The sequence below is a fragment of the Trematomus bernacchii genome, unplaced genomic scaffold (genome assembly GCF_902827165.1).
Source record: "Trematomus bernacchii unplaced genomic scaffold, fTreBer1.1, whole genome shotgun sequence".
NCBI classification, from domain to species: Eukaryota; Metazoa; Chordata; class Actinopteri; order Perciformes; family Nototheniidae; genus Trematomus; species Trematomus bernacchii.
In genome coordinates, this window is record NW_022987828.1 from 8,703,318 (window position 1) to 8,825,213 (window position 121,896).

Genomic DNA, 121,896 nt, shown 5'->3' on the forward strand with positions numbered 1-121,896 from the left:
TGGAATCAAACTTTTGAACATATCACAAGGAGATTTCGTCTCAGATCCCTCTGCATTTAATAGAGCACAGTGAATATTTGAAATGCAGCACTATAGTGCATGGACCAGGTAACTAGACAACTTCACCACTAGATGGCATTTAATGTTGCAATGCAATGGCTGATACATACAGTAAGCTACATCCCAGCAGAGGGCATTGCTACTTCAGTCTTTTGATATGAGACATTAATCAAAATTGTAAGCTGTTCAGGTTAACCACTTATACCATTTTAAACTTAAATAAAATACAAAAAAAGCAATTGCAGGCAATGTTTTCTTGCAAATATAAGTTAACTGTATTTGCAACAAAAATTGCAATGTGTCTTATTTTTCAGTGTTCCCTCACCTATTACTGGTACTTGGAAAAACACATTCATAAAGTCAAATAAATCAAACAAGCAAGAACATAAATTCACATAAAGCAGCATTGCTCGGCTTTAACATTTTAGCTGCAAGCAGTCACATATTCTTTCCCACACATATTTTTTGATCATACTCATCCCAGTGTTTCAAGGCTTTTATTGTCATGCTACAGTGTAGTTATGACAATAAAAATCTTAGGTCTTATCACTGTCCTCATGTGTTTTTATTACCGTGCCTATGCTGTCTTCACTGAAACTGAAAAGTCTTGCAGATCCCTTCCCAAAAAGCATGTAGTAAGGCGTGGAGATGCGTGGATAAATATGTTTTAAACACTTAAAAGAACTGTGATCTTTCTGAAGCAAATCTGTTTTAAAGCTGTGATAAAGATGGAGAATACAATATGATCACTCCACACTTTGTAAGTTTACCCACAACTGAGTTATTACATTTGTATAAGAAATGTACTGCATTTAAGTTTGCATTCACTATTATATTCCACGACTCATCCACAAGTATTTAAAGTAAAGAGGTTGTTTAAAAGGTACCAAACGCACACAACTTATCAACTGGTTGAAAAACGTGAATTATGAGAATGTTGTGAAAACACTGTTTCACATGAATATGTCTAGACTTAAGCCAAATTAGGCCTGCTATTTAAGGACAAAAAACGTCTTCAAGAAGGGCACATTCTCCTTAAAGTAGTCAGATGGCACTGGGAGACCACTGAAGCATTGCCGTGCAATGATATGGAGCTCCAAAGTCAGACTTCCACACAGCAAACCAAAGCTGCTTTCCAAAGCAGAGTGTCTCTAACTGTGATCCTGGTCATATCGCCCGTTGATCATCGTTTTCAGTAAAGGTCCGACCTACAGGGAAACAAGTGGACACTTGGTTAAGAAAGGCTACTTCACATTGTCAGACGTATTGCATGGTCCCAGAATGCATAGATCTTTCTTTTGTACTAAATCAGGTACGCCATAAATATTCACAGTAATTAGGTTGCTGGAAGGGTCAGCATGCCCCGGGGATTTCATGTAATGGATGTTAATTTCATAACAGGTGACCTAAATGTGGATCTGATTTGATGTTCTAGAAAGTGACTTTGGACCATAGTGTGTGACTTCTGCAGCTGATGATCGGAAGGAGTTTGTTAAGACGATATAATAGGAGGTGCTTTTACCTCTTGTGTGTCTCCAAGTGCTTCTCCCAGCATTTTCTCAATATTTCTCATGATGGCCACCTTCTGATGAGCTCGCAGCGGGTACTCTATCCTCTTTGGTGTGGAGGCCCCCTGAACAAAAGGAACACATAAGTGAGTGATCATAAAGCAACATGTAGTGGCAAAGATAACACAAAGTTAAAGTGACAAAGGCTCAAATATACGTACTTTGTACCAGAAGTTTACAGTGATCGTCACTCCACCGTTCAACAGGGATTCAATATGATGCCACCTGAGGAAAGAATATAAATATAGATAACTAAATTCATCACACTCCAGCTGTAAAAGCAACTGTTCCTGCATTTCATCTTGCCAGTTAAGAGTAGTTTATAAAATAACACCAAAACCCTGCACTCACTCTGGACCCATGCTCCACATTAGCTAAACTATGGAAACTGTATTATACAAGAGTTACATTTGACAGCATAAATATCTATCAACAAAAGCCTGAACAACAAATACAAATAAAACATTGATGAATCATTTTCTAACAGTATGTTGAGGCGTTAAATATAAAAAAAGAACATACTGGAAACCAGAGAGATGAAATAAACATCAGCTGGCAGTGCATCCAAGAAAGTCAATGCTTAGAGAAAATCATCTGTTATAGAGGTGGAGCTAATTTTTCTACAGAAGGAATACATCATTTCTTTAGAAAGACCATGCAGACGTAGATCTTACCAATACATCGGGATGTAGAGCACATCTCCGGGGCCCACAATAGTCTCATAGCCAACAACATTTGTAAAATTTGGAAACCTCTCAAAATCGGGCTTATCAAAATCAACCTAAGAAGGAAACAAATACGGATAAGTAAACAAAACATGAACATACAATTTAAAACAAATGTCGGAAAAGTAAAAGGGAAAGTCTTACTTTTGAATAATGTGCTAGTTTATGAAGTATTTATACATTTTCTTGTCTATGGAAATACCACCAATTTATCTTTTTCACTTTCTTCAATAGTCATAATTTTCTATGAGAACTTTGCTGTGAAAAATCTTTACCACTATGCTATTACAAGTTCACATATTATCAAACCCTAGGTTTGTGCTGCGTACTTGGCTCTGCCGGTCACAGGGGTGGTGCACAGGGTACGGGTAGAGACACTCAAACTGGTCTGGAGGGAAGAGGATGCATCTCTTCTGGCCTTTGATCTGTGCGAAGAAGTTCTGCTGCTCATCGTAATGCGCTGGTGTCACATTGCCTGTGGGGAGAGAATATTCACAGAAAATGTTACGTTTTGAAAAACATTGAGGCCCACATTATACAGCAGAAAATAAGCAACTTGTATTATGTATAAAGTATCCTATGATTATATATTTTTAGTAGTAGGTTGGTCTACTAATGGTTATTCTAACTTATTATGTATATGTATAGATCTATAGATACTCGATAGATAGACAGTATATGTTCTGCTGTTGAAATGAACATATTTACTTTTTAATAACATTTTTAAATCATGTATAATGACTTGTTCACAGCTGCTGTAACAGAACAATTCCAACATTTTGGAACAATACAGTATAACTAATCTAATCTCACTGCTTCCTGTAGGAGTGCTTACCCTCCATGCCTATGAGCAACAGGTTTGATGTCAGCTGTCCCCAGTTTCTCTTGGCTTGCTGCTTGTTGATCCAGTTCCAGTTGAAACCGAGGAAGTCAACAACTATCTTCTTCCCGACTGTGTCATTCAGGGTCTGCTGCAGATAAACCCTTGAAATGCATGAGAAAAAAAACATTTATGAGCCACCTTGTTTTGCTCTATGAGACATGAAACAAGTCGCAATGCAGCTCATTTTACTCTTAATGTGTCTGCAGGGTATACGCTTGTTTACAAGGCACTTCTGTTTCAGCAGACTACATCTCTTTAACCCTCCTGTTGTCTTCGGGTCAAATCTGACCGATGTACTACTTTCATCAATCATAACTTTTTTGTTTTACATTCGATTGCATTAAGGCTTTATGATATCCCTCACAGTAGACATTTTAACATATAAAATTGCTGATCACCACTTTCATTGAATTTTGGATGATTTAGTCAACTTTGTAACACCCATGGTGTTCCCGGTCAAAAATGACTGCCATAAAGAAAAGGAATTAGTAACCATCCAGATCAGATAAAACGCACACACACACATACTCTAGATGTGTGTCCCCCCCTTATGTGCCCAATCCCCCCATGTGAATCATACCTGGCACTCACAAACACATGCACACAGAACAATTTGACACATTTCCCGCTCTTATGTGCCCATCCCCCCACATGGATCACACCTGGCACACGCAATACATGTTCAGTGTCTGTTCTTTGTATATTTACTGCAGTTTTTCATGTATACCAGTAGTCTGATACAATATTTACAGTTTGAAAGGGTGTTAAATGAAATTTGTTGATGATTAATGGACAGTAAAATTCAAGAGATAAGATCCACTGTAAGCACCAGAGAGCCAAACAGCTTGTCCCCTGATTCTCACGTCTAATGCTTAGTCATTTGCTCCATCTTCCTGTGCCAATTTATGTTTTCAAAAACACCCTTTATTGTTAAGCACACATGCAACACAGTCACATGTAGTTCCTGGCCTGGCAAAGCTTCAAAGAGACAACTTTGTTGTGATTAAGCATCAGCCCAGGAGTTAATATAAACAAACCGTATATCATACTCTTGTTCCAATTTAGATATATAAATGTATCTTACCTCTCCTCTCCTCCCATTTCCTCCGTTTTGTGCATTTTTTCTACAAATTCAGAGAATTTCATTTCCATCCGTTCTGACTTGGGGACAAAGTTCTTAAAGTTAGCCATTTTTTTCTCATCATAGTAGAGGAATTTATGGTTGTGTGCAGTGTAAACAGAGAAGTCTCCATTTCCAATGTTCTCCTGGAGATAGTCAATGTCCCATTTGAGTGCTGGATAGACAAGGTTTGTGTCTGTTAAAACCACTGGCTCCTGAAAACAGATAAAGAACATTTCAATGTACACAAACATAATACAATAATATTACAAAAAGCTTTTGTTTACTTTATTTCATGAGAATAAGTCTTTACACAAGTGAATGCACTATGCAGCAAATGCACTATAGAATAAGCACTGCTGAAAGGGATCACTGGTTTTCCATACAGAATTTAAAGGACTGGTTCTTTAATTATTATGGGATTTAAGTTGTTCTAAATATACTATAGTGGCATACACCTTAAATGAATAGTCATATTGTTAATATGTTAATAACAGTTGATAATAAAATAAAATATGTAATCATTTTAAAGTAAGAGATGTTACTGCGAAAATTGTGTAATATCACTTGTTTCATCTAGCTTATGGCACTTTTACAGTACATCGATACGGCAGTCCATGGCATTGCACACACCGAGCTCCGAGGACTACGTGACCAACTGAACGTACACCAGCACGCATTCACTCTCCATCCCCCTCCCTCCCTCCCTCTCCCTCCCTCCCTCTCCCTCCCTCTCCCTCCCCCTCCCTCTCCCTCCCCCTCTCTCTCTTCATCTCTCTCTCTCTGCACCGGCTCGGTGTTTCACTTTCGCCCGAAAGCGCGCGGACTCTGCGGTGCAAAAGAGTTAAAATAATGTTGTGCTTGTTGTAAAATCAGCATTATGTGTCTTTTTGAACAGGCTAACTAAAATGTATCTTAAGTCTTGATTCTGCCTGGATAAGATTGGATGCGCACAGGAATACGTGTTGCGTTTCCCCAGGGTACAAGAAGGATGTTTTTAACAGTTAACGTTATCTAATATGGCGACGTGGACGAGCCATATTTAGACACATCAGTGCTGTTCTTATAGCACTCTCACCAGTGTACTTCCCTGTTAAGTTCGCAATAGAAACTAACCTTCTTTTTTTAAGTTAATGTGATATCTATTCATTAGTGTATCACAGTGTTTAGAACTAACCAATGAGATTCCCAAAACAGCGTTTGATAATTACCTTTTCACTGAGGCCAAACCAATAACAGTGTAAACAAATGGTGAATAAGAGTGCATACATGCATCTGGTTTTATCTTGCACTTTAACACCTCCATTATATTAGTGCAAATTGCACACAATAACAAATCATTTTTATTCGACCTGACTGATTGTGTTGCACATCATCCCCTATTTTGTCTGCACATTTCAGTTTACACTTTATTTCTTAACTAGCTTAGCTTCATGACTTCATGAAAGCAGACTTTGAGGACTTAAAGAAATACAATTGTTGAAATATGGATGCAAATTATGAACCTCATTGTGAAAAACAATATCTACAATTAGGTTGAAGGTACAAATCCAGTCAAATCAGCCCACGTTAACGGTAATAATACATAAAAACATATTTTTAATGCGGTTATGAAAGAACATGAATTTCCTTAACAGTTAAAAAAAAATACATATTCTGCCTTCTTGAACTTGGACAATGCTTTTTACTTCACTTGAGCAATATTGATGTAAGTTCAAATGTGGTGCGTGGGTTAAAATTCCATAAGAGTTTTGTTATTCTTGTAAACCATTTGTCAAGAGCTGGAAATAGTAGGTTTTAATCATTCAAAACTGAGTGAAAATACAGAAGCTGGTCCATTTTGGGAAGTTTTGATGACAACTGATTCATATTCCTGTACAATAGGAATCATTAGACAGAAGAGAAAGCTTCAGGTCTGATAATCTAGACAGAATCTAGCTATGCTAACATCTTTGTGCACCTGTATCTGGATAAGAGACACTTTAATAAACTCCTGGCTGTTTCTTTTCATATTCTCAACAAGCACTAGCTTTATTCAAGTCAATAGGATCCTGCATCACAATAAACATAATTGGTGGTTAATTAACATAATAACATGATGTGTACAGCACTAGCTTTCTGCAATCATGAGAAAATAAGCGATTTTTCACCTAACCATAAAATGCACCAACATACCTGTAACGCTATCAATTGATATACTGTTTTATCAGCAGGCAGCCAGCCTCATGAAGCCTCTTCCTAACTTTTTCAAGCTGCTTTGGCCACCATCATGTTATAGCCTATCTACACTTAATATGGCACCCTAAGTTACCCCAAGACAACAAACTTTACTTACAAGTCAACCCTATATTAATTACAACATTAAGGGTGGGGTGAATATGCATTTCCTTTTAAAACAGGTACAATAAGAAGTCACAAAGCACGTAGTATTGCACGTCCATGAAAGCCATATGCTTCATTGCCCTATCAGGAGATTGCTGTGTTGTTAACTGTTGTCTTTGTTCAACAGTTATAAAGCCATCCTGGGAAACGCTCCATCTGACTCTGATAATGAATACAAAATAATGACATGGGATGAGGTTTGTCACCACAAGTGCAATGGTGTGTGTTCCTTTTTTACGTCTTCATGTGTGCTTCATGGATGTCAAAGAAGCTTGTTCACTCCTTTTAAAGGCAGAGTCAGAAATGTGATGACATCATTGGGTTAATACTGCCTCATACCTGTCACGTAGAACCAGCCTTTCAGGATGATTTGTCATGTTTATGCATTAACTCACTGCTTTTTCACCAAAAAATGAGAGGGGAAAGAGGACATCCACATGAGTTAATATAGCCTACTGGTGACATAACCCACCACGGTATGGCTTTTCTGACTAAGCAACAACAAAAATGTCAGCACAGCAGGTGTTTTCAGCCAGAGTCAAACTACCTGATGTGACATCTCCAAGAGGATTACTTTTGAATGTGAAACCCTAATAAGCTTTGCAGTTATAATATGTTTCATTATGCATTTCCAAAACTATAAACACTCCAAAGAAAAAGTCAGATTTAAAAAAACAATGTACTATATTACATGTATCCTGATTTTAACTACTCAAGATCTTCCTTGTTGTCAGTATATTGGTTTATTTTGTTAATAGAAACTTAAGTAAAGAGGTAAGCATTATACAGTATGGTTCACATTTGGTACTACTTTCTCAAGTGCTTCAAATCATTGCAAATGGTAATCTAGCTAGAAATCTTATTACAGGAATAACATTTATGTTTTAACAATTAACCATTGCAATGGCCAATGGAGTAGGCCTATACAGTATGCAATATTAAAAAAACAAAATTATAGAACAGAATATCCAATGTTAAAAATCCCTTTCTCTTGTGTCTTATTTTAAATGGGGATACATAATAATAATAATAATGCTCCCTTGAATGACTTTAATAGCCTAGTGCTTCACTCAAAACCAGGCTAGGGTTAATACACTTGTAAATTGTATAGCAACGTTTTACTTTCACATCCTCTCTATATGTTAATAAGATACTGCACACCAATTCATGCTTTTGACCAATAACCTTATATAAAAGGGATTGTGCTGCAGGTCTCCATGCTGAAAAACATACAGATCTATACATTAAAGTTGAGCTATCTGAGTGGCTTTACCTCGTTGTTTATTAGGATCTCTGCTCTGGGGTCTGCATGAGACAGTCTGGGGATGGGCTTGGTTTGGAAAGAGTATTTTCGGAGCTGAGACTCATCCCAGCCCCGGCTCTGGACGCCAGTGAAAGCCACTCCGCCTTCACTGGTCGCCGGATCAGCCTCCGCGACGGACACCGCTGCCATGGTCCCCGACAAGCTGGTTCCCTGCCTCCGTCCTCCTCACAATGAAACACCCACACACCTCCTCTCTTCCGGACTCTGCTAGGCCACAGAGACTTTCATACAGGCTTTCCCATTCACCGTTATTAAATTAATGAAGGAGAAGCCGTCCTGCTGCAGCCCCTCTCCCCGGCTGTTCCGTGTAGCTGTTTACACACCGTGTTGACAGCCAGAAAGCCAACGAGCCGAGCATAAGAAATCAGGACAACACTCAGAGAGTTTTATGCCTTTAATTTCGGACAGCGACATCTAATGTCCTGGATGCTTCAATGCTCATGTTGTAATAACTTCACTGCACCGCGAGAGGGAGCTGTTGCACTAGGTTTTCTTGCATTAGTTCAGAAAACTGACAAATAAACAGAAAATAACACAAGGAATACATACCAATTCATCATAATACATGTGTTTTGTATAATTATATATTTGTTATATAGCTATATATTTATATATTATAAACATAACCATACGTTTTTTTCTTGATACAATTATATACATCATTATGAAATGATGGGTGCAATTATGCATGTGTTGCCCATACAGTGTGAGTTAGCTATGTTCTTTTATTTGGTTTTTATTGTTTTTAATTTCTCTTATAGATTTTTTTAACTTTTGTCTTTGCTTTTTTGATTCAACAAGTGCATTTCCCCAATATGATTAATAATTGTGGTATCCCATTTAAAGTAAATTACTATCGAAAATAGTTTTCTTTACTCAAGTATTTAATTAATATGCCTACTGCACTGCATTTCGGAGGGAGATACTGTAATTTTTATCCCACCAAATGTATTTTACAGAAAGCTTGGTACCCCAGATGAGCTGATTAATTTGACTGCAATAGACTGCAAAGAAAAAGTGTCTTCATACAAAATATATTTGTATAAAATATAAGGCATTGTTAAATTCCGAGCAGTGTAATGTAGTTGAAACCATCTTTAATTCTAGTGGCTAGAATGCCTGAGTATCAATAAAGAAAATAATAAAAAAAACACAATGAAAGTTGTCTTCCTTTCATTTTTGATGCTTTTCTGTTTTATGTTGATAATGCTTCCTTTGCTATTTTAAATTGTGGAATTAGTTACTTGACTTAAGTAGTGATTGAGGAAGAAAGTACTCCAACCTGAAGTGAAATTCAAGAGGACTTCCTTCACAACAAGCCACAGGGGGGGTTGGACTCAAACCCACAGCACGCAGTTCACCATCCTGCCTTGTGACTACAAGTCATGTCTAAAGTCATATTTAAAGATTCTGTTTTTTCTATCAATGCATCACATAATCAACATAATGTGCAAGGAAATAAAGATATATAATATAGCCCTAAGGAACATTACATTACACTCAGAGTGAAGCTGCAGGCAGGGACTGAAATGATGCATTGTATTAGACAAAGCTGACCTTTTGAAAGAACATACATAACATTAATCGGTTTGCTACTCATATCATATACATCAATATTCCAATTACTGTATATAGACTATTCCGCACAGTTTATATTATATTCTGTTTCTATTATATTCTATTTTATTTTATTTACTTGTACTATTTTATCTGTTTTATTTGGTGGAGCCTGTGACCGAAGATTTTCATTGTCATAACTAAACTGTAGCTATGCACACATGACAATAAAAGCCTTAAAACTTGAAAGAAAATATAAGCTATATAAAACGGTTTAAATTACATTAAAGTACAGCAATATATTACACTGTGATGGATAGTTCTGCCTATTGGGTAATTCAGTTTATTTAGCTGATAATACATATGTTTACTTGGTCTGAATATTTCCATCAGTGCTTGTTAACATTGATCTGTACAGTAGGACGCCATGCAGTCATGCCATCGATAACGTTTAAAACAGGCCACATTTTCTTCCCATTGATCATGCTTAGTCATTCCCTTGAACTTTTTCTCTCTTTATAAAATACAGAGCAAACAGTTTTGAAATCCTGAAAGCCAATATTTACCTGTGGTCATCATTGCCTCAGCACTGTATTGATAACTCTTGATGAGATAGCAGTTCACACTGTACCTTGCTCACTGAACCGGTCAGCTGATGGAGTCTGGCTCTGTTTTCTCACGTCATTCTGGTATTGAACTCGATGGAGTGCATCTTATCAATCACTTTGATCATTGTCACTCTGTGGTGTTAACCCTTTTTGTGACAGCTTTACAAGCCACTACAGGAAGAAGTTTATCTCAAAAGCATTTTCTGATTTGTTTTGTAAAAACCTGATTCATCTTCTGTTTTCTCTTAACTCAGGCTTTATCAGCAGATTTCCACTGTGGGGACTAGTTTTGGCTCCCTGGTGGGTTCCCATGCTCTGTGTTTCCTGTGCAGATCAGTGAGCTGAGCTGATCCCCCTGATGCTCCCCTCTCCCCATTCTTTGCAGACAGAGCCAGGAGATTGACCACCCCGGTGAGCCTCAAGAAGCTTGTATCTCAATCCTGCTGATAGCAACAAACATACACCGCTGCTGCCTTCTCCCCAGCCGATGGACTGCTGTCAAAACAAAGACTCTCTCTCGAGGAGATAATGTTACAATGAGACAGTTTACTGATGAGTGGAAGCGTTTAATGTTTCTGGAGGTTATACTGCAAACAAACAGACACAAAGACCCAAAATGTGTAACAAGAGAGTTTGGAGGACGTCCCACTCATCTGTACTCATCTGTGTTGGCTTTCTCTCACATTCATACTGACCCTCGCCCCTGTAGGTGTTGTAGGTCCAGAACCCCTAAGCCATAAATCCTATTAGTCAAGGATTCTCTGAAGCATTATAAGTCGTTTTCCCATCTTTCGTTGATTGCATTATCTCTTGCTACCTGAGGGAAATTTGCCTCTGTGTTATTCATATAAAAAGTTCTAATTTAAAGGAGAACATATATACTTTCAACCAAAACTTAAAATGTTTGAATTGTTTTTCATGCTGCTAATACTGTCAAATAAAAATGTTTTTATGTCCAACATTTATATAAAAAAAATCTGATCCTATAAATGTTGAATTGATTTTTCAAGCTCTGTGAAAAAGCTTAAAGCCTCACTCTTCCTCTGCGGTGTCCCCCTCTCCCTCCACCACCTTCAGTCTCAAGTGTTACGGCAAATTGGACATGGCAGGGCTGGCCCGAGAGACGGAAGTTCAGACCCCTCGGTCGGAGGTCGTGTCACTCTCTGGGAAATGATGTGTCATGATCAACGATTTGTGCTTTTTCACACGCCATTATAACGTGTGCCCCATCCTGTTCACCTTCCTTCCTTGTGGTTGTTCATTTTAGGGGAAAAAATTGACATAATGCTGATGATTATTAAGGTGTCTCAAACTGTGGCCCCTGGTTGTTCATGTGACTCTCATAGCCCACTTATAGTAGTCCACAGTGAAAGAATCCGTCATTAAAAAGAAATAAAGATAATATAGTGCAGCAGGGTAAAGGGTAAGTGGCTATTTGGGCTATATAAGCATTTACTCTTTCTCTTTGAAGCTGAGATATTTAGCTTCTCCCGGTCCAGCACCTGACATTAGGTCTCCAGGTTAAGCACATTATTATTTTCATGTACTGCCCACCAGAGCAATGCACTCTCTTTCATCTCCGCTGCTGATGCACAACTGATCCTGGCAGAACAAGCGAACACTGCCCCAGGTGTGTCAAACTGCTGAACTCAAAAACAGTTAAACATGTTTTTCGGTCTGGCTTTTTCCCACACTTTAACTGACTTGCTGTGTTGGCAGTTTCTTCCCTTTGTGTGATTTATGTTTACATGTGGGTATAAGCAGGCAACTTTCCGCTGATAGTGAGCCAGAGCTGACAGCATGACTCACAAACTGCAGAAAAAACTCGAAATAAGAATGCATTCTAAACAAATGCATTCTGTTAAATGGCTTTGTTAAGTTTAATCCAAAATGCATGTGCTAATTATAATTGTGCATTCAAAATCTTGTGAATTGACATTTTATGTGCCCCTTTACTATTCCCTATCTCAGTAAATTGCAGAGCTTCCAGAGAGCCGCCGGGCGAAAGCTTGGTATGCTGGTTCTTTTGTTGGTGACTGGGCTTCCCTGCATGCCAGGCAGAGCAATCCAGCAAGCCCACAGGGGTCATCAGGAGGGAGGAGTTTTGATTATGATCATTATTTGATAAATAAGATGTCAACAAGGTGTTTCCTTGACACTTTATTAAGTAAAAGGAGGAAGGTGCAGAAATGAACGCCCCCTTCTCAATGGGAACTCTAATCTCCCTTTTCATGTCCCATCTCGTCTGAAGGGTTTCGGCTTCGGCTGCCATGTGCTAGTCTGCCTGGGCCTGGCACTTCTTACTTGCAGGTGGGGTGAGTCTCCTGGCAAGCATGTGTTTATAAAACCCACTTGTTTGGGCACAATACTTGAACTAACTTCTTTTGAGAAAACAGTGTGAATCTGTGCAAAGCCTTTTCCCAAAGTCCTTTAGAAGGCGACAGCCCATTGAGAGTAGAGAAGAAGGGATTACCTTCCTCGACAGTGGTGCATTTCCGAGAGAGCTGATTAGCTCTGCATTCATTGTTAAATCGAGCAAAGGAAGGCCCTAGAGGAGTGAAAGGATCCAAATAGGTGGGCCCAGAAATAAAACAGCCGCAGGAAGCCCTGCACAGGCAACCCCAAAGTTTTCCCAACATTTCTTTCACCCACTCCTAAGGAGGTGCGGCGTGAAAAAGGAGATTAGCATACAAAATTAGAGGCGGGATGATTTTTAAGGGCAACTTGCCTCATGCCCTCCACCCCCACGGCCCTACTCTGTCTGGACAAAGTTAATTAAACTAGTATTAAACAGTAAAGAAACTTCCAAGCGGTGGGGAGTTAGGGGGCTCTTTGAGGATTACCATGATGAGTGAGAGGACGGGGAGGTATTTGTTGAGGCGAAATTGAGAAAGGCGTGATGGAACGAAGAGAACGCTGGAAAGTTTACAATTCTTGTTGATTTGCCCCACGGTGTCCTCACCCTTATGTGAACAATGTGAAGAGGAAGGTTGTGTTTACTGATTCAGGAATCACAAAGAGTAAAGAACGATGAATGCTTTCTTCAGGCTGAATGATATATAAGATGGAAGGATTTATTCTTTTATTACATTTTAATAGAAAACAAACCATGAAGGCAACTAACAATAAAGCAAAACTAGGAAATGCTGTGCAATAAATTAACAATGTACAGTACAAAGTGCTTCATTTTTATATACAATTAAATACATCAAGAGGGCAGCAAAGGTCAGGGCGGGCCAGACTTTCCGAAAGAAATGTCTAAATGTTTCTGAATAAATGTAAAGATTGGCTATGATAGTTGAAATATACGAATATTACTGCTAGGCTAACAGTATTAGGCATTCATGGGATTACATCCTGACGGGTTCTTGAAAATTGTGTTTTCAAAAGCTGATTATGCCATTGTTAAACAATCATATCATCCACTGATCAAAAAGTAACTGTTCAAATGTTCCCCAAGGCTCATGTGTACGTATGAAAATAAATAAATCATGTTGTGGCAAATTTGGCAGTCAGAAGTATGCCCTTCAAATGCCCAGTGGCTTTTGATAATGTTGTAAAAAGTATAAAAAATATATCTTAAATACATTTATACCAAAACTCTACAAAGTTGTAAACTTCTCTACCATGTAACTTTGTGCACATCCCACAATCTTTAACTTTGAATAGAAAAAAAGACAATGAAGATGGTCTGAAATTGTATTTTTTGCTAAGCTTTTGTCCAAACACACACTATCTGAACATGCACAGAGAGTCTGCAGTGACACACATATTATGACACAAGTGATAAGGGTGCTCAGTGCTTCTTCCTCAGTCTGAGGTTCTTCCGGCGGCTCCCGGCACTCTCGTTCCTTCCCCTCTGACCTCCTCTCTTCACACAGAAGTATTTAGTCACTGTCTTTCTGCACTGCTCACACTTCACTGCGCAACACCAGTGGAATTTGCAATTACAGCTTGACACCATCTCTGCTTTGCGTTCCTCCACAGCCAGACCGCACTCTCCGCAGAGCCTCTTGCAGCTGCGCTTCTCCCACTTGCTCAAGTTCTTGCCCTTCTTGAGGCACTCGCGGCCCTCTGTGCCCGCCAAGCCCAAAGTGCGGTTTTCCAGGCAGTAATCGGGGGAGTCTTCGAGGTGGACCAGCTCCTTTCGAGAGATGGAGCTGAAGGTCTCTGCGACGGCCCCTCGGCTGGCCGCGCTGTTCCCGGCTCCTCGGAGGAGATCCACCTTCAGAGCCCTGTGGTACTTCTCCTTCAGGTAGTTCCCCACCTCCCTGAACTCCGGCAGCTGCAGCCAGCAGGTCTGGGTGGTGCAGCTTCCCGACACCCCGTGACACTTACATGTCTTCTGCATGGTCCCCTTCACAGCCTGGAGACACAAATAAACTGTATTCAAATGTATTCATAGTTTAACTGTGTTGAAGGATGTTAGTTTCGTATGCATTGACACTCTTGTTCATGTCTATGTCATTATATGTGTGTGTTAAGACAGGATGTCCATTGTCTCTTGATTGATGTGACGTTTTCCAGTTAAGTATAAAAGGATGAATACACTGAAAGGAAGAAATGATAGCTTCAAGGTCCACAGTTGAGTTTCTTTGTCGTCCTCAGTGTTTCCTGACTTTATCCGACACAAAAACAGCTGTCGGTTGAAAGGGACGTTTTCTTTTCTTGAGGAGGGGATGAACTTTCTGTTGAAGTGAGGCTGAATCAAAGTTTCACATTGAGTCCTATTGTACCCCCAGAAGAAATAGAAGTATTTATTTAGCATGTTCATTATCAACATGTTTTCTAGTGTGAGAAGACCCAATGGAGAGTCCCATTGAGTGGAGAAATGAAAAAGGAGTTTTTCTCTCTTTCTATCCCCATTTTTTTTCTGTTACAATGATGCTCCAGGTGCCATGGGGATCCTAGGGCCCGACAGGGGGGAGCAAAGGCACCGTAAACAAAGAGCACTTCAGCTGCACGCCTGTGGTCCCCTCAGACTCCCTCGGGGCCAAACAAAGACCAACATAAATGTGGGATCCTTATTGCAAGAATAAAACTAAACACTTATTTTAAAAAGCAGCATAATACAGAACGCTGTGCAATGTCTGGCTCCCCAGGATCTCTAATTAAGCTTGCACCAGTGATCCTGAGATTTTCGGGTTGAGGTATTGTCATAAGGGGCTTTCAGCACTTGTAAATAGGCCCTTCTGGTACACCGAACACACTGTTATTATTGGGGACGAGTGGCACCTCACTTATAGCGACGTGAAAGGGATGCTTGGGTGGCAGTGTAATTCTGGAAAAAATATTCAAAAGGTGCTTTACACTGCGCAATCAGTTGGAGGGCCAGGAGAGAATCTAGAAATGTCAAGCAATCCAACACTACTCAGTTTAAATACTGTATAGCTCAAATTAAGGCAACAACATGGTGTTACATCTTACACCAAGGACTAATATCTCATTGTGGATGGAGTGAATTAGGAGCACCTACTGTACCTTGCGCCCGGCCTCGTTGTTATGGAGATTCATCGCTGCCCGTGAGTCCTGCCCAGTCTCCAACGCGTCCACAAACTGTTTGGAGATGGCCTCGCCAAAGCCAACGTTGTCACTGCAGCCGCCCCAGAGCCAACCATGACCGCCTAGCAAAAATAATTAAGTTAGAATGATCCGTGCCTTTTGATTCAAACTTATTTTTGTATGCACACATAAGTGAACCTTTCTGACCTCGTTGTCCGTTCCTGCTGTCGTCGCAGCCACAGTTGTCAAAGTCTCCGAGGCTGCAGTTCCTGGTCAAAGTGTACATGACTCCGGCCGAGCTGATGGCATGGACAAACGCTGTCTCCCGATTTGCTGTGAGCAGAGAAAACTCATTTACTGGCATGTCTCATTACAAAGGACCCTCAGGAATTTCATATCACCATCTCCTTCCCTTAGTAAGAGCTTTTAACATGTTTCAAACTAATGAGTCAATTACCTATACTCCTTTCAAGACACAGTGGTATCTACATTTCTAAATTGTGACTACATTAAGTTTTTGAAAGGTTGAACTGCCTTACATTTGACCCTTTGTCAATATTGCATTCATCAGTTGCAAATAGAGGCAGTGGTTTTGGGGGGTATTAGGAAATGGATTAGTTTGTTTGTTTTGCTCTAAGCAACCATGCCAACTATATCCATCCCAAAGGGTGCTGAATGTTTCGACTGAGCAAACATCTCTATTTTACAAAGGGAAGAAAAACCTCCCCTCTCGCACAAAAACTTGCAATTACAAAAGACTATCGAGACATCTTTTAAATTCCATTAGCGATGTTTCTTATTTAGGCTCTCTCCTGGTCTGGCTGCAGTGTAGAGATGTGTGAGTGATGTCTGGGGAATCTGGAGTTAGTGATGTCTTACCGCTGCGCAGGCTGCTGTGGGTGGACAGCTGCAGAGCTCTCTCTGGGCAGTTCCAGCGGTCCCATGCAAACTGGTATTTGCACTCCTCTATGCCACTCTGAGCTCCTGCTGCCACACTGCTGGAGTAGATCAGGTACGCCTGCAGCAACGGGGAGATATTTAACATATACATCGACACCACACATTTTGCAACAGTGATAACATAAATTGAGAAGTTGAGATTTTTTTACAGCAACTGGTTTGATTTGATACCCAGTTTATACAAATTACCATTGTCTTTTGGGAATGGTGACCTGGTACTTAAATTTGAGTTGTTGCTTATAAGTCGCCATTTAGAAGAACATAAATATCATTTTTAGCAGACAAAATTGAATAAATGACTAAAGCCTGAGCCTATGAAATGGTGAGGAGTCACAGCTCCAACAAACCATGAGAGCACTTCTGAAACTTCTAGAAAGGGGGTTAACAAAATAAAATGTTAATATGAAAACTAGGAATAATGATGTCCAATAGACTTTTACATGTATTTCTCCCTACTGGTGTCATTTTTTACTCTTAAATATGTTTTGCCACTTTCTTTCTCAAGAATGTCAAAGTGGGTATCATATGGAATATCAACAAGCCCTTAATGTCGAGTATGCTTGTTTTCAGTTTCATGACAAAAACAATGTGAACGGATTTCAACATTATACTACTTTTTCCACTCTATCATCCCCGGTGAATGAGCGTCAATTGTTGAGCTCTCTCAAACCGGTACGCTCTGTCCTTGGCTTTCGCTCGCCTCTCTTCAGCTTGTTCACACTGTGTGAACGATAATATAACTAATATGTCTCAAGTGGCCTTTGCTGAGATGAAGTGCCACCTCTTTCACAGGGGTCTGGCTCACTAATGATGACCACCCACTACAGCAATGCCTGCCCTCGCCCCTTAAAACATTCAACCCGCAGATACGCAGAGCCTCTGAATAAGGTCAAGTGTACGATCAGGGGGGAAAGAAAACACAAAGGGCCAAGAATATTACTGATATATCATTAGTGCCATTGTTGGATACATACAGGAACAAGATACACTTGAGCTGAGATATCACAAGGACAACACAGAAAGCATGTTTTCGCTCCCTCTTTCTTTTGGGAAAAGGAATCTGAGAAAAGATCAAAAGAAAGTTGGCTTACCTTGGGTCCAGTCATCAGGAAATTATTCACTGACCTGGAAAAGGAGACAGCTTATTCACTCAGGGAAGCTCAGTGTCCTTCACAAATTCCTCTGCTAACATCTCTCATTAGTGCGCCTTGTAACATGTTAAACCGTGACACCAGTATGCATCCAAATCTCAGTGAACAATACTACTGAATTTGATCAAAAGTTTCTAGAAATGTAAGAACGGAAGGCAATGACTGAATGATTCAATGTTATTAACACTTGACTTCAAATTTGCCGTTGCCAGGTTGTGTCAATCATGTTCAACCTGTCTATTTGAAAATGAACGCAGCCAAAAATGTTGGTTGTCCATTTATACATGTTTATTGGTTTGTCCGTTGTTGAAAATGTGGTTCTAAATGTTTAGTCATCTCTATTTAAAAATGTATTTAACTCATCAAGTCTTCAGTTTCAAGTTATGATAATTGAATACATGGATTTTGGTCTGAAGCCATTATTTTTGGAAATAAGCAATCAGATGTTAAAAATCGTTCTTTTTACACCCCAAAACTTGTACTGGATAGCAACTGATCTATAACTGATTTTGTATTCATAAAGCCATTAGTTCCAACTTGTAAATCCTTAATTAAAAAAAATTATAATTATATTCCTAAATTATAATAAACATAAACAATTCCTTCATTTGATTTTTCCTTTATTTCCAATTGGCAAATTGTTACGGTAAGTGATTTATTTGGCCATGTTATGCCTTTTGAAAAAGACTGAGAGAAATGCATGGAGATAAACATCATCAGGGCATGAAACTGTGTTTGCAGAAAGTATTGATATTTCATGATAAATGAAACTCACCAGCAGCAGTACGACCTCATGTGAGCCACGAGAATGAAAATGTAATAGAAAACCTCCAAATGCATGAACATCCTGACAGGTGAGGGTGTGACGGTGACTCAGACCGTCCAAAGCCTGCACACGGTCTGACGATGGAGAGGAAACTGAGCTACCAGCACATGAAGCTTCACCAGAGCTTCCAAGATTCAAGGAGGGGGCTCTGAAATGGAGCTGCTCTCGTCCCAACAAGAGATTATCTGCTTAATTAAAGATTTTCCCCCTTTTTACTCTCTCGGCCAATCAGAAGTTTTGCACCAAGGAGAGACTGAAATGATCAAAAGGGCACCCTGGGCCTTCAGGGCCGGGCAACGGTAGGTTCCCTGCCTCCATTTAAGAGCCAAGGAAGATCTGTTTAATCCTATAGCAAAAGTGTAACACTGATCCCTTGAATTTCTAGTAGGAGAAAAAAGTGTATTTAAACTATCTAACACGCATCTGATTGTCAGGGATTAGTGGAAGATAGTCCTCTGGGTGACGGATGGTTAGTTTGATATACATATATTGTTTGTTCTTGAGGAAGTAGTTCATGCTATTAAAAAGACGTGATTGGATCAATGTTTATCACCCTCAACACAAGGACTATTAGGCCTACTCACACTGAACACGACAAAGTGTCCTCTGATCATTTGATATCATATGGGGTCAAACTGCCTCATTATATTTACTAAATTGACATAATACGTTATTTCCACATGTAGATGATTTGGCTGCAAAAACGACTTTTGGAGAAAACATAATTTAATTTCTCTTTACAAATAAGTAATGGCACACGTATTGTGTACTTGATTACATACATTTAATCTCTTAACGTCGACGATGTCATAATAAGGATCAATAAACAACCACGTTTTATATTATGTTCCGTAAAATATCCGTTTTGTGTCGTATTAAATCACTTTAAATATACTTTTTTTTATGTTTATTCGAGTTTACCTGTTAGCAGTAGCCTATCCCGTTTTCCTGTCATATTGCCATCCAGACGCCCGTAGATATAAAAAGAGAGAATTTCTCCGAGTGATGATCCCTAACAGAAAATAAAAGAGAGATTGAGAGAGAAGGCCTAGCCATTGATCAGATATATGGGACATTTGCATCACTAATCCAGACGGTCCCTACCTAACACTGCATGCAGGGTTATTCCCCAATAACCCCGTCTGACCCTTAGGACCCCTTTCCTTTGGCGCAGGCAGCCCTTTAGCAACCTTCTTGTGTGCAAATTAGGATTAGAGAAACAGTGATTTGAAAGGAGGGGGGACTTCTGAGGGATGTTTTTGGATTAAGATTTAAAGTGGAATGACAAGTGAAATGAGACAACAGCAGAATCCCTCCTGTTGTGTTTTAATACAAGAGAAATGATCGTCACCAAAAGTGCGCAGTTAGGCCTACAATTCATCGCAACACGAAAACAAGGCGTCATCAAAGGTCCATATTGGTCTATAAATGTGAAAAATAGCGGCATCTAGCTTTGCATGAGCATAGTGGAATTTGCATCTAATTGCAGAACATGGGATTTTTCTTTGTATATGTCCAAAACGTGTGGGTGGGTAACACTGTATCTGATTCATTCTGAATTGACTAAATTGGGACCTCAGATCCCCTGAAAATCAACAGCCAGGAGCTTATTAGTAAACAACTCCTCTGTGGTGTGCAATAGCAGAGCTGAAAGTGTCTGTCTGTCCACTGTGGTGTCCGAGCTCGGACTGGCTGTGTGACTAACACCGAGGTGTTGCATGCAGTGAAGAGGATGGCCTGACCGTCAGCAGCCAATAGACAGAGGGCTGATGTCACTGTTAGAGCAACAGAGATCAGCAGTTGTGGGACATGCACATTTGGATCAGACTCAGGCTTGTGGCTGCTCTCTGAATGGAAGCTCTTATGCCAAAACCACCAATTGCAACAAGGTTATCACATGTTATTGCGTTAACACATCAGATGGAGTTCTTAGCTGTTTGTTTGACCTGCATTCAAATAATTCACCAGCAGAGGGAGCAAGTTTACAGAACCTGCAAACGGATGAAATATGTTAACTAAATTCTCTTTAGAGAAAACACTAAAGAAACTCTTTTTCCTCAAACAGCATGTCAGGCTGTTTCAGTTTTAAATATGTAGGCCTGAAGACGTGAGGCTGCAAAGCAGTATGCACTACCTAGATGTCTGTACTCTAGGAATGTTCAAACAATATCCACAGCTATTTTAAATATGTACGGTGGTGTTAAAAGTGTAGTAATCTTACAATGTTAGATGCCTGAGACAAGTGAACTGAGCTTGAACAGCAGAGATAAGATCCCCATCAGTATAGGCATGTAGACAGACAGGAGACGATGTCAATTAACATGTCCAACAACAGGAGCAAGATGAAGATAACATCTTTTCAGATTCTTAACCCGTGTTGGACGTCAGTGACGAAAATAATGTTGTGTAGTTGGCGACAACTGTCAGACTAATAATCAAGGTTTCCAAAAATATGAAAAAAATTTACGTTAGTGCACTATTTAAATGTGTATGAAATAATACCCAATGAAAACTGTCTTTACATACCTAATTTCTCATGTGAAATATATTTTCAATACTAAAATATTGTATGTCACAGTGCCAAGTATGTCAGAATAGATTGTGGTTGTAATATAAAACATGTAATAACTTAGCTCCATGTTTCTTTAACTTTTGACATGGTTTTATTTTAAAGTATAGTTGATTTAGTAACTTTATCAATAGTTCATTATCATTTTAAGTAGTGGTTATTATTAATCTATCAAAATGATAAAGAATGTAACAGAAATGGTACGATCATATTTTTTTATTCAGTTTACGAATAGAGTATTACAGAATTCCAACAAAAAACATCAAAAACATAGTCGCAAGTAGAAAATTTGGTTTATTTACGGTACATACAGTGGGCAAAAACATTCTTTGAAAAAATGTGCCATTGTTTTAAGGCATTCAAACTTCAAGAAGTTAACACTGTAAAAAAGTGTTGCTCTGTAAATGTGTGACAAATATAACAACATTATCAATAATGATATAACAAGTTGGATCTTGTTTTAGAGGAAAGTATTTGTTTGGTCACACAAAAGTTAAATCATAGCATTTCTTTAAGATTAGTTGAATGGTCCCCTCTTATTCATTATAAAACAGGGATTTTAAGTTTTAAGTTGTTCTTAAAGACAGACAGAAACATCTTTGATTAGACAGAATATTCTAATGTATTTTCATAACTTGCACTTTTAACAAATCTTTTTTTTTTAATCAGGTGTGCAACCCTCATAAGGCATTTGGGCAAGAGTCCTGACACGTTTCAATAATATCACACAGCACAAAAGGTAAATGCAGCCTCTACACATACCTCATTGGCCTTATCTGAGGGAGAGGGTTACCTTGTCCGAGTATATTTAAAAATAAATGCTAATAATAATTTATTTTTGTGTATTGAGTAAGAAGTCAGGTTCCGTGTTTCAGTCTGAGGCGCCTTCACTACTCAAGAGGTATAAACTGCATTGAAACAGAGAACTTAATCCTCAATAAGAACCCTTCTGGTACAGTTGGAGACAATGGGTGTGAAAGTATCCCAAAGTATAGCACATCTGAACTGTATTCGACCGAGGGTTACTCCGGTATGATAAATATGGAAAGTTCAATAGAGTGTTGCCTGTCTTTGTGTCGGCATTGAACACAGTAGCTTATGGTTTAGCAAGACTAATATCTTACATAAAATAAAGAAAACCTTAGCTTATCACAGACAAACAATAATCAAGATGAAACTCCACTCCCTGTGGAAAGAGACAAAGCAGTACTGAGAGAAGTTAGCGCGGAAGGCCCTTAATATTGCCTGTAGACAAACCTCACTGTTAAGGGTTTCAATGAAGCTTCCAAAGTGCCAAACACAATTAATAAATAGCACATTAAACAAATAAGATATACAGTAAATCATTCTGTAATCACTGCTTCAACAAATCACTAACTTGTTTGGTTGTCCTACTGCTGCCAAACGCGACGCAAATCCTAATTAGCCTTTTCATTCTGTTTGTGCCCGGTTTTAAATATTATGTTGAAAAGCTGTGCTTACACATGTAGTCAAGTCGCTGGCTGTGGCGAATAGTTGGCGAGGACACTTCAAAACTTAAGAGGCCCACACAGTTTATGGAAAGGTCTACAACTCTTTAAAGCCAAAAATTAGTCTCAGGAGGGGGTTTAACTTATAATCAGAAGCATGGTAATCACGCCCCCCCCAACCACCACCACTGAAATGCTGCTATACTTGTTGCTACGTTCGGTCTCGGTTCGACATGTTCGGTTTCATTTGCAAAGTTCCTAGCTATTGTGACTCAGCCGCTTTTGTGGCTGCCCTCACCCGTCCGCTTGACGCGAGCCATGATTACTTCCTTTGACACGCTCTTGGGGTCCGTGGCCAATCCCATGAAGCACATGAGATCTATAAAGGCAGTGGTGATGTTGAGCTTGACGCCAAACTCACTCGTTGCATAGTCAAAGGGGAACGTGTGGTGGTAGTTGTGGAAACCTTCCCCTGAAAGCCAAAAAAGAAGGACTTTAGTGTGTTGCTGAATGTCAACAAGTTAAATACCTGAATTAAGATATACATGCAACAATCAGATGATACATTTCTGCTCATTTGAACACATAACAGGACAGTGGCACAGGGCTTTATACACACAGCTGCTGGTAGCATGTGACTGGTAATGTGATTTGGAGAAAGTGAATTGGCGACTCGGTAAAATCTTAGCGGTGGACTGTCATGTAATGTCATTTACAAGCTGCTGAAATCAGATTTTCTAGATTAGTCTCAGTAGTCAGTATAACACTGTTTGGTTGTCAGGGTAACAGCCCAGGTGTGCCCAAAGCCATCCGAGATACGACACCTCATGTCCCATGGGGTACTGCAGTAGGAAACATCCACTCCACAGACTGTATATTTGAAGCCTATGAACCAATTGTGAAGTTCAGGCTGAACTCTGTAGAACGTGTTGGATAAATTGAGATTAGTACAAGTACTAAACCATCCAGAATGCTTTTTTTGTGTAGATGAATTTTGAGACAAATTATCACAAACGTTCTAATGTATATTCAAATGCAAAATGCTTTTAAAGTAAGGTACTAAAGTTGCTTCATTTACGCCGAATGTGTTTGCTACAGCTGCTCTAGGTGCTTAAAAACAAGAGAGTAAAATGGAAACACTAAACATGACACAATAGTTATGACCTAAGAAATTATGAGAATAGACTTTGGAGCGCAATTTTTTATGCAGCTGTACAAAAAAAAGCTATCTTGCTTATAATAAAATGGGGAAGATTCTGGTAAAGCTGCATGGAAATACAGTTGAAAGCCAAAAAAAAGTCTGGCAGAATTGTCTATTTTTGTGCAATCACAAGTTAGCTAGTGAATGTAATTAATGCCGTTAGCGGCTAACAATGCTCAGCGCTGTTTGCAGCAACATACCCCCGTGGTGTCAGCCACCGCAAATAAATTCTTGACTCGTGGGAAACAATGATACTGAAAATAACCTCAATGTCCTGCTCTAAAGAATGACTAAACACACAGCTCGAACACTGAACACCTCTAAAGTTCAAAGTTGAAACGGGCAGAGCCAGGACAAAGTCAACACCAGCCGCTGGATTAGCAAACTGTTCCAACTACAGACACCAGACTGAATCAGCTTTCAGAGAGCCCCTACTGTGGTTGACTTTACAAGACAAGCCTTCAACAAGTGATGAAAAGATAATTCAAATACCCCTCTGGCACGTAAAGGCATTCAATTAAACAAAATGCTTATGTTGTCATAATACAGAATGAGCACGACATCACTGTGGGACACAATATAGTGGATATTGAACATGCCGTTTCCTTACCTATGGCACTGAAAGCAACAAACGGGTTTTCCCTCGGGTTGATGGCTTTGTCATAAGGTCTGTTGCCGTATAAGTGCGCGGCGCTGTTGACCAGCCAGGTGGCGTTGAGCATCACAGCGTATCTCAGGAGTCCAGGGACAAAATATGCCAACACCAAGGATTCACCCCAGAAGTACCAGGGCACCATCATGGGCACGACGAAGCAAAGCATCACCACAGAGAGCTTGTAGTGCCTGAAATAAACAAAATAAACCGTTTTAACAGATCACTTGGCAATAGTTGAATCTAAGAATAAATTAAACCAATGTTTTAAATATTAAATAGTCGTTTTAGAGTCAACAGTAGGGATGGGTATCGTTTGAAATTTATCGATTCCGATTCTGCTTATCGATTCCGGTTCTTATCGATTCCCTGTTTCGATTCGAAAATTGTAAAAGAAAGAGGTCAAACGTTTAGATAACAAAAATATCTTTATTCTTTTAAGCTTTAACTGACATTTTTACAAATAAAAAATATACATGCAATACAAATGTATTGCACAATAGCTGTGCCTTATTTTAACTGAGCTATGCCTGTGGCAAGCTATTAACAGGCATTACACTGTGCCTAGTCTTTTTCTTTTTTAGTGTAGTGGAGCCTCACTTTATAGCGTTTACCGCGATCCATCTTTGGTGTTATGAAGTAATGAGCTCGTGAACAGTCTACGGGAGGGCGGGGGGAGCCTCGCTGCGGGGCAACTGTGGACCTCTGTTGCCTGTCAGCACAACTTACATGATGCCGTTTTAAAAAATGGGGGGCGGTGCCGGCCGTCAGCATACCGAGCCAGCCGTCAACGGCCCGCTGACGACCGGCCGTTCTGTGATTCTCCAGAACACACAGATGGCCAGTCCCCGTATTCCACCGGGTCACCGCGGCGCAGACGGACCCACGGCGCAGATGGACCCGCTGGAATACAGGGTCTACCGCGTTTAGGAACCGTTAAGCAGAACCGAAATTGTGTATTTTGTACGGGTACCCTGCATTTTCTTATCGGTTCTCATCTGGAACCGAGTTTCGGTTCCCAACCCTAGTTAACAGACATTAAAAATGGTTTTGATCGGATAGCAAAAGTCACATGATATCAGGTATGACACACTCTTAAATCCCATAAATCCCACATATGTTATCTTATAATGGTATGATGACAGCAACTATAAACATGATTAACTTAAGAGCAGAAGATAAACAAATCTGGGTCCGGTGCCAGAAGACATGTTGGCAGAAGACGAGACGGGGGAAGCTGTGATTTGATCCTTGGTCCAAAAAGCATCCCTTATCAGCTGATCATGGATATCAAGTGTTATCTTGTTTCAATATAATCCAGACTACAACATCCTGTAGAGCTTGGACCGGAGTGGAAACCGTTTTAATAACTAGACTCTAAACCGTGCAAATACACGTATCTATTTTGTTTCATATCCATAACTTCAACCATTAAAGGTGGGGTAGGTAATTTTGGAGAAACCAGCTCGAGTGCGCTAGAATTTGAAAATACACAGCCGGAAAAAATCTGCCACTTCCTTACAGAGCCCCTCCTCCAACACACACGAACGCGCACATGACCAATGAGGGCACGAGATAAGTTTGTGCACAGATGGAAGGCTGACAGGCAGGTAGGCCATCCAGTTATTTTAGCCGGGCCGGCTAAAATGATTGGTCGTGCTTTTTACAGTACTACGGCTTCCACAGATGACATTTTTTTATGGATTTTTTGTCAAAGCACTTAAGATATTCATTGCTATCGGGATGTTAAGAGCATTCCATGGAATATAACAAAAAGTATATCTCGAGCCGGTTTCTCAAACTTACCTACCCCACCTTTAATTAGTTGACATCTTTTAAAAGGGGGTTTCCAGATATAAAGTGCTAGCAGTTTTGTAGACAGGTTTGCATTAGCATTGTTATATGTTATGGATTAAGAGATATTTTGAAGGCAGTATGTCAGGTAGCATTTCATTTTGCGCAAAACACATATTTTGCAGAGAGAAAATCGCTGAACAGGTGATGACTGTGAAACAAAAATGTAGTTCTGATTTCATGTGGACTCTCATTAATGACAATTAGTATCCATGTAGTCTGCATCTTTGAGCTTCTTTTACATTTGAACGGCAGTAAACCACATAACAAGTCTGGGTTCTGTTTGCTCACCTTCTCTGAAAACATCACCACTTTATCTGCCTTCAGGTCAGACAACTCCAGCTTTTTGCCCTTTTCAACGACATCCGGATGTTTGCGAACCATCAGCCAACCGACGTGGGAGAAGAAAAACCCCCGTGTGGCATTGTGGGGGTCTGCGTCCGTCTCTGAGTACTTGTGGTGGACGCGGTGGTCCCTCGCCCACTCATATATGTCATTCTGCTCACAAAGAGACATGCAAAGACAGATTAGAAGATGGATAGAAAAGGATTATGTGAAGCACGCATAGATATGCATGGGAGGGCATCAGATCATCAGATTAAGGTCAGAGATAACAGTGGTAACAAAACATGTATAATCATTAAAATTGCTTCACTCCAAACTGGAAATCCTACTATTGTTACTTTATTTTTAATAGTTAAAACGAATAAATATAAAAGCTTAAGTACAGCTATAGGAAACCATTAAACCACGCGTCTGTGAATATTCTGATATAAACAGTGCTTTGTGTTGTTGTTTTTTCCAAAAATGTCATATTACACTTGTGTGTTAAATGCATATGACAAAATCATGTTCGTACATCCATGTATAAAACTTAGATTTTCAAAAGGTTACCACACAAACTTTCCCACTTTAGCAGAAGGATGTGAAAACTGTGTTTAAGTGTCAAACTAACACACACATCACATCTGCTCAGCAAAGCTATAAAAAAATAAATTTAAAAAATCACTATCAAGGGACAAAAACACATTTTTTGGGTGGAGGCTGACTTAAAAGAGGAAGTAGCACTTGCCAACTAATACATGCGAATCCACCAGTTGTGCTGTTGCTGCAGACAATTTGCCCGTGGGGATCAATTAGGCGCATCTAAACTTATTTTTGAACTTATTCCTGTTTTACCTGAAACGCCATGGAGTTGCCGAGAGCGAGGAAGACCCGCAGAGGAAAGGAAGCCTTATAGGATCTGTGGCTCCATAGTCTGTGTGCACCGGCAGTCACACCGAGAGCACTGATGAGATAGCACACTGCAGCTGGAAGGAAGAGAGGTGGAAAGGACACATATCTTAGGGGAAACTGTCATCGCTACGTTGAGATTAATTTTACACCCATGAGAGCGGAGTCACAGGGACACCAAGTTCTTTCCATAACACCCTGGCCTCTTTGTTCAGAGAAAAGTCATGTATATGGGGAGATGGGACAGTGGCAGCGTGCAGGTCGGCCCTCACACTTTTGTTGTTCTAAAACGGCTCAATGTGTTTCTATGTGAAGCACAGACAAGACTACGCAGGATTTGAGACCCGGGGGCTTCTCACTGGCATTCTGTTGTGGTGCCACACTGCTCACAATGGGATGTCTATGGGAATGGTGATTGTGCTTTGTCTTCCTCGCTGAAATAATATGCAGCTCAGCATTGTAAAGAGAGGGGGAAATTATGCAGTAGCAGTGTGGAAACAAAGTTGAGACTGTTCAGAAATCAAAGTCATGCCTCAATAGTCTACATATAGAGCATAAAGCGTAAATAATCAGCTAACAGTTTTTCTTTTAACACTCAGATTCAAATACTAGTAGAGCATGATACTAGTTGAGTATGCAACCTATTCTAACAACCCCAATTAGTTTACCACCAGCCACAGGTTTGAGCTCTTTAAAAAAAAAAAAGTCACAATCAACATACATTTAGATGGATTTTTACAATAAAATGACAAGGCCAGGTTGACTCATTCTACAATATTCCCATAGGCATGGCATGACCCCCCCCCCCCCAGGCTGGATGTATTGTAGTTAGCAATGATCTAACAACATCAGCACATTCTGTTCGGACTGTGGCCTACACGGAGAAAGAAAAACAACTAAATGCTGCGTAGCTTAGCCTATAGCCTATTACAATATGGTAAATACTTACTCCATGCGACAGTTGAAACCGAGGCAGAAGGCAGGAGAACCAGTCCATAAAGCGCTCCGAGATGAAGGAGCGTCATCAGGATGATATTTCTCCACACCAGCATCCTCGGTGGTTTTGGACCCTCTTTCATTTTATAGGTATCGTCAAAAACATCCTCCACCGACGTTTCTGCCACAGCAGCTCCGTTCTGTTGCTTGTCATCGTGAATGGTTCTGGTTTCCGTTTCGGTCATCTTTGCTGAAAAGGGGGTTCTGTAACAACAGTGCGCAGCAGGAAAACACAGAGAGGGAGAGAGAGAGAGAGAGAGAGAGAGAGGGAGATGTGGCTCTGTTAAATGCGTACGGTGGGATGGAGAAACGGGGAGGAAGGTACGGCGGCTGGCTGTGAACACGCAGCAGTCTGCGAGCAGCGCCAAGATAGAACATTGGCTGACAGGCAGCGTTTCTCTTTTTTTCTAGTGGCATAATATGAGTGGTATGTCACTGTTTTGTGAGCCGCTGCCGCTCCACTGGTTCATATAAAATGGTATTTAACCTGAGCGCGTGCTCAACTGTTACACCACTTCCCACCGGCATACACACTGACACATCCCAGATAGGATTTGAATAATGGTTCGTGTTTCACAAGAAACCACTTTTAATCGACCAAGTTCCCCCGTTATTTATGTCACATGCCGAATCTTAGGGATAGGCCAATTTGAATATATTTTCACCCCGCATGTGGCGCATTAAAAAAGAAAGAAAGGGACACTCCTCTTTCATACATTACACAAACACACTACACACCTCTTTGCTTTCCAGCGGTTTATAAGTCTAAAAAACGGCACGACACTTTTGTAGCACCGGAAGATGCTACTGTGCTCACATGTAGCCTACTATGTCCAAGTTGTAACATGAGTTAATGCCATAATTATGATAAAACTACACTAAACGCTAACCACTTCCTGTAGGGAAGTGGATGTTAAACTTTTCTAGGGGCTAGCTAGCAGGGCTAACCCTATGGTGGACAACGTTTGTTTAACGTTAGCTACATAAAAGTGGGCATCAGACCGTGTCGTGTATAGATTTAATGACTAAAACAAAGTTATTACACGAATAGACGTGATATAAGCCAGTGGCGCAGCAGTGATATGCTGCGTAGGCAGAAGTTACAATATGTCTGCGAATTATCCCTGCGGGCATCTGCCACACCACTAGCCAAATACCGCTTGCAATTTGCATGACACTCGGCGTCTCTTCAAAAAATATCCATTCAAATTCTTTTGAGATAATTACGTGCTCATGTTGCGCTTACTTACCGTGTAGTCGACAGGCGTTTTTCAGTACAGAGGAAGACACAAAGCTGCAGGAGATCCGGGTGCAGGGGAGATGTGGGTGACGAGGAAAAAGCGAGAAATGCGTTCGGTAATACTGGTGTGATGATCCCCGGTTACTGAGGATCTCTTATTGCATATTCTGAGGTCCTTTTAAAGCAATTGGTCGATGAGGAAATGGATGCCACATGTTCTGGGTATCCTATTGGTTGTTTGCTTGTGTTAACCACCCTCCGTTTTTTTCAATCCCCAGACATTCTTATCATATGTATGCCATCCAAAACATTTCTCAATCTTTCAAATCAACCTCTCGATCTTAATATCTCTCCTTAATGTGTTGACACATTGAAAGATGTGGCAAACAAAGGTCAGTATATTTGACAGCATTATGTCATAAAGCAATGACAGTCTCAGTCAGATGTGGAGATCAAGACATTTGCATTTGGCTCTGCCCTTATTCCCACTTGCGTCACGTTTTCCAACAAGTACAGATATGCAGTGTAAAGGCAATTATACTGTCTAGTCTGACATGGTTAATATGACACGTGAAGAAAAAAAACGTTGTACACAGTGCATTTCTTGACTGTGTGAAGGCTAAAGCACACCCTGTATTTTCTTGGAGATGGGTGCATGGAAGGATAAATCCAAAGGCAAGAGACAAGGGAATTCCCACAGCACCTGACAAGAGTCTAAGGGCCGATGGTTGTGTCATTTGTACATTTCATTGCAGGTAATTCAGAGTGGGGGAATTCCCTGGCCTATTCAGATGCAATACTGGTATAATTTAAGTACAATATGTTAAAAAGTGTGTTTTCAAATGTCCAAATCAAAAGACAAAGATATAATATGCAGAAACTACTTATTAAAAATGACATGTTTGTGTGAAATTTTGAAGGTAAGATTTGATTATTATGTATAACATATATTTTACTTTTCTTAAGCACATGCTGTTTAATCAATAAACCGCAGAAACCTATTGTGAACACAAGTTTTTTTAATAAAATTAGCAAGAGCAGAGTTAGTAAACATGACTATGATAAGGGCATGTATGTGCCTGTTTAAACCCTATACCCCGGGCAGTGTAAAAAGGTTCATTTCCCAGCTTCATGCTAACCCCTCATGAGCATCATCATCCCATGACTTCACCCAAGAGATCAAACAACATCCTATCTAAAAACCAAGGACGTCCTGATGCAATGTATGACCTCACATACACCCTGGTAAACTCTCTGGAAAAAACGTGGACCACTCAAACTGTACACTCAATATGATATTGACCTTTAGTCAACTGGAATTAATGGGATGTCTCCAAATAGGATGGCTACTAAAAAAGTGGTTATAGCGCCATCTGTTGCACAAATTCAGCTACTGCAGGGCAGACAAAGAGAATCACTCATGTGGACAAAGAATATGAACATCTTTCACAGAATTATGAATCCATTGTAACACCTCTTCAGCAACTTTTAGGCTTGTGACGTTTATAATGGATAAACACTGTGTAATACATTTATTGACTCAACTCTGTAATGTAAATCATATCCTACTTTAATATTGTGTCAGCTGTAATTTGGCCCTTAGTGTTTTATTTGTTAGATAGTTCACAGCCTTTAGTGTCAACTTTTATATTTTCTTCTTTTTTTAGTTCCATTTAATTTTATATTTTGAGATTCTATAATTGTTTATATTCTAATTAGGTGCGATGCCTTGTTTTACGTGCTGCTGGGACAAAAATATTTTCCAATTTGGGAACAATAAAGTACATCTTCTTATCTTATCTTATCCAAGGTGACCTTTCATCTGTTCACCTGCTGTAGTAAAAGACAATCTGTCAGTGCAGTACAACACAAAACAATAAGATTAAAAAAGGTGTACGCCATCTAAAATAACAGAAAATTAGCTCATGTAGTGAAAATAAGTTGATCTGCAGAGGCTTTTATTTTGAGAGGTCACAGGTCTCATGACAGGGTTTGTGGTGTAACGGTCACTATAGGAGATGGCCTCTTCTACATGTAAAGCCTTACACTTCACTATCTCCACAAAACTCGGAGACTAAATTACCTTTTGAATTTGCCCAAAGAATCAGTAACAACATTTGCTGGCTCTAACTGCTCAAATGTGAGGATTTGCCCTTTTTCTCTTTTCTTTATCATTGTTAATTGAATATACTATGATATTTGAACTGTTGGTGGACGAAAGAAGCAACTTCAAAGCATCATACTGGACTCAATGTAAGTATATTGTATATCCTAAAAGATTTATCGAAAGAATAATTAAGTATTTGTTGCAGCCCTGAAACAAGGTCTAATCAAGAAAATAAGTGAAAACGTGTGTGGGTAAAGATAAGCCATTATATTTAGCATATAGTGAAATATTATTTGATGCCACATCAGAGTTACAAATAAATTAGTGTTGTTTAAAGCTGAACTCTGAACTAAATCATCTGCTACCTCTCAAATAGTAGCACCAGTTCACAATGAGGAGTGTGTGGGAACATGTCTACAGGCACAGCCAGAGTTGGAGAAAATGCCTCTCCTGTGAGTTTCTTCTTCGGGTCAGGAGCACAACAAAGCTCCCTGAAGTTCCTCATAGCATCCCCATCCGGTTTGCAGGACACATAGACCAGCCTGCGGATATTAGGTTGGTTTCGTAAAGCTCGGACCACTCGGTAGTGGAGGCCAGCTCGCGCAGGATTCACCACAGCTGCCACAGGCCCTCCACCTGCAGAGCTCAACTGTGACATAACTCCAGGAAGCGCCACCTCAGCCTTCCCAGGGATAAACTCACAGTTCAGTACATTATTGAGAGCTGCGTTGTGTCGAGCATCTTCCACTGCCTGTTCTATGAGCTCTATACCAATAATTCTGTCCACTCTGGGAGATGTAATAATGCCGATGGCACCTGTCCCACAGCACACATCCAGAAGAGTACCACCAAATTGTGTCCTTTCCCCACCTTCCTCTGGGTTTGGGATACACAGTTGTCTCACTGTGCTATACAGCACCTCAGCTGCTGCCTGGTTCACCTGGAAAAAGGCATCGGCAGATATGCGGAATTTGAATCCCAGCAGCTGTGAATGACAAAACAGCAATTAGGAAAATAGACATAATGAAGATATATACATGGATTTTGTAATGTCAATTTGCCTCTGTCTATTATTGTAAAAAAAATATTAATTAGTTATAGGACTATTATAACAATAAACACAAATAGCCTGAAAGTCATGGGAATCCACTGGGGGAGGAGGTTTTAATTGAGAATGCTATCACATTGCATTATGGAAACATTAAGGTCCAATGTTTCCAGAACTTGGCCCAATTCAGGATATCATGGTTTGGGCTGCATCAATTTTTGACCTTTTGTGCAAGTCCCCCAACTTTATGGAAGTCTGTTATTGAATCCTTGGAGTGCTTTTGAACATTATTGTTTTTACTGCTGATGATTGGCTGATTTTGTGAAACACTTTCTTCCAATGTCTGTCATTTAATGCAACTATTAAAATAGGAAACAGAGTAAAAGAATCACCATCTTTAAACATGTAAATACAGTTAAATTACCATGTGCTTATAGGTAAATCTAAATGTATTGACACAAGAATGTACCAGAATAAGTACTGCTTCAGTTGGACAATTATTACGTTGCAATGCTGGCATGTTACAAAGTTTGCTGTATGCGATGTGAAGTCACTTAAGGATTCCCTGTAATGTTGCCCTAATGGTTTGTATTACCTCCTCGTATATGTGTGGCTGACCATGCAGGAGCTGGTAGGGTGATTGCTCATGAGTACAGCGGGTCATGGCGCTCTCCTGGAAAAACAGCGAGTACAGCTGGCAGACTGATCCCGGCCCTCGCGTGAAGTAATCCAGCAGCTCAGCCTTATGGACCGCCACCTCTTCTTGGGTCAGCGTCTGTGGATGAAAGTACACTATAGCCATAGTGTGGCCCTCTGCATTGGTCCTCACTGTGACCTCTCTCCAGTGACCCCCAGTGTGGAACAGCAGGCAGGGCTCGAGAGAAGAGAGGCGGATAAAGTCCTGATAACATCTGGCCACCCTTGTGTGCTTCTCTGGCATGTTGAGAAGGTGGTCTCCATTGACGCAAACAATATTTCCCTTCTTCCCTGTGCCCACATAGAATCCAACCGTCTTTGGATTTCCATCCACTCCTCGGTTAACAGAAAAGGTAGACTTGTTGCGGTAGCCATCCCTAACTGGTGATGGCAGAACAGGCAAGACAGGGAAGCTGAGTTTGGTTCTGACAGGTAATGAGGACTGTGATTGTAGTTCACCTGAAAGATACCCGGACAGCTGAGACAGGATCCTTTCCTGGCGCTTTAGCTTGAGCTCAAGTTGCTCATCATAACTCAGCCTCCATAGAGGGGTGACCACACCAGCCAGCATTTCCTCCCAGGACAGATCAGTCAAAGTAGTCTTCTTTTGACTTTTTCTCAAATGTGTTTTCGGTGGTGGTTTCCTCTGATCAGCTAGAATCGTGTCATTCGTTGAAAACCACAGGCAGGTTTTCCTCAAAGCATGCAGATATTTGCGTTTTATAAATAAGACTGACCTGGTTTGTGCAGCTGCTAGAGCCATTTTGACTTTCAGAGAAGTATCTATGTCGTAGGGTGCCTCAATTGTCAGTTAGTGACACGGTCACAGCCAGTGAAGCTAAATATAGAAAACAAAAGAAACATCTGACCTTAAATATAGCAGATTAAAGACGTACTTTCTGCCCGACGTTAATTGAAGTGCATGCTGGTGGTTTCAAACTGCCATGACGTATTATTTACGAGCCAGATAACGTCTCAGCGTCATTTCTGTGCGTCCCAGGGCAAGTAAACATTTCCGCTGTGTCGCGATCATCGCGATGGACTCAAACAAGGACGAAGCGGAGCGGTGCATAAAAATAGCCATAAATGCCGTCAACAACAACCAACGGGATAAAGCCAGGAAGTTTCTAGAGAAGGCCCAGCGTCTGTTTCCGACCAACCAGGCAAAAAGTACGTCGAATAAGCGTCTGTTACGGCGGTGGTTGGTGTCGGTTAGTGGGCCATCGCTTCGCTGTGAAACCAGCTAACGTTAGCATAACCGTCATATCGTTACACCAGCTTCCCCCACAATTGGTATTTGTAGTTTTTAAGGACCCTACCCGCGATCCATGTAACATATTTGTTTACTTAACTGTCTTAGATGTGTACGATCTTATTGTCACTGGCTATTTAGATCATTGCTGTCCTTGTTAGCAGCTTCAGTGCTAGCCGATAGCTAACTGCTAGTGAATTATCAGGATCAGAATCAGTAGGTCTACACATACGAGGAATTGGCTTTGGTTTAAATGGTGCATACAAAGACACAGATAGAAAATAAGCAAACAATTGTACTATTTTAAAGGCTATTTTAAAGACTATTGTAACAATATAAAATAAAGGCAATATTTACACAAAATATAAATATGTAAGAAACTGAGTAGCCTACAGTAAAAGAAAATATGACAAATACTCTATTGAAACTGCAGAGCTGTGCACATTTAAAAATATGAAGTATGGAGCAGAAATGTGCAACATGTTCAAAGGGTTGTGCAGGTTTCAGTATTAAAATGTGCATCAATGTAATGCATAATGTGTTTATGGGGTGGATAATAGTCACTGTGGGCACGGGCCCTGTTAATGTGGATATCTGATTATGAATGAGACTCAGGTGTCATCCTTACATAATATTGCCCCACTTTTTTTTCTTCAGACTTATTGGAGTCGCTAGCCCAGAATGGAAAGCCCCCAGATGAGAATGGCAGTCCTTTGAACGGAGACGGGCCCACTATGAGGCAACGCAGCCACGGAGAGGAGCCCGATGTCTCCGCCCGGGGGGCCTCAGAGTCGGCCAAACCATACACTGCAGATCAGCTGGAGGCTGTGAGAAAGTCAGTGCAATGTGGACCTGTTCTTTTGTCTTAGTTTAAATGTACAAACCACACACTAGAGCTGATCAAATTAAGACATCAGGACATGTTTTACTCAGTTCCTTTACATCATTCAATAGTGTGACATTTTAGTCTTAGAGAAAAGCCTATTTAGGTGTAGTAAAAAAGAAAAAATGTAATTACTAAAAGTGTGTGATTTACAAGTAGCTAGAGCCCCTTATTGTTCATGACACTGAACTGAAAAAGTCTAATGTATTTATTAAGTACTGCCTTTAGTAGCAACAATACATGTTATGGCAGTCACATGAAAAACTAAATCCAAAGTATTTTTTTAGACAAGGAATGGATTGATTGGAATATTTGTTATAGTATTTTTGCATTTAAGCCCCACCAGTGACATAAGAATATTAAAAGTGGCAAAAATCAAGTGCAACAACTAAAGCCGGATTACACTTATTATATTCAGATGGCTCTTTTTATTTTTTCGGACTATTCAATGTAAGTCTACAGTTGTCTTGTGTTTTTAAAGAGCAATCGGCATCCTCAGAAATAATGTTGAAATAACTAATTGAATGTCATTTTTCAAAATGGTTTAAAATGTTTTGTTTATAATGTGAAAAGTGTTTTTGTGTGTTATTAATATTTGTGTGATTCCATTTTCCCCTTGCAATCTGCTAACTATCTCTCTGGTTGGTGTTTTTGTTGCTGTACTGCAGGATTAAGAGCTGTAAAGATTATTACCAAATTCTGGGGGTTGAAAAGGCCGCCTCTGAGGAGGATCTTAAAAAGGCTTACAGAAAACTGGCTCTGAAATTTCATCCAGATAAAAATCATGCACCTGGAGCCACAGAGGCATTTAAAGGTAATTTAAAAGTTATCTCCTGTGCTGTTCTGTGGAAGACATGCGAATGGGAGCTTACTGAGGTCCACATTTGTGGGGGCTTTTTTGTGTGTTTTTGCAGCTATTGGCAATGCCTATGCCGTGCTGAGTAACACTGACAAACGAAAGCAGTATGACCAGTATGGAGAAGAGAGAACAAACCCAACCAGACAGAGACAACATCGTGATTTTGAAGCAGACATCTCACCTGAGGACCTCTTCAACATGTTCTTTGGTGGAGGCTTCCCATCAAGTAAGTAGAGGCCAGATAATAATAATAATAATAAATAATAAAGCTTTATTTATATAGCACTTTTCAAACAACAATGAATCGAGGCTCAATCACGGATGTTGTACTTGTGCAGTGCTAGAGAGCCTTTGGTTTTTCTCTGTTTTTCATGTTTGGAGTAACATTTCTCAGGAACCCATTCGAGAGCAAGCCTTATCCTTAACTGTGTTTTGCATAACCCTAAGCGTTGACTTAAAGGTAAAGGCTGATGGTTTTGCCTGCTGACTTTACTCAGCCCTTATCAGCACCCATTCTCTGAGAGTCAATGAGATAGAGCGGTTTGAATGGCTGTTTGTCCTTGTGAATCTCCTTATTTTTTGCCCTGCCTTTGCGTTCTTCTTCAACAAGCCAAGACTTTATTTAACAATAGAGTACCTCAGTCATAGTGCCATTATCTACCATTAGTATTTTACTGTAGGAGCATACAGCAAAACCTTTTAATGTCTTTCACAGATGCATGCATGTAGTGGACAGCTCAGTAGTAGCATTTCTACATGCTTCGCACTTGATTGTATTGTATTGTCTGCACTAGTGTTTTGCTTCCTTGATCAACCTTGGTAAAAATGTTACTCTGCATGTAAACCCAGTCACACTTCCCTTTTTTGTTTTGTTGAGTTTGTAATAATTATCAGGAAAACCAGCTGCTGTGATTGGATTTAGATATTATTGTGCCTCAATTTCATATGGCTAACAGTTGTAGCACTTCAATCTTTATTTTCATTTCTTTACAGGTAACGTACACGTTTACAGGAATGGAAGAATGCACTTTGCAAACCAGAATAGGCAAGAAAGACGAGGAGACCAGCAGAGAGATGTAAGTCCCGTCTCTAATCCTTTAATTACACTTGAATTTGAAACCAGCTGATGCACTGTGTTTGCGAAACAGTTATTAAAGGTTTTTTCTCTCTCTTGACAGGGAGGTCTGGCTCTGTTTGTCCAGATGATGCCCATCCTAATCCTCATCGTTGTTTCTGCTCTCAGCCAGATGATGGTCACGCAGCCTCCCTATAGCCTTAGATACAGCCCGTAAGTGTTTCTCCACTCAGAGCTTTCTGATGCTGTGGGAAATGTCCCATTGGTCTCACTCTGTTATTATGTCTCCTCTATACAACAGGTCAGCTGGATATATTCAGAAAAGGCATACGTCGAACCTGAAGGTGCTTTTCTATGTGGGAGATCGCTTCAACGAAGAATATTCTGGGAAAAATCTGAGGAACGTTGAGAAAAGTGTGGAAGAAGACTACATCTCCAACCTCAGAAACAACTGTTGGAAGGAGAAGCAGCAGAGTAAGTCGGGCTGCACACAACAAATGTTTAATTTATAATTAAATAAATCTGCACATGTTTTTGTCTAATACTAACCGGATCCGATACTCGACAGTACTGCATTTGTACAGTGTGACACCATGATTTTGAACTTTTGTGACATTAAATACCACTGTGTTTAAAGTTAACAAAGGATTTACTTAACATGTGATATTTAAAGAATAGTTGATAGAGACCTAGCGTACTTACACACTCTCCTCTTGTTCTTTCAGAGGAAGGATTACTGTATCGCGCTCGTTACTTTGGAGATTCAGAGTTGTACCAGAGGGCACAGAAAATGGAGACTCCAAGCTGTTCCAGACTATCTGAGATTCAGGTTATACTGGATGGCTAGAAACCACTCATGGGTGCACATATGGGTAAGTTGCCACAACCACCACGATGGCATTACAGTACATTTACTACTGTGTCTGGATTGATTCCCACCTTTCCACATTGATGTTACCACTCACCATAATTAGACTACTCGCCTAAGGCAGTTTTATTTTTGACACATAGTAAAGCAGTTCCAAGCAGGGACTGATACCCGATATATTTAAGAGTCAGCTATGTTGTCTCGGATGTCGGGGAGTCCCCACAAGCACTTTGCAGCACCGACCAAAACAGTTTTTCAAACAGGTCAGAGCAAGTGATGACAGACGTTTGAGCAATAAAAAGAAACGCCGTCAATTAAAGCAACTAATGGATCACTGTGATTAGCCATCTTTAGCAAGACTCTGCTAGTTGATTTAAATACTGACCTGAACAAAAATCCAAGGCTGCCTGCAATGTAGAAAAGCATCCAACACATAGTATAATAGTATAATTTAAAAAGGTCCACAGCTATGAGAAGTTTGAAATTATAGTTGTTCATTGGCTAAAACATGCATAATTGTCGGTATATTCAATTTCTTCTTGTGGCTGTTCTTTGATACTGAGCTTTGCACAAGTGTTGGTGTTAATGAGTGATCTGTGTGGAGGTCATCTGTGCGTGTATAGGAATCAAATCCAACAGTTCCTCCCATGTGGAGTGACTGCTGCATAACTATCATTTATTCTTTTTTTTCTGCAGGTTCGTCGGTACTTGAATCTAATTAGAAGCAATCGGTCTGAGCCTACTGAAATTGGAGCATATTTCTGCAGCAAACCAAGAGAATCAAAAATGCCTTACATGCAGTGGGCAGCAGACCTCATTGGGGAACCTCTCTGCAACTTGGTGTAGATTGACTTCCTGTAGAACTGTGAGAAGCTTTGAGTTGACTGCTGACATTTTTCTTACTCTAGTGTCTTCAAGATGGTGAGAGTCCGCTGGGCGTCACGGTGGAAAGTAAGAGCATAGTTGTCTATTTGAACGATAAACAAAGCTGATTAGCTTTCTCTGTCCCAGTCTTTGTTGTTTTCCTTAAACATTTTGAGAAACCTCATGGCCTTCTCATAGACATATGTCTGAGCCACTCACAAGGAAAGTGTGTAATTTTTATAGTTCTTAACCAATGTAAATATTCATTTTACTTTTAACAGTGCAGGGTTTATTGGAGTTAATATCATTTACTATAATGTTATTTTGTGGATTTGCTTGTAGCCTGTTGAATCATAAGTATTGAAATTGTTGCACAAATAAAAGTAAACCATATTTATTAAATTAACATGCTAATATTGTATAAAAGTTTATTTGAATTAAATTTGTCCGATAATTGACTTGAGCATCTAATCATCATTCTAACACTAAGTAGGTGTAATGTTTACCATGTTCAATATTTAAGTTCAGTGTGTTAGCTTGCTAGCATGTGCTAATAAGCATGAAACACAAAGTAGATTTGAATGTGACTAGTTTTGCAGTTATTTGTTAATGAGTATTGGACAGCTTTTGACCTGTTGATGGTGGGAGATGAAAGGTAAAATGGTCAGCTCCAAACACACACACATGCTTTATGAGGAGTCATCGATTGCTTACCAGATATCATAGAAAATAATTTATTTTTTATGTTCTTAAGTTTTTATAAAAACAAATGCACATTTCAGGTAATATTTGACTATCAAATGCATATAGGTCATTCCCTCGCGGCTGTGACTTTACAATCATAGGAAAGTAGTTGATCCATGTTCCAACATGAGTCTTCACTGTTGAGTCACCTGCAATCAGGGGAGTAGCTGCCATGAGACATAAGTTGGGTCCTGGGAAAGTTTGATACACGCATACAAAGACAGTTTGATGCTAATTGAGTACAGTCCTTGTTAGTGCCATTTGGAGCCATAGGATAATGCCTTTAAGAAAGGCAATGGTTAACCCAATATCCTTTCGCAGTACACATGAATTCAATTCAGCTATTAATGCTGAGTCAGCAGCACTCTTCAATCAGCAGCTCCCCTGAACAATACAGTTTCCTCTTTATCGCCCTAAAACTCGAACTAAGCCTCAGAGAGCGTTGGTGCCTTACAGATGTCTGGAGTGACCTGTTTCCCTTGAAGAGCTTCTGAACCTTCGGCCACAATCCACTGGACTCCAGCCTGAGGACAAGAGTCACTTGGAAGGTGGAAACCAGGGTGGCATCCACTGCTATTTGGTCCAGGGTGCATATTGTGCCCGGGTCCCCCCTGTCCACACACAGGTCGATGAGCGCTCCCCTGAGCCCGCAGGGTTCGCTCAAAGCCAGGTGCAGCAGCTCTTGGCTGATATTGAGCAGTAGACAGTCTGGAAGGATCAGTTTGGAGTAGCCCAGGATGTGTGAGGCTTTGTTGAGACTTTGTGCTATTGTTGCTACAACCTCAGTAGCCAGCGTCTCCTCCAGGGGGTAACAGAAGAAACTGCTGTCCGATTCTGACAGGGACATGTCTGCCACAGATCCTGAAATAAAGATAATTAAAGTTCAAATCTTATCTCATAGTTCAAGGTTTCAAGGCTTTTATTGTCATGTGTGCATAGCTACAGTGTAGTTATGACAATGAAAATCTTCGGTCACAGGCTCCTTCAACAGTGCAACACAATAAAACAGATAAAATAGTAGGCTACAAGTAAATAAAATATAATATAATAGAAACAGAAAATAATAGAAACTGCAGAATAGTCTATATACAGTAATTGGTATATTGATATATATGATATATAAGAGTTGCAAACGGATGTGCAGGACTAACAAAAAAAATAGGTCATCATGAAAAGCATCCGTTTTCTTTAACCCTTTTGTTCTTTGTCAGTTCAAGCTCTCTCTTTAACAAGTCAACTAACATTTAAATACACCTTGGTTACAAACCAAACAAAACACAATGGACCCTGCTAAGACAAAAGGCTGCAGCACTCACCAGTTTCACTCCTGCTGCCATGATTTGCTGGGACCAAGTGACTGATCCCCTTCAGCTCAGTCAGCCTCTGCAGCAGGCTGCCCCAGGACAGCCGCTTTGAACCCCTGTTCTCCGTTGGGGACGGAGGAAAGCTGCCGTCCAGGGAATGATTGCAAGAAAAATACATCTTTACAAAAAAAAAGTGCAGTGGTATCGTCCTCCGGTGGCACCTGCCTACTGAGAGAATCAGCTGGAAAACACACTCGCAACAATGGAACAAAGCTTTAAATACCCAAGCCGGGATTCTCCGCCCTCTTTATTTCTTAACCAATGAGGTATCAGCTCTCTACCCTGCCTGGTAACATGTTGTTGTCCCTTCGATGAGTCAAGGGCCCACCCTGACCCTGCAGGCGACCGACCCCCAACCAAACTTCATAGCTTTTTGTTTTTCTAATATTATTTCACTGTCGAAATATGACATTCAACAATCAATTCGACAGAGCAGTCATCGCATGTTTTCAGAGTGTCATGAAACAATGAGAAGACACACCCCTTAGTTTTTGGACAAAAAACAGATATGATGAAAGAGCTGTGAAAAGATGCATTATTGCCTACGGCAGCTGGGACTGACACGTATCGCACGTAGGCCTAGGAGGCAGGGCCGTCCCTGGCCAACTTGAGCCCCCACGCAATTATTCTGGCTCCTGGTTTCAGACACACACACACACACACACACACACACACACACACACACACACACACACACACACACACACACACACACACACAATTAATTAATTATCACCATCAGTTGTCATGTCTTTTAGATTTTTAGATTGTTTTAATCCATTGTGGCCTACAGTCTCCTGTGGACTCCTAAAGCTGTTTTTTGTGTGTGTTTCCAGCTTGATAGACATGCAAAGGCCTACTATTTAATGTTGTGCTGTTCACACACATGCAACATAACTTATTCAAATAAGTGAGGCTTTCTACACAGTAAAACTCAGCCAAACTCCCATTTAATATTATTGCAAGTCACCAAAAACTCTTTGACTGACTAGAACCATTTGATGAAAAGTGGTGAAACTGATTAGTATAAAAAGTCACAGTTTGTCGTAAAACTGTTGAAATATAAGACTATGAAAAATACGCAACTAGAAAGACTACAAATCCCAGAATCCCGGTCCCGCATGCTGGCTCTTACGGAACCGACTAACTCCCCTTTTGTGTATGTACAGCTCTCAACATGCCCAGACTTGTAGTGATTTTCACCTCTTTTAAAACTTTTCGCCTCATTCTGAAAGAAAGAGGTGAAATGTGCCAACGTGACGGCCGTCTTGGTGTGTGGTGAGAGACGGGAGATGTAGTTCATTGAGCGGTTTCACAAAAAAAGTGTTACTTCACAGTTTTACGACACATTTTTATTTTTTTGACTTGTAAAATTATCTTTTAAATTGACAAACATCATATGTGTAATTCGTGGCACAATTCAAACGTGATCGAAATAAGGTCCCATGGAGCTCAACCGGAAGGGGAGGGACTTCGCCTCTCTATGAACGGACGTCTCTTTAATATGACCGCTCAGAGGAGAGGAGTTCTCATTTCTCTAACCGCCTGCTGCTTCCCCTCCTCTCTCCTCGGCTCCCCTCCTCGGCTCCTCCGCTCGCATCTCCTGTGGGCGGGACTAAGACACGAGGATAGGAGTCTAGGGGTGTTTCTCAATCGCGAGTAAAGCTGCTTCTGAGCCACTATTTCAAGCATACTACGTCATCGAGTGCCGCCGAAGTACTGTTCCAATCTCCAGTATACTTGGAAATCTACCGAGCCCGGCGTACTCCGTTTGGAGAAATATCGAGTGTGCACATGAGTAGACTTCGCGGCCTTAAAATCCCCACAATGCTTTGCGCACGGACCAATTTCCCCAAATCTGTGGCGGAAGATGTAAGGCAGGGCCTCTCATATGACGCACACCTGCACACTTGCTAGCCTGTTCCACTCTTTGTTTTCCGAATGGCAGGAAGTATTCTTGACTCGCTTCTGAAGCAAGATGCTCGGCAGACATGTGCTACCAAGCAAGCGTACTCGCGATTGAGAAACACCCTAGGGCTGCGTTTCACTTCGGTTAAATGGATTCCTTGCGTCCCTCACTTGCGTCGTTTCCCTGCGACTAGTCCCTCCCACCAGGGAAGCATGGAGAGACGCAAGGAAACCACGAGAAGCAGGGAAATGAGTTTTAAGAGCAATGGGACATCCTTTCCTCCAGAGCGTCACGTGAAGCGACGTCCGTTTGTGATGACGCTGCACAGCTGATCGTCTGACAGCAACCAGCTCTTCACACACACCCCCGCCTCTGTTAGTACACATTTACTGACACAAACATTTGTATCATCTGTTGTAGACCCAAATAAATAAAATCAAATAAGAACTCATTCTCAAAAAAGATAAACGCCATTCTTAAAATGTATAAACGAACATTAGTTGGATTAATATTGATTAGAGTGCACAATAGACATAAAATAATTGAGAGAAGAAAAAGAGATATGTTATCTATCAAAACCCAGTTAGATTAACATTAATTGGATTGCACACTTTGTTTGTTTGTTTAGATATGTAGCAAATTAACATTTTAAATAGCACTTAATGACTGACTGAATGGAAATGACAATAAATGAAAATGTAAAACGAAAAAAGCGATCATGAAAATGTTTCCAATAAATGAATAAAATAATTTTTGACCACTTTGTTGTTCAGATATATCACATATTTGTAACTAAATGATACATTAATTGAAACAAAACACGGTATAAACTGAGGAGTAAGTCCCGTGAGTTTCATGTGTTTTCTTCACTCCGCTGGGAAACTCTGCTCTCATGTCAAGAAGCATCAGATCAGTGCATGCGCTGCATCGTCCAATCAGTGAGCGATACACAGTAAGGGGGCGGGGTGAGTGTCTGAGGATTTCATCGAAGGATGGTCTGGTGGTTCCTCGATTATAGCTCCTCCATTATCGCTCCTCGCTCCTCGCTCCTCGGTCCTCGGTCCTCCGGCAGAAATAAGGCCATTGGGACGCTACTCAAGATGGCGCAGACAAATCAACTTCCGGTGAGACCGAGACCGAGGAGCGAGGAAATGAAAAATAAGAGAAGTGAAACGCAGCCTAGGAGGGGAATCTCAGAAATGAGATACGGCCTGTGACACATAAAAAAATCGGTTTTAATTAGATCAACTAAAATATGCGTCATATCCTGCTACGGTCCCGCACCATGCAGCGCCTTTTCTTGCAGGCGAATAACTTGATGAGCGAACTATGGATAAATCAAAGAAAATAAAAGTATCGGAGGGACACAGAGGGTTTCATTCTGCGTGGTTAGAGTTATATGCTTTCACAGCAAACGATGCTGGCTTACCGGTATATTTGATTTGTGGAGAGAAGTTGTCAAAGGTGCTGCAGCCTCTACGTATTGGAGGAAAAACACGGAAGAGGAAGACAGCTGACGATCTTCAGTCATAATTCAATCAGTTAACTATTTTTAGGGTGCAGCTATATGTTTTATTTATTTCAAAGTGGGCCCATTTGAATTATATTCATTTTCTTCAAATGTGCAGAGGACTCCCCAAGTGCTGTGTTGATTTATTAGTAGGCCTATGTGTATTTGTTTTAATTCTCCTTATAAGAGTTCTTTGTTTATTATTAGAGGTAGGCCTAAACAGTTTTCTATAATGTAATAAATAATAAATGCAAAAAAACTGTAGTTTTTGTCAATGATGTAACAATATATACAACTTTTTAATCAAGCTATCAAATAATGTTTTGCGGCTCTAGACAAAAATGAGCAAAATTGCTCTTTTGGTCAAAAAGGTTGCAGACCCCTGTCCTAGGCCTACGTGCGATACGTGTCAGTCCCAGCTGCCGTAGGCAAGAATGGATCTTTTCACAGCTCTTTCATATATCAGTTTTTTGTCCAAAAACTAAGGGGTGTGTCTTCTCATTGTTTCATGACACTGAAAACATGCGATGACTGCTCTGTCGAATTGACTGTTGAATGTCATATTTCGACAGTGAAATAATATTAGAAAAACAAAAAGCTATGAAGTTTGGTTGGGGGTCGGTCGCCTGCAGGGTCAGGGTGGGCCCTTGACTCATCAAAGGGACAACAACATGTTACCAGGCAGGGTAGAGAGCTGAAGGCGCGAGCTGATACCTCACTGAAATGCCGGCCTTGAATTTGAGTATAACTTAAGGACACTAAGCTCTGCATGAAGTGACTCCTTCCCTAAAAGCCACACATATCTACATAAGCTGCTCTAGAAATAAACAGTAGTGGTTGGCACGACCATTTAAAAGAGAACCCACGGTGACACAGTATGTGGTTAAGTGTATTTTAGCAAGCGAGTGCTTTTGTTTTGAATTCACTTCCGTGAGTTTCGCCCCGCCCCTCGCTCCAATGACCGTCCATTTGACCATTTAGTAAGGTAAAAAGCAAAAACGCCTCTCAGACGCTCTTCCGTTTACTTGTTTAATAAAGAAAAACAAATGGTACGTAGATACACGGATTGGTAGGCCTTTGTTGAAACAGTTTTGGTGAGTCAGCCCTAACTGATGTAATACAATGCGGATGCAGTAGGTGGCGCCACAGCAACGCCTGTACATGACTGTGTGTGTGTGTGTGTGTGTGTGTGTGTGTGTGTGTGTGTGTGTGTGTGTGTGTGTGTGTGTGCGTGTGTGTGTGTGTGTGCATGCGTGCGTGCGTGCGTGCGTGTGTGTGTGCGTGCCTGCGTGTGTGTCTGCCTGATTGCACCTTTTGTTTTGAGCAAATGTGGCTATGAAAACACAACATTTGACATGCATTCTTGGCCAAAACTGTCTTTCTCTGCTTCTCTGAACTGTCCCTATAAGAAATATATCATTTAACTAAGCTTAAGCTCCTACACTGTTGGGGATGACCATTATTTGGGAGGTCAAATGGATAAGAGGAAATAAAGCGTGACTGACGTTGTGTTTTACAGTCCAAACATGCCTGAGAGAGCAGTTAGGCTAGCCAGCCTCAGGCTATGTATTCATGTATAATATATCTACTACCAAATGCATTCTCAAGAATGGATTTTTTTTCTAACAATTTGCTTTATCTAAGGTGAATTTCAGTGAATCACAAAGGAACACCATTATATTTTAGTCTTCAAAGAACCATTTGTTTCAGTAATTGTTGTGAAAGAAACTTGAGCATTTATGAGCCATTTAAATGGAGAATGCATAACATTACACCTGATTTAGCTCGGATACAATCTTTGTCTCCAGACTTTTTAGAATATGCTCGTATTGTTAATTAATTCAGGAGGGGGTAAAAGTGTTCCTTGATTGTGTTTGCCAGACTGTAGCTATAGCAACTGCATGCTTTTGTAGGCAGGGTATATCTGAAATGTTTTGCTCAAGCCACAGTTCAATAGTTCTGGCTTCCTCATGTTTATTTCTGTCACTTTGTCAACATTATTGTAAGGAAAAAAAAAAAAAAATCTTTCAGTAATAGGTATTACAGCATGTAGTCTCTTAATGCAGTGTTTCTGAGCCCAGTGTCTGGAAACCCTAAAGCTCAGAGTATACAACTCTGTTCGCGCATTTACATAAAAATAATGCTTCCAAGTTATACCGAGATAAGAGAATTGCATCAGAAACTCAGATCAATATTGGGTTGACTTCAGAATAGCCTATACAAAAACAATCCAGTGGAATTGCAACAAAGGCACACATACACCTTTATACACCTTGTCTTATGTGTCATATCAAGATGTCTTTTCATTTCAGATTAACATTCTGTCCTTTTTACAGTATTAAATCAGGCGTTTTTATTGTTGTTGCCAACTGCAGGATACAGGAACTGAATGCAACATCTACCCTAGAAAATGTGTTCCATGTTTCCTTTCACTGACTACTAAGTTCACATAAAACAACAAAAGGTCCCTGAACAGTTTGTAATTTCCAGTTTGTCATGTCTTATGATTGATATTGATTGAATGTCATTACACAGAAGCTGCATTTCTAAGTGATGGTTGCAGGAGTGAGAAAGACAATGCATACATGATTAACCATATGACATCAGACAAAGAAAATAGGATCCCAATCATTATTTATAAGTGCTCTTACCGTGGCTTGTCCCTGAGTGAAGCTATCTCTCATTTTAGAAGCCTGTGCATTATTTAGCAGTGCTGCCAATGGTTTGCTTTTTGTGTTTGGTTTTGAATTAAACAAGACTTTTAAGGCTGTTGTCACTGCTTTTTCAATCTTGAAGTATTATGGATAACTTGCATGTATACCATCTAATACAAATCATACTATTATTAAAAACACATTATAACTCTTTAACCTTAAAGGAAATACCAAGTTAAGTGATACAACTGGTATCAAGCTTTAAACTGCAGCTGTTTTGGGCATTTTTGCTTATTCTGATAGTGATAGAGAGAGGGACCCCCCATAATATGAAGTTAGCGTTAGCAGTCAGTTAGCTTAGCTGCGCCTAAAAGAGTGGAAACCGCGTTTTAAAAAGCTACCATCGATCTGTCCAACAAAATCTGCCAAAAGCTTACTAACAACTCAATATAACAAATATAATAATAATGCCAAACTGTTGCTCCAATTGCTTTTAATTCTAACTCAAATGATTGGCTACTCTCTATTAAATTAATTAAACTCTTCACTATTCTCTTTGGCACATTTGCCGAGCATCCTACATTTAGATTGTTAGCAATACACATTGGGCTACAGCTGAGGCTGATGGGAATTTTATTAGGCATGCAGGGAGTATTGATCATAAATCAAAGTATTGGAAAGATAAATCTTTGACCTGATGATAGAAGTAATTGGAAGGTCACTGGATCAATAAAATAGTTATAATTCATCCTGGCATTGGCAACCAAAGATGTAAGCTGCTGATGCAAGAACACACAGAAAATAAATGTTTACTTTCAAATTGACCCAAAAAGCTTAACGAACATACCTGCAAAATAGAAAATATTTCTGAAGGTAGCAAATCTAAATCTAAGGGTCTACGTTGAATTGGCATGCAGACCTTGTTCAACATATGACTTGTACTGTGCAATGTCTTTTTCCCAATATGGGATGCTTTAAAAAAACACGAAGCATAATTTACCACTTTTTAATTGAAGCAGTGTCTTTGTAGTCTAATGTTGACATAGACTTCATTAGTGGCCCATGAATACCAAGCATTATCCTCTGCATGTGAGGATCCTGTTCGTAATGAGTCTTTTGTCATTGAGTATGACCTGATCTTACAATTTCCTGCCATCAGTTACATTCTCTCCCTTTGCTCCATAAAGCATTAGACCTTAGGGAACTATGCTCACATGACTGACAGGGAGATATTTTCCCTGGCTTTTATAAAGGGATTACCTGAAACCCCCTATGGCTCTGTGACTCTAGGATTACTCAGCCATCTTTTCTTTAACTTGCTCCAATAAATGAGATGCACATTGTTAGCTTGCCATGTTCTGCCCTTCTCTCTCTGAATCTCTGCACTGTGACTGTCACATGACATCTGTCACTGGGTTCATGACCGTGCCTATGTCTGATTCCCAATGCAGCAGTGTGGGCTTTCACCTATGTGCCTTAAAGGATGCATAACGTTAATCACAATGCCATTTTGCTTAATTTGACTCAATGCTCTTAGTTGGATTAATGTCCCTGAGAATGAAGCGGGCTGATGGCAGCTGCTGCAGAGCACTACTTTAAAATGCATCTGTATGAATACACATATTATGGTTTATAGCTGAGAGCACACTGTGAGCACAGCCCAGTTCAAACCAACTGCATTATGCAGATTTATTGTTTGCGCACATAAATAATTTTTACCAATCTAAGTGTTAAGCCATGTTTGAAAAAAGTAGCATCACACTTGCAGTATGCTTCAAATATACTTGAGTTAAGACATGCTTTGTTGCTCTAGGACACTGATTTGATCACATCCAAATGTCTGCACTGTGTTTCTTTTAAACAACTTGCTCTTTCTTTATCTTTGCTTGTAAATTTGATTACGCTGATGCCCTGTCTCGTGCATGTCTTTTTATCAGGGCAAAATAAAGATGGCATCAGTTAATACAGCTTTTCAATTACAAGCTGTGATCCAGTCCATCTCTCTTGGGACCGACAGGGCAGATACAGTCAGATACTGTAGCTTGGCATAATGCTTTCCGGTAATTTATCAGCACACATTATCTGTGGGCCGTATATCTGAACACAGCAGAACAGAGATCCAGAGCAAAGAAATCCACTAACCTTCTCTTCATCAATCCAGGTAACCATTCTGAGGCAGAACCTTTTAAGCTTTATGAAGTCTTATTGTCCTATTTTAGCCAGGTTTGTTTCACTGTTATAGTGGCAGTTAAGTATTCTCCTTTCAAGCAGGGGTAGACATACTGTAGTCTAATGTGATTCACAATCAATTTAGTTTATTCCAAACCATAGGTTCACAGTCAGAAACAAAAGACCTGATAATGAATGTGTGAGCCATTCAATGTTCGAATTCAGATGTGTCAAAGATATGTTGGTTCAGCTCATTGATGATAACGCAGGCCTTTTTCATAGCATGTGATGGCAGGAATAGCAAACGTGTAACCTCATTAACAACATTAATTATGGCTGCGTTGCATTTAGGTGTTCCAGTTCCAGCGCTCTGTTAGCATGTACACCGGCTCACTGCCACGGCTTTCTGGGACCATCAAATGGAAGAGCGCCAGCGTTATGTTACTAGTTGCACCTTTTCTGCCATCACAAATCTAAAATGGTTGATTGGAAGTTCCAATCAACCAATTTGGAACTAAGGTGTATTTCAGAGGCCATTCATAAAACAAGGATTTTCAACTGGTCTGATCAATATTACACATTAAACACAAAGCTTTTTATATTATATTACAATCTACGGGGGAAAAAAAGTAATAGACAGAAAGAAAACATTTGTTTTGTCTTTGCTCATGCTATGTTAGCTTGGGCACTTTTCATTCATGCTGTAAGCATTTACCTAATGTTTATGTTTAGATTTATAAAATAACTGAAATGAAATCAGATTTGCAGCTCTGATAGATGTCAGCAATGTCACTGATTGACTTTTGTGTTTTATGTTTGATATTTGCAAACTTTACTATCAAACTTAAAAGCAATTTTTCCTAATTGATTCAGCATATTTTGATTAACACTCAATCATTCAATTGCTAAAGATTAATCCAAGCAGCCTTGGCAATAGATCTGTCTCCATGACAACTGAGCTCCATCTACAACTTGAGAAACTGTGATGAATTTCGGAATTTCTTACTACTTCCTGACATTTTATTGACCAATTGATTGATCAAATAATTGAGAAAACGGAAATAGCCCTTAATTGCAGCCCTTTATTTAGACTGCCCTACATACCAAACGGTGCACCTATGCGTGAGGCTGCAGAGCATCATTTGGAAGTGCAGCATGTAAACACAGTAAACACCACCTTCAGTGCAAACATGTAAACATACCCAAAGTGTCACACAGTACCAGGACTTACCCTGCATACTATTATCAAATCTATCTCTCCCCTCTCTCCCTCCCTCAGCAGAAGGAGCATCCTATAGGCTAATCAGCTGGTAGTTTCAATCCAGCCTCAGCATCCTCCCCCTCCCAGAAGAGGAAAGCCGACAGCCGGTGTGTGCGAGGTGTTTTTGTCCGCTACCATGGTGGAAATTACGGATATGGTGTGCCTTCTCGTCCCGCTGGTGATGTTCGCTGGGTCTACCTTGCAGACCGAGGTGAAGAGCGGCAAAGAGGCGGAAAAAACGGGGAATTTCATGGAAGACGAGCAGTGGCTGTCCACCATTTCACAGTACAGCCGCAAGATCAAGCACTGGAATCGCTTCAGAGACGTAAGTCCTCCGTGTTGATTGAGAGATGCGCGGTAATGCGGTATAAGATGCGCTGATGGGCAAACACGCACGGTCATTTGAAAACAGTAATAATAGTTAGGGCACACTTTCTCGCCCGGGTGATACACACAAACTTGGGGCTGTTTTTAGGATATGGCTGTGGAAACACACTTTAGAAAAAATGTTTAAATATTGGAAACAATTAAAAAATAATCACTGTTATATCTAAGATACACATTTATGGTATAAATGGTATAGTGGACTATGAATGTGAAACTGCACATTGTATTTTGTTTACAGTGTTATTTATATAATTAGGCTATTTGAAAAATGTCCTTTTCAATTTCGTTCTATTTTGTGCTTGTTTTTTTTAACAAATAGCTCAAAAATACATTGTATATTTTATGTGAATTTAATATCTTTGCTCATAACGCCAAACACAGACTTGATGTTTCACTTTTCTGATCCCCTCCTCAAAATTCAGGATGTCTCAACTGATATTTTTGTCAAGAGCTTCCACGACAGCTTTACCTGGAAACATCTAAATCCAAACGGCAAACACAAACTAGACTCTATAGGCTACTACTCTTCACATTATAGTAGGCCTACAGCAGATGGTTTCCTTTATTAACCAGGCAATTGATGTGTTGGTCCCACTTGCACAGCAGGAACATTAAAGACCTATTCCATCATACTGCCCTTAATACTGCCCTTACCTCAGATGTGTTTCCAGACGTGTCCCAGGAGATTTCACAAACAAGAGAATTAAGCAATTAGAGCAGAGGGGCGGGGATTGATTGATGTGCACATTCACCTACCGAACAGACTGAACTGGGTTGCAGGGATTGATTAAAGCCTGCAGGCTATACACAGTGATCTATTGCTGTGTCTGTGAATGTATGGACTTAATTTTGTCTCCAGGCTCTGTGAAATGATTAATAATGATCCCAGCAGGATTTGGACAATAGTGCAGTTGGATAATGTTCCATATAACTTCTGTTAATTGGGTTTTAATTGATCCAGGGTGGTTACTAGCACGTGATAAGTATCATTATTGGATTTGAAATGTGAGCGGTTGGCTTGAGCACGAACATACACGTGAGAACAATGCCCTATCTTTACAGGAGGAGAAGCCTTTATAAGTAGTAACCATAGCAGAGAAGCTGCGCTGTCGTTTTTGATCCACATTCATACGCCTCCTTATGGACGTCCCTGAAGAAAAGGTGAAATTGGCAGCCGCCCCTCCTGGATATCAGATGACTTTGGCTGTGATTACTTAAGGAGAATGTCCTCGGGAACTGTACTTAGGGAAGTAATGAAATTGTGTGCATGGAAAGATTAAGTCAGAATTATTGTGGGATTATAACTCGCTGGATGCTGCTCTATATTTGCACAGCTTACATCCAACACTGTTAGTAAGAGCAGCAACTTCACTCTGAATTTGGCCCATCATGATTGGCTGTGAAAAACAAAACATAGAACCAGAATGTGTGGAGCATCCCAAGATATAAAGGCTTCTTCTTGACATTGCTCAAGGCGTTACCATCTAGTATAAAGATGTCACATGCTCTGCTTTCCCTTTTCCCCCCTCAATTGAACATCAAAGCTGCTGTGAAACACCAACAGATCCAGTTCCACAGTGTCTCTTTCATGACCATTATTCCCAGAGGTGACTGTCTTAATGTGTGCATGTGCATTTGCAAGCCTCCAGTGCATAAGTGTGTGTTGGCTTCCACACTCCTGCAAGTGCACAGGCGTGATTCTTTTCAAGGCTGTTGCATCTGCACGTGCTTTTGCTAGCGTGCTAAAGGGCAGCAGTGCTGGTGTCTCTGGTGATGATGATGATGACAGGAGAAACATCAGAGAAACGAAACCACTGAAAGTCCCCGGGGAATCGCCAATGGAAACCACTTTGATTCCAGCTTGCTGCCGTAGCAACAGCAGTCTCTGCGTTATGGTGTTGAAAGGGAGCATGTATCACTGAAGGTTTGATGACTTTATCCCCCCTCACCAGTCCTGCTTCGGGTGCGAGGAATAAGTGGAAACATCCGTATTAGGATATTTTCGTATCGTTCAAATGTCTTCAAGCTAAACACCATTACTGCAACCACCTATTTCCTTGATGATTCTTAATGAGAGCTGATGAATATTGAATATAATGAACATTTAATTGGTGTTGCTTCATGTTGGTCTTTGAGCAACAAAAAAAATCAGAACTAGAAAATGAGCAGTTCAGTCTCTGGGAAATGTATAGTTGATGTATAAAGGACTGCCAATTACACAGTTATAGATATTCAGATTACATAAATTGATGTTGACTTGCACAGTCCTCTGAGACCAGAATGTTGAATATTAATCCGACACTGGAAAGCAATAATCAAAGCTGCGAAAACATGAAAGACTTAACTCTTTCATTCTCCCATTTGCATGTGCGCAAACACAAACAGATGCACACAAACCCTCACACACGCATAAACACACACAATACATAGGCTGCAGAACGCTCTCTGTAAATATTTCATATTTATACTCTTATGAAATGTAAAAGCCAAATCTGGATAAGAGGGTCTTTCACTTTCAATAAAAATAGCTCCCACACTTCAATTCAATCTATTTCTCAGGAAGACAAGGCGATTAGATTTAACAGTTACAGTCAACAAATAATAGAATGGGATACCTTCAATCCTTTAATCTGACAGGTGCACTCAACATTTCATTTCACTAATGCACCAAATCCAGGAAAAGAGAGAATACAGGGGAACGGGTGAAGGCAGTCAATGCAGAATTGTTATTTAAACCCAAAGACCTGGTGTTATTTGTTCCATTCTTTTAAGTCATTCGGCAGCCTAAGTTGCAATTATAATGTGTACAATTTAGATTTTGTATTAATTTATTTTCTTTGTTTTATACAACCCGAAAGATATATCTAATAATAACCTTTGTTATAATGAGAAAGTTATATAAGGGATGATTAAAAGCTGGAATCATACAGTAGAAAGAAATTGCAGATCTCATAAAGAACATCCATCATGTTCTGACTTTTATTTTAAGATGCTGAATAAAATGTGTTCCTTGCACAGAAACTGAGACTCAATTATAGGGACAATTACATGTCAACTGGGTGCATCTCACCAGTCAAAGCAATGTCTATTTTCATTTCAGTGTGAAATGAAATGGTTGGAGACTACTGCATTGTATTCATAGCGGATCTAATTTGTAATGTTTACCAAAGGCAAATCAACAACAGATTCTATTCTATTTTTGTAAAAATGATGCTGTCCATGAAATTGCCAAGCCATGAAATTGGTCTGGTATATTTTATTTCTGTTGATTTGGGATAAACTCAGATATGTGCCTGAAAATGGATGATCATTACGACTTAGCTCACCCAGCATGAGGCAGTTTATTGTTGGCATCCATTACACATGCCTGTATGAACATGGCAGAAAGGGATCAGACTTATGATGTGATTTTTGGGATAATATTTTCTCTGCTTTCCATCCAGTGTTGTCTGTGCCTGGTAAATCCTTATCTTAAAAATACATGCCTCTCCACTCAGGCAGCAATGGACCACCCAGTACCAATCCTGCCAGCACCTGTTATCATTCATTTCATTTTTAAGAAACAGCACCTGCAAAAAAACCATCAGATTCCTTCATGATGCCACTTGATAAATATGCAAAACAGGGGGGGCAGTCATTCTCGCAATCTGGCAAGAACCTTTGAAAATAGATTGACCTTAAAAATCTCTACTTACCTCCCTGATTTTTGCCTTAAACTGGCTTTGGACCAGCACAATTTTAACACTTTGATTAATGCTCCTTTTTATCATTTCACTATAGCATACAAAACATAATTGTGGGTAATGACATCTGTAACACCGGAGCCAAATACTCCATTAAACACTATCCAGATGAACAGTAGTTTCATCACCAACCCTGCGCTTAGTCCTGCTTTTCTATCACGGAGCAGCTCAACTCCATACTCCCCAATGTTAGAATAGACTGCCACTGATGCGTTAAAGCTATGCATGATGATAACAGCTTATCAAAAATCCATTAGTCATACTTTGTTCTGTCACGAGTTGTTCCTTATCATACTCCAGATTCTTTATGAGGCTGCAAACGTCCAGAGCTGTGTTGGTGATGCAGATGGATCTCGATCTCTTCCAACAGTTTTTGGATGGCGCGTTTGTTCAGGGTTTGGACTGGCGACTGGTGCGCTGTGGGGTGTCTTGGCCGGCTACCAGAGGCCTAGGTGGGCTGTAATTGAGTAGAAGAAGAAAAAAGAAACAGCCTTTCATCATGCCCTGCTTGCAAAGCCACAGCTGCTCTCCACTGCAGTACAATAGCCACAGCTGAAGGGCACAGGTGCCGCAGAGACAGGGAGAGGGTTTCCTAAGTATTGAAGAAAGGATATGATTATTACATTTTTTTGTACATTCATTTGGAAACACAATTTAATAAATGTAACATCATCCACAACTCTCCAAACTGCAGAAACAGACACACGTTTTGTTAAGCATTCTTTTGTTCAACATGTTTCCTTACAGATGTTAAAAATGTTCTGCACTCTCGGAGTGACCTGCATCTGTGTTGGCTAAACCTGGGACTCGGTATGCCAAATAGGTTGTTTGTTGCAGAGAAAAGCCAACATCCAGAAATCTGCCTGAAATAAGCTCTTTGTGGGATATTTCCAAGTCCTCCAGAAGTTAAAAACCTGTATGTGCAGTAATTAGCCCGGCAGTACAAGTCCCAAAATAGTGTAAATGATGTGACAGCGTGATGTTTGTATTCAGATAGGCCTACAAAAAGGACATTTAGAATCTCAATAGTTTATGTCTCATGATTAACTTTCATTTGAAAATGCACTGCGCCTCTTAAATTATCACTAGACAGAGTGGCTTTGCGATTCCAGAAGGCAGGTTCAATAAATCACATTTTTTCTTTTAAAACGAACAATAACTCTAAGTGGCAGTGGCTGTCCCTACAGTAAATGCCACCCAAGTGTTATTACCTTTGGGCTTGAGCCAGACTGAGTCACAGCCAGTGTTATATCAGCTTTCGTAGACAAAGTAGCTGATTCAAGATAATTTGATTAGAAAAAGTTAGAAGTGGTTGAAAATAGCAGTGCAAATTCAAATGTTTTAGCACCTGAGAGTACCTGAGCAACCCAGTCTCACGGCATTTCGTGTTATAGTCACAAAATCTATTGATTCGTGTTCACCAACACGATTTCCCCTTTTTATCGTGTCACACAGAACGATTTTACAAGCAATGTATTTCTATTGGTAGTATGTTTCGTGCCTGCACCATGTCTTTTTGTCCGGTCGGGTCTTGGAAGACCAGAAGCTGTGTGGTTCATAAAAACATTTTCTTACTCAATATCAAGCCACAATTCTTGTTTTTATTTTAAATTGTATAATGTCGGACTTTTCTTGCCGTCCGTGAGGAAAAGAAATGGGGCTCAGTACTGAAATCTGTATTTTTTAAATCTTTTTTTCCTTCTAATTTGTTATTATTTACATTGCTTTTAAAATCGTTCTGTGTGACGTGAAAAAAAGGGGGAAATCGTGTTGGTGAACACGAATCAATAGATTAATTTCGTGACTATAACACGAAATGCAGTGATACTGGGTTGACCTGAGAGACTTGTGAAAACATTAGCTGTTATCCAACTCAGAAAAACTACCTTATTTTATTTTTATCGTTGTGTTCCCCACACAAAATGTTGCATTAATACTGTCTTGCAAAGTGAAACATACATGATGGAAAATAGGAACATAAAAGCGAAATCTACGACTTGTGTCGTGATCTGGGCTTTTGGTTTTTCAATTTCCTGTCTAATTTTGGTAAAATCACAAAATTGTGTCGCTCCCCTGTGTTTTTGCCTTTATACCCCAGCTGTGTCTCGTTTATGTGATTAGTTCTGATTGTGTACATACAGTATACCTGTGAGTCTGACAGTGTTCCCTGTGAGATGTTGTCAATGTTTTCTAGTGCGGTCAGTCCTTCTGTGCTTGTCCCTTTCTCGTGTTCCCTCATGGATTTTCTGCCAGTGTTCTTCCTGACATTAAGGTTTGTTCCTGGTTTAGTTGTTCTTATCATTATCAAGTGAATTAATTACCTTATTAGTGTTGTTCTCGGTCAATTTGAAACATTTTAAAGCTTTCATTAGCTTCATTGTTAGCTACAGCTGATCAAATCTGCTAGCAAGTTAGTTCAGCCAGCAAAATTGACTGTCACCAGCTAGAAAGGAGACGGCTGGTTTTTTCTACCTTTGTCTTAAACTTAATTCCAATTGTTAAAAAAATAACAACTAATGGAAGGCTTAACTGGTATAGCAACAGTATGCTAATAAAGGGGTTTGTCTTTAAATCTATTGGCGCACCAATAGATGTTCAAAAGAATTTAGCTTACAATTAAGAAAATAGTAGGCTAACTTGTTCTATAGGAATAGGATTGTAGGAGCATTAGTGATGAGTAAGCTTGATAACTTGTTAGGCACGCCAAGTCTGCCTTTTCCCCTTGACCAGGTTTCAGTCCTTGTTGTTGCTAATCTTGTTGTGACTTTCTTTTTCGAATAGCCTTCATTGTTTTCAGCTCCCCTGTCTCAAATCATTGGCTGGTTCTTATCCTTCTTGAATGCCCTACCAAGGCAACTTTATTGATTTTCCATTGTTGTACATGTCTGTTTTTCAGTTGGGGCTGATGTTTTCAGTCAAGTGTGAAGGTTCTCGCTGCTTGTACCAGATACTCCTGTGAGTTGCAGACTGTTTTCTTATTCCCCGCGGGGCCTCGGAAGGCACAAGGGCTGATTTTATTTATAGATAGCCCTAGTACAGGGCTGGCATGAGTGCACAGAGACTTTGTGGACTATAAGTGTGATAGTCTAGCTGTAACTGTTTGTGTGTGTCTGTTGTGTGAGTGCATGTGTGACGACGCATGAAAGTTTGAGAATGGCAACTCAGTAGAACCAGTCAATTTTTTGTCTTGGACCTTTGAATATGTATCCAGTGAAATGGAAAAAGCAATTCACCGCTTACATAATTGAGTGAAAACTTCAGCCAGCGTTTGTATTTGACCTTTTATTCATCCTTTGCTGTCACAGTATTTCTGACGTTGCTCATATTTACTTGAGCATGAAAGAGTGGCATTAGAGCCTTTCTTATTATGTATAAAGCATAATAACTGTGTGACACACTTCAGTGCAGACATAAATTAATACCTTTTTTCCACCAGCTCTAGCATGAAAGGAAGAAATTATTCATGTATGAAACAGTAAGGCAAAGTGGAAAAAAATCTGTTACAGTTTCAGTATGTTTAACGATAGAAATGGAAATCTATCAGCCACCTAAAGCACAAAATATGGCTAACGTTTTGAGTTGTATTGCCCAAATATTTTGTATGACTCACACAATCCTCATTTGGAAGGAGCTTGGCTAATAATTTACATCTGATTTTCTTTATGTAGACACAAATCTGACCACAATATGGTTTCTGGTATTATGATTTCAAATAGAGTACAGTTATACATAGGAAATGCTGTTTACAATTGTAGTCCCCAGAGTGAAAATACACCAGAGGCTTGTTCTGCAAATACAACATAATAAAAACAAATCAATACAGAAATGTCAGAATATGAATAAAACTATACATGTATTGTAAATATTGATCCAACAAACGCCACGTATGGCAAAATGCTTATGATTCTATAATTTAGGGTACATTTCACATCAACAAAAATGTTCAAAAAAAGTGTTCTTTCTCAATAGAACAATCAGTGGTTCAAGTTAGTATATTCCTCAGTATAGTTTAAAAAATAATTGTATTAAAGTTTTGTTTTTTCATGTGATATGTTCAGCACTGTCATTAAGGATAGGGATATTTTTATGTCATGTAAAACTCCAACCTGTGTAGATGTACAATATACTATAAAGGATATCAGAAGCACTATTTTAGATATTTTAAATTTGAAAGAATGAGGTGCAACATAGTTGACAATGAAAGTCAAACATTTGACGCAAATAACATAGTTGACTGGACACATTATTAACCATCAGCACTATGTTCATTTCAAGGCAGAAGTGCAAAATTCTATTGATAATGATGTGCAATGATGTCTACATGTCATACAAATTGTCAACTAGGTTACCTGTCAACTAAGTTACTACAGTTATTACAGTATTGGGTAACTTACAGTAGTTGACAGGTAACCTAGTTGACAATTTCCCTATTTTGACCCATCATTTCAATGGTAGGCCTTGCCTGGATGACCACATGTCATTTTCTTGAACAGGTTAACATCACATTTGAACATATAATTGAATTAAAATCATTAAACAATTGTAAACCATATCAATGTACGTAACATTGTTGATGGTCAATTAATATACTCATTGACAATGTGCTATTATACATAACATATTGTAAACAATTAGAGGACAATCACCACAGTGTGTTCAAAATGTCTGCCAAAGAGGAACATGGCATCATGTGATGCTGGTAACATGATATTGGGACAAACCATTTTTGAGTTAAAGGGGGAAGTTCTGTTCGTAACATAGTTGACAGAACTTTTGCGGACATTCAAATTATTTAAAGGAGGAAATCAATTAAACAAATATTATTATTCTTTAGTATTTAGACTTTTGAAATAAATGAATAATAGTTTTTATTTACTGTAATGGTTTTTATTCATTATTTTGAAACCAAGACACCCTCAACTGAAAAACGGACATAGCAAAAACTGACAATTTAAGAACATCAAAACATATTTCAAGCTAAATAAAGCATAGGATGCACATAATGTTTGTGTGATATTATAACATGCTTTCCAATTATAGGCAAAATATGATATTTTTGAAGAAAATAGTTAGAATAATTATAATTATCATCAATGGACATCAATGGACATGGAATGTACGCTAAATTGTAGAATCACAATAAATAAATACTGTATATCAAAGTTTACGTTTAAACTTCAAATCTCCTTAAGCTCAGCTTCCAGCTAGGTTATACATTGAAGGACACTCAGCTTAGCTTGTCAACATTTATTTAACTCAGATCCTCTTTCATTTAGACTTTGATGGCAATACAGTTAGTGGACAATATTCAGAGAAACGTCAGTAAGAAAATTAACCTTAAGCAACAAAAATATAAAATATATAACTTTGAAAAGTAAAGGGAATGTGTCCTTCCATCCTTAGAGGTAATAACGCACTTTGCAATTTCACATTTTCAAATACTTTAATCGAATTAAGATTCCGGAAATTGTTTTTATTTATTGGAATAAATGTAGAGGCCTTGAAAGTTGAAATTATCAAACACTTCACTCAGAAAAAGTAAGCATAGTTTTGGCCGGCATAAAGTTGAGTTATTCTCCTTTCTTCCACATCATCCCCCAGCAGATCAATCTTGTGATGCAAGGGGAACGGCTGCTCTATGCTTCGTCCCCAACCTTAAATTGTCCAATGTTATAAATCCAAAAAGTACTGACCCTCACTTCACCTTTTACCTAACCAGTCCTCCCAGATTTCTTAGATAAGCTCCCTCTTGACGCGTTCCTGCAAGCAAGGCAGACCAGACTAACAGCGTTTGATGCTCTGCCTCTGCTCTGCGATCCTGAAGCATCAGCTTACAGCCTGTGAGCATGCAGCAATACAGGAATCAGCAGGCTTGCTTCTCGTGCCCCGCAGCCCAGTGTGCATGAAGATAAGAGGAGAGCATATAGGATGAGAGTATTGTTAAGGGGGTTTTGTTTCATCTCATGCACGTCTCATGTGATCTGTAAACCCAAGCTGAGAGGTTGTGAGCCTTTATGTGAATCTCTAGGTGGGAGGAAATGAAATGATACTGTATGTAGCAAAGCTACTGATGACACCCTTGGGGCAATGTAATTTTTTGATTTTTCCTCTCTATTTCATCATATTGTGGGGTTATATTTTATACTACAACAGTATTCAACAGTAGTGTGCCTCCACATGCTTTCATGTATATAAAATAGAACATCTGTTCTTAAAAATGGTATGTAAACAAAGTGCAACCTCGGTTATTGTGGTTACTTTGCAGCATTTTCTTAGTCTTTTGATGTCACTCATAAAAAGGTTTTGGCCACATAGACTCTGTAATGCAAAAAACCCTAAGGTTGGGCTCGGTATGTTCTGAAATTCATGGCCCTTAATGCATTTTTACCGCTGTGACAGCTGAAGACACTTTTCATCACATTATCGTGATTGTGATATCTCAGTAACGTCTTGAGGACATTTCTTAAAATTTCAAATGTCAACTTAGACTGATTAGGCGTCAAAGCTCAAGGTGTCAGTGATAATATATGAATATTGTAACAATTTCACTAGATGTCTTAATATGATACAATTTAACAGTGATTACATTTCGGTCAGATATGGATGTAAACTGCAACTTGACTAGTTAGCAAAAGCAACGGCTAAGCAGTAATATGAGTTTGATACAGAGGGCGGTGAGGACATTGTCGCCCTGTGCTGTTCTGCGTGGGTTTGATGAATCCATTGAAGGCAGATATTAACGCTCATTTTGAGACAACTCAAGTATAAACCATCATCCGGCGGACTCATCTCCAAATGAGTGTACTGTGTTTGCTTTGGAACTGATAAGGCAGTGATGCGCTGTCACCACAAACGAACCCCTCAGGGTAACCACAGTGAACACAGAGTGCATCTGACAGCTGACATTTACCTAGAAACACCTGTCAGTCACACACACACACACGCGCTGTCAGATAGACACACACAATCATTTCAACCTGTTTCCTGTTTGTTCTTTGTTTCCATCTACCAGGATTTTTTAAAAGCTTTTTTAGAGTTCCACTTGAGCTGAACCCAATGTTACAGCTCATGAGGGATTGTGGACTGTCCATCATTATTGCGAACATCAGCAGTGGGGTGAACAATCTGCCATGTTTGATGTGGAGGGTACGTTCCCCCGCTCCGTTTAGCAAGAGGAGATCTTTCTGATGTTATCGGGTAGATTACAGAGCTCCTGGATGCTGAGTGTTTTCTGCACTCCTCTAATCATGTGTATTAAAAAAAAGACACAACAGTCTTTCATCAAAATTCTTCTCCGTGAGTCATATTTTCTGGTGATATAACTTCACTGCCGTGTGCCAAACTTGTCACCGTGCTCTGCGTCTCATTCTCACTTCCATTGTACACTCAGGAGAATTTATTTTTCCCGAATACATTTTCTGCAGCCTCTCTTTTATGAAATCATTGATTTCCAGTCCTGTCAGCGCGGCAGGACGCTTCCCTCATCGGTCTTGGCAGAAACACAAATACAGAAAGGCTGCTAAATAATGCAGGAGCTGAGGCATCAATAAAAGGAGACATGGGAGGCGTCAGATTAATGGCCAGGTCGTAAACTCTTTGAGGCCTTGCCTTGCTAATGTGTGACTTTATCAGGCCCAACAAGGGTAAATCACACAACCAGCAATCATTCATTAAAGGTGGGGTATGTAAGTTTGAGAAACCAGCTCGAGTGCGCTAGAATTTGAAAATACACAACCGGAGAAAATCTGCCACTTCCTTATAGAGCCCCTCCTCCAACACACACGAACGCGCACATGACCAATGAGGGCACGAGATAAGTTTGTGCACAGATGGAAGGCTGACAGGCAGGTAGGCCATCCAGTTATTTTAGCCGGGCCGGCTAAAATGATTGGTCGTGCTTTTTACAGTACTACGGCTTCCACAGATGACATTTTTTTATGGATTTTTTGTCAAAGCACTTAAGATATTCATTGCTATCGGGATGTTAAGAGCATTCCATGGAATATAACAAAAAGTGTATCTCGAGCCGGTTTCTCAAACTTACATACCCTACCTTTAAGCTCAAGTGAGTGTTGAGTTAAATTCTAGACATGAGCCAGTTTACTGGGAGTGATTTCTCTGTCATTGAGCAGGGGGATGAGATAGAGCAACAGATAGACTGTTCGGTAGATTTGAAACCTTGAGTGGAGTCCTTGCCAGTAATGAAAAAATATTTACCCCTGTGAAACTCAACTTTGAGGGTCATAGAAGAAGGTACCAGCTTTCATGAGGGCTGCTTATTTCACGTGTTGTGTCAGGATTTATCACCTTCCAGGGAGCTGTTTGGCACACTCCTCCAGTACAGTTAATGTTTACGGTGATGAGTAAGTCATCTCTGAGGAAAAGAGGGGGGCGGAGGATTTGTAAATATCTTGACTCATGCTTATTATTTCAGACAGCAATATGCTTACAAGAGCTTTACATCTGTACATATCTTCTGTCGTATTCCCTTATGAGTGAAGGAAATACCATTATAAGTGTCTAGTTAAGTGCTCTTTTTTTATGATATGCAAGAAAATAATATTCATAATGTCATCTTTCCAAATTGTTTCTATATTTTTTAAATAATAAAACCCTGATAATATATTTTTCAATCAAAATAAAACCTTCTGTATTTGTTACACTCATACTTGTAGCACCGTACACACCAGTGAAATTTGGATTTGGAGAGATTTTGTGTATTTATATTTGTTGCTATGTCATGTATTTCCGTGCACCGATCAGAGTTCTGGGACACTAAATAAGGATGTTTTTTAAACTTACGTTAAATGTTAGAAGAGGGGTTTTAAATGTACATGAAAAGTCTTTCTTTGGTTCTTCCAATGTCATTGAATGCAACTTAATACCCTGTACCTCACTAATATTGGCTCTTTTCTCTCCTTTTGCTGTCATTTCACCAGGAGGTAGAGGTCAGTTCTCTTCAGATTTTTGACACTGCTTTTTCAGCTGTTTTTGTACATATTTTGTTTTCATTCATGTCTCATTTCCTTCTCTTTTTGTGTGTCTTATCTATACTTCTCTGACACTCTTCCTACTCTTCTTTCTAAATTTAAAATCTCCTTCAACTTCCTTTTTTGAAATTGAACGTTTAATGTTCTAATTAAGTTAGGGAGGGGGAGGAGCACTTAAAGAAGAGCCATATGCCTCACATATAGGCACCGGGTGCACATTTGTTGGGCTCATTTCCATACAGATGTACATCCACAGTTCATTCCCATCTGTTTGACTCACTAATTATCATGCTGCAAGAATAATGTACACATTATAATCAGTGTACGATGATAATGTAAACTACTTCTCCTCTATGAAGGTGACAGAGTGTCGATGTGTTGTGCCATCAACAACGCTGTGCACTCAGGCCTGCAGTGTGTGAACTACGTGTCTCATCATTTTCCGCAGATGCTAATACATGATTATTTTCTCTTCGTGTTTCTGCAGGATGATTATGTTCGTACCTGGGATGAGAATCAAGCTTCTAATGAGAGTAAGTGTCATCTCCTTCGCTCCGCGTGGTTAGTTAAGTCACTCAATGCCATTTAACATACACCTATTGTGTCTTAGTTTAATACAGTCTTACATTTATTGCATTATAATTGTGTCTTAATCCTGAGTGTGCAATAAGACATTTTGAGCAAGCACTAAAACTATATTTTGAAAATAATATATTATCATGCTCAGAATAGTTTAACTTGAGCAATCAAAAAGCTATTGTGGACTCTTTTAAAACCATAATCTAGTTTTATTAACCTCATTAAAGATCCATAGTTTCTTTTTTGCTATCATTATTTCAATTCAAATACAAAGGCTTTAGTCATATGCACAGTAGTTACAGTGTAGAAATGGCAATGAAAATATTAAGTCCCAAGCTCCTCCAACATTGCAACATAGTTATATAGGACATAAAACAATAAAACAAATTAAAAATTAAAATTAAATTAAAATAGTGCAAGAAGAAACAGTAGAATATATTAGAATAAAAATAGTGCTTGATACAAATTATGTTAGTGCATATATGAGTGAGTGTGTAAATAGTAGATAATATATACTTACAAAATATACACCATATACTGTATGCAGTACAAAACATTTCTATAATGACAAAGAATGAATCAGAATCAGAATCAGAATACCTTTATTAGTCCCACAGAGGGGACATTTGCATTGTTACAGCAGGAAAGAGCCACAGACAGCTTAATGTTACCTATGTTAAGAAAAAAGTACTAAGTTATGATATAATAAAAATATAATATAAAAAATAAAAGTAAAAGAAAAATACTTTCCAAAATACAAATCCTGTAACAGTTCTTAGGATTTAGCAGCCAGGTATATATTACACAGTTATTAATGGCATATGTATATAATGTATATATTGCACATATAGCACATATTGCAAATAGTATGATGGTATTTAACTGCAGCAAGTTACACAATTTACAAGATACAAAATGCAAAAAAAACACACCTTGTAACAGTTCTAAGGATTAGCAGCCAGTTATAAATTACACAGTTATTAACGGCATATATATATATTGCACATATAGCACATATTGCAGTTGATTGGTATTTAGCAGCAAGGGGTGATATAGTCTGTGTTGTGGTGTGTGTAGGGGAGGGGGGGTGTCTACTAGGGGCTGTGCTGTGGTTGTATAGTCTGACCGCTGCAGGAAGGAAGGACCTGCGGTTTTCGAAAAATATTTTTTAATAGTCTCGTTAAGAAAGTTTCCCTGAGACACTATTAATAAAAAGATAAGATAGTCCTTCCTCTCAATGCTTTTTTTTTATCTCAATAAAGATACAGATGGAATACTTCCACTAAAGCATAATGTAAATCCACAGTTGTGTAGCTTGTTGGAGTACGTTTTAGGTGCAGTTTCTTCTTCATTGACTCACCCTCTCCTGTCGGGCAGATTTCAGACTCTCTTTTTGAGCTCTCCATTATAAAATTCTATAAAATCTTGGCGGCCTGACAGCTGACTCCCATCCCTGCAGATTTCACCTCACTCGTCAGGAATGCATTTCTTCAGTGGCAGCAAAACACTTCGCACAGACATTGAGAAAGTCTCTAGCCTAGCAACAATAAGACTATAAACAACCCATAATGCAACACTGTTTTAATGCTCATTATGTAACACAGGGATAGGCACAACACAAGAGACAACAACAAAACATTTGCTACTCTTCAAATGTCTAGTCCATTATCATGTAAGATGTGTTTTTTATATGGTTTAAAGGATCTTAAAGATAATCAAGGCTAAATAGCCAAATCTAAAGTAGATCCAAATCAGTCCAAGATAAAAAAATAAGGCAAACAATTCTAATGGAACCCAATCCGGTAGTTTATTTACGTGCAAAACATTTTCACCACAGCTCTCGATATAGACACCAACGTAACATCCTATACATGTACGCAACAACTAAATCAAAACAATGGTATGACGTCCGGGGATGCATGATGATGCAGTGAAAGCAAAGCCACATGATTTATTCAAACGAACTGCTATTAGCCTGTGCTGTAGCATTTGGACTGAATCTGTGGCCTGTGTTTGAACTGTGATGCTTCATGGTGTTAGACAGCGTTGCGTACGCTCTGTGTTTGTACTCCGGGGTCATCCGCTCGCTGTCCACACTTGTTGTGAGTTCCTCAGCAAAAAAAAAAGGTTGGAAGATGTTAGCACTCTGTTTCATCTGCTTGAATGGATCCGATGTGCCTCCCTTAGGAGATGGTAAACATTGTCTGACTTCAAAATATCGCTACTTTATCCTGCTTCCCCGTTTATTTCCTTTTTCCTGCTGCAGTCTTGTGCGAGAGTCATGCTGATGTCGGAAGTCTATCCTGGACTCCTGCTGAGACTTAATTGAGTCTCTGCAAGATGAAGTCATGACAGAGTCGTGTCCTCGACCATTGTCGGTTGATTTGCAGCTTAAATGAAGTCGGCTGAATGGCAGAGTCCATTAGCGCAATTTCCAAAGGGCTTAATGAAGGACTAATTATGCAATGAAAGGCCAGAGAGAGAAGTAAAAGCATGAGAGGAGAGTGAGACAGAGATGGGGGGCTAATTCACCTTGATTTAGTGTAAAGTGACTGACATCAACATTATTCCTGCCAACTCCAGGGCATATGGTGAGGAGAAAAATGTGAAATAGGGGGAGGAAGATAGCTGGCTTGTGTAAGAGAGCATGATAGGGTGAAAATGAAAAAAGTGTTAAGTGAAAGGACGTCTTTGTACTTTGTTCATCTGTCAAGAGGAAGCTGTTTGTTCCACAGGAAGAAGACAAAGAAGGGATCATTAGCCTGTAACATCCCATTCCCAAAAGCATGATACAATACACCTGTAATGAGCTGTCATCCTTTTGTGTGTCGTCACATGTGGATCTGAAGTGCTTCGCAAGTAGTTTAAATGTGAACACATCCTGAAACCGTCGTTTACTTTTACAGAAATATTCACTACCTGACTCATCTTAGAATAGGCTCCTTGCTATCGAAGAATTGCTTTGATTTCTGTAGGTTTTGTTCAGATGTCTTTCAGTTTCAGCAGTTCCGCGGTCTGGTTGAGGGTAGAAAATGTAGGTGGAGTAAACTTGTTTTAATATTGCTGTAGTTTTGTCTTGCGTAGCTAAAAGTATTGACTGAGACTTTGTTGAAATACATTTTCTGCAGAGCAGAAGAGTCAGACTGCATCGTCCAATGATCTACGGCTCCATGTTCTTTATATTCTCCATATTCAACTCTATTGAATTACTATAATAATGTGCAAAATCGAGAGCGTGATCTGTGCTGATGTTAAATGTGAGCTCTGTATTTTTGATAAAAGGTTTTGAGCCATCTGACCCACCTTATTAACATTCATATTGCTTTAAAATAACTAGCCAAGTGTCCGACCAACTGCATCATCATCAGACAATTCTGCATCTAGATTTTTTTGTGCTAGAATTAATTGCAGTCATTTGCCATTTTATTTGTATGTAGTCCTAGGTTTTGCAGAACCATCACATATTGAAGTACACTGGCAAATTAGTTGAAATAATACCCTAACTTTCTCAACGGAGATTTGTCAAATTCAAAAGTGGCATTGCTATAATGACGGGAATTCAAATATGTGTGCTTAGCTTCTAAAACACTTTAGCAAAGCTCCATGTGCTTGCATTAGGTTGCCAAATGAAAAGTACTCTGCTTCTTTCATTCCACACGCGGTATAAAGCCCTTCATCTATCTATTTCCCTTTCTCTGGTTTTTGACATGAGTGTACTATCTCCCTCCATTGATCTGCCTTCCTTTATGAGTGGCCTAATGAAGCGAAGGAGAAAGAACAGGAGATGTGTCCCTCTGAGACATCACTAAATCAGCGTGATGTCTTTACTCTGGAGCTCAGATGAGCCTGCAGGCCTCATTTCTCCGCCAGACTGCTGCAGTGCGTGTAGAGGAGGACAAGGCTTTTGAACTGTCAACCTTCCTAAAGCACAGACAATCAGTGGCAACAGCAGACTGGGCTGGAAATCTGCATTCAGGCCCTGCAGCGGCTGACTCCACTCCGCTGAGCAGAGTGAGGGAGAGGTCAGGGTAATTTGTAGTCGATTTCTACAGTCAATTCATCAATCCGCCAACTGATTGAATCACCTCTCACTAAACACAGTAAACACTGCAGGAGAGTGGCTGTAATTTGGACTTGTAAGAACAAACAACTGCACACACACACACACAAATACACATGCACACACACTCAACGGTTTGTCTACAGCACTCACAGAAAACCTTATTTTCAAGAGTTTTAAGAGTACCTTGGATTTCAACAGGCAGCCAGAGAGGCCAGGTGAAAGGTAGATGGATACTTTCTGTCCAATCAATGGTGTCAGATCAATGGGGGACACTAAGGAGACAGGAAAACACGCTGAGTCCACACTCCACAAGGTCGAGAGTCTGATACCTCTTGATGCTATTGATAAATCCTGTTGCTTAGAGCTTGCTCACACAGTCACACATAAACACTGCCATCAAACGTCATGTTAAAGCCTTCCGCTGGATGTCTGCCCGCCAGACATTTTTATTCAAATCCTGCCCTCTGCTAAACCTTTCCACAGCTATTAACACGTTTTAACTCCACTATATTACACTGAACCAGACCCTTCCCCCAGCAGGGAATCTGCACAGCTCTTTATAAACGCTGTACACACCTTGTGTCTGGATTTATGCAACTCTCAAACGCTAAAAGCAGCATCTACAATCCTCCAGGGTCTACCGCTGCCCTCCTCACCGTCACACTCCACACATTTGTCCAGTATCGCCGCTTACTGCTCTCCCTCCTCCGGCCATCTGGGGCTGCTTCTAACTCATTCTAAACCCAACATATAGACTGTGAAGGGATCGGCATGTTACTCCAGTGGAGAGACAAGCCTCCCATGTATTTATTATCTTCTTGCTACTAAATCTCCTCCATTAAACATCCTCTAAATATGCCCTAAAATAAATCCTTTACGTTTTGTCTACGTCTACACCTGCTAAATATGGAAGTAAGCAACAAAATGAAATGTTTGTGTTTTCAACTTGTTGCACGCCCACTATAGTTAAAAAACAAATCAATGAATGCTGGTTACAGTTTAGACCTTTAGTCTGTTTTTTTTGCCTGTCTGATTATTTTGTGTTCCTGTGGGAACTCAAGCATCTTTTTTGCATGAACTGCTAGACATGTCTGGCTTCATTGTAAACCTAGAAGACAAGATAGCACTGATGATGTTAGAGACAGAGTGTGTAAATAGTAGATAAGAGGGTTGATGATGAGGATGAGGCCTGAGCTCTGCTTCCGTTATCCTCAATCTGCAGGGATAAACCTCATGCAAATCTGGATTGGATTAAACAGAAGCACAGGGGGCCTAATTACGAGCGGTTTACTGCTGCGGGCATTAGTTTAATACCAAAGGAGAGACTTTCGGAAAGTAAAAATGGAAGTAGGTGGGTGCATCTGTGGTTGAATAGAGATGTGTGGATGTGAGGAGGAAAACAATAAACACGCAGGGCAGGCAGAACATGAATGAGAATACACAGTGAGGATGTCAGATTTGTGGAGACAAAGGAATGTGAAAGGAAGGAAGATTGATAAACATGATTGCACCACGGGGGGGGGGGGGGGGGGGGGGTGGGTTTGTAGAGACGGAGAGAGAGGCAGAGATTTCTCAGAAACACCAGATTGAGCTGCAAATCACAGTCAAACCAGAAATGATTCCCGGTCCACGGAAAGCCTGTTGCCATGGAAACGTCATCATCGCAGGCACTGCTTTAATCCGTGGAAGCCTGTTAAGTTAACATGAGGCTCAGGCATCCACCTTATGCTTCTGTACTCACAACACAACGCCGTGCCAGCATTGTAGCCGCTCGCTACCAACAAGATTTATTTACAAACGTTTAGCCATTAGGAGGCAGGATTATCTGCTCTCTTCTTGTACGCTGTGTCTCGCATTCTTCAACATCTTACGCCTAGGTATTTGTGAAATTCTCACTGGTTGGATTACACAGTACATTGTTTTGCTTACTTGCCCTCTTAGCCTCTGTGCTTTATTCCCTTTAGTACCTTAATCTCCTTGTCATCCTTTGTGTCAGGCGTTATCGTAAGCGTTTAATTGGCTGATGCACCCTGATTCTGCTGATGCACTGGTGTGAATCCGGCAGAGGGGACCTGCATCGAAAGAGAAAAAAAGGCAGGAGAGGGTTGAGAAAGAGTAAGAAAACCTGGGAGATGTGTGAGGTACTGTACAGGGATACTCTCTATACAATCAATGCGGACCGGCATACTGGGCGACCAGAGAATAAGGCTCCACTGTTGACAGTCTGAATGGATGAGGAGTCTGCTTCTAGGCATTAATGCCTCGGAGCCTCACTGTGTCTCAGTCAGTCAGTTATACAACCAGCTCAGCCATGACAGGAGGGTGTATTGTTTTGGATTTGCTTCTCAAATCAGATATCTGTCGGTTCGCCTCAATAATCCTGGGATGTTGGCAGCATTCATGTATTCACCCAGCGGAAAGGACAAGAGAGGAGATCCTAAGCCAGTCTGTGAAATTATAATAGTGCCATAAAACAGGATACAGTAAGAGGAGGAGATGAACACAAGCACCTCCTTCATGTAGATTAAAACCCACAATAGCAGTCAGTGAATAATCGGTATTCCCATGTATGATGGATAGTGTAGGTGAATAAAGGTCGGTGGAAGTGAAGAGAAAAGAGTGTGACATCCAGGTCGGCTGCAGGAAGCCTGCTAGGAATAGACAACAGTGACATATGATGAGTGTGTGTGGGGTGCTGACACACGCTCCAGCATTAGCTGCTAGCAGAGAGTGTGATGGATGAGTGAGCTATAGCTATGCACATTTTAGCCTACATTGCGAAAAAAGTATATAACAAAAAAATATACTGTATATATATTATATATACAGTATAAAATGCGATATTAAAAACAATCTTAAAGTAGTAAATATAAGAAATCTCAGTGAGGTGTGACTTCCTCCAGACCATTTTAAGGGAATGGAATAGATTGTCTTGTGGCTACTTTTACATTAAGATGATTTTACACAAATTAAAACAGCTGCAATGCAACTTTAATTTTTCTGGGTTTTTTTGCTGGTCGAGAGTTTTTCTACCCTCAATGAAGCACAAACTGCCTCAGGATGCATATTTGTTACTAGTGCAAGACCAACAGTTCTGCAGCGCTCTATTAATTTAAACTGACTCAGGTTATGCTGAGCAAATACAGGGGAGAGATTTGGGATTTGAGACTGCCAGTGAATAGTAGGATGATGGGCAAAGAAAGATAGAGAAAAAGGTAGAAAGGGAAGCAGTGGCCATATACAGCATGCATCACATGTTTCTATTTTCTCCCAGATGTAGACACCACCAAGGACCCCTGTCAGAAGGTTAAGTGCAGCCGACACAAGGTGTGTATCGCCCAGGGCAACCAGAGAGCAGTGTGCGTCAATCGCAAGAAACTTGAACACAGGTGAGTGTGTGTAGCCCCTGGGCAAGAACTGACTAACTCCCAAAACACATTGTTAAAAATGCTCACATTAACACGAGGTCGACACCAACTAGTTTACATTAAGTATGTGCTGCTTTGCAATGTGGTCATAATAAAGCTTGTCTGAGTGCTGTAGCGCTGCCTGCTGTTTAATGAGAAGCTAATACATTCAGACACCAGGGAGGAGGGCTGTTTGCTCCATGTTCAGGTCGGTGCTGCTGTGTCATTTGCTCTGCGAGGCTGAAGTGTTTTTGGTGTCCTCTGCCCTGCAGACTGAAGCAGCCCGCTCTCAGGTCTCCTGAAGGAAACTGTCTGCCCTGTCTCATCTCCACCTCTGGGCCTGTGTGCGGATCAGACGGACGCAACTATGCCTCAAAGGTACACTGAAGCAAAACGAACCTATAGGGCTTCGCAGGAAATCCTTACGAGCAGTTTTTTTTCCTAAAGTGGTTTTGTGTCTCCCAAATAATTGTATTATCCAACCATTGGACCACCATTGGGGTCCAAATGAATAATTTGAAGCTGACTGTAACACACTTTTAAACTAAATTAGTTATTGAAGGTTATACATCTGAATAGCTTGTGGGAATAGTTTGCTTTAATTTTTTTTTTTATCAAAGACACCAACTGCGGCTTTACTATGTCAATATCATGATTACAGCATTTTTCTGATGCCCCTAATTGGCCAGCAAAATGAATAGAATAGGTTTAAACATAAAGAAGAACATCCTTTTCTCCATCAATGTAATGAGCATTTCTCTGAAAATAAAAGACGGTAGAAATAATCACTCTGGGGGTGGAGGGTTGGGAATCATTGGCAGTGAAAAAATGTGGCCTCCGAATAGCATATCATCTGCATGCTTTACCATAACATATGTAGTGTTAATAACATTTGCTAAAATAGTCCTGACACCTTGTACAAGTGAAGTTTTCTAACAGAAACAGACACGTATACACGATGTATAACAAGATGTGCACCTGTCAGGTGATGGTAATCGTATTCACGGCTTTGCTTTGTGTTACACTCATGCTAACATAATGTACTGAGCATTGTCAGTAAATAGTGACATTCACCCTGCACACTCAGAGTCTCAGGGAGGGGGGGAAACCGAGACAAGGAGCCATGATATATAGCCTCAGAAGGACCAATTGGTGGCCTGTGGTGACAGAATCCCATGTGTTTATTGATTTATGCTTTGTCTTTTGGATCACTATTCCCGACCTTGTGTGCAGGCAGAGGTTAGAGAGCGCATTCATGAGAAGGCTCTGATTTAAATTAAGGCCTTACAGTCAGACACCCCATGAATATTTGATCTGTGTAGCAGCAATAACTCATTTGTCTTCACCTTTGTGTCCCCTTGTGGATGTTGTGTGTGTGTGTGTGTGTGTGTGTGTGTGTGTGTGTGTGTGTGTGTGTGTGTGTGTGTGTGTGTGTGTGTGTGTGTGTGTGTGTGTGTGTGTGTGTGTGTGTGTGTGTGTGTGTGTGTGTGTGTGTGTTTGTGTTTGTGTTTGTGTTTGTGTTTGTGTTTGTGTTTGTGTTTGTGTTGCAGTGCAAGCTGGAGCAGCAGGTGTGTCTTACCGGGAAGGATCTTACTCTCAAGTGTCCAGGGCTGTGTCCTTGTCCAACTGCTGCCCCCACATCCATGGAGAGCAAACATGGTAGGATTAAACACACAGCGCAGCTATGCCAAACGTTTTTTTTCAACAGCTGTGTACAAACAACTCAAACAAAATAAACAATGCAATACATCTATAGATACAAATACAGAGATAATATAACATTTTATAAATAAAATAATAATGCAGTTGGGAGTCACATTCTAATTTGACCATTTGTCAGGACAGTTCCTCTTACTCAATCAGTCAGTGTTCCTTGTCGCTGGTTTGAATCTTAAACATTGACCATTTCTTGTTTCTTGCAGTCTCAGTCGATATGTCATTTTTTCCATTATATGAATTTCCTCCACAATCTCCATCCATTGTTCCATAGTAGGAGCCAGGAGGCTCCACCTTGCACCATTTCCTAGTTATGGCTTTCTGGCCAGCTATCAACAGTATTTTTACAAGATATCTATCTATGTAGTGAACATTTTCCTCTGTAAAATTGCCCAGATAGAGTACCATGTAAGTAAGTAAGTAAAGTTTATTTATAAAGCGCTTTTCACAGACAAAGTCACAAAGTGCTTGACAAAACAATAAAACATCATCATAGGAATCGTACAATGATAAATGACCACACAAGCCACGTGTTAAGAAGTCATAAAAGCACCAAAACACAATACAAACACAATAAAAACACAATAAAAACATAGTATAAAATAGAATAAAATCAAGCACACCGGTTACCCAAACGCCTGCCCAAACAGGAATGTCTTTAAATTAGTTTTAAAGGAGTCAACAGAGTAAGTAGACCGTAGATGAGCGGGCAGAGCGTTCCATAGCTTAGGAGCCACGGCCTCGAACGCTTGATCACCGTGGGTCTTAAGGTGGGTACGTGGTGGGACAGACAGTAAATTGTGCATGTGTGACCTGAGTGGGCGGGCTGATGTATATGGATGAATTAGGTCAGCCACATATGCAGGAGTCTGACCGTGCAATGCTCTGTAGGTGAGAGTGAGGATTTTGAACTGTATCTTATAAGCTACAGGGAGCCAGTGAAGAGATCTGAGTATTGGGGTAATGTGGGACCGTTTATTTGACCGAAGTCTTGCAGCTGCATTCTGGACTGCCTGCAGACAACCAAGAGCAGACATGCTGAGAGAGGAGAACAGTGCGTTGCCGTAGTCAATGCGAGATGAAATAAACGCATGTATAATCATTTCTAGATCGGGTGTTGAAACTACAGATCTCAGTTTACTAATGTTTCGTAGGTGGAAGAAACAAGATCTCGTCAGTTGCTTAACATGGGTATCAAACGACGCGGATTGGTCAAATATTACCCCTAAGTTATGTAATGTATGTATGTAGTCCATAGGAACCTCATATCTCAGTATCTTTTGCAAAACCTTGTGTAACATTTTTCCTTTTTAACGTGAATTCACTAGAATACAAAGCTTCCCATTTATTTTATTTTGTATCTGTCTCTCACACACCTAACAATTATCATAAAAAAATGATAACGCGCAAAAGATTATCATATTCTTCCTCTCAATCTACCCACAGAGAGCTGTACCGGGCAGGATCTGGCTGATCTCGGGGAGCGTCTGAGGGACTGGTTCCAGCTCCTGCAGTCTAATGCCAAGCAGAACAACAATAGCAAGACCGGAGCCAAAACAACTGCAGCCAGCACCACATCAGGTCAGAGCTGCTATTTAATGAATCCATACTGCACTAAGAGGGAGTTAAAACACTATCGTTACAAGCACTACAGGTACTATAAAATGTCCAAACAAGTTGTTAAGTCTTGTGTTATATGGAAAAGCAAAAAGAAGTCCAAGGGGAAAATAAAATCCAACAAATTCAGCTTAATGGTTCTGCTGGATCTGCTTCCACCTTTATGTTTTCTGCAGCTCTCACTGGATACAGCATGCAACCTATTACTAGATAGCAAACTTGTCTGAAAATAGTTGCAGGGCTGAGAGCCTTCAACCTCTTTTGGGTGGATTGATCAAGATATGTCACATAGAGGAGCGTGCTGTACTTCAAAGCAACAGGAAGTGAACCTCAGGACATGTTCGGGCCAGATAAGCACCAAGTCTTAACTGGGCTGTAAAGTGAAAATTGGAAGTAATTGGTAAAAAATGAAAGGTTGAAATGCAGGTTTTATAGATTAAACCCGTTTCTATTTTAAACCTGCAACATAATTAGGAAAATGTTAAACCAGGAGGATGAAAATGTTCTGCTGGCATGGTTTCATTTTCCATTTGTGCAGCTGTCCTCTGATAACAATGAATGTTTGTTTGTCTGTGTTGTTGTGTTTGCAGTGCTGGACAGGAGCCTGGTGGCCAGCTGTAAGGACTCCATAGGCTGGATGTTTTCCAAGCTGGACACCAATGGCGACCTTTACCTGGACCAGGCTGAGCTGGCTGCCATCAACCTGGACAAGTACGAGGTGTGCATCCGTCCCTTCTTCAACTCCTGCGACTCCTACAGGGACGGCAAGGTCTCCACTGCCGAGTGGTGCCTCTGCTTCTGGAGAGAGAGTGAGTATTCTGGGGAGGATGTGAATGTTTTCACAAAATCACGCTGACATATTCCCCTTAGCATTCAAACTTCCCTCCGCTCAGCTGCCCCCAGGTGTAGCCAGCTCTCTGTTGTGTGCTGGTCCATCACTATTTGTCGTTTCATCCTCTCGTTCCCCTATGGGGTGAAACGGTCACTGCAAGGAGCTAAAAAACATTCCTGCTGCTTGTTGACAGCTCGATTCTCCCACAGCTCTCAGAGACTCAGTCTGTCAGAGAACCAGCCGAGCAGAAACTAGGTCTCTGTCACAAGCTCATATGTTTTCTTGTTTTGGAAGGAGACACACTGGAATTGATTTGAGGTCGTTAGGAAACATTGATTACACTCGAAAGAGTTGTCTGTTTTTTCTGTTGATTGTTTTTGGCAGATTTTAGCTCGTCATTATTGTCTTATTGTGCCTTAGAGTGTGCTTTGTTCTCTTGTAAAATAATATATCCTGTCTTTTTTAAGAGCCCTCCTGCCTGACCGAACTCGAGAGGATCCAAGTGCTAGACGGCGGCAAAAGAAAGTTTGGTAGGTATCTGACATCTCGTGACAGCATTTCAGCCCAATTTCATCTGTCTTTCTTGGTGGAGGGATTTCATCCAGCAGGAGGCCGGGATTAGTCTCTGATCAGTCTGCTGGATTAAAACTCGATACTGACAGACGGCAAAGGAAAGCAGCCATCAGTGTGTCTTACATGTATGTGCGAGACAGTGAAGATGTGTGTGTGTGTGTGTGTGTATGCATGTGCGCACTGCAGATTTTGGCTGGTTGACTGGTGTCTGAGTCAGGACTCTCCAAGGACACAGAGTGGCGAGCAGGGGGCCGCCTGCCAGCCCTGCACTCAGATGTTCCCTCGAAAGACTGGAAGGACAGTTTTGTTTTGTCCCGTTCTAGTTTTTACATTAATATGAAACTAGCCTCTGGGACATCATGACAAATCCCTCATCTCTATACAGTATGGCAGTTAACTCTCCTTGAGGAAAACTCCAAGCATGAAGGTGATAATGCAGCTCCAACGTGTTTTACACTGTAGTGTGTGAACACAAGCTGTATTTCATATTCATTTAACGGTTTAGAAATTGAGAACTTTCCAATTTTGTGTCCCTTGCTCATCCCATGATGATTAGCTATCTACCCCCCACACCACCCCAATATGCTGACTTAATACTTATTCACCCCTATCTTTCTCCGTGAACATATTTGTATTCATGGAAAAGGGAATTGACTGCCACATATGCTGCATGCATTACACTCTCACTTGGCATCGGCGCCATGTGTAGTGAAGCATGATGCAGGCTGTGTTTATCTCCTTGCAGGTTAAGGTTGCTTTACCAGAACCGACTCTTATTTGTTTGTGTTTTTCTACGTGTGAACGCCAGGTCGATTCATCCCAAGCTGCGACGAGGACGGCTACTACAGGAAGCAGCAGTGTGACAGGGGAGAGTGCTGGTGTGTGGACCAAAACGGAGGAGTAGTAGCCGGATCCAGGATGCGCGGCAAGCCAGATTGCGGTAAGCCCCGTAGGATTCAGCTGTCAATATAAAAGTGAATAGAATTTGAAAGCTGAATGTAGCGAGGAAAAAATGTAAAATCTCCGCTGCAGATGGCCTGCTTCTCTACATCGCCCCACATGCGTTATGCACAAGGCTTTCTTTATGTTAAAGCACTGAGGCCCACTGCAACATAACTCACTGCAGGGACCAGGCCCACATTCATGTGTCCGGAGTCATTTGCATTCCAAAGCACCGCTTGTCGCTGTGAGAAAAGTCTTTCAAGATAAATGAGGGCTGGTTGGACTGAACCTGCTCCTGATAAGAATGGCTCCCCTGGCAAGGTTTAGAAATAGCTATTAAAACCCAGACAAAGTCAAACACATGCCCCCTTTTTGCCATTGAAGTCAATGTTTTTTAATTGATTTCAGCATTTCTCATTGATAGGAAGGATTCCGTCAAAGTTGAGAGGAAGACATGCTGAACATAATTTATTGCAGAATTTAAGATTGCCACAGTGGATAATTTAATCTCCCTCTATATCCCCCCCCCCTCCTGCCCTGGATGTTTTCTCCCTGTCTCTCTACAGATGATGAAATGGCATATTCAGGTGATACTGGCAGCGGGGTTGGATGGGAAGACGAGGAAGAGAAGGAGGCTGAGGAGACTGCAGAGGAGGCTGAAGAGGAAGAGGGCGAGGTGGGGGAGGTGGATGATGGGGGTTATATCTGGTAAATGTGCAGTCCAGCCTCTCTACAGGAGCATCTCGATGGTCTTGAACACACATACACACACAGATTTTGCAAAAAGATGGAGGTGGTGAAATGATCACACTCAGAACAACACTGGCTTATGGAAAAAGCAAAGGGAGAGGGTTGGTGGAGGGGAGATGCATATGTAATGGGTGTATTTAATGTTACAGGATGTACTTTAAAGGGGCAGGGGAAGGGGACATATCACTACTAAGAAATGGAGTCTGGAGAATATTGTCCTTCATACTTGTGAATCTTTGTTCTCTTATGTTGTAAGTCCTTTGAACTATCTTTGAGCAGTTTTTAGCTGATGCATAATGGAGACTTTAAGCGGCTGCAGGTGCTCGTCATGTGCTTGCATAACATTTAAAAAAGGAAATTGACTAGGTGCATTTCAATAGTCCAAATTGGCCCGTTTTCATCTTTTCTTCCTGCAGATGAACAACATTTAGATTTCAGGCAGGAAACAGTGATAAAGAGAGGAAGCCACGTTGGATTATTGGAAAGCTACCTTTGACTTTACCGTTTTCATGTCATTCGCTTCAGCTCATATGTGACAGTAGTCATTCATGACTTACTAAAATAGAAATGTTCCTCACGCATCACTCTTTAGCTTGTATATAATGTGTGTATCAGAAGAGTCACCTATTAGTCCTGTTATTAATGCCTCGAAAAACTAGCAGAATATACTGCTTGGTTGACAAGTGTACATCGTATCATAATGTGGATCAATTACTGTGTTTAATAAAAAAATCAAAATAAAACAAACTTGTCTATGTGGCCCAGTTGGCCACCGTATATCTGTGTCTGTATGTTTGTGTTTTCTCTTTATTCCTCCTCAAACTCTCACACACAATCCTTGAGCAGCGGTGTTATGCAGCATATAAATATATACAGTTTACAGTATATTCATGGCCATTTTTCCAATAACCATTGACCATTCATAGTACAACAAATGTCTGTATATCTGTGGTTTCCTCATTTAAGGTCTTAAAACACTGATAATTAAAGTAAAAGCTACTATTTGGATGATTTATGGATCATTTTCAGCCTTCAACTACAAGTTAAACTACACTATAGAAATTGAATAATAGGTAAAAAGATTATAATAAAAAACATCTCATCGGTGCCATCTTAAAAACTACCATTTCAAAGACATAATGCTCCCCTCTGAGCAGGACAGCTCATTGCCAGCTCACTTTTCCTCTTGCTACCTCTTGCTCTGCAGCAGTGGAGCTTATATGGGGAAGCAGCAGAAATGAGATACAGACTGCATATCAGCACTTCTAACAGCACAATGCCTCTCTCGGCAGCATCCTCTGGACATTACTGGAGTCTCTCCACTATGCAGTCTGGGAACAGTGAAATAGAGACCTTACAGTACGTTTCGGTGTATGCACATTCTTGGAAGATAAGACCAATAAAGCTTGTCTTAGCATTGTAAAAACTGACAGTAACAAATCCTCTAAATAACATTTCTCAGTTTCACATTTCGGTGATAATGGAAATCAGTACCAGTTATGTCCCAGTGGGTGAAATCCTAAATGTGCTGGCTGGAAGTGGGTACGCCTGCCAACAGATGTCTGAATACCTGATACCGACAGCAAGTCTTCTGGCCACCCACAGGGACCAATCATTTTCAGCAACCTGTCAGCCCGTTATGCTGAATATTCCTCCTGCTTGGCGACAACATGCCATATATAACGGATCCCGGTGTAAATAACACATTCTGCAATGTCTTTTCTTTGTGCTGTTACTGTAAGACAAAGGGTTACTATAGATGTTAGACAGGTATGTTCTGTCTGATTCATTATGATTTAACACACTGATACATATGGGTATTAAATCTTGCTTTATTCAGATTTGTAGCTCTATTTATATTCCTTTAGTTGTCATAATGTGTGTAATTTGTGACAGAAATATACCCAGCGTACACTGAATTGTTACCAGAATAAAATATTTTATTAATATAATTACATTTCAGTACAATAAAACAATATCAGCAGATATTAAAGTAACCTCAACTGGCTAATAACATTATAAATATTTCACAGGTAACTGCATAATTCTGGGTGAGCGTATTAACATTAGTAATTAATGATTCTTGTTTTATTTAAATGAACTCCTTCAGATCTATGCCTGTTTTAATAACACATGGAGGTTTGGTTATAAATTAGAAAATACCAGTTTTGTTTAAAAATGTCACATAATATTAACTTGATCTAATATGATTGCAAATAATCCATCTTGGTTTAATATATTAAAGTGCAGGGCTCCTTATATAATTATAGTTTGCTTTGTGCACCCTGTAGTCTCCACACTGTTTCAACTTCTTTTTCTGAGTTGTCCAACACATTGAACACATTAAGATCCTTTGTCTCGTGAAAGTTCTGCAACACTGTCTGGAAAACAGTCACTGGGATGCTAAAGTTGAGGTGGGGGTAGGTCACTTTCGCAGCCAAGTCCCTCGTGTTGCTGGAAACGATACCTGCAAAATAGCAAATAATCCTTAAAATTGCATAACAGTGCAGAAAGAGTATCTGGTAAGTATAGCTGTTATCTCTATGCATACTGCTTTGTTACAGTGAAGTCTTCCATGGTCACCATATGCCCCCCACTGATCAAAAAGAGAACAGGATTTTGTAGTTTCTTACCCAGCAGCTCCCCTGAGCGTGCCCGCACCACAGCCCCCCCGCTGGTCCCTGCTTGTACTGCACAAGTGGTCTGAAGCATGACCGGCTGCTCGTTCAGGCTGATGGTTTTGGAGAGGACACCACAGGTCAGGGACGGACCACATCTCCGACCCAGGCCCCCGTATCCCACTACAACCACAGACTCACCTGCAGGCAGAGAAGATGAACTCATAACTGTTTTATAGTGAACAAAGATCTCCTCTGGAAGTGAGGTGTAACTCGCTACCACGAAACAAGTCACACATTTTACCCGGATTGTAACTCTGAGCCATTCTCGGGACCACAGCCCCTGTGGCAGGGTCTCTCATCTGCACCAGAGCCAGATCATAGGGTGAAGAGGCTTTAGTGGAAAACAGCACATCACCTATAACATCATGGACTCTGAAAAAGAAATCAATAAAATCATCAGCTAACATTTAGTTGTTTGTGCCAAATCAGAAACATTACAGCTAGCTGAAAGATCCTAAATCCTTACAGCTGATTTTGAAAAAAACCTTGAAGAACCACAAACTAAATGCAACTCAGTGCATAGCTAAATGTGGTTTGAGTTTATAGCAATGCAATGATCAAATTAAACTGTCACTGTAGGAGAAACACGATGATAGCTGTATTCTATTCAGGGACACAGAGCCATCGTTACTGTAATGGGTCCCATCTGGGCTTTTCCTGCTGTAGACAAAAAGGTTTGCTGTAAGAACTGCATTAAAACGCTTTTGGATACATTTTCCCCATTGAATCCTTTCCTGTACAGAGAACAGTGTGAATGGGTAAAAAAAAAAATATATATATAATATTTGAATGGTCATATGTTCTTCATATATCTTTGCATGTTTTGACTGTAAACAAACAAAGGGAGATGGATCTTTTAATTGCAGTTTGAATCGTAAAAAAAAGATCTTTGGACAGGGTCGTGCCTGAAAATAACAGCGGGTAGGTTGAGAATAAGCTCGAGGTGGGAGATTTAACACTAGACATAAAGAAACATACATTGCTGGAACATAAAATCCTTTGAAAGGCCTTGTTGTAATGTGGCATATTATAGATTAACATAGGACCCTGGGGGCCTAGATATCTCCCCCCTTGATGTGCTGTCACCTTTCCCTGTTATGGAACTTCAGGGTGACCTTTGACCTCCCGTTGACAACATGGCGGCAGGTCACAACCAGCTGAGGGGCGACAACGACCCCCGAGCCCCAGACCTGTCCACTCTCCACAAAGCACACAGTGGGGCATTTAACAGCTTTCGACTCATGGACGGCATTTGACATTATCACGCCTTCCTCTCCTGGATGGAGCCAAACATCTCTGAGCGGATCTTGAACTGTCATGCAGCGGATAATGTTCCTGAAGATCAGGTGGACGGAGCAGACCAGAGTGAGGCCGATCCACTCGTTCGCCTTCCAACCAAATGGAGACACAATCAGTCCAAGGAGACGTACGTTGTCTTTGCCTTTCACCGCAAACAACCCTCCACCCTCTGTGCCTGGCAAGCACCGGGCGTCTGTGAGGATGATGGCGTTGTCCTCTCCGGCCAGGTTGCTGATGATTCCTCTGCTGAGGGTGCTGATGAAGAGATCCACGCAGAGGGAGCCAAAGGGTGAGCCACATGCAACAACAGGGCATCCTTTATGGAGGGATGAGCTGCTCTGCCAGGGTATAGCCCCTGCATTTGGGCTGCATTCTGCCACATCACTTGCCTTTAGCACAGCGAACCAGCTGAGGAAGTGAGCATCTCTTATCAGCCCCTCATCCTCTTCATCATCACAATGGAAACGCCACTGGTCAGCATCTTGGAAAACTGCCTGGAAAGCCTGATTGAACTCCAGGCAGTTCACCAGCATCAGCAACTCTGCAGCAACTTCCCGTTGAAGTGTTGCTTTGCTCCTGGGGGGTGAGGAGGACGCTTCTCCCTGTGCAGAATGGCTGGAGTCCAGATCTCGCTCAGTGGAAAAGCTGACGCGGATTTTCAGATTTTCACTGAAGCTGTGCGGTGGCAGGAACCTGTGGTCTGCGGAGAGGGGCTCTTTGTCGGTGGCAAAACGGGAAAACGGGACGCCGGTGCATATTATTAATCCAGTTTGAGGATGGACGATAACTCCGCTGCAGCTCACATGTTTCTTTGCTGAAAATGCCTCAAACAGATTGACAACACAGCAACACTTCTCTATGTCCTTTAGCTCCATGCTGTTAGCAGGTGAACTTTAACCATATAGTCGATAACGTGGTTTAGCAACTTTCAGACAGGGACAACCCGTAGAAATGCAGTACAGACATCAGTGGTAAGACAATAAAACAAACATCCATACTGACAGGGATAATAGCAACCTGACACCGAGTTGTAACTACTGTTTTATTGCACCGTTCTATTTAATAACGTGAATTCTGTCCTCTTTCTTCCTGGTTGAGTATCATTGGTCAACCACCAAAACAACCCCTGACGATTACTGTGATTGGTCAGAATGTGAATACAAACAGCTCTAAGCCAATCGGAAACAAGAGGGCGGGAACTTAGTTGGTCTTTCGACTACACATATCCCACACGTTCTTGATACTGTAAATTAAACTTTGACCTTTTTTGGGAATCATTTCGAAAGTTTTATATCTAAAAGGGAAAGGATGGAAGCCTTAATCCCATTTTTATTCACTGTAATTTGTAAAACCAGTCGGTTCAATGGCTCGTTTAATGAATAAATACTACAGTTAACATTTTGAATGCAGGACTTTTACTGTAACAGAGTATTCCTACACTCTGGTACTTCTACTTTTACTCAAGTACAAGATCTGAGTACTTCTACTTTTACTCAAGAACAAGATCTGAGTACTTCTACTTGTACTCAAGTACAAGACCTGAGTACTTCAACTTTTACTCAAGAACAAGATCTGAGTACTTCTACTTTTACTCAAGTACTAGATACTTATACCACCTCCGTTTATAGGCTATGAAAGAAACTATTTGAAAACGAAGGCTAAAGCTAACGTTAGCAGATAGTGACAATGTATGCTAGTTAGCTAGCTCAACGATTCATTAAATAATATTGCGACAGAAACACTTTTCAGTGCACATCACGCTCTGCTGCTCCGAACACCCCGTTCTAACCAGCGGTCCAGTCTGTGCCACAGTGACTCTGGACCGCATAGTTAATATTAACGAACGCACCGTAGGTAATGTAGCTGCTGAAGCTAGACCCTCATCCCGGAGCAGAGCTGACAGGCAGGAAGACTTGTGCTCGCGCTTCATTATAATATATAAAAAAAGAACACCATGCGTGTCATGATGGCACATAACAGCTCGCGGCCGCAGATTACTCCGGGTCCCATACCCCAAAAATATTTTTATTGCAGATCTACATGAATCACACAAACGACCTATTTTGGAATCAAAACGGCGAATTTCGCCGAAAGGTGACAAGTTTGCATCCCTGTAAATGAGACAGATTTAAAGGATTGTCAGAAATATTTATTATACTCAAACTTCACACATTGAATAACAATAAGACCTATCTTTTGTACCAGATACATTGCTTCAGTGCTTAATGTAACATAAGGAAAGCCAATGTTTGTATTGCAAAATATAAATAAGAGCTTATATACAAAATAATGTATAGTATTGCACTAAGTCCTTTCATGCTCTATTTTTAATCACAGCCCAAGTACTCTCATAGTATCACTGCATGTTGTGAACAGCTACTAATCACAAAGTACTCAAGTTGTTACAAAGCAACTAACTCTTCATGAGACAGGTAGTTTGTCATCCAAGTATGAGTTTGTTACATCACCTGTCTGTGCTGATGCAGTTAATTAATACTGCAATTATTTAACAATATTCTGAACCATTGAAGATAAAGCTCCTCACAGCAAAATGTCAGTTAATGCACTTATGGTCACATATATGGCCTGTAGTGGTAAACCCCGTAATGGTTGAAAAAACCTACTATCATTAGAACTGTCTGTGTCCTTGGAGGTAGCAAGCTTCACTATTAACACGTTCCTTATTAGGAAATATGGCACCAAATCTCTGCAGCACTTTCCAGAAGAAATATTACATTCTTGGACAAAACCTAGAGTACTTCCCATTATTTTTGAAAAAAATCAGCTAAATATAAAGATATAATAATAATATGAATTGTCAACCAAGGAAGAGTAACTCCCAGTACAAAATGTTAACCAAATTGACCTTCACTGTAAGTCTACACTAGTCGCTAAAAATAAACCAGGGTCAGAAACTGGTTCACAGCGATGACATGTTCTATATGGCAGACAAATTCTTAAGAGTACCACACCATGAAGATCACTCTCCACACTCAATCTGAACAACACAGACTGATTATTCAGTCAACTTAATCTTTGACTAGCTGTGGTATTGATTGATATGACATACAGATTTCTTCAAACTCATAAAGAATACATGGTATATTAACACAAAACACTACTTGAAACACATTTCCTACAGGCACAAACAAAGTCCTAAATAAAGTATATTTATCAAAATATCGCTCTACGGCAGGTAGTGTTGTGTAAAACATGTCTGTGTGCGCAGGTAGCATGGTAAACAAGGTTATTTAAAGAACGCGCATCAGTCAATATACTGGGAGAGCCAGCGGAAACCGTCTCCATATCCTTGTCTCTTCAGCACACTACACATGAAAACTTCCATTGGCCTCAAATTCCCCTCCTTCAGTGACACTTTGCCCTGAAAAGAAACAAAAAACACAGATTATAATTCACAACCCAAAAAAGGGCAATAACCCTTCCTATTTTAAACCTGTACATGTCTGCATGCTGTAGTGGGATATTTGTAGGGCTGCGGTCTGACTCAATGACATTAATCATTCCTCACTTTTGCATCCTACTTCCTTTCTGTCTCTGTTCTTGTTTCCTCTGCCGAGAGACAGCAGGTGGTTAACCCGATTAACACTAATGATGAAAAATTAGCATGAGCCAGTACTATGCCAACTGCGTTTTAACAGCACTGTCATGCCTGCCCATGGCTATTCAGATTTGTATTAGAAACACAGCGTTTTCTACTATCTCAGAGCAACAGTGAGTGCATATACAATTTTCTCAGGAGCTGAAAGGAATGTAGGTCTAGCCTTGAGTGATTTGTGAAGCTCATTGTTGTTATTATGCATTCCAAAAATCCTTGAAGGAACATGATGCATGGACACAAATATGCTACTTATTCAAGTCGTAAAGCAACAACAGAGAAAATAAAATAAATATTCTACTATTTTCAGTAGTGTACAAATACAAAATAAACTTGACTGACATTATCTTTCTTTTAAATAATTTAATCATCATCATGTTCATCACCTTTCCAGTTGTTTGTCCATGAAGACCGAACATTCCTCTGAGTCCGTCCTCACTGATGGCCTCTGGACGGTCGATCTTATTCCCCAGGATGAGGACCGGGACGTTTGAGATGGTTTCATCTGTCAACAGGGCCTGCAGACAGAAAGAGTGAAATATTATAAAAGAGGTCATTACAAAAAAACATTGTTGTGTGTTGATACACAAATGAAATCATCACAAGTAACTTACATCCAGTTCAACTTTGGCCTCTGTTAGTCGCTCATGATCAGCACAGTCCACCATGTAGACTATACCGTTTATGGCTGGGAGGTAGTTCTTCCAGATCCTTCGTGCTGTGAGGGAAACACAATATCAGCGTTTATGTAACAGACATCTGTCAGCGTGAGTTTCGACCTGTTCCTACCTTGTGTATGACCACCGAGGTCAAACGTTGTGAAGGTCATCCCAGCTATGGTCAGCTCCTCAGATGCTGAGGACAGAGGGGAAGCACTGACCTTAGACAAGTGTTGAAGCAAGTAACACAAGGCCAATTGCTGAGCTGACAACATGTGAAATGTGTGAATGTACTTGGATGCAGTGTGGGCACGTGCTGTCCCAGCCTGTCGTCCCTGAGCATGTGCAGGAGTGTTGTTTTTCCAGCATTGTCAAGTCCAAGGAACACTAGCTTGCCGCTCTTCTTGTACAACCCTGAGGACAAGAAGAAAACAAACAATAAGTAATATAAAATCACTAATAACGGTGTAACATTTTGGATGTTATTTTGTATCTCAATGATGATGAGCAGGAGGAGAGAACAGGAAGGTCCCACAGTCATAACAAACACCGGGGGGGCACAGTTGTTAGTGTTTGGGCAGGAATTGGTGAATATATTTACAGGAAACACACTACTACTTTTTAGTAGTCATTTTATTAGGTATTAATAGATTATTAGGTATTTCGCCCCAAAGCTTGGTTGATTTCTACTGACAAAGCGACTGACATTCATTCAGACTGGCTAAAAACTACTGCTCATTTTCTGTCCAACATTACTTTACCTAATAGTTGCAAGACACTGCTGAAGCTCTTGTAGATCCAGTCAAATATGAAAGACATTTCTCTGGACTGCCTGTAATATAGATCATACAAACAAAATGATTTGTTATGGCACATTAAAGAACAACACAGCACAGCAATACGTTCATGTTTGAGTTGCTGTTAAGGTGTCATAATTCACGGGTAAATGAAAACCCATATAACAGCACAAAGCAAGAACACGTTTGCAAATAAATGTACAATCACTCAAGTAATGTACAGTTGCGAAACAACAGAATCCAGCACAGAAGCTTATTGTTAATCAATATTCCTGACCCTGGATTACCCTGCTGGTATGTGTAATTACTTTCTAATCACACAAGCTTTAAATCATAAATGGAAAGGGGGGGCAAACTAAGCAATACACACTCTTTAGAGGATTTTTAGATGCTGGTTTGTTCTGAGAACTGTTCAACTAAGTCACACTGATCTTCCTCTGACTATTTTTATGACAAGTTGTGGCAAGGACACTTGATCTATGCAGGCTCCCCCTGCTTCCCTCTCTCTCTCTCACACTCAAACACACCTGTCACTCTACGTGATACTTGATGTGCTTGTTGCTGTGAATAGTGAGGCCTGCAGTGACTAGGGCTTTGGGAAATTACCCAACTGTTAATGACTTTATCATACAGTCATGTTTCAGACATTTGTAAATAACAAACTCCATTCATAAAGTGTGGCGTTTAATTCTTAAGTCTGTGGATTTAACACTGGGACACAACAGGGACTTTGTGTTGCGTTAACCCTTAAAAATGTCCGTAGTCATGACAGAAATCGCAGCTGTTTTCGCACGCAAATCTCAAATCGGTAATCCTTAAAAAATATACATAAATAAAAACACGACAGGAGAGTAAACTAATGACGGAGCTCATCAGAAATACTTGTTCCAGTGATTTTACAATGATCGACACAGTTCGGCTTATCACGTGTAGCTTGTAGTAACGACATCAGCTGTCACACAGTAAACAATGATACATTTAAAAAACAACAACGCGCAGTGAACCAAAATGACTAAACTAAACCTTTAAAATGTGAGAAAAGTGGTTCAAAAAGCAAAAAAATACACCTAAAACGAAGTGGGAAAAGGTAACTAAGTAAACTTGTTGTTAAATGTGCGATTTTACCTGGATCTGCCAAATTTACAAGCTGCACGTCCGCTGGTTTTTCGTCCAAGCCTGTCCCGTCGACTGACATGTAGCACAGAGTTTGACAGTTTACCGGAAATACGTCACAGGGAGGGCGGTAGCAGCCCACATGCCAGAGATGTAACAACAAAAATACTATTTTCTTCTCACTCTTCTAATATAGGAGTTATACTTCAGTAACTTTGGAAGGGGTTATATTTAATAATACAACAATATTAACAATGTTCTATTTGTAAATTAAAAATTGTTTTGACCCAAATACCAATGTCATTGTATATTTTAAGATCATGTTGAGCAGGTTTTACTCACACATTTCTTGAAGAATTCCACATATGCACTACTACAAACAATTCTCAATTTCTTTAAATTATTTGTCATTTTGTCTGGGTTTATAGTCTTATTGGTCCATATAAACTCTGATTATATCTACATTTTTGAACATTTACAACCAATGTTAAAGGAAATAGAGAAGATTTGAACACCTGAGAGTGCACACATATCTAAATACTATATCTAAAGTAATGACCAAACACACATCACAAATATTCATGTGAAAACAATAAGTATAATAATTATTACATTGCAAAAGAAAAGTAGTGTGGAGTACTGCACACTAGATGGCAGCATTATAACAATGAAAACGTCAGTCAAAATCTGTTTTTAATACAAAATAAAGCAAATTTGAACTTCCTAAATTAGAAACTAAAATGCTCTTCTCCTAATCTAGAATAAATTATGTTGCATAGAAGTGGCATGCAGAAAGATATCACGCTTTGATGATAATTTAAAGAGAAGCTTTATTAAAGCAGTTCAGAGTCTCATACATGATGGCACAAGTATCTAAAGGCACAGCACCTTTACGTTGTTAATGACAACTTGTGTCAAAAGAGATTTAAATATGTGAAATTTGTTGGTCAAGAAATTAGTACTTTTTTTTTTACTTTCTCTCTTTCTCTACAGTATCTAACCACTATCTCTCCATCTACACAGAAACAGACAGCCCAAAACAAAACATCCACGTCCCGTTATTCCATTGGTTCCCATTGGTAAGATCAAGTATTTATACGAGGAGCCTTTCACTCTACTCAAATCGAAACCACTCCTGGTTTACTCCCTCTGGAAGTAGAACCATTTATCCACTGCAAATGAAAAAAAATCACAGTCAATCTCACATCAGATGAAAAAATGCAGCAGGAATCTAACAATCAAGTCATTATATAAAGATTTTCTATTTTTAAATCTACCTGATGAGGGGATAGTTTCTTCTTTTCTAAGAGGACTTGTCTGAAAACAGAATGAAACATCAGTTATGAAATCAAGAAGCTAAAAGGCCTTCAATAGACAGAGGTCATGTTGCAAAAAACTTACCCCGGCAACCACAGCTTTAGCCTCGTCCGCTGAACAGAAGTAAGGGCTGCCGCTGGGCGAGACACACATGTTTTTGCTGTATTGTAAGACACAGACATTCATAGTTTTGAATCAATAAATCATAACATTTTAGTTTACATTTTCTATTGTATTTTTTTAGCTGGGGTCAAAGCAGTAAGAACCGTGTTTACCAGTTCAGTTCACCAGCATCGGTCTTTTGGGAAATGAGGTCTTTCCAGAAGATGTGAGTGTTCTTGATTATTTTAATGGCAAAGTCCTGAAACACAAAAAACAGCACGTGATAAATTGAAAAGTAAGGAATTAGATTAACAATAACCTTCACACAATAACGATCTGTAAATCATTTCATTTAAAGTCTAGTGTGCCAACTGCAGTTCCTTGAAAGTCTAACCTTCCAAAGCAGAGCATGTTTGCAAGACAGAAACAACTCTGACAGGGAAGAAAAATAATTTGCGAGAGTAAAAATAAGAGTATGTTAGACCTTGTCCTTAAACTCGCCGTTGAACGCAAACTCGTTCTCTGGTTTCCCATCGGGCACTTTGTACATCCTGAACCAGTCGACGGTGGACTCCAGGTAGCCGGGTTTCAGCCGCTGGACATCACTGATGTCTAAACAGAGATTGGGACAACAAAACAAGTTCAGTATGACTGACGCAGCACTGCTCGGAAGCTCAGACAAAGGGAAAAATAACAGACGTGCTTACTGTTAAAGTCCTTGGCTTCAGGGTCCTCCACGTTGATTACAATCACTTTCCAATCAGTCTCGCCCTCATCGATCATGGCCAGGATCCCGAGCGCCTTCACTTTGATCACCTCCCCGCGGGAACACACCTAGAGACAACGTTTGAGTTTGCAGTTTATTTTCTGTTATCATCAGCAGTATTATCATTTTTCAAATCTATATCAACCTTGACAAAAGAGATGATAAACATTTAAGTCTTGTACCTTGGTGCCGATCTCACAGACATCGATGGGGTCGTTGTCACCGACGCAGCCAGTGTCTTCATCTTTGTGTGAGGGATCTTCCCATGTCTGCAACCACCACAGAACAAAGCTGAGTTCAACATTGGCACGTTTTAAACACTCGGCAGCATTGATCTTACACCATCACAGTTTCAAGACACGTACCTGAGGAATGGCTCCATAGTTCCATATGTAGCCCTTGTGTGGGAACACATTGGCAACGTATCTCACGTTACCCTTCTTCACATCTTGCTTCACAGGGTTCAAGGGTTCTTTTGTAGCAATCTGAAAATAAATTGTTATTTTGAAAGAAGTGACAAGCGTTAAGATTACAAAAAGTTAATTTCATCATGTTTAAGTGCATTTTGTACAATCCTATTGCAACAGAGAAACTTCACATGTGAACCCAGTTGCAATAAAATACTATGGATGACTGGAAATCACATTAAATATTCACATTATTTCAATAATAACAATGCCAGAAATGTAAATAAACTCTTATTCTTCAGAAGAAAGATTACACAAATGTATAGGGATCAAAAAACAAAGCTGCAAAAATATGTAAGACTCATACCTCCATCTTTGCATTAGTCCACCTTGGTACTTCAACAACCATGTTGAAGATGTTCTGCAAGAGACACAAAGCCATCATTATATATATGCTAAACTATTCTGAAATGGTTTAGCACATTACTGAAGATGACACAGTATGAAACCACAAAAATGCCTATATAATGTGCATCATTATGGCTGCTTTGACCTGCATTGCTTGGGTCATAACCTTTCCATTCAAATCATTTGTCATTTCATAAAGATAAGACAAACCATAATTTACAGTTATTACAAAAGATATTGACCCAGCATTAGTAATAAGATAAAGAGTAAAGGTCAGGGCCCCTTAATGACCTTGTTATTCAAGAGAGCATTAATTAAACCAGTTCATTGTCCACACAAATACATGTCCATGGCAGTTCTACAGTTTCAGCAGTTGATAAATGGTAATACATATATTATACTCATATATTAACTGGGGTAAAGGTGATTGATTGAGCCTCACCTGACTCTCATCTGCATACATTGGTATGTCATGGAATGGTGAGATGTACTTTCCCTCAGCATTTTCTGTAAAACAGTTTGATTAAAACACATCCTCATCATCATCATCATCATCATCATCATAGTGTCCAGTGGATTGCAAAGAGAGTACATAGCTTTTCACTAATGCTTACTTACACTCCTGGTTGTAGGTGTGCCATTGAGTTGCTTGTTTGCTAAAGGTTGATGATTTTTTGTCTGTATATCATGACCTCTTTGCCCATTAATGGTTCAATGACATCTCGGACAGCAAGTGATTGCAATAGAGCAGGCTGTGCCAGTTCAGCTGCTTGAAACATTGAATTGCATCCTGCCAGGCCTAAGGCTTTCACTATTACTTAACCAAAGTTAGCGGAGTACACAGGCTTATTTTACTCACTTTGAGACTAACATGTTCTGCATTAAAATTCCTTAAACTCTTGCATTTTGATGATGAAGATAGTGACTTGGATTTATTCTGACAGCCCCAAAATTGACCTGGGTTTGTCTATAAAAACTATGACTCTATGCGGCTTTCACACCAGCGCTTTTCCCTTTCTAGCTCCTAGCTAGAGCTTTTCTGGTTCAGCTCCGGTTTCCTTTTTCTGCTCCCGCTCTGTTCACACCGCCCAGAGCTGCCGCTGCTGCGTCATGACGTCACCGTTTACATCGCTGATTTTCTCCCCAACGGAGCTCACAACAACAACGGGGGACTGCGTCGGGTCGATGATCGTGTTGCTTTTAATCATACGAAGCCAGATTAAATTAAATAACGACTTCTCCAACCTTATACTTTTCTCCAGAGTGCCGTGGTTCATTGTTTATTAATGTGTTTCAGCGGCATTTACCGACCGCTGCAGTGCTGGCTGCTCTTCCACACAAGCAGCTGATACATATCCCCAGTTCCCCTTAAGTGAATGTGTGTCAGTCTGAATTGACGCTGTTTGGCATCACAACGCTGTTATGAAAGTTTCTCTGGTATAACATCGGTGATGTTAGCATAGCAACCGAAGCTAAACTGACTACTTGCTAAGCCGTTTTCTACAGGCAAATTTTACCGGCGTATTTTTCATTATGATACTTGTGATAGTCGGACATGACAACCTGTGCAGCCCATGTATTGATTCCATCCGATAACTGCTATAATACAAAACAAAACAAAACGTCTGCCTGCTCTCCACAATGATCAATAACAGCGAACGGATGGTCAAAGTAAGGTACAAATAAACAGAATCACACGAAGCCTGGTTAGTGTTGCCTGACTTTATAAAGTGTGTTTTTTTTGTATAAGTGTGTGGTTGCCTGTCACTTTGCTCAGCGCTACTGCTTGTATGCAGGCATGACGAGACTCTTCAGTCGACCCATGTTCAGGGTAGGTGGGTTTAGTTTCCTGCACGCCTCGAGACGTAAGCGACGCCGCCTCTAGCTCCGAAGCTCTTGCCTCTAGTCTAGACCGACCATTTTTTGGAGCTGGAAGTGAACCGCATTCCAGAGCTATGAGGCGGCGCCGCTGCGGTGTGAACAGGAAAAACCGGTACTTTTCAGGCTCCAGCTCCGAGCCGGAGCTGAAAAAGCGCCGGTGTGAAAGGGGCATCAAGACATAGCAATATAACAATTATAGACAAGGATGATAAATAATCGGTCTGTGAAACTTACTGAAAAAGAGCATTGAGTTCAACAGGTTCAATATTTACCCCCACCTTTGCCTTATCAATTACAGTTGTATTATTACATTACAATCAGAGGGCGTTGCCTCACATACGGCAAGCCTTTATGATGTTGTGCTGGGTGACGTGTATAATGACCCTTGCATGATTTTCCAAAAATAACCAACTTCCTTCTAGTAATTTCTTCTAGTAATTTCACTCAAGAATACAACGTGAACTATGTACTGTACTGAGACGTTATGTCAGAAAAAAGTCATATACCGGCGAAACCGGGCACAACTGGCTACCGCGACTTGTAAAGGCTCAACCGAGAAATGATGACTGTTCAAACAAGTTAAGATTAGCTTGTAATCCTCCAGAGTAAAACAAATGTCAACACTAAAACATAAGGACTAAACAAACCAGCAACAATGAATGAATAAGTGACACGTGGAGAATGTAGCCAGCTAGAAGGGTTTGTAAAAAGACATAAAAGTAGCAAACAATGACACAACTCTGTCTTTTAAAGTGAGTTTGTACTTACTGAAGAACAGACGGTAGTTCAGGGAGTGCAGGTTCCCCCTCTCTTCCAGTGTGTAGCTCATGTTTAGTGCAGGTTGTTGCTGTCTGGCTCTGGGATGGCGGCGGAAGGAAGCGTCTGCGCTTTAGGTAGTGTAGAGAGGGAGGGCACCGCGCATGCGCAGTCTGCATAGGATGCCTTCAGAGGCTATCGGAAATATCTTACTCGACAAATGAAAATAGAAAAAACATGTACAAAACTATAAGTGTAAGTTTGAATTGAGTATCAAGCAGAACTGAATAAGGCTTAAGGATGAATGGAACAATCATTGTTGTCAATGTCACACACTACACAATGTCATCTCGTATAGTAGTTATCAAGGTATTATCAAAATATAGTTTTTGCAGTATTGCAATAGTCTGTATTTGTTGAACTATATTTGCCTGTCTTTATATGTTAAATACTGAATATGTTAATAATAACAACATAGTGTATGTCTTGAGTCAATAATACTTGTTTTTATGCTACTATTTATTTCATTATTACAAGCTGCCGAGGGTGGCTATGATCTCGCATGAAATCAGATCAGAGAGACTTTAAAGATAAAAAAAAGTTGGGAAAAAACAAGTAATAGATCAGTCCTGGTACTCAAAGACTCAACAAACATGGTTCGAAAAAGTTTTCTGACAATGGTGAGAACTGCCATTAGCTTCCCAAAGCTTGTATTGTCCAACCAACAGTCCAAACCTCAATATTATAAATACACCTATATGTATACATTTATGTATGTATTTACTTGAACTGTTTGCTGTACATACAGTCGGCTAGCTAACCATTTACATTTTTAGTAAAATATGAGAAAAATATTCATGCCTTAAAAAACTGATTAGGATTTAAGAATAAACCAATTATATATTGATAAAGTTGTAGGTGTGATGGGAAGATTGAGTTAAAGTAGGGAAAAATGACAATCTGACAGGTCACAAAAATCAGCGTAACATTTTTAAATGTAGCCTACTGTATTTTCTATAAGCCTGGAGATATTCAGTGGTGGAAAGTAACTAAGTACTCAAGTACAATTAAGTATCATTTTGAGGGACTTGTACTTTGCTTGAGCATTTCCATGTTAAATGCTACTTTATACTTCTACTCCATTACATTTAAAAGGGAACTAATGTTTGTACTCCACATTTATTTAACAGCTTTTGCTACTTTTAACAGAGTGCATCTCTACAATCTCTAACCCTAAAACAGTCAAAGGCTACTTGATGCAACAATACTAGAAGTGTCACTTAAGAAAAGTACATTTTGCTGATAATACTTTTGAACTTTTACTGAAGTAAGATTTTGAATGCAGGATTTTTACTTAACTGAGTATTTCTACACTGCAGGAATGCTACTTTTACAAAGGATCTGAGTACCAAAACTGCAGATATTGTAAAAACACTAATGTTTCTCTGAGTGTAGAAAGTAGGCAGGCACCATGCTGATGCTGACTACACATCCGCCCGCTGCCTGTCGTCCTTCCTGCCTTTGCTGAGGGAGGGGACGGTGCTGACGGCTGGGAGGACGAGAGGAGAGACAAGAAAGCTTTGGGGAGATATTAGAGTGGGAAACGGCCCAGGTTTCCACCGTCCGTCGGGAAATAAACACCCCTATTTTCTGAAACGGCTTGATTTGTCATCGAATCGGCACTGAAAATGTCGACCAGTCGTCAGCTTAGCGAGAGCAGGGCCATCCCGACCAGGACGGTGTTGATCAACGACACAACGCAGCTACCTCATGACTATTGTACCACCCCTGGAGGCACTTTATTCTCTACCACTCCCGGAGGTAAGGGGATATCCCGACTACGCATAGTTTTTATTCAGAAAATGGAGGATAATTGTCATTTTGTGGTGTTTGTACTCTCACAAAACCTTTCACTGCTCATGTAACAGTGGCCTATAGGCTGCCGTGTCATCCCGATCAAAACAAAAACAAAGCTAAGCCCCGCCCCCTCGCTCTCTCCCGGCTGTGTGATTGGCTGGTTTGCAGCGCAGAGATTCTGATGATGGCATTGTGCAGTAATATTTAAAAAAGGTGGAAATGTTTTCTTTGCCACCTATGATTATGAATAACACGACTGTGATAATCTACAGTTTAAGGCATTTCCTGTGCGTCAGCTATGCATAGCTGGATTTGTATTTGCCTTAGAGTTCATAGGAGGCCTTTCAGATAAGGATGTGCAATACATCCACCAAGGATGCTGTACTGTACGCATCTGCTTTATATCTAAACAGATTCACTCTGCATAGCAATGTAATATAGACTTTCTGACAAAGGTTTTAGCTTTTTATTTTTGAGTGAAAATGATCTATCACAGTCCATGGTGACTTCTTCAGACGTCTTATTTTATTCCAACAACATTCTATAGCCCAAAGTATACCTGCATGGTTTACAATAATATAAAATAGAGAAGCAGAAAATCTTACATTACCAAAGCTTGAGCCAACATTTTTTAGTTGGCATTTAGTTTGAAAAAGACTAAAACGAATCAATCATAGTAATATTTGCTTGTATATTTGATGTCAATCAGCTTATTGACTGACCATTTAATATATAAACCAACATCATATTTGAGAATGTTATGGAATTATTGTTTAAAACGGTGGTTTAAAAACTAGGGGGCAAATAGACCACTGAAGGGTTCTCATAGCCAGAGAAAAACATATTAAGTAAAACTAAAGGGCCTTTGGTCACAGTACATCTTGACCTGTCAAACACATACTGCAGATCAAATTAATCACTGCATTGCATGCAATTATTGCTGGAACTGTGCCACCGATATCGTTATTAGTTCCACCTGTGCAGTTCTGCCGTGACACGTTAAAGTGTGTACTCTGAAAAAGGTCAGTGACTCTGATTAAATGTGAGCGATAAATACTGTTATGAAAGCAAGGCTATCAAGTTCGATGTTAAGTCTATCTTCCTCCATGTCTTGCTTTTAATAGTTCCCATTTAGTTGCATTTCCTTTAATTTATTCACAAGGACAATAGACATTAATTAAAATGTCTGTGAATGTGCCAGTATTTAGTCAGCTGGTTACCTCAGTGAGATATTATATACCAGTTAAGGTGATGATATTTACAGAAGACAGCAATACAATATAAAGACAGCAACACAATGCTTTCTCGAGCGACTGCAGAAGACATATAGATCAACAGGAAGCAGCAAAACACAGCCAAGCAGAACTCTTTATATATTTTTTAACACATCAAAACATGCCTTAAGTACCCTTAAGCAAAAGGGCTTAAATAAAATACAACCATCAGGATAGAGATCTAGATAAATAATGTTAAAAGATGCAGTTACATCTTATTAAAATGTATATTTTATTTTAAGATGTTGGTGCCTTTTGACAGGGTTTTAATCTGGGTCATCTTGATGATGACAAGCCCTTTGACTCACGGCTCATTTGATAGCACCGGCATGAGATGCTTCCCAGGATAGAGCACGATAACTGTAACTTGATACGTGTTGTGTTTCAGGAACCCGGATCATCTATGACCGTAAGTTCCTACTGGACAGACGTAACTCTCCCATTGCCCAGACTCCCCCGGCTCACCTGCCTGTCATTCCTGGAGTGACCAGCCCAAATGTCCTGAGAGAGAACAAGAAGAACGAAGCCAACAACCACATCAAAAACAAACATGATGGCAAGCCCATAACCGGTAAGAGTTACAATATGGTCTGAGTAACCATATTTTTTCTCAAACATTTAACCAACTCTCTGTTGTTAAGTTGTAATTATTCCACTTAATACCCATTATGATATTAAAGAAGCACAACCTGTTTCAACATACCTTTCTCAATAAATGTGTTGTTTCTTCTTTTCAAGGTGATGATGCTCAGTTTGAAATGGACATCTAACAGACTGGAACTCCACCAGCAAAAGAATATGACCTGGCATCACCCGTGTCAGTGGCTTGGCTTGTAGAAACCAATGTTGTGAGCCCTCATGGCATCTTCTTTAGCTCTCTGTCTCGCTGCTGGATGTAATGTGTGTAAACCATGGGAAATCAGTGTATCATACAAACCGGTACAGTGTCGCCAACTCTGGAAACTACGTTAATTTGTATAGATTTCCATTGATACCAGTCACTGTAAAAAAAACACACATTGAAGGAGCGGGCCTCAAAATGGTGTACCCAAACACATTGTCCAATCCGCAGATTTTAGCACTCATCTTCCAGCTTTCTGTGAGTCATGATCTCTAACAGAGCACACTGTAAAACGGACAAAATTCCAAGATAATTTGGGGGAGGAAGTGGTAATTTTAGTACTGGCCTTAGAATTATTCAAAAGCTTTGATATTCATCACATATTTTGGTTTTGAAGACGCATGTTATTTAAGTGATTTTAGTTTGTTTTTGCTATTTGGTTCTACTTCAAAGCTCCATAATATATTCTCAATTGTTTGGTCTGGTAAATTTCCTGCGATAGTATGCAAAGGGACGCTGTGTTGTTTTTATTTTGCAATTTGATGAAGATGTCATGCCATTCCAAGACTCTAGTTCCCATTAACACCACAAGCCCATGTGAGTTTTAGATTATTTTAAAAATTGAATTTGAGGCTGTTTTTAAATGTTTTGTAATCATCAAATTATTGTATTTCCCACTATGATGTAAAATTATTTATAATACTGAAAAACAAGCATTTTATTAACAATTAATTTAAAAGTCAATGTCAAGCCTTTCAATTCATCACTATGATGATCTGGCTTTACAGTTTCTCTCCTGCTGAGAAAAGTGAATACCTTTTCTCCAGATTTGATGTCACTTTGACCTAACTGGTTAGGTTTGTAGACACGATCTTTGTGTTGATATTAGGTAAATCTAAGAAAGGGAGGAATACTTGGCAATATCTGTCAGTCTTCTGTGTCCACACCCGATACACATTTCAATTAATGTGATAATAGTTAATATCCCAATGGTAATTTTTAAGTAAAATACAACAAGATTTTTGAAAAACTTTAAATAATCCACATATTTTATATGCATTTTATTTTTGAATACAGTTTCTTATTATTGAGGTATTTGTTTGGGTATCAGCACTGTCAAGCCTTTGGATTTGTAAAAAGTGTCAGAGAACCAGAAGACATTGTGTTTGCATTAGGCTTGATAGATGTTGTCCCATAATCTACAAATCTGACCCCAGTGTCCTTAAATCATCGTATTACCATATTATTAGTCTGTCCATGCCTTACTTTACACCAAATGCAGTAACTAAAACTAGGTTCCTAGTCATCAATTTGTACTTTCCAACAGATGTTTATTTTTTCACTGTAACATTGAACAGGAAACATTGTACTTGGCACTTAAGACGAAAAACATGTCTTTTTATGGATTTTGATTTTATTATGGTTTTTTCTTCCTAAAGCAGCTGTGAAGTTTGAAAGTGTGATGGTGCCATTTTGGGGTTTTGAGCTCCAGGTGGCAACGTGGCTAAAATAATGCCACTTGCTGTTTGAGTCCCAATAGTTTATTTATTTTTTCTTTTGCACCACAATCAGTTTTTTAATTGTACACTTTCCAAGTAGCAACTCCTAACTTTATCATCATGAAGTTCCCCTTTTATTTTCAAATGTATTCCCACCACAAGTTTGTTTCTCTGTATGAGTGGAACCACTGAATGGCTGAAATGATGTCTATCAAGGATTTTCTTTTTTTCTTCTAGGCCTTTTAGTTCATTCGGGTTATTTCTGGTGATAAACACATTGAGGAGTTGCTTGAAAACCAATTTGCATTGCACATTTTTGCTTTCTATTACGGCATCATAATTCATATTGCAGATTTATTTCAAATCCGTTTGGTTTCACAATGAGGGCTTAACATTGTGTGTTGAAAGAGATTTGAAACAAACTTACTGTAACTTTCTGTTCTGAATTTAAGTAACTTTATTTTAAATGAAACTCCAATGCCAGTGGACACTTTTGCTGAAAGATCAATAAAGTTCCGTAAGAAAGAAGTTAAGATGTTGTGTTTTTAATTGTAATCTGCTTTTTTGAATGTAACAAAAATATATCACGGATTCATGCTATTTAAGAGCGGAGCCTTATTCTCATCTGAAATGTCACCTCAAAAGTACTTAACTATAAATAAAATGTCTTTGCAAACGTCTTATTGCATCAATTAATTTTCCAAATCATAAGACTATATTTGTTCAATTGTAGTACACACCCAAGTTCGATTTCCTTCTAGGCAAAGTATTACTCTATTCATGGTCATACCTACATGTCCCTCTTATAATAGTCTGTTAATAAAAACTGTGATTATTGACTGGGTAATAATAAATAGACGTTTGCTTGTCTGACGTCTAGTGGATTAAAGAGGAACCGCAGATGGTGTTTTCCACCTAAATGTCAGTTTACCCCAAGTTTACCCCTATTTCATGGTCTCTACGGTTTACCTTCAGTACTTTTTACATTTACCAATTTGCCAGTCACACGGCCCATTCTGTTCTTTAAAGTGTGTGTGTTAATATAGATTTTTAAGTATGAACGCTGATATGAAAATATGTTGTTTGCTTTTGTGGCGACGAAAGAAGACATTTCTAATGTTTATAAATTCATTGTAACATATTTGAAAAACGATTGTATTTAATCAAATAACTAACGTTAACTAAGAAAAATTAAATTAATTTCGCGAGTTTTTTTATTTGTGTTTACGCTTTTACATCAGGCAACACAACTGCGTGCCCGCTCAATTTTTCTGCAGGCATTTATTCGGCCGCCTGCTGGTCCTTCCTCCTTTTCTACGTCCCTGAGCGAGGCCGGCGTCAAGATGGTGAGTCTTGCGATAAAATATCAAGTAAAATCCGTTGATCATCGAGGCCATCCTTCTATCTGCACACTTATCATGACCATAATGTGATCGTTTAAGTGTTAGCTACAGTATAATGTCAATATTGATGTGGTATAAAAGTATCTAAGCATAAAATCATCCACCATCCAAATGCTAACTGATGCCTGCCCGGACGTTGTACACTCTGTATATACCTCCTTTGGGATAGCCTATACAGTTTCTACCTTGCTTTTACTAAGCAATAGATGTCTTTAACATACTCTGTCACTCAAAGAAACATTTAAGTATTTGGGCTTTGTTTAGAAGTATAAAGAATCGCGAAATGCTAGCTCCGATCGGCTAATGTTAGCATTCACTACACAGGTAGCCATGGCCGGGCCCTCATGTTTGTGAACAGGAACATTAAAGAACCCTAGTTATGCTCAAATGTATTAGACTGGTAAAAAATTGATTAAAAAAACAGGCTGCATTGAGGCTCTAAAAGCTTTACATTTGACTGGTTAGTAAGCTATCTTAGCCAGTATGTTAGCTTAGAAGCTATAAGATAATGTTGTGACAGCATGTACCTGGTAATGGCTGGATCAAAATGTTAGTTGTTAGTGTTGAGAATAGTAGTTAAACGTTTGAACATTTTCAAGTTGTCAAATGTTATTGTGAACATCTACTTTCTCTCTTCTTCAGAATGACACAGTGACAGTCAGGTCCCGAAAGTTCATGACGAACCGGCTCCTTCAGAGGAAGCAAATGGTAAGCTTTCAAACAGCACTGCAATTGTATGCATGTATGTGTTAATAACATAAGCTAGGTTTTTTTGTCTTGCATTCATACATTCATTGCCTGTTCTCTCTCTGTAGGTCGTCGATGTCCTGCATCCCGGCAAGGCCACAGTCCCGAAGACTGAAATCCGGGAGAAACTCGCCAAGATGTACAAGACCACCCCTGATGTTGTGTTCGTATTTGGCTTCAGGACTCAGTTTGGTGGCGGCAAGACAACCGGCTTCGCCATGGTTTACGACTCCTTAGACTACGCAAAGAAGAATGAACCCAAACACAGACTGGCCAGAGTGAGTTTTGTTTGAGTTTTATTCACAATGTTTTTTTAGTAGAAGACATCCCTTTCCCCCTTAGTCCCCAATCGAAGTGCTTTTTGAAAGTTGCATAACATGAGTTGCACTTAACTTGACATTTTATTGCATCCTATGTTATTTTAAAAAGAGCAGCATGCTGCATTTCTATTCAACTTAATGCCCGGCAAGTAGTGACCCGTCCTGAATTCATCTGATCAGACAATAGGGGAAAAAAACCATAAACTACATTGGTCACCCATTTTCTCAACAGGAGGCCCTTAGGTACTCCTGCAAAAGCATGAGGTGCATAGAGCCGATAAATGCTGTGAGCTTAGCAATCAAAAGCAGCAAGATAAAAACTTTTCTCTCAATGAAAAATCCCTACAAACCTTTTTGGGATTACATTTCTTATATACTGAGTTGTTGCCCACTGAATATACCCAATTTTTAAATGCAAATCATGTTAAGTAGTTTGTAGAGCACTTATCAGTTAAAATAGCTGGAACAGGTACAATTGAGAAGATGTACCTTGAAATGCAAGTAGGTTTCCCTTATTTTCAATCAACACGCTTGGTGGGTAATGTTGAAATGGCCTTTCATGTGGAGGCAGTTTAGGTCATCTTTATCAAAACCTACATAGGCAAGGCCAAATGTTGACCCCCCCCCTACAGGGAATGATGTGCTATTTTTAAAGCACATCATTCAGTGCTTATTATGCAGCTTTCATATTATCATCAATCCACATTGTGATGCCATGAACATGCATGGTTGGTACAAATGCATGAAAACATGATTAAAATCCATAGGTCACAATTACTTAAGTATTAAAATGTGTTAATTTGTTTTCCTTAGCATGGTCTGTATGAGAAGAAGAAGACCTCAAGGAAACAGCGCAAGGAACGCAAGAACAGAATGAAGAAAGTACGAGGCACCAAGAAGGCCAGTGTTGGCGCTGCTGGCAAAAAGGTATTGTAACCATTTTTATACTTTGTATGGTCACTAAAACTTCTCTCTCCTGTTTAAAAAAAAGTAGTTCAGACTTCTCGTGATAGTATGATTTGTAAACATATTTGAATTTGTCTTTTTTAATCTAAGCAAAGAACAGAAAAGCCAAAGCAGGCATCATCTAGTCCAACTTAATCTTTCTTGATTGTCATTTCTTACATATTCTTTTCCCTACACTGCTGATCTCTTTTCACAACTTTTACCGTTTTAATTTCCTTTGCCATCTTTCCATTCGTATCAAATGTTCTTCGGGAACCGTAGAAGGTAAATGTTGTTCATAGATGGACTAACTCCAGTGTGCATATAAAGGAGTGCTGAATCCCAGCTAATTCCTCCCTTTACCCCGCACCAAGCCCCAATGCACTCCCCCTGGATGTACACGAGGCATCCTGTATGAAAGTATTTAACCCACTGGCCAATACTTTCTAGGCTTTTAATAACTAGTTTGAGCTGATACATATTAGTTCTGTAAACCCCTGTTTTTTTAAGCCAAATGCCCCTTTTTAGTCCAAGTTGGCTAAATGGTCATTTTGGTTGTAATTGTCTAAGGTTACGACTAAAACTTAATTCTGAATGATTTAACCCAAATAAAATGTGAGCTTGTCTCTGGTAAACACAAAAGGTAGTGCTTTCAAGTGATTCTGGAGAAACAGTTAAATCAATGAGCTCCGAAGATCTTGTGAGTGTTGGTCCACTAATGGCGCTTTTCCACTGCAGGGCCTCGCTCGGCTTAGTACGGTATGGCTAGGCCTTGTTAGGCCAGGCTCACTTTATGCTGCATTTCCATTACAGTTTAGGAACTGGGGTAGTATCTATAGTAACGCAGTGTAGGCGGAGCCGTGACGTCATCTTCAATGCGAAACACAAAACCAACATCAGCCGTTAGCCCTCAGAGCTCACAGCTCCTCTCATCTGTTCAGAAACTAGACAAAAGTTAAACAAGTACAAACCACAGACTGCCTGTGTCATGGCGAATACAGTCGCTGGTTTATTTATGTCTGTATAGGCCGTTGTGAGTGTGGACGGTCGGAGCATATACAATGTTGGCTTAGCTAACACGGAAACACGCATTTTAAAAGGTTTTTCGCCTGCCGTCTGTCTGCAGACTTGTCAAAGCATTAATTCATGGTTTTTACTAACCGGTATCAGTATGTTGTTACTTCGGCATCATTTTGAAACGTGTATTACAATTAAATCATGGTCAAATATGTTAATTTTGTTGTAGTTGCCAGCGATTCTCTCACTAGTTTAGCATACTCAGCCCGGTTGTTGGCCCGGAAAGAACCTCGATTTTGGAGAGCCAGAAAACTGAAAAAGTACCCGCTAGCCGGAACTACGCCTAGTAGAAACTCAACCAAAAACGGGCACGGCACGCTTAAACCGCGCTCCGCAATGTAGTGGAAATGCGCCATTAGTCCACAAAGAATGTGTCTAGTTGAGCACAGCCACACTCCTGGTGTAGTTTATTCAAAGTAAAACCTGCCTACCCCTGAACCCTGTGGCACCGATCTCTAACCTAAAGTCACCTAGCATAGATTGTTGATACCACACAGCTGCATCTGTAATGTCTTCAGCACAACTGGCTTTAAATATTGATTCTGTTCACCCTGGTCAACAGCCACAACAAATTAATTCACAGATCTTTTATTTTCCATGTTCCATTAACTTAATTTTGTTTCATGTTTTGTTCTTGATTTCGCTTCTCATGGATTTCTTTTGCAGAAATGAGGTGTCAGTGTGCAGGTATAGAACAGCATGGTGTGCTAATGTGTTGCACATCCAAAGCAGATAGACCTGAGCCCTGCATGTCACACCTTAGTCACCCTGCAGTTTTCCCTCAGTGTTTACCCCACTCTCCCATGTTGTTTCTAAGAGCCTGTTAGCAGGTTAACCCTCCACCAGTCCTTTGTACCCCTGTCTGCTATAATGGACATATCCCTTAGCTTTAGATCTGTAGTAAATAGAAGCAGGACCTGAGTGTAGCATGTGGATCTTAGTTCTTAGTGTTGTGTTGAGCTAAAAGCCTTCCAGTGAATTTCTAACTGAAATGTGTTTATTTTACACCGTCTTATTCAACTCATAACAATGTTTTTTATAAAACCTTGATCTATGATGTTGGATTTTAAACTGTGTCTTGTCTGACATACTGTGTTTAACATTTGTAGTCTCAAGTTGCCCTGTTGACTTCATATTTTCAATAAGTTTCCGTTTGCTGTAGACGGTAAGTTTTCTCTTCTAATAATGTTGTTGTCTCCTTACAGTGAGTCCGGACAGCCAGGGAGGGTCTCCGTGCTCAAGATGTTCTTGTATATTGTCATCCAATAAAATCTGGAAAAAAATGTTTTGGTCAAAGTGTATTTTCTTAAAACAACCATTTATTTCTGAAGCCTGTATTTCAAATTCAATTAATGTAAGATTTGGTAGGCATTTTGGGGATCTGTAAATGCCTATCCCAAGCAGGACCTCTATCTGGCACCCTATTACTTCATCTAAAAAAACGTTTTATCTTAAAAACTAATGTTACTTCTAGCATTTTAAAAGTTGCTGGATCTATACTGCATTTCAGTGACATTTGTATTGTTCAGCTCTGGATTGCTCCCAGGATTTCCTTTTTTTTTGTTTATAAAAAAGTATCCCAAGTTGTTTTAGGCAGCTGACAGCTTACATGGCTTTGACATGGACGTATTGCATCAGTATGATTGAAATGACTAAATGCACTTTTTGCTCAAATTACTTCATTTTTATTAATATTTCCCCCCGTTAATGCACAAACTTGAGCCTCGTTTATAGTGACATCACTTAAAACTTGGCTTCGTTATGTCAATGTTATGATTTACTGGCATGGATCAAAATAAGATCAGGGATGATGCCTGTAAAACATCCGTGTTAGATTTGCTTCACTCACTGGCCAAAAACTAAGATGTTCTATTGATTGGCTGGTGAAACCTTTACTACTCAATCTTTAAGTCCTCCATGTGTGGACCAATTTGACACACTATATACTTTTTATACACGTAATGGTAATATTTTCCTTTCATGGACCAGTCAAATGTAATCTCAACATATTACATTTGATGGGTTTTGAATTATTTAAAGATGTAGCTGTAGTAACCCAAAATGGCCACATGAGGACTCCCTTCACTGTAGGAAATGCATACCTAGTTGCATACCCTCACAGATGGTGGAAGTATTCACCTGTTGGATAAGGTATTCATCAGTAGTTTATCTTGGTGGCAAAGCCCTGATGACTGCCTTGTACTCATACACAGATAAGCCTGGCTGTGTATAGATTCATTGCTTTTCCTGTTTATAAACACTTGTTTGGAACAGAATAAATATCCCTCTTTGCATCATGACCTTTACAGATCATTTGCATAGAGCTACCCTGAGTGTGTGTAAATGAAGTGATTAAAATGCCAGTGTATGGCTTGTCCTCAGGGCAACCACCCCACGCATGCCTCCCCATTCTTTTATGAATATCAGCATTTCCTCATGTCGGAGCTGCAACCACCTCTTCCTTTGGGGAATTTCCTTTTTGGTATCAGGGGAGAAATGTTTACTTCCTATAGGAAGGTGAAAAAGCAGAATCAACATATGTCAATGGAAGAAATAATGCTCATTTACATGTTCATGTATAAAAATACAGACTCTAATTCACTGTGGTGCTCAAAATGATGACATGTGACTGTACTTTTCTTCAGGTAACACTGTCAAGAGCTTTATTATTAAAAGGCACAATAGCCCTGCAATTTGACACATTTCCACGCCTCTACAAAGTCTTGAATGTAGGTCACACTCCTGAGTGCTTATACACCACCAGGAAAAACAGTAGCTGGGAGGCACTTCCATTGACACATTTTAAGTTGTCGGTCCCTTCTTATAAGGGCCCATATACCAGGCTGCCTCTGGGCTTTCCTTCAATCGATGCTAGCCGGCTAAGATTAAACAAATGTATCAAGATAATTTGGACTACAACACAACAGAAACCACAGTTCCTGTATCATTGATTAAGTTGACACTGAAATGCTGTAGGCTATAGGCAAATACTGTATGTTAAGTAAAGGGCCATATGACATGTTGGCGTCAAAATAATTATAACCTATATTTTCATAAACCAACCATGACCCAGAAAAAAAAAACGTGGATTCATTTATCTCAGCTAAAGTGTGTGTTGTGCCTCTGAGGAGGACGACAGTGGGTGGGTTGCATAGGTGTGGAGGAGGAAAAAGGAGCATGGGACCGACAGGGAAAAGAGGAAGTGGGGTCTCTCTCAGCTCCACTGCTGTGTGGTTGTGGGAGGTTTGACATAAGTGGAGCTTTCAACACGGGTATGGTAACAGATGGTGTTGGGAAATTAAGCCCCTCTCTCCACAGCCCTGCCGCTCCATCCCAGGAGTCTCTGCTTCCTGTCTCTCTCTCCTCTTCTGTTCCTGCAGCGTCTTTTATCCGTGTCTCACTCATTCCCCACGCTACCGTTTCTTATCATCTCGCCTCCTCCTCTGTTCTCTCGGTTGTTGGACAAGTGAAAAATCAATTTCTCTCCACCTGTGTTTTTGTTAAACACAAAAGCAGTATGACATCAGTTGGATAGGTAGCAGGCTAATGAAATAAGCGCGAGATTATTATAGAGAGTAACGGGAAGAAAGGACAGAGACGACGGGTTTGTGATGTGAAGGGCGATAAGCTAAAGGGTTGAGGATGGATGGAGATCAGAGATAATTGGTCACACGATGATGTATGGCGTCGAGGTGCGGTGAAATTGTGAAGCAGGCAGTTTCAGCATCAGGAGGCTGTGGTGCGGGCCTGCAGGGACTCCCGTACATACCAAATAAAGGCAGATAAAGGACAATATTCACCTCTGATTTCCTTTAGGGCAGGCAAGAGTTCTGTAATGAGAATATTCCTCTGCTTGCTTGTACAACAAAAGTGTTTTTGCAGTCAGGCTTATGATCGATGGTTATTATGAGGAACACATGTTTACGCCCTCACAACAGGTGCAGTTTTAATGGCCTCCCTCTCTCCATGCACAGAGTTGAAATGGTGATATTATAAGGAGAAAAATACAGAATTTCCAATGGTTGACTGTGTGTTTTTGCCAGCTTATCAATGCAGATATCATTGGCTGCAATAGATGTCAAAGAAATTGGTCTTGCTGTTTTACATGTCATAATATTGTACATTATTTTGGGTTTTTATTTCTTTCATATTTAATGTTCTAACCTTTATATATACAGTCTATGGTTCTAACGCAACTAAGTGTATAATGACCAAGCTGGCTGCTGTTTATTTTTGCAAGCATGAGCTCCAGACGGTGTGTTTTCAGTGGCACTGTGAACATTTTTGCAAGGCGTAACTCGGTGCTGTAAAGTGTGGCCGAGCATTCGAGGATGCTCTGCATCTTAATGAGGTATGTCTCTCTTGTTGGCCTCAGCAGGGGAATCATCACAGCTCATTTTGCAGTCCTGCAGTGTCCTATCAGCTTTGGCAGCCTGCACTAAGTTCACTCCATCTGCCAGTTGCTAGGTGCTGATATATGAAATGATCTGTGCCTTGGTGGCCCCAGAGCACCAGGGAAGTGATTTGCTTTTGAGGACAAACTGTGTTTCGTGAATCCTAATTATCCTCTTTGCATCAGCAGCCTGACATGGTTTTTGTCATTTATCCCTCACTGGAAGCGGCAGAGAGAGGGGGGGGGGCGTGAGGGGGGCGGCAGAGACTGCAGCAAACTACTTCTTCCCAAACAGACAGAGCCCCCATGGATATACTGTATAGTCGCTGAAATGCAACAATGGTATTCTCCACCAATCCATTTTCACAGGTTCAGGGAGAGGTGAAAAAAGAGAGTCATGCCTGCTGTCTAATTCTGGCACTCTAACCGGTGTGCACATGTGAAAAATCACTTCTCGGTTTCAATCATGGGAGGTGTATTGAATCCACTCTGCGGCCTTTTTTTCAGACTGCGAACATGATGTCTGAGGCTCTGAGGACATCGCAGCGCTGTGAAAGCATGTCCACCTGCCTCCACACCACCTATGAATCCTCATGAATTCTATTCATTTTGGTTGGCATGGAAGGATAGTCTGTGGACCAGGAAGAAAAGGAGAATAATGGGGACGGTTGTAGGAGAGGGGAGAAAAAAGGGGGGGTTGTGCAGAAGGGGAGGTAAAGGAGAGAGGTAGAATCAGGAGGGTGTGGTAATGAGAGAGGCCAGCAGATGTGAGTGACAGTATGATGGAATGCTCCATGTGATAGCCATGCTGTACTCTACTGCGGTGTGTGTGTGTGTGTGTGTGTGTGTGTGTGTGTGTGTGTGTGTGTGTGTGTGTGTGTGTGTGTGTGTGTGTGTGTGTGTGTGTCCTTGGGTTTTAGACAAAGGATATTAGGTTTGTGCAAATAATAGTTATATGCACATCATTTTACAGGCAATTCATCATGGTCCATCAATTTGCCAATCTAATGGAATTTCACTACCAAATGCTATATAATGCAGCATGATCACCTTTCTATTGTAATACCACAAGATGTTGCCCATTTGGCTTCCTTTTCACTTTCTTGCCAAAGTAAGGTAAGATAGCTCAAATAATCAGACAAAACTTAAACAAATCAGATTTAAATCTTAGTTTTTAGGTGGTATGTAAGATTTTATTAGCGATGAGTAGGCTAGCTGTTTTCTTTGTTACCAGTCTTTGCACTAAGCTAAGCTAAGCTAAGCTAACTACATTCTGACTGTTAGCCTAATATTAACCTAGTAGCCTAATTGTTTTTTTTGCGGAAATAGAAACATGCCACACAATTTCTTTTTATTCGAATCAATATGCTCAACTCCATTGATATGCGAGTGGTATTGATCATATTATATTTTGGCAAAAGTGTAATATTAACATATAATTAAATTAATAGTAAGCATTTTCTTCCCAAATGTGGAACTATTCCTTTAAATATCTTGGTCCCACTCTTCAAATGTCAACTATAGTTTGGTGTAAAGGCTTTAAAATGACATCCATGTGAACCCAGTAGGGATGATAAAATAAACAAATTATGATAAGCGGCGAGATATTACATCCAACAAACTCAAATGATTTCCAACTTATCCTTATTGTGGGGACATTAACCGCATATGGACACATTTATAGATTTAATTTATGAACAAAAGCTCCCTGGAGCACAAGCCTGGTCCTTTTTTTCGTCAATCAATGAAAAGAAAATGGTGTTAAGAACCTTACATCGCATCATGCAGCTTCCAAAGTACCAATAGGACTGTTGTGCATGGTTTTCCGATAGCAGTCTAAAACCAAATAGTCTCAGCCTCTGGTGGGTGCGCAGCAGTTTGATATAGTCTCTCTATATCATCTGAGAACACGACCAAATTGTAATGGACTTAATTCCTCGTAAGGATTGGACAAGGTTGTGTTTGGACTGCACACAGCACTTGGCTGTCTGTATAGCTGAGTTATTCCACCATTTTTCAGCCTGTGCACATTCCTCCACTCATTGGTATTCCTGTTCATATTACCCTCTTCAATCAGCAGCAGAGGAGCTCTGATTAATGGCAACAGTGAGAGCAATCTCCCAGTGATTCATTAAACAGGACTGGCATGAATAAAAAGGGAGATTTGCTCATATTGCCTCTCAGATCCCATAATATGTTCCATCGCTGGAGAAATGCATAATTCATGGTGTTGTTAGGGACCCTCAACGTATCTGCACATATACCTTATACCTTATACCGTATATAATCAACTCATCATCGTTATAACAACTTTGAGGTAATTGATGTACCCTTTTTTAAGTTAATGATTTACTTACCATTCTTAACCCTAGTCCAGGTAATTCAAATGTAATGTTGTTATCTCTATTCATGTTTTAATAATCACCTCATCACTGGTACATTTTGTGGCAAATCGTACAGCATTGACATTTGTAGTTCAGGTTTTTTTCGAGAAACAATGTGAACCTCATTCAGCACTGATATTACTTTTTTTGAGCGTGGCTGTAAATAGAACTTTCAAAGTAGATTTAAAAACAAAATTAAACAATAAGAACCCATGTAATCGTTGGTTTTATGGAATTTAAACATCTATAACTCCCTGTTCTTTAACCTCTGCTGCCAGCCTAGACATAAATACTATAATGTAATTTTCACAGGTGAATTACCTAAATTGTGAGAATAATATGAAAAAGTATACATTCTGGTAATGTGGATAGTGTTCCTCTATGATACTTTCATAAATTGGAATATATGTTTAGACTATTGAAAGGTTATAGGTTAAACGTGCTTGAAAACATTGCTCCCAAGCAGATTTTGAAGCAAAAAGAGACATCCGGAGACCTGAACCATAGCACCACACAGAACCCATCTCCAGAAAGTCCCCCCAGTGCTCCCATTCACCATATTATCACGGATTGATTTCTATCTGCAAATGTGCATGAGCTCGGGCCATCAGGCGAGTGTCATTACTGCAGCTCATTTGCAAGGTAGGAGACGATCGTATGTGACAGGGGCGGAATTAGCTTTGTGTTGGCTTTCCGTCACTCTTATCCTAAACTGCTGCTGGGTGGGAGAGCATGATTAAAAGGATATATAATTCCACCCTGTGCATTAAAGACCCCGTGCCCCACTTTCCCTCCCACCTTTAATATAGAGCACATAAAGGCCGTGGCCCTGCCTTCTCCACTGTACTGCATGATGCTGTGGTGGAAGCCTATTTCTGTCTTTCTTCTTCAAGGTGATTACTGATATGAGAGATACAAAATGGATGAAAGCATCCAGTTGGAAAGCCAATCATATAGAGATTCTCTGTATTGCTTTTTCATTAAAGTACACCTACATGAGCAGGCGGTGTAGCTGAGCTGAGGCCATGTTTCTACACCGGCTCTATAGTGGTATCTTTTGCACCGTACAGCCGGCTGTCTCACTGAGCAGTGTTCAAAATCAATAGGCTCTGACCTTACCTCTGTCGGAGGCTGTGTTGGAGACCCCATCAGGACACAGCATGTCCTCCCCCGTCTCAGAACAAACACCACTACCAAAGCCAGGAGTCAACCCTGTGGCAGCTGGTCAAGTGCCTGTTAATAATACCTTTTAGCCAGTGTCACAGCAGTTCATTTGTCAAATGTATAACTTACCTTAGCTTAATTGAAACATTTCCACATTAACGAAAATAACAGCTTGCTTTAGTTTAGCCACACAAGCAGCGTCACTTTATGGAGGGCAATATCAGATGGTTGGTCAGTCCAAGTTTTTGAGTCCAGAATTAAATATCTTTAAGATTGGATGCAATGCTATGACATTTTATACAGACTTCATGCAGAATAAATGTGAAGAGACTTTTCGAAGACTACCAACAGTTTGATATTTTTGGTATTGAGTAAAATCCCAACATGTTAAGCAAAATCATGTCAATCAATAACATCGTAATTATACCAATACTTTGGTTTATGATCAAATACCTGCATTTCCATTGGCCTCAGGTGTTACCATAATAGCATGCTACACTAAGACAAGTAACATGATAAACACAATGCCTGCTGAATACAACATGTTAGCATTCAATGGACAATCTGCACTAATGTACATTCTCAAAATATTGAAGTGACTGTTATTTTGTATAATATTGATTGTTGTGTTTTTATTTAGGTCTTAATGTGTGCACATGTAAAAATGTGTCTGACTGTGTATATACATACATATTTGCACACATATTTTATATTCTATATACATTGTTTTTATATTCGGGATTGTGGGAAACAGTATTTCGATCTCTCTGTCTGTACACACAAACTGGAAGATTGACATTAAAGTTGACTTGTCTTTATGAGCTTGGAAGCATGATTATGTTAGTATTCAGCAAAAAACTGGTGCGATTAAGTACGCACATCCATTTCATATCGGCCTAAATCTGTACTTCAACAAAAGAAATCCACACTGCATGTGTTAAATATCTTTAAGGTAAATAGCAATGAAGAGAGCTTCACCTTGGCTGCCTTAACTTACCTTAAGTGAAGTGTTTAAAACTAAAATCGATCACCCCGGAAAAAATATAACCCTATAATAAATAACGAACATATTTTCACATTTTCCTGATTTTAATAAGTTACTACAATTCCAGAGGCAACTGTATCTAATGTAAAACTGGGTGAAATTGGGTGAGCCTCTAATCTCATAAGGAAGGTGACACCTCCGAGAGAGTGATTTCTCCCTGTGTCAGTATTTCAAGTTGTGTAGATGGATTAGGCTACGTGTTGAGAAGCTCATTAATAATTAAGAGGAACCCAGAATATAAGCTGCTCCCTGTTGTGCAGTCAACTGCACTGGCACAAAACAGAGCTGGGATGGAGAAGAAGGGGATGGATGGTGTGAAGTCCTTATGAAATATGGATGTCAGGAAGGGAGCTGTTCAGGAAAGTTAACACGGAAATGCTCATTTATTGGTTTAATGATGCAATGTAGGACCAAGAAAATTAACTTCAAGAACCACCTAGCTTTCCCTAAGAAGTGCTTTTGTATCAGAAAGCCTGAACTCATCAGATATGACTATACCACACACTGATATGCTCTCTTTCTCGTTGGCATCATGTTCATATAAGACAGCAGTAATTGTCTTCACAGGGCATCACTTGTCTTTTGTATAAATACAAGGCTAATTATCATCCATTACAGGAGGAAAGATTACTTTAAGTACTATCCTCTGAGTGTTTGTTAGGGAACTGGCATAAAATAGAACACCTAGGCAATCCCTAATGGCTGCAGTAACGTATGCATGATTTCACGCCTGCTGGCACAAGCTATTCCAAGAGCAACAGCTATGATTAGCATCCCAGCGGTGATGTTTATTCCCAGTGAGGTTCAACCCAGAATCTCAGACATCTGATGCAAAGACTTCACATAAAACTTGATCAAATAAAATAGAAAAAGAGATTGTGTTGCAGGTGCAGTATTGCCACTGTGGAGTTTGTGTTTACTACAAGGGAAACATTATTCACTGAACGGTATTATTGCTTCCGGCTTCTTGGGATATATCTGCTTTCTTAAGCATTTTTAGTGAACTGAAGAAAAAGCAGTGAGAAGAGAGCAAGTCTGATCTTGAATGTGAACCAGTGCCATCATGAATATTTACTTAATACTTCAGAGGAATAAAAAACGGCTAGGATACTCCTCGACTTTGGATATATTAACTTGAAACGAGTGCATTATGAGCTACTTGAGTTGCTTTCTGCCAAATGTTACATGCTCTGTTGAGCAAATGACTATGAGATTTTCCTGGACTCTGTTAAAGCCCAGACCGCAATATTAAGATTTAACATCTCTGCTGACATAGGTTGAAGGAAAAAGCTGTTTTGTATTCCCTCTAGCCCAGCTGAAGACCAGCATCACACAAACTAGTGGGGAGAGTAGCACGCTATCAATGGGCTGACTGGCCGACTGGCTCTGGCGTTCAGCTTCAAAGAACTGCCTGCAGGCATCGTTTCTAATATTGTCTCAGAGTCTGTGTTTTTCACAAAACTACTGGTGCATGAGTGGCCTGGAAAAACAGAGAGGAAACATCAAAAGTGCTTTTGAAGTGCGGGTGGTTTTGTCGGACCACAACTAAACGCTTCCACCTGAATCTTGATTGGTGTACAGGCAATGAACAATCTTTTGGATAATGTTTCTGTCCAAACAGCACAGATCGATTGAACATGTTGCTACATGTATAGAGGATGTGCCTCATTGGGTGATTACACACTTTCTCTACAGACATTCAGAGAGCTGTACACTGTCTAATTGGGGGCAGAACACCTCCTTTATTGTCAGGGTGAACAGCTGTGTTTGCCTATGCAAGGGTCATATGAATCCACAATCAGATCAACAGAATCAAAGTGGAGGATATCTCTAATTGTCTCATCATGCAGCCCAAGCACACAGCTTGAGCAGTGTGTACATTTCTGCCCCTTCCCCCAACGCCACAACCCTTTTTTTCTCACATAATATGAACACATTATGAAACCTAGGGGCTGAATGTTGCAGAGAGAGTGATCCTCAGTAGGGGATGTGTAAACAGCTGCAATATCCACACTTTATCGTCACAGCATAACACAAGAATCAAAGGCATCCTATAGCTGGACTTGCATGGAAAACCACAGTGACACTTACTAAGAGCTTTCCTTGTGAAATTACGTTTTGAACCTATGGATGCATAAACCATGGCTTTGTGATTAAAATAAATGTTTCATTATTGGGTTATTTGTGTTATTTTTGAAACCCATATGCCATATAGTTGTTGCTGCAAATTAAACCACATGTTTACTGTAGCTAATATAATTACATTTTACTTTCAACAATGACATTTAATAAAAGAGGTGTGAGCAGGAGTGCAGTGAGTAAAGCAAATATGTAATTTAACAAACATTGAAGTTAAATACATTTGAGAATGAATGTCACAAAACTAATTTAGAAAACTGTACTATATTATTATGATAGAATTGTGTACAACATATTTGCTCCAGTATAAGAACCTGTGCATAATTTTATTGGAAGACATAAACAAGCACAACAAAGAATTGTAATCTGTTGTGGGATGATGGTGATATCCATCTTGTGAGCGGTATAAAGAAACTTTGAGAGGTCTAAGATTGTCAGGAGGGTATCTACATGTTTAAATCAACAGGAAGGCCAACAAATAAAGGAAACAAAAGAGAGGAAGGTGTTTTTTGTTGCCTCATGGGGTTTCACAGGTACTGGTGTTGTGATTGGAGAGTGTTGGATGTGTCTATCAATAACCTGCAGGACTTTAAGGAGAAATATTCTTGCCAATGTTTTGTGTGAAGGTGAAAATGGCACAGACCAAGTATTCTGTCAGGTTAGTTTTCTGTCTGTTCAAAAGAAATACAAGCCGGCATAGAATATAACAAGCATCTTTGAGGAAATAATGAAAAACAAATCAGGTTTCTTCCTGATAACAGAGCAATGTTGGTGATTTTACTTTTGTACTTTGGGTCAATCTAGACGCTGTATGTCACTCTAGATTGGCCTCATAGTGCAGTGAGCCTCTGCTACCATCTAATCGGAGAGTTAGGAGAGACCCATATCGTGCTCTGTCATGTCCCAGAATGCAGATACTTAAGCACTTAAAAACTCATTAAACTTGCCAATGTAGTCCTTTAGCTCCACCCGACATTTTAATATCATGGTTAAGTATCATCAACATAGCTTAACTGAACTGCTGACAGTCATCTGTGAGTATTGCTTGCAAGATAATTCTTCATTCGAATAAAAATGAGGTATCACAATCCGAAAATGAGCTATTAACATAGTTTTTAATCGCATTTAGCAATGTGTAACCTTAAACAATTGGTGCTTGATGCAACTATTTAGTGAAAAATGTGAATAACCCTGTCAGCATAACTTTCAATGCTTTTGCGCTGTATTCTATTATTTGGTATTGGCCTGTTCCAATTAAAGGGAAGTGGTACGGCATGCAGTAATATTTTAGCCAAGTCCACTAAGTATTGTTTTTCTGGTTTGGTGTGAAAGAACATGACTGGCCTGCGTGACCACAATGAACTGGAATGCCGTCTGCGAGCCAGAGCTTGTTAAGTTTGTTTCCATCCACCTGTTTCACTGCACATTTTCAATTTGTGTATAAAAACTTGGATGAAAGCAGCAAAAAATTGGGGGGAAAAGTAGAAATATGGCAAACAAAAGTGTTTCCACTTGGCTGAGTTGGAATAGTTGGTGTGTTGATAAAAACAAAAAGTGACAAGGTGCAATGGAAACAGACTAAGAAAATAAATCATGACGCACATGAAGGAGTAAATGTCACGCTTCTGCTCCACTGAAGAGATGAAAATGGTGAGGAGCAATATGTAGCGCTGAGCACACATAAATGCAATATTTACATCATATTTTCCACTTTGTTTTCTAAAGTTCAAGGTTTGCCTGACGCCCTTTTAAATGTGCAGTCGAATTGACTTTTTACCAGGAGCCTTTCTGGTTGAAGACCCACACAGGTAGGTCCTTAGGGGTGGTATGGTTACCTTGGGTCACTGCCATGTATGCAATTGGGATACTCTCTTCTTATTCAGTATTGTTCATAGAACCACAGACTGATGCTAAACTGCGCTATCATAGTTTGTACAATATGCTCTGTTTGGATTCCATGGTGATGATGCAGCCATGAAAACACTGAATATCTACACATGCTTAAAAACCCTGTCGATTTCACTTTATTAAGGCCACACATAGCTACCTAATTTGTACCTTTTACCCTTTTATTTGTCTTTCATGCAAGGGGCAGACCCACACATGTCCCAACAGATGCAGACGTGCACACATACATACACACGAGAGAAGGTGCTGGAGTAGGCTGTGGACACATTTGTCATTCTGGCAGGCAGGCCTCCCGTTCTCTGGGTTGGTGGCCTGGTTTCTGCACGGGGGCTGGGCATCGTCCCGCCTGTGCTGCCTAGTAACTGTCAGATCTAGACTGTGATTTATGCAAATTGGCAGGCAAGGGCTTGTGGGTCAGCCGCGATATGTGGTAGGATCATCATTGGGACAGAATAAAAGGGCAAGTCAACAGAGGCAGTGATGCAGCGACACCAAATACCAGCTGAAGGATACAAGTTGAAATTGGGTGTAAAACAAAATATGTGGAAAAACAAACCTTTTTAAAAATGTAAATGTTACTGAAGTGTAATGTATTTATGTCATTTCATATATTAACTGCTCCAGAAATATGGTAAAGGTTTTCAAGTCTGATTTGTTGTAACATAACATGATCTCCATGCGCCTGTAACTGCAGAATAAATTCAGAATATTACTAGCGAACACAGACAAACCTCTCCAGAAGACAAAATGAGAAAAATATCCATCAATCAAGCATGTTGCCAACTTCTGGACTTGAATCTGTCCCTAATGGATCTCTCACAATCAAACACCTGCTCACTTGTTCCCCTAACACTTTAGATGATTACTTGTGTGAAATCTGGCACACTCTCCAGCCGTACAGCACTTCTGGAAGGAGATCACTAATAAGCAATCTAACATATTGGACTACTGCATTAAACTCCCTCCATCTCTATGTTATCCAGACGTCTACACAGCAACTATTCCCAATCACCTCACTATAGACACATTGATTGATGTAACAGAAGTGCATCCTCCTTGATGGGGAGGAAACATCACACAATGGACTGGGTTTTATGACTTAATGTACCTCTGTGGATGAAGAGATTAGCTAAATGAATCATGCCACACAATATTTGAAGATGGCATGGGTCCAAGCGACACAGAGCTTCCTCTTCATTCCTTCTTTGTAAGTACTTTATTGATACTGTGATTGATATTGATACATTGAATCTGTGTCTATTATTATAAGGGGATTCATGGGGAGTCTGGACTCTGAGCTGGAAATATAGCAAGTCAAGAGAAAGCATCTTTTCCAGGACAAAATATATAGGGGGGCAAATTGACCATCACCAACAGCCTCTCTCCTAACACTCTACAATTACAAATGATGTGCTTCCTCACACACATGGCTTGGATCAAAGGACTGGGCCGTTACTTCCACTACTCAGGTTTGCAACTGCTCCGTGTCTTCCTTTTTATCCACCCACCTGCACTTCACCATCCACTACTACGACTATCACTCCAACCACATCCATATAATTCCTTCCTCACCTTCCTCAGACCTCAAACCATTCCCCTGTTTTCTCAGTGTTTACTTCACATCAAGTTGCTTTGCCCATAAAACCTTAAAAAGCATCCAAAGCATGTTCCTACATTTTCTTGCCTCGACTCAACTGTACACTAACCCAAACCAGGTACTTTGAAATCGTCTGTTTATTTAAACTATCATCATCTATTGAGGGATTTAAAAAAAAGCATTTTAAGATGGGTCGATATTATAACCTGTGGTGTCAGCCTATGCTTTTGTTAGTCACTAATGAACTGATTTACTTTTTTTACTCAACGTCAAATCAAAGGCACCCTGTGGAGGACAAAATATGCTCACCGCTCCTTTCCAAAACACAGCATGTGCTCTCTTGAGGCCTACGTGAGTCTGATGCATCTCCATACTCAAGCAACATTTGCAAAGGTAATCTTTCTGAATATTTATCTTTGTGCATTGTTTGCTAGCTAGCAGTGTTCTTCAAACACTACGTGGATGCTCTGTTACTCAGCAGAATAGCAAAAACTAGTGACAATGACGTTACTGCTTGTTGCCTTGATGCTTGCTTGCTGCACTTGGGACTCACAACTGCAATCAACACAATAAAACGTTTGTAGATGTTTAAAAGAACAAACGCAGTGGTCTGTGCGTCTGATCATCAGATCAAGGGGGCGTTGGGGAACTCCAGTTCGAAACCCGCTCCCGCCGCCACTGCGTCAGGCCGTTGTGTCCTTGGGCAAGACACTTCACCCGAATTTGCTCCTGTGGGTATTGTTCACAGTACATGTATGATATTAATGTGTACTTGTAAAAGTGCCTCGATGACTTCGAGGTGTGAAGATGGCCGGTGTGGCACAGTGCGCTGTGCAATGATTATCAGATCAAGGGGGTCAAACCCGCCGCCGCTGCGTCTGTAAAGCCGTTGTGTCCTTGGGCAAGACACTTCACCTGAACTTGCTCCTGTGGGTATTGTCCACAGTAGACCATTACATGTATGTGTAATGTGTATCTGTAAAGCGCTTTGAGTCATTGATAAAGCGCTATAATAAATATAAGGATTATTATTATAATGTCAGTCTATGTTTTCCTTGAGAACCAGCTGATCCAGGTGGTATTGGGGGCATGAATATGACATTGCCAACCTCGGATACAAACAGTTGGTCTTTCTATTTTAGCAGCTGGGCGCTTGTGGTGCCTGGCTCAGTATAATTAGTGTGAATACATTAGGTCTGTGTGAGTTCTTGCTACCTGGCAGGGGTTAGAGCTGGGCAGGGACTGCAGAGGAGCAGGCGGCACCAGAGGCTCCTCACAGGCCCCGCAGTAATGACCCTGCCAGGCCGACACAACGCTCCCACCTGGGGGACCACTGCAGCTTCCCAATGACAGATGGAGGGCTGCTGAGATTACTGCAGACTAACAGAGCAGCCATTAGATCAGCCACTCTGCCAGAGAGCCAACATGTCTTTGTGTTGGCGGCACCTTTGCCCAGTAAGTAATGTAATTGTGACCAGACAGACCGCCAAAACACTAAGCACTTGTTTACTCCATCATAATCATTTTGCATCAGTGGTTATGTTTGGAATTAGTTTCATGCTGGGTGATGTGTGCTCAGGGTTAGTTCTTGTTTCTGTGTTTCATCTACATTTTAATCCGAATCACTACACCTCTCAAAGTTACAGGAACTCAATTGAAGGCTTCAGTAAAGTGTTTGAATTCTCAGTCTGTGGACTTTCTGTATGAAACAGGATGATTAGAAATATAGGGTGTTCATTTATTTTAAAGGACCAACATTGGTGTCAAAATGTAAAATGGACACTGACAGTGATGTTATACTACTGTTTAAAGAATGAAACAACCCAAATCAAAAATGTTATACCGATTTGACAAAACTATCATTGTCTTGAGTTCCCACAATGCTTTGGGGAATGTAAACAGGAAATAAATGTTGCCACACTACAACTTCAGGCCTTTTAGCCGAGATTTTGACAAAGTGGCGTTTTAAAAGGATGCCGAATGATCTATTAGCAGTTTATTTTGAAATAATTAAACGGTTGTACAATAGTTCCTGGATGACTTTGATACTGAAGAAAAAATACAAATCTGAAGCTTTTAGGCAAGTTCTGGAATTAAGGAGCGTCTTTTTAATGCTATTTCTAAACAGATTTGTGGATGCTAATGAGATCGAACATAATAAAGGGTAAGTTCAATTGAATTTAACAATATGTGTTTCATTTTGATGTGTTCAGATTTGTTTATTGTTATGACAAAAAATGCGATTTTAGACGCAAATTTCGGTAATCGGGTGTTAGCTGATTTAAAAAAAGCCTCTAGCCGCTATAACATATGTCTCAGAGCTACTGACAGATACTGACGCAAAGTTCTGCATCTACTTACAGTTTTGGTAAACAGGTCAAACAGTGCGCCAAACTATATAAAGTTATGCTACTCCACGTGTTTTGAGGACACTGGCACCCAGGGCCGGTTCAAACCAATTTGCTGCCCTAGGCGAGATTTTAGCAACCCCTCCCCCCAGCCAGAAAATCGTATGGTAGAAAAGATAACGATCAATAGAGTATCCAAGGAATACACAATAGAATATATAAAGAATAAATGGCCGATATTCACTCTCTGCCGATCGATCGGTGCTCTCTATAAAGGCCGATCGGCAAAACAATCTCGCCAAAATGGCTTCACCAGTCTGGCAGTATTTTAAGGTGTCCGAAAATGACAATAAAATAGCGGTATGCAATGTGTGTGAAGCAGAAATCCTGCAGCTCCACCCGCTGTGACGG

General features: G+C 40.0%; 12 protein-coding genes across 13 annotated transcripts in view; 4 read left to right on the plus strand and 8 right to left on the minus strand.

Moving 5' to 3' along the window:
* The window catches only part of hif1an (hypoxia inducible factor 1 subunit alpha inhibitor), a 9,060-nt gene extending 683 nt beyond the window's left edge, over window positions 1-8,377 (minus strand). The window contains exons 1-8 of the mRNA XM_034152266.1: window positions 8,012-8,377; window positions 4,321-4,571; window positions 3,189-3,337; window positions 2,683-2,828; window positions 2,303-2,409; window positions 1,790-1,853; window positions 1,583-1,693; window positions 1-1,268 (exon numbers count right to left, since the gene is read on the minus strand). The exon at window positions 1-1,268 is cut by the window's left edge and continues 683 nt beyond it. Coding sequence (XP_034008157.1) covers window positions 1,212-1,268; window positions 1,583-1,693; window positions 1,790-1,853; window positions 2,303-2,409; window positions 2,683-2,828; window positions 3,189-3,337; window positions 4,321-4,571; window positions 8,012-8,191 — 1,065 coding nt within the window. The 5' untranslated portion in view covers window positions 8,192-8,377 and the 3' untranslated portion in view covers window positions 1-1,211. The remainder of the gene's footprint in view (window positions 1,269-1,582; window positions 1,694-1,789; window positions 1,854-2,302; window positions 2,410-2,682; window positions 2,829-3,188; window positions 3,338-4,320; window positions 4,572-8,011) is intronic.
* A 5,535-nt stretch (window positions 8,378-13,912) lies between these two features.
* Window positions 13,913-18,762, minus strand: wnt8b (wingless-type MMTV integration site family, member 8b). The gene is made up of 6 exons (XM_034152417.1): window positions 18,616-18,762; window positions 17,781-17,814; window positions 16,609-16,747; window positions 15,937-16,062; window positions 15,709-15,851; window positions 13,913-14,593 (listed from the first exon to the last, which is right to left on the minus strand). Exons 1-6 carry the CDS (start codon window positions 18,684-18,686, stop codon window positions 14,024-14,026), a joined length of 1,083 nt encoding a protein of 360 aa, XP_034008308.1. The 5' UTR covers window positions 18,687-18,762; the 3' UTR covers window positions 13,913-14,023.
* A 2,674-nt stretch (window positions 18,763-21,436) lies between these two features.
* Window positions 21,437-30,090, minus strand: scdb (stearoyl-CoA desaturase b). The gene is made up of 6 exons (XM_034152063.1): window positions 29,891-30,090; window positions 28,594-28,844; window positions 27,591-27,721; window positions 26,706-26,909; window positions 24,516-24,750; window positions 21,437-23,176 (listed from the first exon to the last, which is right to left on the minus strand). The coding sequence occupies exons 2-6, from the start codon at window positions 28,823-28,825 to the stop codon at window positions 22,977-22,979; spliced, it is 1,002 nt and encodes a 333-aa protein (XP_034007954.1). The 5' UTR covers window positions 28,826-28,844; window positions 29,891-30,090; the 3' UTR covers window positions 21,437-22,976.
* Window positions 30,091-30,813: 723 nt separating this feature from the next.
* On the minus strand, window positions 30,814-34,675 carry trmt2b (tRNA methyltransferase 2 homolog B). Its single transcript, XM_034152064.1, has 2 exons — window positions 33,631-34,675; window positions 30,814-32,972 (listed from the first exon to the last, which is right to left on the minus strand). The coding sequence occupies exons 1-2, from the start codon at window positions 34,492-34,494 to the stop codon at window positions 32,349-32,351; spliced, it is 1,488 nt and encodes a 495-aa protein (XP_034007955.1). The 5' UTR covers window positions 34,495-34,675; the 3' UTR covers window positions 30,814-32,348.
* A 13-nt stretch (window positions 34,676-34,688) lies between these two features.
* dnajb12a (DnaJ heat shock protein family (Hsp40) member B12a) lies at window positions 34,689-39,990 on the plus strand. The gene is made up of 9 exons (XM_034152065.1): window positions 34,689-34,901; window positions 35,641-35,818; window positions 36,535-36,680; window positions 36,781-36,951; window positions 37,719-37,801; window positions 37,904-38,013; window positions 38,102-38,274; window positions 38,526-38,672; window positions 39,365-39,990. Exons 1-8 carry the CDS (start codon window positions 34,769-34,771, stop codon window positions 38,645-38,647), a joined length of 1,116 nt encoding a protein of 371 aa, XP_034007956.1. The 5' UTR covers window positions 34,689-34,768; the 3' UTR covers window positions 38,648-38,672; window positions 39,365-39,990.
* Window positions 39,991-40,252: 262 nt separating this feature from the next.
* Window positions 40,253-41,841, minus strand: LOC117499583 (DNA damage-inducible transcript 4 protein-like). Its single transcript, XM_034152066.1, has 2 exons — window positions 41,593-41,841; window positions 40,253-41,137 (listed from the first exon to the last, which is right to left on the minus strand). The coding sequence occupies exons 1-2, from the start codon at window positions 41,756-41,758 to the stop codon at window positions 40,632-40,634; spliced, it is 672 nt and encodes a 223-aa protein (XP_034007957.1). The 5' UTR covers window positions 41,759-41,841; the 3' UTR covers window positions 40,253-40,631.
* A 9,374-nt stretch (window positions 41,842-51,215) lies between these two features.
* spock2 (SPARC (osteonectin), cwcv and kazal like domains proteoglycan 2) lies at window positions 51,216-79,516 on the plus strand. Of its 2 annotated transcripts, XM_034152067.1 has the most exons (11): window positions 51,216-51,468; window positions 64,213-64,221; window positions 64,751-64,796; window positions 72,180-72,294; window positions 72,585-72,690; window positions 73,863-73,971; window positions 75,475-75,609; window positions 76,236-76,454; window positions 76,945-77,007; window positions 77,859-77,990; window positions 78,559-79,516. In XM_034152067.1, the coding sequence occupies exons 1-11, from the start codon at window positions 51,280-51,282 to the stop codon at window positions 78,702-78,704; spliced, it is 1,269 nt and encodes a 422-aa protein (XP_034007958.1). In that variant the 5' UTR covers window positions 51,216-51,279; the 3' UTR covers window positions 78,705-79,516. The 2 variants fall into 2 exon arrangements, with proteins under 2 accessions (XP_034007958.1, XP_034007959.1); XM_034152068.1 differs by lacking the exon at window positions 64,213-64,221.
* Window positions 79,517-80,643: 1,127 nt separating this feature from the next.
* On the minus strand, window positions 80,644-84,112 carry tysnd1 (trypsin domain containing 1). The gene is made up of 4 exons (XM_034152069.1): window positions 82,510-84,112; window positions 81,665-81,795; window positions 81,376-81,561; window positions 80,644-81,209 (listed from the first exon to the last, which is right to left on the minus strand). The coding sequence occupies exons 1-4, from the start codon at window positions 83,595-83,597 to the stop codon at window positions 81,007-81,009; spliced, it is 1,608 nt and encodes a 535-aa protein (XP_034007960.1). The 5' UTR covers window positions 83,598-84,112; the 3' UTR covers window positions 80,644-81,006.
* Window positions 84,113-84,856: 744 nt separating this feature from the next.
* sar1ab (secretion associated, Ras related GTPase 1Ab) lies at window positions 84,857-89,000 on the minus strand. The gene is made up of 7 exons (XM_034152070.1): window positions 88,920-89,000; window positions 87,759-87,829; window positions 87,292-87,411; window positions 87,128-87,193; window positions 86,953-87,056; window positions 86,725-86,856; window positions 84,857-86,104 (listed from the first exon to the last, which is right to left on the minus strand). The coding sequence occupies exons 2-7, from the start codon at window positions 87,814-87,816 to the stop codon at window positions 85,988-85,990; spliced, it is 597 nt and encodes a 198-aa protein (XP_034007961.1). The 5' UTR covers window positions 87,817-87,829; window positions 88,920-89,000; the 3' UTR covers window positions 84,857-85,987.
* A 717-nt stretch (window positions 89,001-89,717) lies between these two features.
* ppa1b (inorganic pyrophosphatase 1b) lies at window positions 89,718-94,746 on the minus strand. The gene is made up of 11 exons (XM_034152071.1): window positions 94,557-94,746; window positions 92,350-92,414; window positions 91,867-91,920; window positions 91,458-91,577; window positions 91,275-91,361; window positions 91,034-91,160; window positions 90,811-90,938; window positions 90,500-90,585; window positions 90,309-90,384; window positions 90,185-90,224; window positions 89,718-90,079 (listed from the first exon to the last, which is right to left on the minus strand). Exons 1-11 carry the CDS (start codon window positions 94,615-94,617, stop codon window positions 90,048-90,050), a joined length of 876 nt encoding a protein of 291 aa, XP_034007962.1. The 5' UTR covers window positions 94,618-94,746; the 3' UTR covers window positions 89,718-90,047.
* A 1,300-nt stretch (window positions 94,747-96,046) lies between these two features.
* On the plus strand, window positions 96,047-100,694 carry eif4ebp2 (eukaryotic translation initiation factor 4E binding protein 2). Its single transcript, XM_034152073.1, has 3 exons — window positions 96,047-96,365; window positions 98,064-98,246; window positions 98,414-100,694. The coding sequence occupies exons 1-3, from the start codon at window positions 96,233-96,235 to the stop codon at window positions 98,443-98,445; spliced, it is 348 nt and encodes a 115-aa protein (XP_034007964.1). The 5' UTR covers window positions 96,047-96,232; the 3' UTR covers window positions 98,446-100,694.
* A 585-nt stretch (window positions 100,695-101,279) lies between these two features.
* Window positions 101,280-105,791, plus strand: rps24 (ribosomal protein S24). Its single transcript, XM_034152568.1, has 5 exons — window positions 101,280-101,361; window positions 102,061-102,126; window positions 102,234-102,443; window positions 103,299-103,412; window positions 105,713-105,791. The coding sequence occupies exons 1-5, from the start codon at window positions 101,359-101,361 to the stop codon at window positions 105,713-105,715; spliced, it is 396 nt and encodes a 131-aa protein (XP_034008459.1). The 5' UTR covers window positions 101,280-101,358; the 3' UTR covers window positions 105,716-105,791.
* The last annotated feature ends 16,105 nt before the right edge of the window (window positions 105,792-121,896 follow it).

Excerpts from the sequence above, each read along its gene's own strand:
- wnt8b (XM_034152417.1), bottom strand. The coding sequence starts at position 18,686 with ATGTTCATGCATTTGGAGGTTTTCTATTACATTTTCATTCTCGTGGCT. Across the intron at positions 17,815-18,615 it reads ATGAGGTCGTACTGCTGCTG|GTCAGTGAATAATTTCCTGA; the intron begins GTGAGTTTCATT and ends CTCCTTTTCCAG. Across the intron at positions 16,748-17,780 it reads TCCTGATGACTGGACCCAAG|GCGTACCTGATCTACTCCAG; the intron begins GTAAGCCAACTT and ends CCGTTGCTGCAG.
- scdb (XM_034152063.1), bottom strand. The coding sequence starts at position 28,825 with ATGACCGAAACGGAAACCAGAACCATTCACGATGACAAGCAACAGAAC. Across the intron at positions 26,910-27,590 it reads GCAACTCCATGGCGTTTCAG|AATGACATATATGAGTGGGC; the intron begins GTAAAACAGGAA and ends CTTTGTGAGCAG. Across the intron at positions 23,177-24,515 it reads TGTTGCTTTCAGTGCCATAG|GGGAAGGTTTCCACAACTAC; the intron begins GTAAGGAAACGG and ends TTTGGCTTTCAG.
- trmt2b (XM_034152064.1), bottom strand. The coding sequence starts at position 34,494 with ATGGCTCTAGCAGCTGCACAAACCAGGTCAGTCTTATTTATAAAACGC. Across the intron at positions 32,973-33,630 it reads AGCCACACATATACGAGGAG|CTGCTGGGATTCAAATTCCG; the intron begins GTAATACAAACC and ends TGTCATTCACAG.
- dnajb12a (XM_034152065.1), top strand. The coding sequence starts at position 34,769 with ATGGACTCAAACAAGGACGAAGCGGAGCGGTGCATAAAAATAGCCATA. Across the intron at positions 36,681-36,780 it reads AGCCACAGAGGCATTTAAAG|CTATTGGCAATGCCTATGCC; the intron begins GTAATTTAAAAG and ends GTGTTTTTGCAG. Across the intron at positions 37,802-37,903 it reads GAGGAGACCAGCAGAGAGAT|GGAGGTCTGGCTCTGTTTGT; the intron begins GTAAGTCCCGTC and ends CTCTCTTGACAG.
- LOC117499583 (XM_034152066.1), bottom strand. The coding sequence starts at position 41,758 with ATGTATTTTTCTTGCAATCATTCCCTGGACGGCAGCTTTCCTCCGTCC. Across the intron at positions 41,138-41,592 it reads TGGCAGCAGGAGTGAAACTG|GATCTGTGGCAGACATGTCC; the intron begins GTGAGTGCTGCA and ends TCTTTATTTCAG.
- spock2 (XM_034152067.1), top strand. The coding sequence starts at position 51,280 with ATGGTGGAAATTACGGATATGGTGTGCCTTCTCGTCCCGCTGGTGATG. Across the intron at positions 72,295-72,584 it reads CGCAAGAAACTTGAACACAG|ACTGAAGCAGCCCGCTCTCA; the intron begins GTGAGTGTGTGT and ends TCTGCCCTGCAG. Across the intron at positions 73,972-75,474 it reads ATCCATGGAGAGCAAACATG|AGAGCTGTACCGGGCAGGAT; the intron begins GTAGGATTAAAC and ends ATCTACCCACAG.
- tysnd1 (XM_034152069.1), bottom strand. The coding sequence starts at position 83,597 with ATGGAGCTAAAGGACATAGAGAAGTGTTGCTGTGTTGTCAATCTGTTT. Across the intron at positions 81,796-82,509 it reads AAGTTCCATAACAGGGAAAG|AGTCCATGATGTTATAGGTG; the intron begins GTGACAGCACAT and ends TTTCTTTTTCAG. Across the intron at positions 81,562-81,664 it reads GGCTCAGAGTTACAATCCGG|GTGAGTCTGTGGTTGTAGTG; the intron begins GTAAAATGTGTG and ends CTCTGCCTGCAG.
- sar1ab (XM_034152070.1), bottom strand. The coding sequence starts at position 87,816 with ATGTCTTTCATATTTGACTGGATCTACAAGAGCTTCAGCAGTGTCTTG. Across the intron at positions 87,194-87,291 it reads CGTGCCCACACTGCATCCAA|CATCTGAGGAGCTGACCATA; the intron begins GTACATTCACAC and ends CTCTGTCCTCAG. Across the intron at positions 86,857-86,952 it reads AGGCCAAAGTTGAACTGGAT|GCCCTGTTGACAGATGAAAC; the intron begins GTAAGTTACTTG and ends TTCTGTCTGCAG.
- ppa1b (XM_034152071.1), bottom strand. The coding sequence starts at position 94,617 with ATGAGCTACACACTGGAAGAGAGGGGGAACCTGCACTCCCTGAACTAC. Across the intron at positions 91,362-91,457 it reads ACTATGGAGCCATTCCTCAG|ACATGGGAAGATCCCTCACA; the intron begins GTACGTGTCTTG and ends TGGTGGTTGCAG. Across the intron at positions 90,385-90,499 it reads GATGCTGGTGAACTGAACTG|CAAAAACATGTGTGTCTCGC; the intron begins GTAAACACGGTT and ends CTTACAATACAG.
- eif4ebp2 (XM_034152073.1), top strand. The coding sequence starts at position 96,233 with ATGTCGACCAGTCGTCAGCTTAGCGAGAGCAGGGCCATCCCGACCAGG. Across the intron at positions 96,366-98,063 it reads ATTCTCTACCACTCCCGGAG|GAACCCGGATCATCTATGAC; the intron begins GTAAGGGGATAT and ends GTTGTGTTTCAG. Across the intron at positions 98,247-98,413 it reads TGATGGCAAGCCCATAACCG|GTGATGATGCTCAGTTTGAA; the intron begins GTAAGAGTTACA and ends CTTCTTTTCAAG.
- rps24 (XM_034152568.1), top strand. Across the intron at positions 102,127-102,233 it reads TCCTTCAGAGGAAGCAAATG|GTCGTCGATGTCCTGCATCC; the intron begins GTAAGCTTTCAA and ends CTCTCTCTGTAG. Across the intron at positions 102,444-103,298 it reads CCAAACACAGACTGGCCAGA|CATGGTCTGTATGAGAAGAA; the intron begins GTGAGTTTTGTT and ends TGTTTTCCTTAG.